Source organism: Muntiacus reevesi, chromosome 18, assembly GCF_963930625.1.
Source record: "Muntiacus reevesi chromosome 18, mMunRee1.1, whole genome shotgun sequence".
Classification (NCBI taxonomy): Eukaryota; Metazoa; Chordata; class Mammalia; order Artiodactyla; family Cervidae; genus Muntiacus; species Muntiacus reevesi.
In genome coordinates, this window is record NC_089266.1 from 11485433 (window position 1) to 11607583 (window position 122151).

The 122151-nt window shown below is 54.4% G+C and overlaps 3 protein-coding genes across 4 annotated transcripts; 1 reads left to right on the forward strand and 2 right to left on the reverse strand.

The window, feature by feature from the left end:
- Positions 1-623: 623 nt before the first annotated feature.
- Positions 624-11509, reverse strand: TEPSIN (TEPSIN adaptor related protein complex 4 accessory protein). 2 transcript variants are annotated; one of them, XM_065910408.1, is made up of 13 exons: positions 11324-11509; positions 9510-9582; positions 9092-9183; positions 8832-8925; positions 6759-6826; positions 6526-6604; positions 6339-6410; positions 5323-5526; positions 4176-4350; positions 3950-4063; positions 3746-3824; positions 3427-3561; positions 624-2472 (listed from the first exon to the last, which is right to left on the reverse strand). In XM_065910408.1, exons 1-13 carry the CDS (start codon positions 11369-11371, stop codon positions 1933-1935), a joined length of 1773 nt encoding a protein of 590 aa, XP_065766480.1. In that variant the 5' UTR covers positions 11372-11509; the 3' UTR covers positions 624-1932. The 2 variants fall into 2 exon arrangements, with proteins under 2 accessions (XP_065766480.1, XP_065766479.1); XM_065910407.1 differs by having other exon boundaries at positions 4176-4353.
- Positions 11510-11548: 39 nt separating this feature from the next.
- On the forward strand, positions 11549-13603 carry NDUFAF8 (NADH:ubiquinone oxidoreductase complex assembly factor 8). The gene is made up of 3 exons (XM_065910409.1): positions 11549-11818; positions 11982-12092; positions 13354-13603. The coding sequence occupies exons 1-3, from the start codon at positions 11735-11737 to the stop codon at positions 13381-13383; spliced, it is 225 nt and encodes a 74-aa protein (XP_065766481.1). The 5' UTR covers positions 11549-11734; the 3' UTR covers positions 13384-13603.
- Positions 13604-15792: 2189 nt separating this feature from the next.
- On the reverse strand, positions 15793-56447 carry SLC38A10 (solute carrier family 38 member 10). The gene is made up of 17 exons (XM_065910870.1): positions 56041-56447; positions 53169-53286; positions 48316-48361; positions 47418-47511; positions 47057-47200; positions 46076-46200; positions 43319-43421; positions 42326-42508; positions 40029-40140; positions 39074-39180; positions 28189-28345; positions 22880-23047; positions 22240-22692; positions 21585-21704; positions 18539-18709; positions 18296-18372; positions 15793-17964 (listed from the first exon to the last, which is right to left on the reverse strand). Exons 1-17 carry the CDS (start codon positions 56137-56139, stop codon positions 16891-16893), a joined length of 3351 nt encoding a protein of 1116 aa, XP_065766942.1. The 5' UTR covers positions 56140-56447; the 3' UTR covers positions 15793-16890.
- Between the last annotated feature and the right edge of the window lie 65704 nt (positions 56448-122151).

The following is a 122151-nucleotide window of genomic DNA, read 5'->3' on the forward strand; positions in this document are numbered from 1 at the left end:
CAAAAATAAAATTTTTAAAATGTTTATATTAAAAAAGAAAAAAGGTCTTAAATCAATAATCTAAGCTTTCACTTTTAAAAAGCTAGAAAAAGAAAAAAAAATCCACAGCAGATAGAATGAAACAGTAAACAGCAGAAGTCAATAAAATACGAAACATAAAATCAGTAAGAAAAACAAAACCAAAAGTTAGTTCTTTGAAAAGGTCAATAATATCAATAAACTTCTAATCAGACTAACCAAGAAAGGGGGAAAAAACTAATATCAGAAATGAAAGGTGGGACACTATAAAAGTTGGAAGAACAAAAAAAAAATTGGAAGAACAAAGAAAGGCTGAAAAAACTCTATAGCCATATTCACAATGGACCAATTCCTTGAAAGACACAAATTATTGAAACTCATGAGGAAATAGATAACCCAAATAGTCCTAAATCTACTTAAGAAATTGAATTTTGTAGTTAGAAACTTTGCAATTAAGAAAATTACTGGACAAGATAGTTCCGTTGGAGGGAAGAACTGATACCTGTCCCAGCTTTTAGAAGTCTCTACCTGTGCCTTTTAGTGCCGTTTTCTCTCCTCTCTCACACACACATGCAGATAGAAAATGAAAAAGCGATCAGTGCAGCTTCCTGTGAACAGCAGTGTTTATGTGGGAGGTGTGACCCCAGGCCATCCCCAGTTCTCCCCAGAGCGACCACAGCCCTAGCTCTGAGGTGTCTGTACAGTCTGCAGGCAGAGGTCATGGGAGTGGGGAGATGACACGGGTCACACAGGGACCTGATGCTGCCCTAACCCTACCCAGACCCTAATCCTGATGGACGAGAAGGTGGGAGGCTGCTTACAACACCCCCCTCCCCCAGAGGGAGGGATCTGAGCTCAAAAACAAAGACCCAAGCAGTGGTTCCAAACTGACCCAAAAAATCCTTTTTTCTGAGGGCCAGGAAGGCAGGGGTTTCCCCAGGGGACCCCAAGGTCAGTGCTTGCAAGGCTCCGTGCCTGCCTGCCTGCTGCTACAGGAATTCAAGTCCAAATGGCCAGTCTCTGGCCAAGGAGACAGCAGGGTGGGGGTTGAGGAATGAGTGAGGTGGCCCTGGGATCCTCCTCTCAGGATTGTCGCCTGGAAATAGCAGAAGCTTGGCTGGAGACCAGGCCTGGGCTCAGCCTGCAGATGGGTCCTCTCGTCTTCCCCGGTACCCTTCTGTGTGTGCCCATAAGGATCCCGGGGACTTGGGCCAGTTCCAGTGGGTGTGGGGTCTCCAAGCTCAGTCACCAGGCCTCTCCCGTGAGCTCCCCTCCAGTGCCCTCTGAGCAGGCCACGTCATGCTGTCTGCCCCACTGCCCTCCCTTCGTCCCTCTGGCAGATGGGAAAAGTGGACGGTGTGCTCATCCCGCCAGAGCAGATGGCCATGAGGTGGCAGATCCGGCACCCCAGGGCCCACCGGCTGCCAGGCTTAGCTTGTGTTCGGCTCCTCTTTCTGGGCCTGTCCTGCCCTCCCTGCAAGTCCTGCAGAGTGCTCGGGGACGCTGATCCTGGGCCATCAAACCCAGAGGGCAGGCTGTAAGAGGGGGGTCCTGCCTCCCAGCAGAAAAACAGGAAAAACACCTTAGGGGCAAAGTTGAGGAGCAGCTCCCAAGGGCACCTCGTTACCGCAGTGGTGGTCTGGCTCTGGCTGGCGCATGGACTAAAATATCACCTGGGTTTTACTGATGGCCATTCTCATCCCTGGGTGGGCCATCCACTCTAAGCTCGCCTGGCTGGATAGCTGCTCACACCAAGGCCTCAGTGGGTGAGGGGAAGAGGCCAGGGGAGGGCGAGGCTGACCACAGAGAGGGGAATCGGGGGCTGTGGGCAAAGGGGGACAGCACAAAGTCACAGGGTCCTGGGAGTCACAGGCCAGGGAGCACACAGACTGCATGTGGCCCAGGCGGACAAGATCATGAGTTTAAGAATGCAAAAGCTGACGGCTCAGAGCCGGAAGGCTCTTTTGCTGCCAGCCTCTGTGACAACGTCCAGGGAGCCTGGTGGGCTGGGAGGGGATCCTCTGCGGCAGTCCCAGCCCCCACCAGGCGGGGACAGGCCACCAGCTCCATGCCAGCAAATAAGGAGCTGCAGCTGTGGCCGGGGCCCAGGCTGATCTCTGGCCCTCCCTTTGGGGTGTCCATGCAGAGCAGGCCCTGGTCTCTGGAACCTGCCAGCCTGGTCTCAGCCTCCCTGGCAGCCCCAGGGACTGGAAGGGGGCTCTCTGGGGACGTTGGGGGCACAGGGCTGGGCTGCAGCCCTGATGGGGGCATGCTGCCCTTGGGCGAAAACAAAGCTGAACTCAGAGGCTGTAGGAAGGCCTGGCCCCCGGTGAAAGGCAGGGTGTCGGTCAGCAGGTCTGATGGGCCCACACGGGCGGCTGCAGGGCTAGGCTCGGCTGGGGGCCTCCGGGCAGGGGGCCACTGTCGGCAGGAGGCTTCAAAGTGTCTCAGGATCTGAACGAGGGAAGAGGGGAACTGGTGAGGGCTCTTGTGCTCCTTCAGGAATCATAGAGAACAAGGTCCTCCTGGGTCCCCTCCTCAATGTCGCTGGCCAGAGCACGGGGCAGGACCACTGGCCACTCACAATTCTGTCATCCCCCAGCAGTACCGCTGCTGCTCTCCACCAGCTGTCATACAAACAGGTGCTTTCCCCCACATCAAGCTGCTGTGTGGCTTGCCAGAGTGGAAGAGCGCCCCCTCCTGGTCACGTGCCACACAAGCACCTGACACACGCAGAGCAAAGAGATGTGTCTGAAGCACCCCCAACCCCCACCCAAGTGTCATTCCTGATAGCTGGACTCCTGGGTCCTTCTCAGGCTTTAGCAACACGTGATGAGCCCTCGACGTGTTTCGTGTGTGGCAGGTTCACTAGTGCTTTGATGAAGAGCGGTTTAGAGACAGGTGACTAAGGATCTGAACTGTCCAGTGCCATACAGAAAACTGGAAGCTAAGAGAGGCAAACAGCAGGCCCCAGAGAAGACCGCAGGTGGCCTCCCCACATTCATCAGTGGGAAGAGGACTCAGACAGACAACCATTTCTGCCCTCCCAGAGTTGGGGATATGGGAGCAGAGCTTAGACCCATGACACAGAGTACAGAGCAGAGGAAGAGAGCCACCCAAGCAGTCAAGGAGGGCTTCCTGCAAGAGGAAGGCTTCCTGGAGGAGACAGCCACAAGGGAGAAGGCACTGCCCAAAAAGCAGATCTGCTGGGCAGAAGGTCGGGGAAACCTGGGGGTCCCATGTATGGGAAGAGGCCAGGCCGCCAACTGCTGTTCTAAGGACATGACCTGTGCCAGCCGCAGGAGCGGGAAGAGGGGCACGTCTAGGGAAGGCAGTGGGGGCGGGGGGAGGGTGTGGGACTGCTGGGGTGTCCTGCACCCCCTCCTCTGGGCCCTGGAGGCTGCCCACCTTGGTGGCCTTGTTGGTGACAGGTCCAGGGCTGCCCGCACTGAGCTCCTGCAGCCGAGGCCGGGCGAGGAGCAGGACTCGCTCCTGAGAGAGCAGGTCAGTGCACCCGAGGGAGGCGATGGCACCCAGGGCTCTCTGCGGGGTGGGTGGGCTTGATGTCAGCTGGGTTCCCCCCCAAGGAAGATCAGTGTGACCGCTCCCTCCCTCCCTCCTCTCGGCCCTCAGCAATCGACCAGACAATCGACTGGGCATCCGGTGTTCACTCTCCCCACTCCCTGTGCCTGGGCACACCCCCAGCCCCACCTGCTGCCCTCCTTACCATCTGAACACGCTCACTGGTGGCAGCCAGGTGGCGGATGAGCAGCTCCAGCACAGCCTCACAGTTGAGGAGGCCACACCTGCAGGAAGGGGGCACCGCGCAACAGGGCTGGGGCTGCGGGGCAAGGGGCGTGTGTGCAGAGCCAGGGCGAGGGGTGGGGTGAGGTGCGGGGGCGAGGGGGCCCTGGGACGGGTCGGGGCTCACTCTTTGACGAAGTGCTGCACCTCCTCTCGGCTCAGGAAGGTGTGCTGCCCCTGGGTCACAGTCCGGACCAGGCTCAGCTCCTGCTGGCAGTCACTCAGGGTCACAGCCTCGACCCTGCCGGGTGCACACGGGTCAGGACAAAGGCTGGTCTCCCTCACATCCCCTCCAGGTCACCTCTCTCCCATCAGGGTAGGGAACGGAGGGGCGCCCTGGGGTGCTGGATCACCTTTCTGCCAGGTCACTAGGTGCCCGACTGGCCCCCGAGGGGCTGTCACTGCCCGACCGACTGCCCGAGTCCGAGGCCTTGCCCAGGTCATCGTTCTCCTGGGAAGAATCCTGAGAGCTGGGACTGCTGTCCAGCTCATCCCAGCCGCCTCCGGCTTGCCCGGGCTGGTGTCTCACTGTTGGAAGAAACACCGACTGAGGGTTGGATCCTTGGGGGCCTCAGATTGGCCCCACGTCCGTCTCCCCAGGAGCCCTGGATGGGGAGACCCAGGGAAGAGCCGGTGGGCTGGGTCCTGGGATGTGGACACGGTAGCTGCCTGGGCGCCAGCTCCAGGAAACACCACCCGAGAGGAAACGGGGCAGAACAGAGCACACCCTCACTCAGGGCCAGGGTGGGGGGTCTGCACAGGACACGCCTGCCCAGAAAACACAGATGCCAGACGCCAGGCGGGTGGGAGGCCATGCAGTGCCAGGGCAGTGGGGACAGTGCCCAGCACAGCAGCTCTCAAGTCCCGGCAAGTGCTGACATCCTTCTTCCAAGCCAGGCAAACAGGACAGTGCTTCTGGGAGAGGCAGAAGTGGAAGCGGAGGGCATGGGCAGTCGTCGCTCCCTCCCATATCACGGCGCACCACTAGAACACACACAGCATGGAGCCTGGCCCCTGCGGAGGGCTCCCCTGTTGCCACTGGGCCCTGACGGGCTGCAGAGCTTGCTCAAAGGCGCTGGGTGAACACACGAGAGCTGGGGATGGCTCCTGTCCCAGCTCTAAGCTTCTGTGTCTGAGCAGCCGGGATCCTGGGCAGACCCCACCTCTCGTGGGGCCGTAATACCTGAGCTCCCACCAAGAGCAGGCTGACAGAGAACACTGGACATGGGGGTCGAGGCAGGGCTGCCCTACGCGCACCGCCGCAGAGGCTGCAGGGAGCCGAGTCTTGTGGGCAGCTGGCTCTGCGAGCTTGTCATGTGCTGGTTCTGAGAGGTGTCGCGGGACCTGCAGGGTGCGGCTCCTGCCCCCTGCCCCCACCATGGGTGCGCTGCTTTCTTCCTCCTCCCTCATCTGCTCCTGCCCAGCCCCAGCAGGTGACCGGAAGCCCAGGGTTCGGGGAGGGGGAAGCCAGCGCCCCAAGGAAGGAGTCCAGCTCGATACCTCTCGCTCCTGGGCTGGCCACAGGGAGAGGGCTCCCGGAGGCGGAGGTGCCGAGGCTGGCTGAAGGTGTCACAGCCGGCTGGTAGGTGTCACCCCGCGGAAGGGACCTCTGGCAGCTGGGGCTCTCAGGCCCAGGGCGCACGGCACTGGCCACCACCTCTGCAGCTTTCTGGATGGTGGACAGGAAGGCTTCGCCCGCGGAACCTGCAGCAGATAGAGGGGAGACGGCACAGACCCCTCAGTCCCACCCTGTGTTCCCGGGATGAGGTGCCCATGGCTGCTCCTTGTCCAGGACCCAAGAGGTTGGGACACAAGCTGCAGTCACAGAGCAGAGGCCATATGGAGGGACAGGGCCCTCCCAGAAGCTTCTGCAGTGAATTCACTTCAATGCATCCTGGCCCCAAGGAGCGTGGATGAGCGGCAGCTCATGGCAAAGCTGTGCCCTGGCCCTCCTGTGTCCCCACCTCAGAGCGCGGGGCCACCTAAGGTGGCTGTCCTGAGAACCACAATCTCCCTGGCCACTTAGGGAGCGCTCACATCCAGTGCTGGGGGCTTTCCCAAGGAGTGCCCCGTGGAGGGTGATCTGGCGGTCACCCCCAGGTTGGGAACAGGTGGGCTCTAAAGCCAACCCACTTTAGGAATCATAAGTGCCGAGGAACTAGGAGCCATGGATGGAGTGGCCAGCATATCAGCTGGACCTGGCCCAGAGCCCATGAGAGGCTCACACGGCCCTGAGGGGTTTCGGGCTCTCCCCGCAAGCAGGGCCGGCACCACGCCAGCTCCAAGTCAGCTCTGTCACAGCTGGGACCACCGCCCTCTGCGCTCGGCTCCCTGAAGGAGCCCAGGGCTGACACCACAAGTGCGGGGCTGACCCTCAGCCTGGCTTCTCACCAGTCAGGTGAAGAGAGCCGACTGCACCTCCCCAGCCGCCCCAGGGTGGCAGAGAAGTCAGTGGGGGGCACACAGGCCCACCCGCCCCTTGCCCTCAGCCGGGCCCAGGGCCCTGCAGCACTCACCTGTGTGACCCCGCTCCTTGCTGTAGCCGAAGCCCTGTAGGGTGCTCTGGGGCCTGGACTGGGAGCCCATACCTGCGGGGAGGCCCACGTCAGCAGCAGCGGGGACCCGGCCCTCAACCCCGGACATTTGGGGAAAGAGAGGCCCGCCCAGAGTAACCCAGTGACAGGGCTGGGTGTACTTGCGTACCTGCCGGAGGCAGGGTCCTGGGAGGCTGGGAGGGAGGCGGAGGTGACAAAGCGTCCGAGTACAAGGCAGCCCCCAAGTCCTAGACGAGGCAGAGGGCACTCAGCACCACACACCCGTGGTCCCCCCACCCCTCCTTCTCCCCTGAGGGCCACTCAGGGGCTCTGTCCTGCAGAAAGAATAGAGCCAGGGCCCTGCGCGGGGAGAGCAGGGAGTGACCTGGGTCCTGGGCTCACCTGGGCGGCCGCCCGCACCTTCTGGTATAAGCTGTTCCCGTGGAGAGGATCCGGGGGCCCCGCGAAAACTGTGGGACAAATGGGAGCAGAGCTGAGCTGAGCAATGCCAACCACCCAGCCTCAAAGCCCACGCCTGACACAGGCGGTGAGCCTTGGCCTTGCCCAGCCCCCCTTGAAGCCCCCAGCTCAGCCCCCTCAACCAAGTCCCTGGGGGCTTCCTAAAGCAGAGGCATTGCCGTCCTCAGGCGTGTGGTAGCTGTGCCCTCACAGCCCCTCGGTGCCCCCTGGCCCACACCTCCCACACCCGCAGCTGTGAGGCTGCAACTCAACCTCCAGAATACCAGGGCCATGTCAATGTGCCACTCCTTATTACAGCCTGAAAGGTCTCCTGCTCATAAAGCTTCAGCTGTGGCCCATCAGATAACTTGTGTGCGCTAAGTCCCTTCAGTCGTGTCTGACTGCAACCCCATGGACTATAGCCCAGCAGGCTCCTCTGTCCGTGAAAGTTTTCAGGCAAGAATACTGGAGTGGGTTGCCATGCCCTCCTCCAGGATATCTTCCCAACCCAGGGATCAAACCCATGTCTCCAGCATCTCCTGCATTGGCAGGCGGGTTCTTTACCACTAGCACCACCTGGAAAGCTTGTGTGCTTGCATGCGTGCTTAGTCGCTTCAGTCATGTCCGACTCTCTGCGACCCTATGGACCATGGCCTGCCAGGCTCCTCTGTTCATGGGATTCTCCAGGCAAGAATGCTGGGTGGGTTGCCATTTCCTTTTCCAACCTGGGAAGCTTATGTCTCATTAAATCTCGCTGGCTCCTCCTGCCTTAGGGTGCTGAGACCAGCCAGGGCGGAGTACCTCCCCGACGTCCTGCCACAGCTCCCACCCTCCTCGTGGGAGTCACAGGGATCCCCCCGCCAGGCCCCCAAAGTTGGGCCACCCCCCTCCTCCCACCTCCAGGATCAGCTCCTCTCACAGCCCCGTCTATCTGGGCACTCGTCCTCTGAGCACAGTGCTCAGAGCTTGAGAGATGTTGGTGCTAATAGAGAAGCACGGTCCCCCTCTGCTTCCTCTGCCCTCTTCAGAGGCCAGGACAGAGGTGAGGCCCAGCACTGGCCACAACCGTGTGAGCTGCGCAGCGGGACAGGCCCGTTCTGACCCTCCGGCTGGTGAGGATGAACCAACCATACTGCTTCAGTGCACAAACTCCGGGGAGCTGGGCTGTGATGAGTGTCCCCAGCCCCCTGGACGCCTCTGGGCATCTGCCAAGTAATGGTCTGTGCCCCTCCGAGGCCACTCCCTGTCTCCAAGGCACCCGCATGGACTCCAGGGCCCACAGGCAGCCCAGCCCCGGCCTGGCCTCAGCGCGCCTGAAGTAAAGGGAAGACAGTGGATTCGGGGTGCGGCAGGGTGGGATGAGTCCAAGCACCTGGTGGGTGGGGCTCACTGAACTGCTGAGGGTCTCCGACAAGCAAGCGGTAGACAGAAGACTCAGTCTCCTCCGTGGCTGTCCTCTTGGGGACAGCTTGGAGGGGTGGGTTCTGGCCTGAAGGCCAAGGCCTTCCTGTTCCGTTTGCCCCACTCAAGAAGACCTCAGGCCACATCCCCCCACCAGTTCTTATTAACAAGAGACTCAGGAACACCTCTGACCCGGGGGCAGGTAACAGACAGGGCTCTACCCCAGACTCACCTGGCACCTGGATCACCACAGGCCAGGGTCCCACGTCTGCCAACAGCCTCACTAGTCCCATCCCCCACCCTCCCAGCCCTTCCAAGAACGGAGGGTCCGGAGAAGCAGCCCTGGGGAGAAGAGGGAACCCAAGGCAGGGACAGTCAGGAAAGGTCCAATCCGCTAAGACAGAGCATGGACAGACACCAGTCATTCTGCGCAGTGTGCTGGCCTGGCCTGGCCGGGAGGGGGGAGGAACTGGTAGCGAAGGACAGTGTGGATGGGGGAAAGAGGGGCGCACAGGTACGGGGCAGGGAGGCAGGGGCTCAGGTTAAGAGATCTGGCCGAGACCTGCCCTGGCCACCTTCCTCCCCGCGCCTCCCATGGGCAGTGCTGGCCCGTACCCGCGGCCTCCTGGATGAAGGCAGGGTTGCGCTTCAGGATGAGCAGGAAGGATGAGGAGCCGTGACCACACAGGTGCAGCAGGATCTTCAGCACCTGGGGGAGCAGGGATGGGGGGTGGGACAGAGCTGGATCCACAGAAGAGTGCCCCACCCGACACAGCCCCCCGACGCCCCATCCCTCCCCTCCAGCCGCACAACCAGGGGCGGGACGGGGCCCTGATCTAACCCCCGCGCAGGCCTCTGTCGCCGCTCGGACTCACCTTGAGCTTCACGCGGCCAGAGCCGCTGTGCAGACGGTTCAGCAGGTACTCCAGGAGACACTGGCTGCTGCCCAGGGATTCGTGGGAGATCTCTGGGAGGCGCTCAGTTAGGGAAGGGGCGAACTAACCCCGGGCCACACAATGCCCTGGCCAGGGAAAGAAGCCGGGCCTTCCTGCCATCAAACTCCTCAGTGTGGCCCCCTCCACCACAGGCACCCAGCCCAGGCCCTGGTTTCAGGAACACCCAGCTTCTAGGGTCTCCTGAGCCTCATGTCATCAGTAGGGTGACTTTCAGAGCCCACACACATAGCGGCTATGTGAAAGGAACCAGGGCCCCCTCAGGGTAGAAGCCCAGGACCCTGGGAGATGGGGTAGGAGAAGCTACAGGGCCCCCAGATGTATCCACAAGGAAGGATACTGGCAATCTCCTCAAACAGGTAGCCCGGACACGGGACATCATCATCCGACGTTCCCTTCAGGAGAATCGGGAGCTGAAAGGGAGCGAGAGCCCAGCCCACAGTGAGTGGCCACAGGAACCCTCATTCTTGGGGATCCGTTTCCACACAGCTTATAGTTGGCACCCAACTATAGTTGGGTCAGGGGACCCAAAGAGGACAGCAATGGTCCCACTGGCCACAGAGAGCCTGCAGAAGCCTCCCTTCTGGAGGCCAGGATCAACGCCTGGGAAGAGGAAATGGGTGGTGGTCTCCATGGTGACAGGCCCTAAAGGTCACGATTCAGCATGCCCCACCCCCCCCAGGCCCCTACGCCTACACCCACACAACTTAAAAGCACCTTTAGTATACCAACTTACGGACTGGCAAAAAAAAAAAAAATAATAAGACTCCTCAGGTGAGCCCCTGTGACACAATCATTCACCCTGACAGACCTACAGCGCCACTTCCAGGAAAGGATCCCACAGAAACAACTCAAAACAAGAACAACTGACTCAGCTGTGTGTCTCACACTTATCTGTCAGCACAAAGGTGTTTATGCTGAGTTGACTCAGCACAAAGATGTACAATTTCTAGGGATAAAAACCAGAAACACCCATTCCACCTCACGGCACATCTGGGGGGTATGACCCTCAGTGTAGACAGGACAGGAGACCGCAGGTGTAGTCTCTGAGGTGCTGGCCACAGACACAGTTGGCCTGAATGTTGCAAGAGACTCCTTACGTTATTTGTCCACCAGGACCCAGAGGGAAGCTGGAAAGGTCTGCAGGACCATAGGATGTTCAGCACATAGCGAAACCTCTGCTCAAAGAGAACTGACCGGTCTTTCAGCAGCATGAGGGTGAACCCAGCCACCCCCCTCACCCTCGCCACCTGCCTGTGGAAGCTCACACTGCCAGAATTTACTGTTCATTTTGGCCTATTTCTGGTGACAGACCCCAACCTCCCTTTCTTGACCCTGGACTTTGGACTGGTTCAGGCTCATTTTAGAAGCATTTTCTACAATTGGGAACCCAGACCTCCTACAACTTGGGAGAATCTTTCTCAAGGACCTGAAGGCCACTCCTTGAAATGTAACCACCTGGAGGGACAGGGTCCGTCCCCCAGTTCCTACTGGGCCATGGGATCTTAGCTTCTGTAACCACAAGTTACAGATACGGTACAGCAGCCATATCCCACCAAAACCGCCCAAACGCCTGTCATTTTTCAGTTGAACTCCACCCTTCTGTGCCGTCCGCACAATTTGAACTGGAATTCAGGGCTTCCCCCACTGCCTGGACCACTTAATAAAAGGTTTTCTGGCTCTCCTCGAATCAGCGTCTGGTTATCTCGGACAGAGTTCGGGGGATCACTGTTTCTTTTTCTGTAAAGCTACTTTAAGCTGGGTAAGAAAACAGAAAAAATTGGATTTTGTTCAAGGGGATGTCACTATCCACAGTAGACCTGACACAGGGGTGGCCTGACCTATTCCCGCCCCCCCCCCCCCCCCCGCCAAGGCTGTGGGGGCCCCCAGCCTCGGGAGGGGCCGAGGGGTAGGATTTGAGATGAGGAGAATTCTGGGATGTTGAAGCGGCCGGAAGACAGGGAAAGAAGCGAGAGAAGAGGTGGGAGGGCACGGAGGGGGACGAAGGGGACGCCGAGCCTGGCAGCAGCCGGAGGGCACCGGGCATGGGGATCCCGCGGGGGCAGTGCGCAGCCAGGGAGGCGGTCGGCCTGGGCCGGGGGCGAGGCCAGGAGGCGGCGCGTGGTGGGACCGGGGCCACCAGCACTCACTCACCCGGTGCAGAAAGCTCAGGCGGTCCCGCAGCGGCGGCGTGGCCGCCATGGTGCCGGTCACCTTCCGGCCCCGCCCCTATTCCGCCAGGCCCGGGCCCCCGCCAATCACTGCGTGAATCTGACCCCAGCGGGCCAATTACTCGCGTGAGGAGGGTCTTGAGGCCGACTTCGGGGAAACAATTTGCGCGTAAACCAATACAAAGTCCAAGGACAGCGATGGGCAACGAGCCAACTGCAGGGCTCTGGGAGACTTAAGAGCGGTTCCGGAGAGGTAGAGGCGAGGGCTAAGCCTGACCAAATGACAAAGCGCAAGAAAGGTTGTGGGCGGAAGTGCCTGACTGTCAAGCTGTTGGGCGCCGGAAGAGGCCGGACCTAAGATGGCGGCGCCCACAGGTGCCGGGAAGAGTCTCTCATGTCGGGGAACGGAGCTGTGTGGGGTCGCGTGCGAAGCCGCCTCCGCGCCTTCTCCGAGTGTCTAGCGGCCTGTGAGGCCGAGGTGCGGAGTCGTCATGCGGGGCAGGAAGGGCCGCGCGGGGCGGGGGGCGCGCTGGCGGGGGGCGGGTAGTGGTGACCCGGGAGCGGCGGCGGCGGGGTCGGCCCCGGGTAATCAGCGGGCGCGTGAGCCGTGGCGACCCTCTCCCGTCTCCATCCGCCCCCAGGCCGCGGCCTACGGCAGGTGCGTGCAGGCGTCCACGGCCCCGGGCGGCTGCTTGAAGAAGGATCTGTGTGCGCAGGAGTTCGAGGCTTTGCGGAGCTGCTTCGCTGCTGCGGTAAGTGGATGCCAGCTTCGACCGGGGGTGGGACCCTAGGGGGCGGGGACCCACGTTACCCGCTCGGGAAGCTGGCTTCCTTTTCTTCTGGGTTCGGTGTTGGGCTCCAACAGGTGCTTCAACGGGGCACAGCCCCACACCAGCCGGCGCGACCCCCGCCGCCACGGAGGCCGCCTGTAATGAGGCTAGCACAAGGTTTTGAGTTGGTGCCCAAGGTGTCAAGGTCCTGGGTTCCCTCGACTCTGTGGGTCTGGGGTGGGCCACGAAGCCCACAGTCAGTTCTGTTCTCCAGAGCTCCTGGTGCTGAGTACTGGACCAGAGAGGGGGCAGTTGGGTCAGCTCAGCAGAATTGAGGAAATCCAAGGCAGTTTCCCAATGTTCCAGGATGGCTGATGCATGGGCCATACTTCATTTCCCGGAGGGCTCAAAGAACCCCTTGCACCTTCCTAGCAATCATTGTGACTGGGATATGCGGCCTCCACCCTTGTCACCAATCTCTGATCTGACATGTTTCATCCAAGATGCATGTGTCGCTTGGACTTGCTTCCTGCCTCTTGGCAGCTTCCCTGCTTTACTAAGAGCACTCCCTCAGGGATGTACAAACCTTCATCCTGTGGTCAATGGTTGGAAGGATTCACATGTAAAATAAAGATCACACACTCCTGGCCAAACCAGGCCTTTCCCTACCGCCTGTGGTTATTAGTAAGGATCACAGGTATCTGGTCATCTATGATTCTTTACGCTCCGTTGCCTCTGTCATGTTGTCCTGCCCCCGGAAGCGCGTCACCGCCTCTCCTGCTGTTTTCCATCGAAGGCAACCTAACCACAGGCCCCGCGTACTGGAAGTTCAGGACAGGGAACCTGGGGGTTTCTCATTTAAAGACACAAGCCATTTTGTCTACTCTGCCTGCACTTTGACGCTCTATGGGGGTGCATGAGGAGGCAGGAGGGGAGCCTGTCTCTGGGCAAGTGTTTCAGCATCTCTGACTTAGAGATTCCTTTACAGAAGGGGGAGGACTAAATGGGACTCGTTGCTGGCACAATACCTGGCAGGGGTGGGAGAGGCCACAGAGCAGGTTGAGCCCAGCCCCAGCTACCCAGTGCCCCAACCAGCCTGGCCCCATGCTGCACACCCGTAGCCAAGCTCTTTGTAAGTTATTTGCCAGGAGGTGGCTTCTGGTGTGGTAGTTTTCTTAACTTTGAAACCATGTCAATGGTAGCTTGAAAGCAACCCATTCAGACACAGCCTTTTGTCTTCCAGGCCAAGAAGACCCTGACAGGAGGCCGTTAGGAAGGACTACGAGCTCCAGTCCACGTCCCTGGGTGCCTGGCACTGATGATCTCAAGGGGCAAGCGTCTAAAACCTCAAAAGCTCTTGGGGCTAAAAGGACTGAAAACACATTAGGCGCGCATGAGCAGAGGGGAATGGGTTTTCCAGCCTTGCACGCCTAAGGATTTGGGGAGAATAAGATACAGTGAACCCACAATAAAGATCAGATCAGATACTGTAAGATTTGTTTTGTCATCTGCAGAATGAGTGCATAGGCTGTGAACAAGCTGCCTTGCGAGTCTCGTTCTTTAAAGAATTCTCACCAAAGGTATGTCATCTGAGTCTGGCGAAGCATTTAGAAGTAACTACCAGGTTATAACACAGACCAAAGAGAGAACAGTGACACTGAGGGAAAGGTCAGAGCTGTAGGAATCTGATACTGATGGGGTTTTTTTTCTGACTTAGAAAAAAAGGTGGGGGTTGCTCTTCCAGACAAAGGGGTGAACCCAGGGAGGGTCCTGTTTTAGGAACCTGGTGCCCATGAGACTTGCTCCATGGGGTTGCCCCACCCTCCCTTACAGGCTCTGGAGTCTGAGCCTAGGTCCATCCTGGCCAGGCTCCTGCCCACTCTGGTCCCGCCCCTCATCCTGAGATTTGGTAAGGCTGCAGCAGCACACGTGCTGGAGCTCCAGGGAGACCCAGTGGGACCCAGGAAGATTCTAGCATCCTGGGTGCTGCCTGCTGGGCGTGTCATCCCAGAACCTCCTTCCTCAGGGTGTGGAGGTCACATTGTCCTCTGGCTCCACCCAGGCCTGCTGTCCCAGAGCTTTGTGCCAGGGCACCCACACCCTGAGGCCCGGAGCTGTTCCCTCTTTTTTTTTAATTTTTTATTTTTTATTAGTTGGAGTGTTCCCTCTTAAAAAAGCTCCTGCACTTCCCCCACAAAGTGCTGAAACCCCTTTTCTCTGAGCTATCATCCCAGTGAAACGCAGTTCCCAGGGCAGCCTTGGAGGGGAGCCATACGCTGTTCAAGGATTTCAGGGCTGTTAAAGACTGGCTGACTGGGCAGTCATGTTTACCAGTCACCACTGGAATTCAGGACCAGACATCATTGACATGACCCCCATCCCGGCCAGGGGTGATGAACCCTCAGATTGGCTGAGGGCAGGAGTGAGGAGTGGGCCAGGGAAACAGACTTGCTGAGAATGCCTCCCCCCTTCCCTGTCTGCCGAGACCTAGCGTGCACACCCGGCAAGTGCCTCCTGCCTGAGGACGGCCTCTTTCTGACCCTTTGTGCTCTCTGCACTTTGGCATCTCTGCTGTGCACAGGCGCTCCGGTCCCTTCCAGAACCATCCCTCTTGGTGCTCTCCTACCATCCTTTCAGATCCCAGTTCACGGGGGCAGGTGAGGCCACCAGCCATGTATCAGGTCCCGGGCTGTGGACATAACCCACTGACTGGGCCAGGCCGCTCACCACACGCTGAAGTCAGCTCACAGGCCTCCCTGGCTCCCCTCCCCAAACTCAACCTGTCTTCAAAACTGTGTTTATGGGAGGGAATTCAACCGAGTTGTGTCAGGATGCAGAAAAGATGGTTCCTGCTGCTTCTTCAGCTGTGTCACCAAGAGGCAGTCACCCTGTGTGGCTCTGTATGCTCCACCTGTCTTGGCCTCGGACTCAGGGCTCAGCTGCACCACGGGAGGCCATACCCAGCCTCGGCCCTGGCTTCTTCCCACCCCGGGCCGGGCTCGGGGGCCCCATCCTAGAACTGGGAGTACAGACAGGGTCCTGTCCAGTCACGTAGGCCAGCCAGGCCTCGTGTCTGCCGCGTGTATCTGCCAGCACAGAGGGTCACTCCTGGTGGCCCGGTGTGCTGCACTGGCCACATCTACCAGCCGTGGGACCCAGCGGGAGGGGTGGCCTGTGGTCAGAAAGCAAGGCACTGTCCCCCGGCCCCTCGTGGCTCCCTGCAGTACTGATTGCGGTGACCCCACCCAGAGGTCTGCCCAGATCTCTCCCGAAGGAAAGGACTGGGGAGGGGAGTGGAGCTGAAAACCTGGAGGAGAATACAACCATTAACTGGGACAGAAGACCCTGAGCGTCCAGAGGTGCAGGGATGGCAGGCAATGGCAGAGGCTGCACTGCTGCTCTCAGATGGCTGTGGCCCCTGCTCTCAGGAAGAAGTTATCTTTGCAGAAATCGAGAGAACACTGGGTCAAGGTGAGAGATTCAGGTAAAGAGGGCTGCACACGCAATCCCACCTTGAAACAACAAACGGTGTTCCAACCTGAGGGAAACTTTCGCCAGGTATAGTTTGCTTGGAATTATTTTTAGTTAAGAATGGAGGGCGAGAAGCACTGGGACCCGGCCGCCTTTCACTGAGCTCCCCTCTGTGTGAGCAGTGCCCGGGGCCGTGGGGAATCAGCTTGACTTCCAGAGGACTCCACTCCTTTTATTATTCATTTTGAGGCTTCAAGATGACATAGAAATCACAGTAAACAATAAAACCATTTCAAAAGGCACAGGGGAGAGGTGAGCCGAGACCAAGGCTGGAGCTGTCATATGGCCTGTGCATGCCTGGCTAGTGGTCAGTGAGTGGCCCCGCCATGGACCCCTTGGGGCAGGGTCTGGAGCGGCCCCCGCCCCCAGAGGGGAAGGAGGCACACACAGCCCAAAGCACAAAGCAGGTGAAGGCCCCAGACTCCTGAGGGCACAGTTCAGCATGTCTGTCAGGTCACCTGTCAACCAGCCCCCGGTCAAGGGGTGACCACTGGCCTCTCTGCCCCTTGAAACAAAGTACAACAAAAAACACCACAAAAACCCTCCCAACAGATGGGTCCCAAGGGTGAAAACCCAGGGGAGATGCTGCCCTGGAAGAAGTGAGAAGCGGCGAGAAGTGAGGCCATGCACCGCCCCCCCACCGGGCCTCGAACCCAGGTTTCGTGGTCACGGCTTCGGTCTGTGGTGTAGGAGCCTTTGGGTGATTCACCTCGGCACCAACCAGACAGCAGTGGTCTGTTTTACTTTTTAAATCTCACAACCACTCGCTTGGGACACTGAAGTATGCAGAGCAGAGCACCAGGGCAGAGGTGGCTGGACCCACAGGCCTGTCCAGCCTCTCAGACTTGACGCAGCATTTGCGGTGAGAGGGGGTGAAGGCAGAAACATTTACTCAGGCTCTGTACTGACAGTCACAGAGAACATCAAGAAGGAATTCAAGTTCGGGGTAACACCTGCCTCTCATGGCAGCCGGGGGGCCAGGGCTGCAGTCAGCACTCAGAGCCCCAACATCTCCACCTGAATCCTGCTGGCTCCCACAGTCACACAGGTGGTGGCAGGTCATGTTTCCTGGTCTCAGGGAGCGGCTGTTTTTCCTCCTCAAGGCTGGAGGGAGTTGAGTCATGGGAGAGTCAGCCTGGAAGTGGCCGCAGCTGCAGAGTCGTCACTCTACCCTGGGCCTGACTTGGGCTTGGCACCCACCGTGGTCCAGGTTCACCAGCTGACCAGAGCACCCTGACCTTAGTGGGGCTCAGGGCTCCTCCAGGGTCCCAGGCAGCTGTTTGATCTGGCGTCCTGGGACCACCCGCAGGGCGCCCCCAGCAGCCTGGTGCAGCTGGGTCTCCAGGGCGCTGCGGAGGTCGTTGACCTGCACGTCGGGCAGTGAGTTGAAGCTGATGATGACACCGTCCTTCGGGGCCAGCCCCGCCTCTGCCAGAGGAGCTATGTCCCGTCGTCTCCTCCGAAGGTCGGAGCCCGCCTGGACTTTCAAGTCCCGGTTGGGTTTGGCATTGTCCGGCTTCTGATCTCCAGGGATGGCGGGTTTGGGCCCGAGCTCAGGGTCTGGCCTCTGCTTGGGCTCCTGTCCGGCGGTGTCCTCCCGGGGAGCAGGCACGTGCTCCCTGCTGGGGGCCTCCTTCCTCATCTCCGCATGCCCACCCTGCTGCCCACCCTGTCCTCCAGCAGGGTCGGCCTGGTGTTCTGGCTGATGTAACACAACCTGGGCCTGGGGGGCTGCTACCCCCGACCTGCCGCCAGGTGCCTGGTCTCGGCTCACTTGCTGGGACTTTACCTGAGGGGCCCCAATCGCTGCCCCCACCCCTGGCACATCTGCCTCCTGAGCGTCCGCACCAGCAGCTGCTACCTCCTTCCCGGGTTTCTTCTCCTCGTGGGCGCCTCCACCAAAAACATCCCGGCTCTGCCCTGGGACGTCCCCAACCCCACGCTGCTCTGGGCTCCCGGGCACCCTAGCAGGCTCTAGCATAGGGACCCGCTCTTGCACACCAGCGCCCTCAGCCTCAGGCACAGCGCCCTGCCGGCCTTCCCGTGGCTCAGCTGGAGCTGCCCAGGGTTCCGGGTCAGCACCGCCAGGAGGTGCAGCTGGGGCTCTGCCCGCTGCCCCCTCAGGCTCCTCCATGGAGCGCTGGCTATGCCCCTGGGGAGGAGCGAGGGGACGCCCAGGAGCGCCGGGCAGGACTTCCACAGGCTGTGGCGGGGGACGCTCCACCATCCCTGCGTCATGGACCTCCTGCTCCTTACCTCTGGGTGCGGCCACCCCCAGCTCAGGCTGTACGTCCACTGCAAATGAAATCAGGCACCCGTTTAGCTACAGAGATGAGCAGAAGCTACCGACGCAGTGACTAAATGAAGCCAGCTTGCCAGCAATCAAGGAATACAAACACCTGCTTAAATTTGCCCAGCAGGACTCTAGACCACAGAACCACAGATCCAACGGGGATGGGGGAGTGGGGGGCGGGCAGGAGGGGGCAGGAGACTCTAGCTTTCATGCATTAAGGGACAATCCCTGGGGTTCCCTGGTGGCTCAGTGGTAAAGAATCCACCTGCCAATGCAGGAGACATGGGTTCGATCCCTGATCTAGGAAGATCCCACGTGACTTGGAACAACCAAGCCCACCCACCACAAGGACTGAGCCCACATGCTGCAACGACTGCCGAGAGCCTGTGCTCTGCAACCAGAAGCCAGCACGCCGCAATGCGGGGCAGCCCTGGCGCTCTGCAGCGAGAGAAAGCCTGTGCAGCAGTGAAGGCCCAGCACAGCCAAAACACATACATACATAAGCACAATTCTTTTTAAAGCGTGACAACCCTTTTTCCCTGAGCAGGTGCAGCCCCGCCCCCTGCCTGCCCGGCCCCTCTCCCCCTCCCTCCCCCGGACTTGCCATCCTCGCCTTCCTGGCCATCCTGCCTCTGCTGATGGATCTCCTTATGCTGCTCTTCGATCACCGCGAGCAGCTTCTCCTGCTGGTCCAGGAGGCGCTTCTGCTGCACCTGCTGTTCCTTGATCACTTGCAATAATACGGCATGGTCCAGCATCTCCGCCCGGCCGGCTTCTGGTGCAGAAAACAAACGGTCAGAGCCTGGGAGCTACAGAGGCGCTTGGCTAGGCTGAAGGCAGTGTGATGCGTGCAGGGAGGCCAAGGGGGGCTTTGGGCCCCTCCCTTGGACGCCTCTTGGGCATTCCCCTCTACCCGGCTGAGCCAGCACCCACGTGCCACAACCACAAATGACAAGTGATCTGGGCTGGTGACCCAAACTATCAACTATTCTAAAAAAGAATACTGGTTTTTTTAAGAGTTTCCTCCAAGGTGAGAATTTTAAAGACAAACAGAACCATCTTCCCCTTCAGCAGCAACAAGAGCTGGGACCTCAATGAGGAGGCTGCACCAGTGCTCCCGCCGGCCCCACCTCCCCCAGGAAGCTGGCTGCAGCTGGCAGCGGAGGAGCGCCAGGTGAACTGGGAGCAGGCCAGCTGCAGTAGGTGCATGTAGGAAGGGCCCCCACAGACTGTGGACCAAGAAGAGGCCCCAAGGCTGGACACCTCGGGTGCAGAGAGCTCATAACACACTACAAACATGTCAGCACTGGGTCAGCTCTGGAGAGCCAGCAGTCCAGGCTTAAAGAACTTTTATAACACGTGTCGTTAAACATGAAGCTTTGAAAGATGATGTAACTGTACAGGCTGTCAGATGGAAAAGCTCGAATCTGAAGAAAGGAGAACATTTTGGGAGTGGCTAGAGCTAACATCCCAGTGAGGGCTCCACGTGCTGGGCACATGCAGGTGTGCTGGCCTGTCCTCCCCAACAGTGACCTGTGACCCTCCAGAACAGGGCAGGGTTGGCCTTCTCCCAAGGACTGCCATGGCTTCCCTCCAGAGGCCAGTGCCCATGAGGAACATGCTGAGGCTAAGCATGCGGAGGATGGGCCCCTAGGCCAGCCCGAGTGATCCAGCCCCCTGCTCCCCACCAGGCACACATCCAGACATCCTAAGGTGACCAAGATGCCTGCCTGAGAAAGCCTATGTTCCATGGATCATCTCGGGGCTCCCACACCCCCTTTAGACATGGGAAGTGCACAGCGCCATCCCACAGAGCTCCAGACCAGCTCCCTCAACCATGACCATGGTGCCAACATCACCTGTCCCCAAGGGAGGGTCCCTATAGAGCAGGCCCCCTGACTCAACTGGCTCATCGGAGGACTAGCCCTAGCCCAAGGTTGGGGTGGGGGAAGTGCGCCATGTCCAGCCAGAAGCAACATGGGACAGATGGGAAGCAGAGTGGAGGTGATAAGCTGAGCCCCCAGCCAGAGTTCCACGTGCAGCTGCTCGGCCCCCCAGGACCACAGGGATCAGGCTCACGGATGGGATGAGAGCTGCACAGATATTAACACACGTGCAGAGCACATTCATACCAGGCCATGCACACGGCGGAAGTCACACGCAGGCCCCGCCCCATCTCTGGGGGTGCCCAGGTGCTTACAGGCCGCACCCGGCTGTCCTGTGGTGGCGCCCCACGGCAGAGCCCCAGTGGGGCTAAGGGGCACCAGGGCATGTGGACTAGAAGAGAGCGGGCTGGGGCATCAGGAGGGACCCCACCTGAGGGGCTGCGGAATGAGCCCAGTTGGGGGACAGACCATGTGTGGATCCCGGGCTCTGACTCACACACCCCATGCAAGGCGCTACCGGACTCAGTGACCACACTGTCTGCTGTCTCGTCTTTAAACCCCCACAGAAACCTTCACTGTGATGCTCCTCCCGACTCCTACCTGCCACCATCTTTCTGATTTCAGCTGTGCATCCCATTGAGAAGCATTTGGAGAAAGGCAGAATAGGAAACCATGAAAGTTCTTTTCAGAAAAGAAAAAGTCAAAGAATCAAACAGGATTAGGTAACAAGATTTTAAGGACCAGGACCAGCAAACAGACTGAAACCAAAGACAGTAACATGCAGAACTCCATGGCATCCGAGCTACAGGAAACCCTAGGACCCTCAGCTCTGCCTTCCCAGCCTCTGCGTGCAGAGGCTCGGCTGGCTTCCCGGGCCTGGTGCTCTGAGCCAGCTATCCCGAGGCTGCAGGATCTTCTGGGAAGCAGCTCGTGGGGCAGCAAGGCATGAGCATCCCATGAACCCACCTGAGTGCTGTACCATGATCCCCACGTACAGACCCAGACTCTCAGAGCACACAGTGAAACACCTGGGGCCACTCTGTGGGCACTGCCAGCAAATAGGGTGACCCCACGGGTGCTCAGGGTGGGGACCAAAGAAACCAGGATGAGTGATCATTTGCTGGGAGAGCTGCCACCACCTCCTTTAGTGCAGGGCAGTGCCCGACCAGGTGGGGCTGTGAGGAGGGGGGCATCAAAAGCAGAGAGTGGGAAGCACCCCAGAATGGGCATGAAGGTCTGGAGGAGGATGCAGAGCAAATTTTGTTCGCTGGAGAGAAAAGATAAAACGAGCTTTCGCTTTGGGACAGGTGCTGGGTCTTCACTGCAGGTGGGAACAAAGATCCCCACCGGGCCCCAGCTAAGACAGGGTGGGAGCTGCTGCCACGGTGGCAGGGGAGTGCTAAGACAGCAGTGAGTCACCGGCCCTCCCACCCTTGCTAACGCCCCCCACACCTGGCCAGCTTGTTGGAAATATTAACGTGTCTATTTTGAAATGAGATACAAACGGGAATAGAAAGTCACATGACAGTGACAGGTTGGTTTTTTTTTAAAGGGGGAGAAAAGAAAATAAAAACACTCCTGGGGAAGTGAAATGGAGGAGAGAAGGCTGTTAGTTGGCAAGGGAGCTATTTAAGATCTTTCCTCAGCAGGAAACTGGCAAGACAATGGGCTCCTGTGTCTCCTTCTGGGCCACACTCCGCTTCCAGAAGGAAGTGGCAGTATCTCCAGGCCTTGGGAGGATGCAGGAGAAAGCAAAGGCCTTACCCTCCAGCTTGCTGCCAGCGTGCTCCCCGCCCTGTCCCTCCTCGGTCCTCTGCTCTCGAGGCTCTGCCTGTGGCGCTGCCCCCGGGCCTGGCTTCTCCTCCGGGAGGGGAGCCTTCCCACCTGCACACACGGCGAAGACTCAGGAGGCTTGCAGGCAAACTCAGAAGAAGGTAGAGGGGGGACAAGAGGAGGAGGCCAATATTTCCTAAAATCACCCTCCACGTTGGCCCTCTCTCCCCAGTACTGTATATTCAACCTATGAGTACCAGGGAGGTAATAAAAAAAAAAATTTAACATCACAGGCTGGTGGGAGGAAGCCAGTGTCAACTACCTTCGTCAATTAGCATGCAGGGACCGTCCTCAGTAGCTCTGAGATGGCACTTAACAAGGAGCTACCCGTCAGGCCCGCACCACGCCCTGTGTGCGCCCAGACGTACAGGAGCAGCTCAGCACCTGCCGCTTACGGGTCTGGCGAACAAGTGTGTGACAAATGTCAGAGAAGCTGCCAAGCCCCAGCAGCTGCATCAGGGCTGCGACATACACAAGCTCATCTCGCGAGAAAAGAAAGGCAGTGCGACAGGAGGGAGGATGGTCAGTGTCTCCTGCCGCATCCCCAGCCTCTCCCCGGCCCCGCGAGGAGGGAGCCTACACCCACCAGGTTCTTTGTTCTCCTCCGGCTTGCCCATGGCCCCCACGGCATGGCCAGGCAGCAGGGCACCGTCTGCTCTGGCCCTTGCGCCTGCCACTGGGGCGTCCTGCCCCTCAGGGAGCACTGCCTGGGGCCCTGGATGCACGCCCCTGTCGCCCAGCCCCAGGTCCTCCTTCACAGGCTCAATGGCTGGCTGACCATTTTCTTCTGGAACCTTCTGGGGATCTTTGGGAAGACCTCCCGCTGCCTCCAAAGCCTGGTCCTGTCTGGGTCTCTCTCGTCCTGAATCCAGCAGGGGTGGTACCATTTGACCCTTGCCCCCCAGGACCCTTTCATCCACGTGTTTGGATGGACGCTCCTTCTCCAGTCCTTCTTGGTCTTGACCTTCATCCACTACCACCTTGTCGTGAGGCACAGGGGGTTCGTGGCGGTGGGCCTCACCCAGAGGTACTGCAACTCCTGGAAGGAGACAGGTGATGTTGGGGAGTGGGGGGGGGGCCACTCAGCCTTCCCTCCCAGGGTGGCTTTCCCTCTCCAGGTCTGTGAACTGAGCTCTCATCCCAACCAACCACGTGACTGATGTCCAGCTGAGGTCCCACCCCCATGGACACCGCCCCCCACACCCCTACCCAGGCAGTTGTAGCACCTTGACCAGGGCGATCCAGCTGTGCCTCCTCCTGTTTCTCCTTGGCGTCTTCCCTTGGGGGCACATTCACGGGGCCCTTAATCTGGGCCTGCTCCATCTCATCTTTCTCATTTGGCAACTTCGGCTTATCTCGGCCGTCCTCAGCCACATCCACAATTGGATTCTGGCCTGTAAGCATGGCACAGATAATTGAGCGGTGTTTCCACATGGCTACACCGCCAATCAGCACGGCAACTGGGCGGTTTTCCCTGGATTGTAATCACATTCCCCAGTCGAATGGCAGAGCCTAAGCAGTTATTTTTTTTTCCTGTTCAATCATTAGCAGCTAACTAGCACAGAAAACTGTCATTTTTCATGTGTATTCATAACAAAAATATGTCAAAATGCAATTTACACCTAACTGGGTGCAGAAGAGCGACACCCCGCCTAAAGCTGGCCATCACCACCAGGTGGCAGCACGAACCCACCACTTGAGGCCGGGGGACAGTAAGGACCCACATCGTCCCTCCTGGGGACAATCACCCTCCCCAAGCCCAACCAACCCCTTGCTGCAGGCCAAGGGGGAAGGGGAGGAGAGAAATGCTTAAGGAAAATGCCTATGGGAGGTTGATTTGCAATTCCCATCAAAAGGAAGGTGAGAAAGAGGCACAGCCCACAAAGCTGGCTCCCTACACACGCCTGTATCCCACAGGCCTCCTTATCCTCCGGGAAGCCCAACAGCTCAGTCACGGCGGGCCCTCAGGGAGAGGGCCACGAGGATGGCCAAAGTGGAGCCTCTTAGGAAATTAACAAAACCACTTTCTACCTATTAGGCAAAAGTGCCAGAAACTAAAACACTATCTGGGAAAAAAGAGTCATTTCATTCCAGGCCCGAAGCAACCGCTTTCCGCCTTCAGAGCACAAGCTGCCTGCAAGAGGGGAGGCAGAACCCCCAGCAGTGGTGGGACCCCAAAGGGGCTCTGGGGGGACTCACGACAGTCCTGTTCAGGTGGGCTTGCTCCCTCCCCCAAAGGAGGGGAAGGGACCTAGGCTGACCTGCCATGCTCGCTAGGGGGTACCTGCAGCAGCTGAGGTTTAAAGTCCAAAACAAAGTGGAGGGGGGACGGCACTGGGAGGAGCCAGACGTGGGACTCCACAGTTCAGTCCAGCGGCTGATTTGAATAAGTGTGTGGTATCTGCTCCACAGCACAGGTAACAACCCCGTCCCCAGCCCCCAGAGGCCCCTGGGGGTCAAAATCAAGAGGTGTTGTCCAGTGGATGACCAAGTTAAGACGGGGCCAGGAAGGGAAGGAAAACCACAACAAAACAAAGAATATCTCCATCATGTTGTAGGACAAGTCAAACTCCATCCATCATCAGGCAAAGTAATGACCAGGGGCCTCGGGTGAGCGAGGGGCATGGGCACACAGCATGGCCACCCTGCCCACAGCAGCCAGGCCTCGGGCACTTCGCAGCTGTCCTCGGCAATAGATGCAGTGCTTTCTAAAATGAACCACAGCTCCTCGTGGGAACAGTTTGCCAGCAATGCCTGTGGGCCACAGTAAAACTAACACCAAACTTCCTAATTAGCAACTGAAGAACAGCCCACACTCACCCACAGTGGTCACCCCAGGGAAGGATGAAGGCTGGGCAGGGGCCAGGCCTGTTTCTCCCTCCAGAGGCAGCAGTGAATCAGAGGGAGTGGCCAGCAGAGGGCACCCCGGCCTGGAGGGGCCTCCTCTCAGCCTCAAGTTTGTGGCCTCCGCTCCCCAGAGTGGGCACCACACAGGGAAACTCCATGTCTGCCTCAGTTCTGCTGGGCAGGGAAGCTTTCTAACCTGCCTGGCCCCCTCCACACTCAGACCCTCCTGACGGCGCTTCTACCAGGAGCTCCTGAGAAGACAGGCCGATAGTCACTGGTCTAGTGTGGACACCAGGCGGTTCTGTGACTGGCTCAGGGAGACAGAGGACTTAAGTTCAGTTCAGCTGCTCAGTCATGTCCGACTTTTTGCAACCCCATGGACTGCTGCACGCTAGACCTCCCTGTCCATCACCAACTCCCGTTTATTCAAACTCATGTCCATCACATCAGTGCGCCATTCAACCACCTCATCCTCTGTCGTCCCCTTCTCCTCCCGCCTTTGATCTTTCCCAGTATCAGGGTCTTTTCCAATGAGTTAGTTCTTCGCATCAGGTGGCCAAAGCATTGGTATTTCAGCTTCAGCACCAGTCCTTCCAATGAATATTCAGGACTGATTTCCTTTAGGATGGACTGGCTGGATCTCTGTGCAGTCCAAGGGACTCTCAAGAGTCTTCTTCAATACCAGAGTTCAAAAGCATCAATTCTTCGGTGCTCAGACAGACAACCACAGTTCTGAAATCTGGGGACGTGCAGTCGTTTTTGGGTGTGACATCCAGACAGCATCCACAGCAACAAGCATCTGCCTTCGAGGCTGTTTCTGCCTCGGAAGACAGGGTCAGGGCCAGGGGCTCCTCTTCCTCGACTATCCCCAGCAGGACCCCATTCTGAGTCTGGGGCATCTCTCTGTATCTTGTGATCAGTGAAGATGGAAGCAGTCCTCTGACTGCCAAGCACAAAAGTAAAGTGTCTCTTAAAATCACATTTGCGTTCCACAGATGGAATCCCTGTTGACTGGAGGTAAATCCCAAGTTCAGGAGATGCAAGGGACCCCAGGACCATGCAGAAAGCAGGAGCAGCCACCAACAGTCCTTTAAAAAGGCCAGGTGCTGCTTCTGAGTACCCTTCCTGACAACCTTCGAAGTGCCGGTCTCACTGCTACCGTGAGAAGGTCTACTTGGGAACACCTGCTCTTCTTGACTTAGGCAGCAAGGGAAACCCTGTCTAGCACATTCTATTGGATGTGCAGGAATCCCAACGGGTCCCTGGACCCAAAGTCCCAGCTGGGTGCCTGGGTAGCCCCGTCTGGCTCACTCATCACACTCTCCTGTAGATGGGCACGTCTGCCCATGGGCAGCAGGTGGAGGGGGCGTGGGCCGGTCTCTCGGGGCTGAACAGGGGAGGCAGCGCCCCTCCCTCCCTTGAGGAGTCCTTCCAGATTCGGCTGTGGCTGGCATGGTTATCTTAGCGCCGGTGAGACGAGCTCATAGCCGCGTCTGACACACAGGCAGAAAAACTGAGAAGTCACATGGCACAGGGGTGTTAACTGCTCCTTCTCGGTGGAGCACTGGGAGAGCTGCGGGAGCACCAAGGAGGAAGGCAGGCCTGCAGCCGGGCCTCCCCACGGGCATGCTGACATCGGTTGCAGGCGGCCGGACGCTTTCCTGCCCGCATACACCAGCGCCTGGCACAGCAGCACAAGGGACACGTCCTCAGAAGAGAAACTTAGGAAGGAGATGGGGGAGGGCGAGCTCCCACTCAGGCCTGTGACACCTTCTGCCAGCTGTGTCCCCGCACCAACATGGTGCTGCCCACAGGCCCCGGCCTGGCCCTTCCCATTCTTTCCCACCCAGAAGAAGCAGGGCCGGGTCCCCACTGGGGAACGGACAAGCTGTACAAGGTGTGTGGCCAAGGCAGCTCCCAACACCAAAACAAGCCATGGGCTGGGAGGGAGAGGAAAAAAGGGGATGAGGCCACGCTCGGAGGAGGAGCTGAAGAACATGACAAACTCCAAACCCACTCGCCAGACCCTCAAGGGGGCCATCAGCCTCACGGTCGTGGCCTCGTAGCCTTTCCTGAAGGCCTGCCCACCTCTTCTGTCCACACCAGGCATGTCACAAGCCCTGCGCTTGCTGGGAGCGCCAGGCTGGGGGTGGCCAGGCCCGTGTGTCCCTAGCAGGGCGGGACTCCCCCAGTCCAACGGCCAGCTCGGGCTCTGGGGAAAGTTGGTACTGTTTCGGCCTCTTCAACATCAAAGAGACCAATAAACCTGCCTCACATGCTGATGGGCGGACGGCTGCAGGGCACGCGGCCCAGGCCCCACGGGCCCAGCTCTGCTTCAACGAGGCAACCCATCAATGACGGGGAGGCTGGGGGGCGAGAAACACGGAGACTTGAGTTAAACAAACGGCATGTGGTGCCGAGAGGGGCCTTGTGTTTGTTACAGACTCGTGGAAGAAATGGAAACCAGATGTGGCCGCGGCGGCTCCAGGTGAGCCCGGGGCCCGCCTCCACGACAGGATGCAGCTGCTCGCGCCGGTAGTGGGCTGGAGGCCGCCCAGCACCGTGGGGACAGGCAGCCCGGTGCTGGCTGCGTCAACTGATGCCGAGAAGCCCACTACCGGGAGGGCCGGCAGCCAGCTGAGACATGAAACCAGTGTCCGAGTCGCGTTTTGCTGGGGGCGTCCCCAAAGCACCCGGGGCCAGGACCCCACTATGAGTGACACAGTGGGGCTGCTAACAGGGGTGGAGGGGCGCCATCTCCCTCCCTCCTCTAGGAGGCTTCTTCCGGTCCAAGTTACTGAATCCGTGCAACCACTGTGGGGACACCCAAGCAGCTTCTGACCACTCCAATTAATATCTCTGCTGAGTGCCGTTATCCCCAGGGGTCCTCTCTGCAGGGGGCTCCCAAAGGGGGAGTCTTCTTGCTGGCCCTCACCATCCAAGGAAGGCAGAGGAGGGCATGCCCCATTACTCTGGGCTCAGGGTTCCCCCAAAAGAGCCCCAGGAGAGACTGTTCTCCTGCAGGAAGTTGGTGTGGGGTGCAGTAACTGCAGGGGCTCTCAGCAGATAGGTAAGGCTGGAACAGAGACGGCGACACGTCCGAGAGGCCTGAGCCTCCAACCATAGGCGGCCCAGTCCCGCGAGCACCTTCCTGGACACACCTGCCTGCCTGGACAGCCCTCGGGACCTTTCCTTCTGCCACTCACAGTAGGCAGGGAGACCAGTACTCCCACCTGGGCTTATTAGTCATCACCAGCCACAGGGACCTGGAATCCACCAGCAGCCAGCGCTGCTGCTGCCACAGGGCAGGCCAGGCAGGCTGCAGGGAACAAAGCTGAGGGGCATCACTGACTTGGTCCAAGAAAATCTGGTTTAAAATTTACATCCTTACAACAGGCAAACGTGAGTGACACCCACAAGTTTACTTACCTGTTGGTGCTCTGAACGGGGGTGCGGGGAGGAGTTGAGATCTCTGCCCTGCTGTTTTCAGCCTGTCCCCTGCACGCAGGCGGCACATGCAGGTGGCTGCACACACAGCCCCCAGGAGCCCCCTCGCCCCCCCATCACCCGGATAGGACGGAGGCAGCTGGGCAGGTGAGACGGCCTGGAAAGTGATGACTGCATCCCCATGACCCACGGCGACCCTGAAAAGGCTGCGGGCCTGTGTGCGTACCTGGGGGCCACATACCTGGAAGCGGGGCTGCCTCTGCCTTCACCGCGCCCTCGGCCTCTCCAAGCCTGCCGCCCGGGGCTTCCTTCGCCAAGTCCACAGGGGTCTCCTGGCTCACGGACAGGGTGGTGTGTGTGCTGATCACCAGGATGCCCAGGCCGACCCAGAGCACCACCTGGATGAGACAAATACCCTGAGAGCTAAAGGGGTCACGCAGTCCCGCTGCCCCTGTCCTTCCTATGGGTGGGGTACAACCCACAGAGGCCCCAACCACACTGACCACTAGATGATGGTCACTAACTCATCAAAGTGACGGAATCGTGGGCCACATCCGCAGGGGCCACACTGGCCATGGGGTTGGGGGGCGGGGCGGGGCGTGAGGGGGGCGTGAGTGTGACGGAGGGGCCTGCTGGCTAGAGACTCAGGCCCACTGGCCAGGCATCCTGGCAAGCCTGGTGGCCACATCTGCCCACACCTACTGCTGCAGAGACTGGGCCCCTTGATGGTTTTCACCAGACAACAAAAATCTCAGGGCATTGACCTAACTTAAAGTGGGCTCTTGCTTGTCCCACCCCCTCACCCAGTAGAGGGCCCAGGCCACTGGGTGCCCAGCTACCAATGATTAGTCCCAAGATCACCCAGCAGGCTAGACACGCCTGCAGCTGCAGCGCACAGACGGGACGGCCATGAGGAGGTGGCTCCTCGCCCCCTCTGGCCCACTGGTGCCCACTGGTGCTACCCAGCAAGCTGAGCTGGATGCGCTGCTGCTCGCCGAGGGGACTTGTCCCCAGCCCGTCCCTCCTGTGATGGCCCCGAGGCTGATCATAAGCGCTGCCCTCAGAGACTCAGGACAGGAACCCCTCGTGCTGTGACGGTGTCTGCCCTGGAGCTCCGGCACACTCGAGGCCTACCGGCGCTCTCTGTGTGACTTCTGCTGTCACAGCAGTGGGCGCAGCTCGTTCTGCCCTGCCCAGCCTGGCCCACCTTCCTCTCCCTTGGGAGCAGTAACTCCTGGTTCCTTGGAGAAGAGTCATGAGGCAGCCTGCCCAAAGAGCCAGGGGACCCCGCCACCCACCTCCACACACTCTGAGCCAGAACCCAAACCTTTCCTGAAAGTCACGTTGACTCTTTTAAAAAAACATCAGTTCAAAAGAACCGGTGAGACTTTCCCAGGCTCAACACAACTGCAGAAGAAAGATTTTTGACTGGAAGAAAGGCCCTGTGCTCCTGAAGGCGGATGCCAACCAATGTGGAGAACCTCAGAGAGAAAGTCCGTTTTCTCCAGTCACTCTGGAAACACTGAGCTGGTCTGGGGCTCACAGAGGCAAAATGCTGCCTGTGCTCCAGGGTCTGCAATGCTTCGGAAAGGACCCTCCGGTACTGACCACCAGCCGGCCTCAGCCAGGTGCACATGGGGATGTTGGGCTTGAGCCCCCGGCGTCTGAGCGCTGAAACACTGCGCACAGCGTGGGGTCATGGGCTCCTGAGTCCTGCCCCCACTTCAAATAATTTTCTTAAAAACGTGTGGATGCCAGCTTCGGCTGTGAGTTCACAGAGCAGTACGTTACACCCGCTCACCAGAAAGGGAAGGTTCGAGAAGCAACAGTAGACGCCACCACAGTAGTTTTTTAAAACTAAAAAAGAAACTTTAAATCCCTTGCATCTTGTATTTCTCTAGCTGATGGCTAAGAAAACAACAAAAAGAACTTCATGTCCCACCTTGGACCCCGCGGCACCGACAGGATGAGGGCAAGACCGAGTGAGCGCCCTACTGAAGCGCTCAAAGGGCCGCAGTGGCTGTACCCGCAAGGCTGGCCAGAGTGGGCAGGGAGCTCCAGCACGGCCCCCAGGACAGCGCCAGGTGGGGGTCCCACGAGCCTGGGCTTCACCAACAGAAGCCCGTCCCCTCCAGGCTCCGATTTGGGCGGCCCCTAAAATGGTTTTGACACAGACATGAAGACAGCTGGTTGGTCATTTCTGTGTTGGGTTATTTTTATGGGACATCACTGAACATTCCACGGGAGACCAACAAGCCAAAGGCAACATTTCATCCATGGCTTTGAACGATTTATTTCAACCCTAGGCTTTCTGGCCTTAAAGAAACAAATTGCACACAAAATAAAAAACATTAACTCCATCAATGCTGGGAGACAGCAAGCTTAAAAAGGCCAAGAAAGTGTCAACTTAAGTTCAACTTACAAAGAAGAGCCTGCATGGAACCAGGAAGCGCCACATGGTGCCACGCACACACCTGTCTCTGCCTCCGGCCCAGACATCCCATGACCCCAGCAAAGTGTCTTTCCTGTCTCCACCTTGTCCATCAAGACACCCACCTGTGCTCCCCTACCCAGCAGCCGTCTCCACCCCACCATCTGCTGGGAACCCCCTCATCCCCTGACACACCTGGCGCTTGAGCTGCCCAGGGTTCTGTGGGGTACTCGCCAGTCGACCACTGTCTTAAGCGTGAGCAGCCTCCTGGCCCCACCAGAGCAGTTGTAACAGATCCCAGTTCTCCACTCTAACCCTTTCTTTTAAAGAAACGCCACAGGTCCATGAAAACCCCTAGGCAGGGAAGCCAAAGACACCCCAGCTTGAAGAGAGCGGAGGATTAATGCCAGGCCAACATCAGTGGGGACGTAGGAGGGCCATGCCTGACACCGAGGGAGTCTAGGTCCACAGGCAGTGCTGTTGCAGTGACCAGATCACAGTCTGCCAGCACGCACATGTTGGGAGGTGATAGTCCGCACCAGGGCAGGAACACGACCCCCACGGCAGATGCTCCAGGTGGAGCATTGTTTAGTCGCTAAGTCATATCTGCCTCTTTTGTGACCCTGTATACTGTAGACCGCCAGCCACCTCTGTCCACGGGATTTCCCAGGCAAGAATACTGACGTGGTTACCATTTCCTCCTTCAGGGGATCTTCCCCATTCAGGGATCAAACCTGGGTCTCCTATACTGCAGGTAGATTCTTTACCTCTGAGCCACCAGGGAAGCCCTTTGGGCTCGACTTTGCAAAGGGCACAGGTGTTGGCCAAGTCCCTAGGGCAGCCATGACAAGTATGCGCTGACCACAGACCCCCACCCCCCGCAAAGGCCTGAGGCATCCAGTAGGCCCCAGGGTCACAAGAGGCCAGAACTCTCGGGTTGCCGCTCTACCATGAAGTGTGGAAGGCCGAGGGCCACACGTGTGTGAATCCCCCAAAAGTTCTTCAAGAAAGAGATGCTGCTCCCAGAAGAAGGTGCCACAGCCGAGGTCTGCACCACACCAGCCAGCCATGATGGAATGACACAGAGGAAGCTAGCAGGGGTACCGGGCTGCCAAGGCCTCAGGACAGGGACAGGAGGGGCTCAGGCCTGCAAAACCCGTCTTCCAGGTACAACTTCCTGCAAGTCCAAGAGCTGCTTCAAAATGGGACAAGGTTGGTGAGCGAACCCGGTGCACCAGACATCTGATCACACAGCCCTGACTTCCGTTCTTCTTAACCAGTTACAGACCCGCCAGGAGGAGAAACACAAGTACATCCTGACGTCTCAGGCCCAGTACTTATGACAAAACCATTGGCTTGGCCTGGGGACCACGTGTGACACCCCAGGGCCCCCAGCCTGCTGGGATCCCCAACTCAGAACCAGAGAGAGGTACCGGCCCAGAGTGAAGGTGTCCCCTTTCACTGCTCACACCTGAGACTGAAGACGAACATGTTCAAATGCAGCTCATACCTAGAGGCAGGGGCTCTGGAGTCTGCCACGTGCACCCCAATTCAGGTCTTCAGTGCAGTGTGATCAGGGCATGGCAGGCACCCCAGTCCTGAGGCGGAGGTGTCACATTCTGGGTGAGGTCCCATGGATCCCATGGGCATTTACATCCCTGTTTTAGGAGCACAGTGGTGCCTTCAGACCCTCCCAAGGAGGCTGGTACGGCTCCGGCTCAGGGCTCCACTGCCTCCCACCAGCCCCCAGGTCCAGGCGGCCCTGCTCCTCGTTGGCTCCCAGCCACAGTGTCAATTCCAGGTGGCAAACCCACCCCTCTAACTCAGCCCCACTGGAGAGCTTCTCCAAGTTCTTGAATTTTCAACATAAAGGATGAACTGGTGACGACAGATAAGGTTTCTTTTCGACTAGCTAAGGGCCAGTAGTGTTTCCACGGTCACTGCTTATCCTTCTGAGGATGTTTCTCAGAATACTCTTTGGTGCCTTTCTCCAGCACAGCTACGGTGGGCCCATAACCTGTGCCCCCCACCTTCCCTGGCTCTTCCGGAGGTCCAGGGCCAGGAACAAGCACCTCAGTGCCAACAGCACTCAGGCAGTGGGGCAAGTGGACTTGGGCTGACACCAGGTCTGTGCCATCCAGGAAAGCAGCAGCCAGGCTCCCGGGACAGCAGGGGCACACCCCAAGCAGGTGCCCTCCAGGCCTGAAGTCTGCGCACCAGACTCCAGTCACATTTCTGAGTGTGCCCCTTCTTCCAAAGCTCATTTTGCTCAAAACACGAAAATTCCACATTCAGAAATAAAACAGCAACACATACAAATGGTATGCCACAGTCAGATGGTCCACCCCAGGACTGATCCACAATGCATCTCACCAGAACACTAAGTTCAGTGGGGAAACCTACCATCTTCTCTGCACGTGGTCAGAAAGCAGTTAATATGATTCAATGTGCTTTCCAGTTTTAACAATCCATATTAAAACAGGCCCAGATAGATGCTGCCTTAACGTGATTCTAAGTGTGCTCACATCTACAGAAATGTGGGGGTGTTTGAATGCGCATGTTCATTTCTGTACATGAAGCCAAAACCAGCATTACATGTGACGATTCAACACTACAAGCTGTCCCAGCTCAGCTGGGAAGACAGTGAGCTGGTCCCCCACCCCCCAGTGCCACGGGGAGAGGCACAAGACAATATGGACAAGAAACGACCAGAAAGGGGGAGGTGAAATTACCAAGAGATGCTGTAAGAGCAGTGGGTAAAAAGTCAATAAATGAGAATCTACAGCCTCCCTTTGTACAAACAGTTGGAAAAGCCAGAAGAAAGGGAGGTCCCACTACCCTCGACACATGTAGCAGACAGAAGCTGGTCCAGCAGATGGAGACAGGGAAGGTGGGCTGAGAGCAGCCGTGACAACTGAACACCACACCCCATTATCGCACCGGGAGGCTCACAAATACACTCCGCAGATTAGCCAGGGTATCAGGGGAATGATTCTTCCTAAATTTATCTACAGCTTCAATGAATTCCAAGTAGACCAAAACCAAAAAGGTGGATTTATTTTTGTTAAGAGTCAGATCAGCTGATTGGAACATTCACGTAGAAAGTAAACGGGAAAAAAAAAAGAAAAAAGAAAGTAAACAGGGAGTTCCCTGGTGGCCTAGTGGTTAGGATTCTGGATTTTCACTGCCATGACCTGGGTTTAATTCCTGGGTAGGGAACTGAGATCCCACAAGTCGTGTGGCACAGCCAAAAAAAAATAAAGTCATCAAGAACAACCAGAAACATCATTAATGAAAGAAGAGAGATTAGAATTAAAATATTCTCAGAGCCACACACAAGGCAAGGGAGTACCATCGCAAGGCTGGGTAATTAAAACAGCACGGATGGCCACATCACTGGACAAAACAGGCAGGAAATTAAACCGCAAGTCCCAAACAAGCCCAAATACATACAGGAATTTAATACACAGAAGCAATAACATCTCATACCAGTGATGGACTCACAGTGTTCTGACAATTAGGTATCATCTACAAAAAACTGAGGGTACCTACTTTGTTTCTTACACCAAAATAGAATACAGACGAGTCAAAGATTAAATGGGGGACTTCCCTGGTGGTCCAGGGGTTCACGACTCTACACTTCCACTACAGGGGGCACAGGTTCAATCCCTGGTCTGGGAACTAGGATCCCACATGCCATGTGGCACAGAAAAAAAAAAGTAAAAGATTTAAATGGAAAAATGAAGTTCTGGAATTACTACAGGAATTGATGGAAGAATTCCTTAAAATAACACTGGCGTAGGAGGGTCATTTTAATAATGACTTTTTTTTCTCCTAAAAAGAGCCTGATGGACTAAAACATTGGGACTTCACAAACTGGGAAAAACATTTGCCATCTGGCAGGTAATGGACTGACTGCCTCATATTATAAGGAGTTCCTAAAAGTCACTAAAATCCCCAATTGAAGGCACTGGTGAACCGCTTCGGTGGCTGAGACTTGAGGAGTGAGAATCCAGAGAACAGAGGCGGGCACCAGCCCCCAGGCCAGGCTTTTCCTGGTCAGCAGTGCTGGGCACCGGGACAGCACAGCAGTAGCCTGGAGGCGGCAGACACACAGGGTGAGCCCCAGGCTCCCCACAACCAGAACAGGATCCTGTAGAAGAGAAACCCTCCAGGAGGCACCCACGTTCTGTGCACAGCTCTCCCTGAGGCACGTGCCAGCCACCAGCTGCGCCGAGTCGTGCGGAGAGCAGCTGCCAAGAGGATGAAAGCTAAGCAGAGAATTTAGCAACCTGCGGGTGACTGAGCTGAGACTCAGGAAGGGCTACACCCTAGGAGTGAAGGCAAACCTGACACAAATTGCTCGCAAGTGGACACAGGCCTTCTGCCCATCGTCTGTCTGCTGGACACAGGACATCATCACCCAGGGACCGAAAGATTTCTCACACCCACCCCCATAAACTACCAAGCACACCAGGGGATGGGACCAGGCCCCAGAAAAACAAGTGGGTGCAAAGGATCAAAATAAACAACATCAACTATCTGAACAACAAAAATAACGTCTTGTAATGTTTAAAATGCACATAAAATTAAAACACATAAAAACAATAGCACTGAAGGCCGAAGACAAAGATAAATGGAATTAAAATGTTGTTGGATGGTCACTTTGTCTGGGAATTAGTAAAAGAAAAACAGCTAATTTATGGTCAACTCTAATAAACCAAGGATTCTATTAAACTGCCTCGTATAACCACTAGCGGAACAGGAATGAACAACACCACCTAAGAGAAGAATAGAGAACAAAGACTTTAAAATGCTTGATTTATCCAAAAGGCAGCAAGAAAGAAAGAAACAGAAAAAAGAACAGATGGGACAAGTAAAAAACAGAGTAAGACGGAAGCTTTAATCCCCACCCCCCAAATCGGTATTAACTGTAAATAGTCTTAAATACTCCTATTTACAGCTTGGATCAAAACAAAACAAATCAAAAGCAAACTATTTGCTCATACCCAAGACATAACCTTAAATATAAAGGTACAGAGATATCAAATGAGAAAGGATAACAAAAACTATATTGTGCAAATATAAACCCAGAACAAACCTGGATTAGCTACATTGTATCAGACAAGGCTGCCTTTAAGGAGAAAAGCATCTCCAAAGACAAAAAGGGACATTTCATCCAGAAAAGGGTCAGTTTAATAAGATATAGCCATCTTAAAACTGTAAATTCCTAGTAACATAGCTTCAGGACAAAAAGCAAAACTTGATAGAACTAAAAGACACAAGAACCTTTAAATAATTTGAAAGGAAATTATCATACCTTTCTCATAACTGATACACAAGGAGATTTAAAAAATCAGTAAGAATACATAAAAATCTAAAAAAAATCACAGCAAGCTCAACCCAACCACACGTGGGATGTGCTCTGCATCCAACAACTGCAGACAGCCAGACAGCTGAACATCCATCGGAATCAACCACCTGCTGGACCCCAGCAAACGACCGAGGACTGAAGTTCTTCAGCTCATGTTCTCAAACCACACTGGAACTGTGCTTGAAATCAATCAAAAAGAGTACTAGGAAATCCCCCAAAGTTTGGAAATCTAGAGAAACCACTGGTGAAAATCAGTTGGAGTCCCCAGAAGGCTGCAGACGGAGGTGGTTCTGATAAGGAAAGGTCTGAGACCTGCCTCAGGAGAAGCAGGGCAGTCAAGAGCGGGGCTGGCTACCTAATATGTAGGACCAGTGAAAAATAAAGACATGGGGTCTTTCGTCCAAAAATCAAAAGTACTACAATGTTTTCCCTTTTTTCTGTGGTTTCTCTCCCAACTTATTACAGTGTTTTTTGTTACTTAATGCTGTTCTAGGAAAAATTAACATTTTAGTGTTAAAATAAATAAATAAGCCACTGGTGAAAGGAGAAATAAGGATGGAAATTAGGAAAAGTCGCAAAGTGAATGATGATGTCAAGTCTTCAATCAACAGTTTGATGGAACCCCAGTCAAACACCAACAGCTGAGAAGCCACTCCTAAAACTGAGTTGGGGGACTTCCCTGGCAGCCCAGTGGTTAAAGACTCCTGGCTTCCACTGCAGGTGGCATGGGTTCAATCCTTGGTTGGGGAACTAAGATCCCACAGGCTTCATGGTGCAGTCAAAATTTTTTTTTTTAATTTAAAAAAAAATTGAGTTGGAAATGCAAAGAACTAACAATAGATAAAACCATCCTGAGGAAGAATAAAACCAGCATCAAGACTCATTATAAAGCCTCAGCAATCAACACAGTGCTAGTGTGGGACAGACGGACAGACCTGTGACAGGAGTTCCCACTCTCACACGTACACAGGTGACTGACAAAAATGGTGCCGGAGCAAGAGGGTGCTGTTCCACGGAGAGCCACCCAGAACATGACCCCTGACCCCTGCCACACACCAGGCACTCCAGATGGGCATGGATCTAAATGTGAAAGAGAAAATAAAAGGCTTCTATGATATGACAGAGTACACTGTCTTCAGGACCTGGGGATAAGCAAACATTTCTTAAATAGTACATCAAAAGCACACAGCAAGGGACCTCTCTGGTGATCCAGTGGCTAAGACTCTGTGCTCCCATTACAGAAGGCCCAGGTTTGATCCCTGGTCAGGAACTAGATCCCATATCCTGCAAACAAGACCTGGTGCAAATAAAATTTTTTTCCTTTAAAGTACACAAGCAAAATAAAAACTCAAAAACTGAACTACTCTAAAATTAAGAACATCTGCTGATCAGAAGAAAGTGAAAAGGCAGCCAAGAGTGAGAGAAAACATTTGTAATATACATGTCTGAAAAAAGTCTTGTATCTTAAATCTTTAACAAACCTCCATAAATCAATAAGAAAAAGACAACTCATAGATTAAAAAATGGACAAGACTTGAAAGGCACAAAAGAAGAAATCCACACAGCTAGCAAAGAGTATGAAAAGGTGTTCAATGTCATCGGTGACCTGAAAATTACAAGTTAAAACCCAAATGAGGTATCGCTATACATCCAGTGGAAGGGCTAGAGACTGAAAAAGGGACCATAGATGTCAACGTGACTAAAATCCCCATATGGTGCCTGAGGACCACTTTGGAAAGCTGGGTAAAGTCTGGAAAAATCTACCAAGACTGGACAAACATAACCCCAGGACCCAACAATTCCACACCTAAGAGAATAGCCAACCAAAGTGCACACAGGCTGCACCAGAAGAAACAGGCGGAGCAGCCCGTCCCAGACACTCGGCTCTGGGTGACTGTGGACTCCTACGTGGAAAGCATATGGCAGGGAGGATGGGCAGACCACCCCTGGTCACCCAGCAGTAACTTGGGATCTCAGGTGTGAAGCTGAGGAAGGAGGCCAGACACTCACCAATACTTTCTGTGAGGCTCCGTTTTTACTAACTTGAAAGGCAGGCAAAATTATTCCAAAAAATAAGAAAACAGGCAGTAACCTCCGTGGAGGAAAAACTAGGGTGGCCCAGGGAAGCTTCGAATGCTGGAATGTTTTGTATCAGCCCTTGAGGTGGTTCTGTGACTGTGTTCACTTAGCCACACGCTCTGGTGCCTCAGATGGAAAAGAATCTGCCTGCAATCCGAGAGACCTGGGTTCAACCCCTGGGAGATCCCCTGGAGGAGGGAATGGCTACCCACTCCAGTTATTCTTGCCTGGAGAATTCCATGGACAGAGGAGCCTGGCAGGCTACAGTCCATGGGGTCCTGAAGAGTTGGACACAACTGAGCAACTAACACTTTCACATTTTTCACTTTCAATTAGCCAAAATATATCAAGCTGTACGTGAGATTTATGTGCTTTGCCTTACGTATACTATGTTCCCAAAGAATTTACCAAAAACTCAACAACTCCATAAAAGGTGAGCAAAAAGCATAGACAGTTGATGGAAAGAGAAATGCCCACCTTTACTTCAGGGAAGCCAAGACTTCCCATCACCCTCGGGTTGATGGAGGGGAGAGGCCAAGCTCAGCTGCAGAGCTACGGCACTGACCCGCACACGGGCCCTTGAGGAGAAGCTCCTGCTCTGATACAGGGATCCCAGACCCAGGTAGCTTCCTACAGTACTTTCTCAAAAATATAGAAATGCTCGTGTGCACACATATTCACTGTGGCTTTGTCTGTAACAGTGAAAGCCTGGAGAGGTGACACCAACAAGACAGTCCCCAAGGACTTTCCTGGTGGTCCAGCGGTTAAGACTCCACACTCCCAATGCAGGGGGGCCTGGCTTCGATCCCTGATCAGGGAACTAGATCGTGCCCACTGCAACTAAAGATCTTACATGTCAGATAACTAAGACCTGGGTCAGCCTAATAAATTAAAAAAAAAAAAAACAAACCACAGTCCCTAGCAAGGCAGTTGCGGGTGACCTCAGCAGAGGATGGAGTCAGGGTCATGAAACACTAGAGGCACACACGGATAATCCAGTCACCAGACAGACAGGCAGGGAAAAGCTGTTCGGTACTTGATGTTCAGATAAGCTTGGCTCGGTTCAGCGGCCCTGGGGTGCAAGGCTGCTCACCGTGGCGTAGCCCCACGTCTCCCAGACCTGTGGGACCACGATCCTTTTGTGTAAGGAACACAACTAGTTCACAGTAGCCTTCAGACAACATGCGCTCCTGCTCTGCCTGACCCAGCCCCGCCAGGAGTGGGGCTGAGAGCACTGCTCACCTGGGAGGAGAGAGAGTTCTTGTGAATCTTCTTGTAGATCAGCGTCGGGCAGATGAAGCAGATGAGGCTCCCCATGGTAGCACCCGTGAGGCCCAGGATTGTCTCCACTGGCGAGAGAGCAAGGGAGGGGTGAGTGTCCAGCAAGCAGGGTGAGGAGCCGTCTTCCCACGAGGACCCGTCTACGCAGGCTGCTGGACAGCGGTGAGGAGCAGGGCACAGCGTTCTGTGCTCACAAGGACAGCCGGGGTGTCCCACCTGACACCGTGATGAAGGGGTGCATGGGGCCAGGAGCCTCAGCAAGTCTCCCCTCTGAACCTCGGCTTCCCTGCCAGCAAGGTGAGCTTAACAGCACTGCCTGCCCCATGCTGGGCCCACATTGCTGCTCCGGCTCCTTGTGGAGTGTCTGGGCAGCCAGTGGGGGGCCTCTGGGCCAGTTCATCTTACACCGCCTGACCTGGTGCCCAGCAAGTGACCCAGCAGAGCCTGTCCTGGTTTGTGGGGAAGCCAGGAGTGTGGGGGCCTCGGGGTTGCTGCCTGGAGGGTATGCAGGGCCCACTGGATGTCTGAGGACAATAAGCTTTGTCTGTGCTGGAGCAGGGCCCTGCCTTTTCCCTCAGTGACATGTCAACAAAATCAGGAGTCGGAAGTAAGGAAGGAACTGCTTGGTACCCGCTAACTCACACATCAGGCCAGGACCCCGCACCGCAGCTCCACCCACGTGTTTGTGGTCCCATCAAGCTGCAGTGTTTCCTACCAAGCCTTTCTCAGGGTGTCAAAGAAGAGAGCACCCAAGAGTCTCTAGACCTGTTTTTTTGACCAAGAGAGGGTGGTGGTGAAGACTCTGGGTGTCTTGGTTGAACACCCAAGAGTAAGGGGTGCACAACAGCAGGACAAGGTCGGGGAGAGCAGGATAAGCTGGTGGGAGGCCAGTCACTGGAGCAGCCCCCCTCCTTACCATTTGGGATCATCATCCCACCGACCATGGTTCCAAACACAACCGAGAGGGTGAGGGCTTTAAACCGCAGGGGTGGCATGTAGCCTCCAGCGGCGAAGGTCCCATCTTTTTGCTATATGAAAGAAAATAAAAACAAGATTTAGAAATGACCGATTTCCTCTCCACTCTCCTATAAGCACGTCCCTAAAGGGCTCTGCCAACACCCCAGGCGGGTCAGCCTGGAAGGTGGCGGGTGAGCGCTCCAAGTACAGGCAGCTATGCCTGAACGTGAACCTGCAACCAGAAGCTCGGACCGCCAGGCTGCTCCTCACAGCAGCTACGGGGATAACTTTGTTCTGAGAAACTCGGAACAAATCCTCCCGCCCTCCTTTTAGAGCAGTGCTGTGACAGAGATTTCCAGAAGCACCGCAGAGCACAGGAGACAGAACACAGCCCCACCCACAGTAACACGCAGCAGGTTTCAGGGTGCAGAGGGCCCCCACGTGCAGAGACGTGCTCAGCTTTGCCATCCTTGTCTCTGGCAGGTGAGTCCAGGAAGAAGACAAGGGGAGAAGTCACAACATGCTACAGTCAAGCCCAAGAGACCATCTCTGGCCTCGGCCTCCGCACCCAAAAGCACAGGGTCACTGGAAGCATCTCATCAGGCTATGGTGGGAGGTGATGGGAGAGAAGCTTCTAGAACAGCACTGTGCACACAGGAGGGGCCAACCGTGATTACTGTCGCCGAGCTAGGAAAACACCACTCAAGTGAAGCTTCAACCCTTCTCAAACTACAGTTTGGAGGCACCCAATGTCCAGAATTGACTAGCAATGATGGCTTTCTCAGAACGGACTAGAGAGGGAGGGTGTTAGGTCTACACCTTCTGGCTCAGAATCCTGCAGAAATTTCCCCAGGAAACACTCTAACAGCAGAAGAAACAAGCAGCTACATGCATCAAGGGGTCACAGGAGTTATCTGTGAGAGGTCAAGGGTGATCAGGAGACGTCAAGCAACGACCAGGAGGTGAGAGCAAGGGCACAGTGACGCTGGGGGTTTCTATGTGGAAACCTGGCTTTCCACTCAAGTTAACATTGGCTTTATCACCACTACTGATTTCCTAATTTTTAAAATGATAAAAATGTGTTACATACAGAGACACAAATGCTATTCAGATATGAAGCACACGTGTGCACCAAATGAGGACCCCAGGGCTCCATGAGCTGGCCTGCTGTGCCCCCCAAGGGGACAGAGCCTCGCATGGTGCCCAGGTGCCTGAACAGCCGACAGGAGCGGGGGTTGGGCAGCCAGCTTTTCAAGGCGGGGGGCTCTGCCTCAAGGTGCTGGCCTTGGTGGCAGAATCCGAGGGAGGCTGACTTGACCATGTGCCAGCCACTAGAACACAAGCCCGGTTCCAGCTGTCCCAAGTAGCCACCTTCCCTGCCTGCCTGATGGACTCTCCCCTCCCCACCTCTGTGGCCTAAGCAGTTCACCTGACCACCAGGAGTCCTGGCTGACGCCGTAGACCAGGCTCAAGGACTTGGGCGGGAACACAAGGGCCACCACAGAGAGACGGGGCCAAGCCCAAGCCCTTGCCCTGGGGCATGAGCCACCACACCTGCACCACCTGTTGTCAACTGGGCAGCAGTGAGCGGGGAGTCTGGGTTCCAACTGTACATTTGAAAACTGCTCACACAGGACTACATGGAGCTGGGCCTACACATACAACAGCAAACGAAATTCAGCCTCTCTCAGGGCTCAGATGTTTTCTGTCAAACTGTTAAAACTTTCTGTTACACGAACCTAAAGAGAACAGTGGCCTGACCTCAGCATCCATCGGCACACCTGGCAAGCCATTATACACACCTGTCAGTCAAGCCGGCTCTCCTGAGTTCCCACCTGCTCCTCTCCCACAGGTTCATGCTGAAGCAAGCCCCCGATTTCCCACTACTCCTCCAACGGGGGGGTTGGGCGAACAGCAGGGCAGTCACAGCACACAGGCCTAAGCTGCCTGGACACTGAGCCTGACTCCACGTCTCCTGCAGGAATCAACCTGGCTGATATGGGGCTGTTTTCTCCAAAGTTGGTTGGTTTAAAACAAAAAAAAAATCCCTATTAAAAGATTCCATTTAAATAAATAAATAAATAATAAAAGATTCCATTTTAACTGGAGTTTCTGATTTTTAACTAGGAAAAGCTCTGCCTACGACTGCCCAGGAAAATAAGGAATTATAAAAAGCCACCGGAGAACAGTGTAACTGAGGCCAGGACAGCAAGGATTCTGAGCAGAACGCCATCCGAGGGGCCCTGAGCACCTTACCTGCTGCTCGAAGAGCAGAGTGTTCAAGGCCTGTCTGCAGGGCAGGATCATCATGGGGAAGCCCACGGCCACGGACATCATGAAGCCCACACGGATCATCTCGGTCACCAGGTTGGAGGGGAAATGCATGAGCACGTTGCCCTCGGTGGCCTCGGTGAAGCTCACGTAGCCAAAGAAGCCCACCTGTGGGGGAACAACAGCAGGGGACGTGTGGCAGGAGGGGCACACACTCCCTGCAACAGCCTCGAACTCGTCATGAGCAGCTGCAGCAGGACAAAGGCCCGCCAGCTCCCGGCTCATACGAGTCCTCTCTGATAAGCGGGCGGAAGCCCTGAAGGTGAGAGTCCCACGTGGCTTCTCCCTTTTTGGACAGCAAGGCACCAAGAGAAGGGAGCTGACTGCTTGGAAAGTGAGCAGAAGCATGCCCCACAAGCCCCACGGAGGGGCTGGATTTAATGGGCCTCAAAACCCAAACCCGGGAACCGCGGGGTAAACTGTGGTTCCCACGGTCTGAATGGACAACAATCATATGGACCTTTTGGAAAAACTGACAAGTGTGGCAGAACCACAAGGTTCAGGAAAACGAGTCAGACTCTCAGCGAATTTATACCTCTATTTGCCATGTAAGAAAACAATGAAGAAAAAAAAAGAAAACAATGAAGAGAATTAAGAAGACTGGAAGGGAAACATGAACTGTCTGCATCCATAGGCTGGAACTTGTGATTTTCTTTCTCTGCATTTCTCACTGCTGCACACCTTTCTGCAGTGAGTCAGCAGAGGTCGTGTAGAGGCTCCAGGTCCTGGGTTGAGGTGCCCACGCTCCTCCGGGGATGGGGACACCAACACCACCTGGAGAGTCAGCTCCCTGCCGGCCCTGGAGCTGAGTGGAGGGGCAGAGCTGCCCTTTGGCCACAGGGATGGGAAGAAGCAAGGACAGGCCTGCGCCGGGGACTGTGGAGCTGGCGGGGGGAAGGCGCACAAAAGGCTTCCTACCGTGATGTAGAAGGTGGTGACCACGTTGAGGGAGGAGGCAAAGATGGAACTCATGGTCTTCACTGATGGCTCATCCAGGCTGTCGTACGTGGGCAGGACCTGGCTGTAAAAATAACGAGCGACCTCGCAGAGCCGATTCCAGAGACAGACATGCCTCTCCCAGGCCCCTAGCCGAGTCTCCAACACCTGCCTTCCCACCGCGCCGGCCGCCACCAGCACTGAGGCTGGGCTCACACAATAATATGGACGGCACTAGGCGCGCTCCCCGCACGCACACTCTGTAAACATTTCAGAAGTGCCACAGGATGAAAGGCCGTTTGTTCCACTGCAGCAGGAACGTGACCGCTCCGGGGAGCTCCGGGCTGGTCTAAGCAGCCCGTGTTTACAGGGGAAGCAGGAAGCGGTTCAGAGCGTCGCTGTCAAAAGAATGGAAAGTTAAACAAACAAGCCGGGCCGGCTGCCCATCTCAACGCCTCAGTGAGGGGCTCAGAGCCGGCATGGACCCAGCTCTGTGACAGAAGAGCGACTGCAGCCCCACGGCCCAGGGCCAGCAGGGACAGATGCGTGAGGGACAGATGCGCCCATGTGGGCTCTCTGCAAACGGCAGGCAGGGAGCGGCACCTGTGAGAGGTGGGCCACACAGAGGCAGACAGGGAGGGACAGGCGCCCTGTGCAGCCCTGAGAGGAGACAGCAGGGTGACGCTGTGCTGAGGGCTCAGGCTTGGTACCCAGGGAGCCAGGGCCAGCGGTCACGCCACGCAGGAGGCCGGGAGGGGGAGCATCAGGATGTTAAGTGAAAAGCACGACAGTCAGCGAGCCAAACCCCAAAACCGCCTTAAAAAAAAGTGAAAGGAGAGCAAAGAGGACCCATTAATGTTACTAACAGCAAATGACAAGGACGGGGGAGGCCTGGCTGGCAGAAGCTGGCACCGTCCCTGGGACTGCACACTGTCCCACTGGCCACTGCTGGTGGGCAAGAGTCACTGTGGACAGATGTCCCCACCTCGGTCCTACAGAGGGGGCAGTCAGCGGCCACATGCACACACACCCATGCAGACCAGGGAGGTGGCAGAGGACCTGCAGGAGGACTGACACCAGCATCTGGGCACTGCCCAGCTCCTAAGGCCAGGGCCAGGTCCATGCCAGGGAGCCCTAGTACCAGATCTCAGGACAGGGGCATCCCCAGCACACACAGGGAGAAGCCCCTGCCCAGGAGCCGCTGAGGGGAGGGGCTGTGCCCACATGTGGGGATGGATGGGTGTGGCAAGGCTGTGGTGCCCACCTTCCTCAATCCTGCCTGTGCCCCTGGGACCCCTGATGGCAGCAGCCAGACCCCCAGCACCCGCAGAGCACTTGACCATCTCACTGAGCAGCCTGTGACTTGGTTTATCTGAGTCAGAGGTGTCCGCCTGCCCCTGCGTGGCCTGGGCCTCCACACGCTCAGGGCTCTCTCCGAGCTGCTCTGGGGGCCTGCTGGTCCTGGGCTGCCCTGTACTCATCTACCTCAAAGTCAGACCAGGAAGGGCCGCACACTGACCGCACAGCGGAGGCCCGGTCCATCCAGAGTGGGGAGACCAGCCGTGCCGCGGGGCCCACAGCCACCTGGCAAGGGCAGCAGAGCTCCTAGCCTGCACGTGCTTCAGGGCCAGATGTGCGGGAAAGAGCCCCAGCTCTGGACCTCTCAGCTCCACTCCCCAGGGGACGTGAGCACATCCCCAGGCCCCGTGCCTTCCGTGAGCGGCAGACGGAATATGAGCTCACAACCCACCCCCCTCCGGAACCCATAACTCAACCTGAGAACCACGCCCAAGAGACCCGCTTGATGACAGAGCGGCCCACACCGGAAAGCCAGACCAAACCCACAGGAAAAAAGGACAATCCGGTAACTAGGTACACGGCAAAAGGATGTAGCTTCTGTCACCAATTCTAACAGGGACGTTAAACAGCAAGAGCGGAGTGTGCTCTGGTGGAAACCGAGCTGCCAAGAGAGATGAGAAGTGGGAAACGACGATTTGGATCTCGCGTGTGGGTGTAAACACAGTAGTCAGAACAAGTCTCATCTGTCACGCTAGTTTACGACTGGCACAGTTCATGCCCGTGGAGCTGTGGGGGGCTGCTCTGCCAGACCCCCGCCACCGATGGTCCTTTCCTGTCCCCGCCAGATTTATGCCTCTTTGGAGCGGGGTTACCACCCGGCCGGGTGTGCATCGTAGGCGCCTGTCATCTGGTGGAGAAGGTAAGGCTGCTGGAAATATGGAAGACGCTGCTCTGCATTTACAGAGTCCCGAGTGCCAGAGCGCACGCCTGCTCAACCACACACACGTGCACACGCGCATGCACACACACACGTCTCTGAAAGCGTCCCAGCAGCAGTCTGAAGTCAATGTTTGTGCAATTCCCTCTTAAATATTCTCACACGAATAGCTAAATTCTGGCAAAACGCTCGGGACTCTGTGAGTCAGATGGTTCTGGGCTGTGCTGTGTTCCCCACAGCCAACTCTGCTCGTGGGGGATTTGGCAAACTGGGCGTTGTCGCCAACAGTGCCGGCAACACATCTCAGGAACAAAGTCGATTTCTCTCCTGGTAAACACAGAACTCCCGCCCTGAACCCGGAGTGGGGAGAAGCCTCGGTGAAGAACATCTTACTCCTCATGGCCTGCATCGTTCACTGAAGGAAATGGTGCTTTCCGCTCCCAGGATGGCAACCTCCCCTCGTAACACTCACCCCCAGGGCCCTGGAAGCAGGTGGTACTTACGACTGGCAGGCAAAGGACATGCCAAAGATGGGAATGCAGCGGAAGACGCCCTCCCAGCGGATGTAGCTGACCCGCTGCAGCCACTGCCCACCGAACAGGCCGTGCTTGAAGGAGCAGAGCACGATCTGCGAGGAGAAGGAAGCGGAGCTCGGCACCGGCAGCACACACAGCGGGACTGGGGCCAGGGCCGGGCAGGGCACTGAGGCGGCCGGCACCACAGTGCAGGCCCCGCATGGCGCAGCCTGGTGCCACCGACGGGAGGGGCTGGGAAGCCTGGAGGGGCTGGGAGTGGTGCGTGGCCCGGGGTTTCGGCTCTCTGCTGTGCCACCAGCTGGCCAGGTGCTGCCCAGAGGAGCTGCGGGGCCTCCTGGCACCAGGGGCGGCTGCCCGTCCAGGGCTGCAGATGGTAAGCAATGAGGCCCACCTGCTGTGCCTACCCCAGTCGCCTCCAGGTCAGGACAGTCCCCCAAGCTGGCAGGTCCTTGCCAGTCCTGCACGGACATAATTTAAAGACAGACCCATCAAGGACAGGGCTGCCTGGAGAGGAAGGGGAAGGGTCATTGGGCTGGCCCTCAGAGCCGAGGGGCACTGGAGACACCACCCGGGGCTCGGTCTTCTAAGGAGAGCCCGCTACACAGACTCTCCCATTCTGCTCCCACCAGAGTGGTCAGGGGCTCAGGCCCGGGGGCTCCCAAGGGGTGCCCTGAGTGTCAACTCCAGACTGCATCCCTCTGCCCCCCGCAACAGTCAGCAATAAACACTCATTAGGCAACAACTGCTCTCACCCCCTTGTAAGGCTGGCCTCCTGACTTTTGGCCACAAAGCCCACATAAAAGGTCTTCCGTGAACTGGGGAGCATCGCGCTTTCACTCCCTGCCTCAGAGCGCTCCCCTCCCCTGCAGCCCCGTCTGTGGGCTCCTGTGGCGGATTCTACGTCACGTTCCAGTCAACCTTGGTGGCAGGTGGCAGCCCGACACTCACCACGAACATGAACACGGTGTAGAAGATGAGGGCCATGGCGCTGAAGGACTGGATGGAGGCCATCATGTTCCTCTGCAGGCTGAGCGGGAGCACGATGCACAGGGACACCGCGAAGAGCAGGAGCATGCGGAAGGTGCCCGTGACCTGGGCGGAGCGCCAGGCGTTGGCACAGGGACGGCCCGGGCTTCCCACCTCGAGCCCCGGGACTGACTGGGGCCCAGCAAGCTTCGCCTCTTGGCGTGCTGGTCTCGGAGCCCCTCCCACCGCTCCCCGTCCAAGATGCGGACTGAAACAGTCCCCGCGCTGCCACGCGAGCAGCCGTGAGGTTTCCGACTTATCGCACACCTGCAGATGTCCTTACCTGAAACCCAAACAGCCTAGCAAAGAAGTTGGACCCCAGGTCGCCAATCACAACATAGAAGGCAATGCATGTTCCCAGCATCAGCCCAATCATGCTGCAAGGAAGGTGGGCAAGCTTGAGAGTTGAGCACCGGGAGTCCCAGACGCACCCGCATCCCCCTGGCCGCTGACATGCAACAACCCAAGGGAGAGGTCGAATGGGAGACATGGTGTCGACATTCAACAGTTTCCAAGGTTTGGCTGCAGAGTTTGCTATTTTACTCAGAATGAATATTGAGCAACACTAGACTCTTCTTTATGTGGTATTACATTTTTCTCTCAGCAGGAGGTTCTAAAAGTTCTTTCAGGTGGTACAAAAATGCACTGTGATGTTAAGACAAGTTAAAAGAACAATCAACTGTTTCAGAAAAGGGTTATTCTTTTCAGTTTGCAATTCCCTAATTTAGAAGCCTAAAAGTGCAATTTCTCAGCTATTTTTTTCATCTCATAAAATTTTACTCCAAAGGGAGAATATGACATTTCCAGTTTAATGCCACCTTTATGCAGTAGTGTTCAGGGCAGGGGGCGGGGTTGGGGGGCGCATCTGAGTTTTGGGAACACAACCCAGAGATGAAGTACAGCCCAGGGAGTGCCCCCTCGCTGTGTTCCCTGGGTTTTCCATCTTTATATTTTTCTTAGTAAGATTTAAATAAGGCTTTCAGCCTTGGCACTAATCATTTTAAGGGTACAATAAATTAAACTTTCAACTATTTAGTAAGTAACACTTCAGAGAAATATTTTAAGCTATGAACCAATGCACATCTGAAACATACAATTCATTGTGTAGCAACCCTCCTGTTTCTTTTTGGTCACAAGTGAAGAACAGAGAGAATTACCCCCAACAGAACGGCACCACCTACCTGGTTTCCACTAGCATCTTTCCTGCTTTCCCGTAGGCATGCAATGCTAGTGCAGGGAGGGGAAAAGAGAATGAACGCTCAGTCTAAAGTGAGAGAAGCACATCAGTAAAAATATCCCCAGTAAAAGTTGTGAAAGGCAATCTGACAAAAACCTGTAGGTCTGGAGTTCTATGGGTATAAGGGGATATTTGAAAATTTTGGTCCCGTCTTTTTTCAGATCTACCTTCAACAAATAAGAATCACAGAAAATAAGAATAAAGCTAGGGTGGATCACTTTTCACACTCACTCGTACACAAAGGAAAGGAAAGAAAAAAGAAAAGAAAAACGGTCCCAGGGAAGCAGCAGTTTCCCTCTGGGCAAGTTAGGCTGCCAATGAGGAGGCCGAGGGAGGCCTGCCTGGGACAGGGTGGGGGCGCCCGGGGAGGGCGGTCAGCCCAGCCCCAGTACATCTGGTTTTCCCAGTCATAACAAGGGCACTTGGCTAAGGGCCTTCATGTTCACTCTGTGGTTTTAGCAGAAAATCTTGAGCAAGGTGCTTCAGGACAGGAGGGGACAAGTGCACGCAAGCCTGGAGAAGCCCCTCGGCCCGTCCTTCCTGATAGTGGAGCTGTTTCTAGCAGAGGAGAGATTAAGAGCTGACTCAGCAGGCCCCTCCCTGGACCTCACAGAGGCCGGGAACCCCTGCAACCCAGCCCCATGGTGAGCCGGACGAGGGCCGAGAGAAGCTCTGATCCCCCAGAAGCAAGCAGAAGGGGGTGCACGTGACAGCAAAGCCCCCTCCCTCACACGGGCAGAGCCGTCCAGGAGACCAGAGAGCAGGGAACACGCAGGCCACCTCACGTGAACGAGTCCAAAAGATGCTACTACTTTACTTTCAAACTATTTAGGAAAAATCACAGCACTGCCAAAAGCCAGTGAACATGGAGTCCCTAGCTGCACGGCCACAGGGCAGGTGGCCTTGGAAAGCAAACCAGGGGTCATTCCGGCCTCCCGGCTTGTCCAACTACCACATGGACACTTGCACCTCAGGGTCCTCTAAGACACAAAGTCCGGTGTCCCTAACGTGAAGGTGGCTGGGGCCCAGCCATCCCACTCCCCTCCTTCTCCAAAAGGAAGCTGAGCATCTACAGCATATTCTAAGTGCTCAGAGCACCCAGCCAGAGAGAGTTCCAGAACACACCCGCATTCTGGACAAAGGAAACTAAAGTTGTTCTAGGAGGCCAGAGAAGAGTCATGAGGCGGCACCTTTTCACCCAGAAAGACTCGCTGGGTTCCCAGAAGGACAAACCTAGGGGGGCTGCCCCCGAGGAGCTGCCTGTGCTGAGAAGGCCTGTGTTTCCTGCCCGGTTCTCAGCCGGGAGAGCCCCACACACACCCCACACACCGTTCCAAGTGTCCAGGCCTCAGTAACCCCTAATCCCGAGACATAAAAAGAACACCTGGCAGCCCCCCAGCCCTCAGTCTCTCAACTGGCAAGCGAGGGACTGCCCTCCCGCCCCTCTGGGCCAGAACCAGAGCACCAGACCTGCCCCGCGAGGCTGGGCGGCATCTGCTAGATGGTTTCCGAGAAGGCAGGTCCCTTCCCCAGGCTCCTGGGCCGGACTCCCCTCTCCATCTGCAGCAGGTTTGCTGCAGCTCGTGGGCTGGGCCCCGCGGGGACCAGGTGTGCAGCCGGGAGTGCTGTCAGGAGGGGCTCCCCAGAGAGGCTGGCTCAGGGCTTTCTCCTGGGGCCACAGCCGGGCCCACGGCTCTGCGGCTGCCGGGCACACAGAACTGACTCTCAGCCCACCTCGTGGAAATCGGGACCCCAGGCCCACCCCATGCTCTCTGCACACAGTCCACAGCCTCCGCTCATCGGGCAGAGATGGGGAAGCACACACCAAACTGCTATTCACGCGGAGGGCAGCGACCTCAACCCAGCCCTCCCCAAAGCCAGCCACCTGACTCCCGCTGCCATCTGCCTGGGGGGGGGGGGGGGTGTGATGACCATTTGCTCGATAAACAAGGGGTGGGGGGGTGCAGAGAATCCTGGGTGTCAGAAAGGATGGTTTTGTGACCCTCATTTCCCAAGCCAAGTATCCACAGGTGCAGGCCACACAACTTGGGACAGGCAGGGAGGGACAGGCCCTCTGCAGGCCCCACCCAGCCCATGATCGGGCAGCAGGCTGACCAGGGCCACAGAAACCTGGGCGGGTAGAGGACAGGACCACAGACGCGGGACCAGAGCAGCTGCTACGCACAGCTGAGCGCTCCGAGGTGGCAGCAAGGCCTGGTCACCTCCGCAGGCAGGGCCTGTGTCAGAGTGGCCTCATGGGGCCATGACGTCTCGGACAGCTGACTGTCTGGTATAGCTGTACATCTTCTGAAAATGGGGTTTGAAAAGTCTACTTGAAAGTCAGCCACACAAGGCAAAGGAGCAGCAGAAAAAAAGTAGATAAAATTCACAGAACTGGTCTACAAGCAGCAAACAGACCACCACAAAACACACACACAAAACACCAAGAGAAACAAAACACGCAGGGCTGTATTTCCGCAAACCGGCAAAGTTCATCCTCCAGTGGTGCCTACACCCGGGCCAAGACCGGGAGGGCAGCGCTGTGGCCACTTCCAGGCATGAACCAAACTGAGAAATGTCGCAAACTCAAACTTGAAAAAACCACCCGCCCGTTCCTTGGAGTGTGACGGTTTAAAAAGGTTATTTGTTGAGGATGCCTCAGCCGTTTCAGCAGTTTCCACACCCTGCACTGCACTGTCTTCAGGTCTGCCCATCTCCTCACCCCCACCCCCCCACCCCCAGCTGTCTGATGCCCATGGGCCCAGCAGACATGTGCTGGGGGTTCTGCGGACAGAGGCCATCTGTCCCGGGCCTGCAGGACTGGCAGGCAGTGGGCTCTCTCCACCCAGGCCACCCTCTCTGGCAGCAGTGCAAGCTCTGGGCCAGGAGAAGGAGGAGGACAGAAGACCTACAAGCAGCGGAAATGGCCCAGGAGGTGTGGGAGGACTGCTGGTCCATAGGGTCCAAGAGACTCCCATCTCCTCCTGTGTAGGGCTCCTTTCCAAGTGGTGGGGTCTCTCTATTTCAGAGATGGTGCCAAGACGGAACCAGGACAAACAGCAGCTGATGCTGCAGGCTGGGCCTGCGGGGACTGTGGGAGTTCACACAAATGCACCATCTTGTTTGGTACCAAAGGCATAATCAGAGACCAGGGGTGGTTTCAGATCTTTTTTGATTTCTGGGTAGTGAGAACTGGGCTGCAGCCACCACAAGCAGTTAAAGGTAGGAGCCCCAGCCAACCACACAGGAGGGTGTCCTTGGGTAGTTTTCTTCAATCTTTCACACCTCGCCAAACCAGTTTGCCTTCTCGGGGACCTTCTAAGAATATTCAGATGGACAGCTGTCAAAAACCACAGCCTCCCCAGTCCAGGGTCACTCATCCTATTTCAGGGCACAGCCAAGCATTTTGTGGGACCCTTAAGCGGGGAGAAAGAGTCACCCCAAAAGCCACAGCCTCACAAAAGGAGGAAGGGACCTGCCCTGGGGCACATGTCATCCCAAATAGAACCTGATCTCATGGGTGGAGGAGCGAGTCAAATTTAGCCTCTGAATTTCACTTCCCCAAGTGACTCCAACAGCAATGAAGAGTCTGACAGCACCATTCTTATCAGAATGGAGAGAGAAGGAAGCAGTCCTTCAATTTTGAGGTCAGAACAAATGTGAGTATCTCGGTGCCAATGCAAAGTAGGCAGACTGGAAGGAAACCAGAGGTCACGCTGCCAAAAGCCCACGCGTGGGGCTCACAGATGTTTTTATTTTCTTTGGCCCTGGGAACCCTGCACACCGTTTCCTCTTGGCACCTCCTCCCTGCTGTGAGAGCTGTGAGCCGAAGGCCCACCAGGGCCTCCGCGAGCGGACCCAGCATCCGGGCCACACACTAGCTGGAGGGTCAGGGGGTCCCAGCCAGAGGATGGGAGTCTTCCCCAGACGTGCACAGGGCAGCCTCTGAGACCACGTGTATTGGTATTTCAACATCCACACCACATATCCCCAGAATGCAGCATGGAGTCGAAAGGTCCAAGGTGGCAGAGAGAATGCAGCCTTCGCACACCAGCCTGAGGCGGGTGGGAGAGTGGGGGCCCTGACCTCAGAGACAGGCTGTCCAGGAAATAGATCAAACTGAAAGGAGGTGGAAAGCGCAGCCTTCTTTGCCTCAGCTGAAATCAAAGGAAGAAAGAACTAGAGGAAATGAGACTGCAACCAGCAACAGGACATAGAGGATGCCGTGGAGGAGTTGATGACTTGCTGCCGCTACAAGCCTGAGCCCAAGGACAGGCTGCCCGTGGCATTCAGAGTGGAGACGTGCAGCAATATCTGGGTCAGGCAGCTCAGAAGGAAGGCTCTGGGGCTGTAGGCATAGGAGCAGAAGCTGCCAAGGCTGTCTGAACCAGGAGGGGCCTCTCTATGTGGACGTGCATAAAGAGAAGGCGGGAAGACAAGCATTATCTCAATTTTAAAACATGTTGATTTAACAGCTTTGTTTTTAACTGCATTAAATTTTAAAATAAGAAAAATTGCTGCTCAAAGGACTCTTTAAGAATAAAGTAGAATAAAGAATAAAGCACTGGTGGTCCAGTGGTTAAGAGTCTATGCTTCCAGTGCACGAGGTGTGGGCTCGATCCCTGGTCAGGGAAATAATATCCCTCATACTGTGCAGCATGACCGAAAAAAAAAAAAGATTAAAGTGAAAGAAAAGTACTTAAAAGACTAAGGCCCACAGCCCCAGATCCAGATGCTGCACTCCTTAAGAGGGTGCTGAGAAAGGTCCCACCCCTCTCAGGGAGGCAATGCACTCACCCAGGCCGGCGTAAGTCCTCCGCTTGCTCAGGCTGGCAGCTTTCACCAAAAACATGCAGGACTGGTGCGTCATCCAAGAACAGAAGACCAAGAGCAGGGCCCCCAGGACAATGCCACACTGGAGTGTTGGGACAAAAGAGACGTTAACAAAATAAATGGGGTCACAGAGTCGGACACGACTGAGTGACTGAACTGAACTGAACAAAATAACACTACCCAGCATCTTTATCTCACACGCCGAACACAGGTGAACAGCACAAGTGATGACCAAAAGCCCTCCCCTGGGCCCCTGCTCCCTAGACTTGAGGCCCCAGCTCTATTTTGTCCCAACGCCAATGGGTAACAGTTCCTGGATGGAGTGGTCAACACGTTCTGTCCAGGGACATAAAGTGTATACATGTCCCCGAAAGAGCACCAGGGACCCCATTTCCTTCCCAGAGTTTCAAGGAATGGTGAGAGGTTGCCAGTCTCCCCAGTTCCCTGCAGACACCCTACAGCGAACAACCTTCCAGCCACTTGGATCAACAGCTATGAGTGATAAACACATTCTGGAAGGAAGAGATTAAAAATGACATTTACGCCTTTCTTATAAGTTAAACAGACACTCACCATCTGACCAGCAATTGCACTCCTAGGTATTTACCCAAAAGAAATGAAAACATGTGTTCATGCACAAACCTGCATGCCAATGTTTACAGCAGGTTTATCTGTAATCCAAAAACTGAAGAAACAACCAACTGTCCTACTAGCATCTAGCAGAGCGGAATACACACACAGCCCACCAGCCAGCTCTCCCGCGTGCAGGTCACCACCCCACAGGACAGGTCCATGTGGTCAAAGCCTGTGCACTGCTCCAAACAGGAAATGCCACGCCTGCCTAGCAAAGGTTAAAAAACAGATAAATTGAGCAATGCTGGCCTGACACCTACGACATGATGTATTCACATACAGTTAAAATCTGGCAACACTGACCAGTGGGGTCTGGGGGTGGGAGGGCAACCCTCAGTAAGGAGGCAGGGGTGGGGGATGCTGGCAATGCTGTGTTCCTCAATCTGGGAGCTGGCTACATGCGTTTGTTAATATTATGAAAATCCATCAAGAGTACACCTAAAATGTGTTCACTTTTCTGTATGCGTGTTACACTTTAATAAATTGCTAATTTTTTCAGAGAAGTACCCAAATTATTAAAACCAACCAAACAAAAAACACAAACAAAAACTTTTAAGTGACCTGGCTACCAGATAAAAACACACATCTCCAAGTTGCCTGTTGGCCTCACATGGTGTTCTTGCCAACAGGCTTCTCACAAAGAAGACGCTGAGTCTGAGTGATGAGTGACAGCATGTCCTAACTTGGCCAGGCCCTCGGGGCAGGGCAAACCACTTCCAGGTCTTTGCTTGCAAGAGGGCACCCACCAATAAGCTCTCCCCCCAGGCAACTCAGCCTGGCCCATTTTTATATGCTCTGGCAGGGGACTCATGCCCAGCACACAGTAAGACACTCAAATTTGAATCACCAGAGCCCTGCCACAGTGGCACTTGGCAGAGAGGAGTCAAGGAAGGCAGCACTGCATTTACAGACTCAGGACCAGCCAACTACACATCCCAGGATGCATTTCTGTGCCACGCAAGTCACAACGCATGCTAGGACACGTAGTCCTTCCAGAAACACCCAGAGGTGGCCAGCCCACGCTGGGATTCACAAGCCAAGACACAGATGTTGCTTTTGAAGCTGCCAGCGTGGCCTTCTACATAGCCCTGCAGTCTCCATCCTCCCACCAACATGCTTATCAACCACTCACACGGGAACCCTAAATGCATTTTCTTTTTGCTATTTTTATCCAAAAGATGCTAAATGTGAAAAATGCAAAGTGTTGCTCTAAAATTAAATACTGATGCGGATTTTCAGTTCCAAAATATCCATCTTATTTTCATTTTTCCACCTATTTGGTTTCATCATGTAAGACTGGTCTTTGCGGCCTTATTGGCCACTTGTCCTCTGGTGTCCCTCTCCTCCTCCACCCTCAAGCAACCTAGCTAGCAGACAGCTCCTGCCCCAAGAGGCAGAGGTAACAGTATCTCCAGCATGGCACACAATAAGCTAAGAAGTTCACTTTTAGGAAAGAAGGTACCCAATTTGACAATTCTATCACCTCCCTTTTCTACCATACCAAATGCCTGTTTATTTGTGAATTAAACAAAAGTCAAATGAATCCACACCTCAAAAATGGTGAGTTTCTTTCATGCAGTATTTAATGCTGGGATGACACCAATTTTTTAATATTTTGGATTTCTTCAATCAAGGTAACATTTGCATATGGTGGAATGCACAAATTTTAAGCACACAATCTGGAGAATGTAGTAATCACCTTGTAACCAATACCCCAAACTAGTTCCAAGGCCTGGGGATTTGACAGGTGTGCTTCTGAATACAAGTGCAGTCAGGTAAGAGCTTTTAGAAATAATAATAAAGAAAAGTAACACTGAATCCTGTGATCACTTTCCATTTTTGAAAGATCATATTACTTTGCTACATTTGCACTTCGATATGAAATTATTAATTGTTCTTGGGCTTTTCGTTGAGAAAAGAGGGATAAGATGGTTGGATGGCATTACCGACTCCACGGACATGAGTTTGAGCAAGCCGGGAGTTGGTGATGGGCAGGGAAGCCTGGCGTGCTGCAGTCCATGGGGTCGCAAAGAGTCGGACACGGCTGAGCGACTGAACTGAAGCTTTTCGTTTAGGGAATTCCCTCATTTCTCTTGCATCCACGGGGCGGGCGAGCTGCGAGGCCGCCTCCCCAAGTCCTAGTTCCCGTGAGGGAGTAAGCCCCGGGCGGCAAGGGGGGGTGACCACTGCCTGCTGGACTCACCTGTTTGAAGCAGAAGGGCATGGTGAGGACACTGACCCCTACTATGCTGTTCACTATGTTCGTGATCAGCCCCCAGTTGGAGGCTGCGGCCGCAGTCATAGCGCGGGGTCTAGGGGCCAGGGAGCCCCAGTTCAAGGCGCCGGGACGACGGTGGGGCGTGAGACCCTGAGGGAGACGGGTGGCTGGCTGCCTGGAGGAGGCGGCCTCTTGGGAAGGCGGCAGGCGCAGTCAACCTCCAGACCCCGCCAGGCCCCACGGCCGCCTCATGTCTTCCTCCCTCGCTGGTTCTCGCTGGCCACCTCCGTGTCCCCACGCATATACCCGGGAGAATTGCGGGGTGCCAGCCAGGAACACCTCAGCCCGGCTCCGCAGCCACTGACACACACTTCCTCCTTCCGCGGACTCCTCTGCCCGGAAGTGACGGCAAATAGGCGGCGCTCAAGCAGGGCTCTTACGGAGAGAGGCGAGCCTAGTGGGGCGGGGCTTGGTAGGAAGCAAACCAATGAGAGGTGGAGCTGGGTCTATGGGGCGGGACCTGTGGGCGGGGCCCGGTGGCCGAGCACCTGTTCCAGCACCCAGCTAATTCTCCTGAGGACCTGGTATCCTGAGCCCTTTCTTTCAGGACCTGGAGCACAAGGAACTCGCCACGGCTCTATATTGTCACATACATATGGTATCATCAGTTGGGCTAATCTGGTGAATAAAATGGAATCGCACTGTGGTTTTTATTTTTATCTTTAATATTTATTTATTTGGCTGCGTGGGATCTTAGAGGCAGAATCTCCAGTTGTGGCATGCTAACTCTTAGTTTTGGCGTGTGAGATCTAGCTCCCTGACCAGGGATAGAGCCCAGGTCCCCTGCATTGGGAGTGCAGAGTCTTAGCCTCTGGACCACCAGGGAAATTCCTAACTGTTCCCCCAATTATAAATGAGGTTAATCGTCTAGTCCTATTTTTATTGTCCATTCATATTTCTTGAAATTCTTGTTTACTTTTGCCCATTTTTCTAATTAGCTATTTGATCTCACGAATTTTGCATTCTTTCAATGTGCTTGACAACTAACCCTGTGTCCCTCAATTGGGGTTTTTCTGATGCCTCCATGTTTTTCATAGCTAGAGTAACAAATCACCACAAATTTAGCAACTTAACCAACACAAACCTGTTCTTACGGTTCTGTAGGTCAGAAGTCAAGAATGCATCTCTGGAGGAGGAAATGGCAACCCACTCCAGTATTCTTGCCTGGAAAATCCCGTGAACAGAGGAGCCTGGTGGGCTACAATCCATGGGGTCGCAAGGGATTGGATACGATTGAGCATGCACACACATAGTAAAGAAACATTTTTGTTTATAAAAGTTCTTTTTTCCTTCAATTGATGGTTCTTTAGATATATTGCTTATGGGCTAAAGATATTTCTAAAAAGCTAGTATACTTTTTTCTCATGCTTGGAATGGAAGCACTCATAATTCACAATGTAGTTTTGAAAGTTTCCATGTTGAAAAATTTAGGACAATGCAACTTTTCATTTAGTTTAATAAACAAAAACAAAGGGGAAAAATAACCTTTGATTTAAAATTAAAAAAAAAAAAGAATGCATCTCACTGGACTGAAATCAAGATGTGAGCAGTCACCCCCTTTATGAAAGTTCTTGGGGAGGCTCCATTTCCTGCTCATTGGGTAGATGGCAGAATTCAATTCATTTGGGTGGTAGGACCAAGGCCCCCATATTCTTGCAAACTGAAAACTGAGGCCTGTCCTCAGTTTCTAGAGGCCACTTTCCCTGGCTCATGGCCTACTTCCTCCAACTTCAAAGTTAGCAACAGTGGAGAAGGGGTCAACTCCCTCTCACTTCACATCTCTGACCCAGCCGGGAAAAGTTTTCCAATTTTAAGTATTCATGTGATTAGATTGAGTCCATCCGGATAATCTGGGATAATCTCCCCATCTCAAGGTCTGTAACCTTAATCACAGCTGCAAAATCCCTGTTGGCATGTAAGGTAACATATTCACAGTTTCCCTGGATTAAGGGGGTGCACATCTTTGCGGGGAGCCAGTATTCTGCCTACCCACACTCATGGTGAAATTCAAATTACTTTTCTTTGGCACAAATATCATGGATGTGCTGCTGTGTTTCCACTGAATCCTATCAGATGCCCTATGATTTTGATTTGTCCCATTACTGACTATATTCTCTCTGATTGCTTGATTAGATAGTTATGTCTTTCTCCTTAGTAAATAATGAGTGGTTTGTGGGGAGGTACTTCGAAACTAAATGTCCTGGTCCTTGTCAAACTTGAAACCTGTTAATATATCGACAGTACTGTGGACTCCTGTTTTCCAATTGTATTCAGTGGGTTTTCATCCATTATTATCACGAGTTATTTTGATGTGCTGATTTCCTAGACTTGGACAGTGAGAGCCCCTTCAGCTGGCCCCTTTGTCCTGTGCTGGGTCCCTGTCATCCTCTGAGCACTTCTTTGCTTTCTTGCATGATAAGGTGTTCCAAGCTCATCGCGTACTTTTCAAGAATCAATCCTTTCTCCAAGAACTCCAAGGAGTCCTTCCAGTGGAGACTAGTCATAGAGACCAAGATCTGGGCCCTGGTCCTGGCCACTGTTCCTCAATGGGCAGAACTAGAAGACACGTGCGTGTACCACGCTCACATCCTGATTTCTTCCTAGGTCCATCTACATATTGAAAGTCACATGTTCACAGCAGTATCTCCAAACACTGCTTGGAGGTCCAGGGCCACAGTCTTCATCCTGATATTCTTCCCTTCGATATTTGTAATGCCTGAGTTGATGCTCTCCACCTCACTTAGGCTCCCATACCCTCCCCTGGGCTGTCCCACTCGCATCCCAGACTCCCTCTCCTCCCCACTCTGGTTCTGAGTGGCCTCCCACCCACAATTCCCAATGGCACAGACACTCGCCTCACCTTACACTACCTAAAGGTTTCAGGACTGATGTGTAAAGTAGAGAGAGTCAGGGTCGTGGCCATTTCTGAACATGCACCCCTTCCATTCTCACTACACACATGTGAGTTCAATCAGCAGAGCTGATGTGACGCTGCTGTTCCATGGGAGCCTTCTGAAGCATAAAGGCTGTGTCACCCTGGGCATGTTAAAGAACCTCTCTGAGCGCCCATTATTGGGGCATCCATCACTGAAGAGGCAGCAACTTTCCATTTGGTTGCTGGAGGTGACAGCCATGGGCACCATCTGGGCAAGGAGGCGGAGGGGGCTGGACTAGGGTCCCACCTCTGGATGCTGGTGACTCAAGACTTCAGACAGAGGGGGATGCTGACCCCACCTGGCACACTTGTACTAAGGTGACAGATCCTGCTTCTCCCGCATCGGTGTCTGCTTTACCAAGGGGGATCCCCTCTACCACCCTCTTCCCCTTCCCTCCCTCTCCCCCACCTCAACCCTCACCAAAGACATGCAGGGACCCAGCCTGGGTTAAATTTACCTGACAGTTGTGGCTGCTTTAGAAAAAGGCTCCTGGAGAAGGTGGCCTGGGCCGGGGAGGCAGCTGTGGGAGAGCCAGAGCTGTGGAGCTGGCCATGACCTGGCTACCAGAACACTGGATCAATCCTCAGTGTTTTCAGTTGTTAAATGGGGCTGATGACACTGCTCTGTGAGTCTCTGTGAGGTCACAGGTGCAATCCCTTTTCTCTTGGAGAGCATCGTTGTTTTTTTTTAGCAATCCTCTGCTTTTTCAGGGCTTCCCAGGTGTATGAGTGTTAAGTCACTTCAGTCGTGTCTAACTCTTTGTGACCCTATGGACTGTGGCCCACCAGGCTCCTCTGTCCATGGGATTCTCCAGGCAAGAATACTGGAGTGGGCTGCCATGCCCTCTTCCAAGGGGCTTCCTAGGTGTTGCTAGTGGTAAAGAACCCACCTGCCAATGCAGAAGACCTGGGTTCGATCGATCCCTGGGCCAGGAAGATCCCCTGGAGGAGGAAATGGCAACCCACTCCAGTATTCTTGCTGGGATATTCCCATAGACAGAGGAGTCTGACAGACTACAGTCCATGGGGTCCAAAGAGTCAAACGGGACTGAAGCGACTGAGCACACACAGCTTTTTCATCTGTCTCCAGTTTCCAAACTGGAGGCATGATCAGGGGCCAGGATGGTCCCTCGGGAATGAATACTGGGGGACTCCGGGCAGTTGGGGAGAGATGGGCATCAAGGACCCTGGCTGGTAAGGAGCCTGAGACTTCATCACCCCAGCAAGCAGGATTTAAATATTCACTCTAACCCAGTGGCTGAACTGTCCAGAAGCCCAAGTTTCCATACCCCTCTCTGGTTGGATCTGCCCTCTTTCAGGCTGTCTTGTGTAGGAGCAGAGCCTGGGGGCTGTCTTGAGCCCAGGGAGGTGGCCAAGGGAAGAAAGAGGGAACCCAGGCCTGGTGGCCCTGACTCCCTGCACACTCCTCCCGCTGTTTATATAACCCCAGAGCCATAAAACTGACAACAGGTCCAGCAGACAGGAATGGATCTCATTTAGTATCCGCTGGGCGGGCGCCATCGGATCACGTGTTACAGAAGAATCCTGGTGCCTCCTCAGAGGAAGGCGTACTGTGAAAACCACATGGAAGGACCAGCTTCACAGGGAGACAGGGCTGCACGCCACCACCCCCCCCAAACACACACACCGTCCTGACCTTGGTTTCCTGGGTGCGGACATTCAGGCCTTAAAGAGGTGTGAGGGGAGAGAGGGTCAGCCCTGATGTTTTCCAAAGTGCACTTACTCTGTCCACTTTGAAGTCCCCTTTGTGATGGGGGAGGGGAGAACATGAGGAGGGGGAGGTGGGGCTGGCCCCACTGTGGCCTGGAGGAAGATCATGTCCCCTTGTCCTCTATCAGCGGCCTCCCAAGTTGGAGATGCCTGGGGAGCCGCCCAGATGCAAGGGAGCTTTCCTGGGGCTGACAAAGAGGAACTGGCTGGGCCACCCTTAGTCCCCTGCCGAATGGGCCCAGCTCTGAGAGTCCATTGTTGGCCTCAGCCCCAAAAGCCAGGGACCAAGGGTTTTTCCTGCAGCTCAAGCCACTGATGAGCCCTGGGCTGTTGGCTCAGGTCCTGGGAGAAGGGCTGGGGGCCAGGTGTCCAGGAGAAGAAGGCAGGAGAGTAGCCTGCTGTTGGGCACCTAGACTGGGTGGGCCTGGGAGATCCAAGGGGGCCCGGCAGGGTCTTCCAGGGTTTTTAACACCACTTCCCTCAGCCTCAGGGGCCTCTCTCGTGAGTAGGGGCAGCCATAAGACCCTCTGTTGGAAAAACCACAGACTAAACATCCAGTCTTCCAGGGGCCCCCCACCCAGGCCCCAAATTCCCAGAGACTAGGAAAGCTAGAAGCCTGGCAAGCAGAGGCCAGGCCAGCTGACCCAGCCCTGAGGGAGACCAGAAGCCAGCTGGGCCAAGATGGACCAGGCCTCCCCTCCCCAGGTGGCTCTGGGACCCAGGGGGATGGTTCGAAGGGAGGCCCACCCTCCAGCCTTTCCTGGAAGGCAGGAAGCCAGAATGGAGTGCTGCGGAGAGGCACCCCCTTTTCTCCCAGCCAGAAGCCTGGCCCGGGTGCCCGCCCTTGGCCCTCCCCAGGGGACCCCACTATGCCGACCCATCTCAAGATGCCTGGTGGGGAGGGAGAGGCCCAAGAGGTGTTTTCTACAAGGAACTGAGAAATAGCCATCAGCAGAGCTGCCTCTCAATGACCCAGAACCCCCCAGACCCACCAGTGAGGGCCTGCGACTTCCCAAGCCCGGGGCCACTGCTGCCATGGCCACCCTCACCTTCTCTCCTTGCAGCTTTAAGGTGAATGTGAGGCCACCCCCCATTCACATGTGCATTCCTAACCCCTGTCCCTCAGCATGTAGGGGGCCCTGATCCATTAAGACTGGTGTCCTTATGAAAACGGGGAATTTGGGCACAAGCACCCACGTGGAGCGAACACCTGTGAACACTGACAGAGATTGGCATGATTCATCTACAAGCCAAGGAATGCCGGGAGCCACTGTCAGCACCAGGAGCTATGAGAGGGACATGAAGCAGATTCTGTCTCAGAAAGAACCGCCCATGCTGACACCCTGACATCAGGCTTCTGGCCCCAGAATTGGGAGAGAATAAATTTCTGTTAAGTCTATCAGAACTTTATTGCATCAGCCCCAGGACATGAACGTCACCATGCTGCACTTTCCGGACACTCTCGGGTTTCAGGACCCTCAGTGTCCACACGCCACAGCCCCTGCCACAGCCTCACCTGCTCCGTCTGACATGCTCATCTTCCCCGCCCTTGACCAGTGGTCCACTGGTGCCCTTCGCCGCCACTTCTCCCAAGCCTTGGCCCTGTCTCTTCCTCGCATCTGGACACCCCTTGATGCACGAGCCACTATGACCTCCCCTAGGACCAAGTTCACCACACCACCTAATTTGCAGCACTCACCCTGGAGAACCATAGGAATTGAAGCCATTAAAGTGTGTGCCCAGGTGAAATTTCTGACTAATTCCTGCAGGCAGAGAGGGTCCATGGGACATCCTCCCTGGCCCAGGTCATCAGATTGTATCTGTTCCAACCCTTCTCACGGGGCAAATTCTGGACTTCTTGCTATAGGCAGTCAATGGCAATCCCTAACTATTGCCCTCCCCATTTTACAGAAGGGAAAACTGAGGCTCAGAGAGGTGAGGTGATTTGATCAAGATCGTGTAACTCCGAAGTTACATGGCCTGGACCCAGGTCATAGTGACTTCATAACTCCTTGCACTCAGGGCCACTGGCCTCTGCCCACTGAGCTGAGCTGAGGGAGGCAGCATCTTCTATCTGGTGGTCGAGTCCAGCACTGTGCTGTGGGGCTGGCTCCTAGGGACGCTTTTGGCCATGTTAGAGAAGAAAGGACACAAGGATCACAATTGCACCACTCCAGACCTGCCGCCTGAGCTCACCTGCACGCAAGGTTTGGGGCCTCATGTGGCCTCTGCAGACCTGTTTCCCACCAAGGCTTCCCCTGTCCCTGGTCTGACGGGGGAGCCCTTGACCAGGTCCTATCCAGCAACCAGGAAGGGGAAGTGTGTCCCCATAGGGAAAGCCTTCTGTGCAGCCAGGGTGAGCTGGAAGGACAGTATGACCTTTGTGATGTCCCTGGTCTCAGACAAAAGCTGCAGATTATCATCTTGGCCACCAGGAGAAAACTCCCCCTGAATCTCATTATCATCTTGTAATTAGAGGGGGTGGTTGAGAATTCGACAAGATGGAAAACCTGCTTTCATCTACTTTTTTTTTACCCTTTTCTAAAAATTCCAGACACGAGGCGAGAGCTGCCTGGGCCCACAGGTGCAGCATCACACGTCCAGACACAAGGAGCCGCATGCACAGGCCCCAGGCCCCCTCCCCACAGCCCCTTCAGGGCAAGTGGGCTCCCCACCTCAGTCCCTGGGAATTTTACAAGTGATTTCCCCTCTTTGGGGGCTGGAGGTAGATCTGGGGGTACAGGAAAGACAGGGCCATGTCTGAGTTCATTCTCCTGATGCACCAAGCAGGTTAATAGCTGTCACTTGACCCTGGTAGCTTCGGATCCTTAACCAGCAAGCCATGTGCTCCCCTGCCTGCCCTGGTCCTCCATCCTCCCTAAGCGGGGATGCCAAGCTGTCCTATGGCCACTGTTCACTCAGCCTCAGTCTGGCAGGCTGGGGGCAAAGTCAGGCTGAGACCCCCGCATGCACTTAGCCCACCCTCCTCCTTACGCCATGGATCCTCTGTGAGGCAGGCCAGTGAGGCACACGAGGCCTCACCCCTGCTCCCCAGGCTGCATCTCAGGAGTGGGGACAAAGGGTAGGATGTTCTGGCTGCAGGTGTACGAGCTCCAGGCTTGCCAGGGTGAGAGGCCTCAGCGGGTTTGTGAGCCAGTAGGAAACTGCCATTTCATGCTCCAGAAAGGGAAGGCCAGTAGTGGTGGCCCAAGCCTGGTAAATGCACCCTTCAGGGGCCGGGAGGGAACTGTGAGACCTGCTGGCCTTCCTTTTCAGCCCCCTCTGCATCTGGCCTCCCAGGCCATAAAAGCAGGGAGATCCAGGGATCAAACCCCTTCCAGGACAGCGGCCCTAGGATCAAAGATGTCACTTCCCTCCACTGAAAGGTGTACCCCCAAACAGGGCTTGCCCAGGCACCACAGAGTCCGGGGTCCCCGCTCAGGCTCCAGGGAAGGCTGTGACCCACAGAGTGGGAGGTGACATGGGAAAATCAGGTGGCCCCCTTCAAGTGGGGGAAGTCTTGCCCTTGCCCTCGTCATTAGAACACTGAGCTCCTCCAGGTGGCCCCAGCGCACCCGGAGGGGTACATTTCTGACTTCTCTTTGCTGGGTTGGAGGACAGGACTGGAATGGTAGGGGGTGAGAGAGACACAGCTGAGAGTCCCGGGGCACCGTTGGGCCGTATCCAGCTCCCCCATCGAACAGCTGCAGCCCCCCAGGCTCCCTGCACCCGTGGCTGCCCTCCAGTCGGCAGGACAGTGGGCTGTGGGGCGGGATGCAGGAATGTGACATGCCTGGGCGTGGGGCTAGGCTTCTGAGAGCTTCCCCAGCTGTGCGAAGGCCCCAGCAGATGGAGCCTGGGTAATTAGAGCCAGTGACAGCCAAGGGCTGATGGAGACAAGGCAGGTGGGGGCTCTAGGATAGGCTCTGCCTGGGAACCCAGGCCCCTCCACTCCTCAGGCAGAGGGTCAGAGCTGGGCAGGGGGTGGGGGTAGTGCAGCCTTCACAGACGTAGGGGTCCTGGGCGGTGGCGGGAAGGGCAGAGGGCAGTGGATCTGGCTGGGCCCTCCGGATCCACGCCCAGGCTTTGTTAATCCTCAGGCCCCCCTGCACAATAAGGCACAGTCTCTGCTCCCACAGGAGCTGGGGGACCCCCACCTAGCCCTCGGCCAGAGTGGACTCAGTCTTCATCTCTCCTTCAGAGGAGTTGCGGCTGCTGACAAGGCTGTAGGCACCAGGCAATGTTCAAACCCCTTCCAGACAGTGGGCTAGGCATCTTCATCCAGCCTCAGTTTCCTCACCTGAAATATACTGTTACACACACACACACACACACACACACACACACCCCTCCACAGTCATAGAAGTTAATTATGTGTTAGGAGGTCAGTTGTGTCCAACTCTTTGCGACCCCATCGACTGTAGCCCACCAGTCTCCTGTCCAGGCAAGAATACTGGAGTGGGTTGCCATTCCCTTCTCTAGGGGATTTGCCTCACCCAAGGATTGACCCCAGATCTCCTGCATTGCAGGCAGATTCTTTACCCTCTGAGGGAAGCCCCAGTTAATTCACGGAGGTCCACAAAGGGCCTGGTCCACCCCAGAAGCTCCATCACTAAGGAGTCCCCTTCCTCCAGCACTGCCCACCCCTTCCTCTGGAAGTGGCCACGGCAGGCCCTGCCGCTGTCTCTGCAGGTAAGAGGCCGGCCTCTGCTTGCGGACACTTGGCAGCTCACAGGACCTCGGCCCCAGGGACGGGAGGGCAGTCAGCACACCTACTGTGTCAGGTGGCTGAGGAGGAGCAGGTCCTGGGAGTGGGAAGCAGCAGGTGAGCGTGGGACGTGGACACCGTCACTGCCAGCTGCTGTTGCTACTCTTGCTTAGGTGCCCACACACAGGCAGGGTTTTCAGATAGCAGAGGAGCTAATGAAATCCAGGCCAGAGGGTGCCGAGCCCCAAGCCTGGCACCCATGGCACGTCCAGGGCCCATCAGAGACTGGCACTGATGACAAGGGCCACCAGGCTCAGAGTCCAGCCGGACTCCTCCAGCTGTCCCCACGCTACCGAGGGGTGTGACCTCTTCCCTCAGTGCAGGGCGGGCAGTCGGACTGGCCGAGTACAGCTCCCCGAGGGTTCAGAGTTCACAGCCTTCTGTCACACATCGCCCCAGCTCCCAATCCGTCCAGGATCCGTACAGACGATTCTCTTGTGCTCCACATCCCTGGGGGTGGAGGCAGCCAAGCTGGGGGGAATGGAGGGGGCAAGTAGGGGTGAGCTCCAAGCAGGCAAGAAGCCCCTGGCCCCACTCCATCCTCCAGCCCCCTGGGAAGGCAGTCACAGAACAGACCTGTAGCATACTGCCCCCACCCTTTCTTGGGTCCCCGCCGCCCCAGAAGGGATCTTGAAAGGACCCCTTTGTGTGGTGAGCTCTTCTCTGGGGGCTGGGCCACAAGATCACCTCAATTCCCAGCTGACAGGAACTGAAGTCACCCATGTTCAAGGCTATGGTGGGGAGAGTTACCCCAGCAGGCCAGAACTTCCTAACACTGTACCCCCAACCCCCAGGGGAGAGTGAGCCCCCTCTATGATCTGCAGGTCCTGCTACATAACCTGTGAGGCCCGGTTAAAAGAGAGTGTGGACCCTGCTCAAAAGTCGGGGGAAATTCCATGAACGGTAGGAAAGCATAAACCTTTTCCCTTTCTTCCATGGTCTCTCCACATGTCCTGGTGCTTTTTTTATTTGTTACTTAATGTCACTCTCAGTAAAGAAAAATTTAAATCGTTAGCATGCATTTTACATCCATGTTTATAAGAGGTGATGACCATTTGAAACACAAACATAGGCAAAATCGCTGAAATCACGCAACTCATATTTTATAGCTGGTACCTGCTCTCTTTTTCTATTGTCACAAACACAGTACAGACAGACCACAAAACTAACTCCACTGTTTTTATTTCACTTCCGGCTGTGCCTGAGTTCTCATCCTGGCAAGCTGATGGGGGAAAGGTGGGAAGAGAGGCCTTGTCCCCCCTTTCCTTCCACATCATCATTTCCAGTGGGAGTGTTGGGCTGATACCAGAGGGAGCACCAGGAAGGAAGGACGTGATGGGTTCCTTGATCGGTGGTCACGCCTCCCACCTTCCCAAATTGCCTGGGAATGAGGCCCGTCACCTCAGCTCTGCAGCTGTGGCTCACTTCCTGCCAGGCTCCCAGCCCCCTACCCCGTTCTCCAGCCTCCTGGAGCCACCCACCTTTCCTGGCATCTGTCCAGCAGGCCCTTCCTCACTACCCATCTTGAAACTCCACAGACTGCTCCTCCTGGAAGCCTCCCAGGCCCTCTCCTTCTCCTAAGTGGGCTCATGTGCCCCAGATCCTCCTGGATTTACATGCCGTCTCTTCCACCAGATGGGGACTATTGCAAGCTCTCATGTACCATTGTGGCCCCGGTACCTGGTACCAGGCCTGGAATACTGTGAGTACTCCTCACAAGAAAGTGGTTTGCTGGAGGGGGAATAGTTAGATAAAGGATGAATGAGCAGATGAATGGACACTTGGATAAGTGGGTGGCTGAACAACCAAATGAATAAGTGGATGATGGGTAGATGGGTGGATGAAAGGGGGGAGTTGGTTGATTGGTGAGTGAGTGACAGATGGGTGAGTAAATATACATATGATGGATGGACAGATAAAAGGATAGGTTAGTGGGCATGATCTGGACTACAGTCCTCTCCAAGAGGAACCTCAAGTCCCAACCCTATTAGTTTCACCTTGGTGGGTCTTAAATCAGCCAAATGCTTTCAGTCAGTTTTTGGAGACAAAAACCAGCACTGGTCTCACCATTAAACAGGATAAGGTTGGAAGGATAATGGAATCTCACAGCTGAAACAGGTGGCTGGAAAGTGGAGCCGGGAAACTGGGTCTCCTGGGGAGGCAAGAAGCAGGAAGACTGTTACCCACCTTTGGGCGGACAGGCGACTTGTTCAGGGGTCAAGCTCCAGAGCCAGAGAGAGCCTGCTGGTCAAGATTTGGGCCACATACAGGTCCTGGCTACCAGGGAAGGGGTGCCCAGTGTTTGGGCTTCCTGTGGGGGCAGCGACCACATGGGGTGGGGGTCCTTCCTCAGCAAGAATCACACATGGCCCCTACTAGTCTCAAGGGAGAGCCCACTGCTCAGGAGCGGGGTCCACTGGGAAGCGGTCTGGTCATGCTGGCCTCCCAGTATGCCGTGTTTGCATCTCCCCACTTTGGGGACCCCTGGTGGGCAAGGCAGGACCCACCCTCTTCTTCGAGACGCCCACACAGACCCAGGCTTAAGGTTCTTGACCCACTTACTTGTTTGATCACAGTCAAGTGGTCGTGGGCCCCTGAGAGCCAGCAGGCAGCGTGTTGGGGGTGAGCCCCAGGCATCGGTGGGAACAGGAGGGCAGCGTCCAGCCTGTATGTTAGCCATGGTCACCTTGGTTATCACCTGGAACATGTGACAAAATCACAAAGAATCTGAGGGCCGTATGGAGGAAGATGCCTTAGTCCCAGGTTCCCAGACTCCTCCTGGGGAGGGATGGGGAGTAGCACCTGGCAGAGGAGGGGGCGCGGCAGGAGCCGAGAGCTGTTTTCACTCGGAATGTCCGTTAACATTCTTCTAAACAGGCTCTGTGCCATTTTACAAAAGACTGAGAACTCATCGATGGTACACAAAAGATTTTTGTTATTTCAGAAGGCAGCTGCTAAAAAATTCTCCAACTGCCGCCACCCCCAGAGGAGACCAGGGGAGAGGCCCCCACCTCCCCTTTTCTCCATGCATGCTGTGACACCAGGGAAGAGCTCAGTTTGAGAAACAGAAGTCAACTTAACATATAAAGAACACAGTTAGGGATTTCCCTGGTGATTCAGTGGCTAAGATTCTGAGCTCCCAACACAAGGGCCCAAGTTCGATCCCTGGTCAGGAAACTAGATCCCACATGCCCCAGCTAAAGATCCTGCATGCTGCAACTAAGACCTGGCACAGCCAAATAAAATAATAAAAATAAATATTAAATTAAAAAAAAAAGAACACAGTTACCCCAGCCGTCCCTCCATTCCAAACTGAGAAGTGTTGATAGGGGATACAGTCCTCCTGTCCAAGTCCAGATGTGGGTCCCCATCCTTCCCCCCAGGACGCCACTCCCCATACTGCAGGTGGTAGGAGGCTGATGGGGGGGCAGCCCTTCTGCCAGGCAATTTGAAGTGCCCCAAGACCATCCCCCTCCCAGGAAACGCTGCTAGGGACCCTCTGGCCAGAGTCAGAGGTGAGCTCAGGCTGGGCGCCATCAGTCTGGGTACCCAGGAGGAGCCGACTTTGGGGACCCCCGGGGAGGAACATGGGAGGCCTGGACACTTGGACAGGCAGGACTGAGCCGGCTTGTGAACAAAGACCAGGTAAAGACATAAATCAGCCACCGGATCACATTTCCTGCTCTGAAAGGTCCTGTAAAACACGGGAGAAAATTGACCTGTCAGGGGGATAGATGGGCAGGGATAGTGGCCGCCAGCCGGGGGCCAGATCCCCCTCCACCCTCAGGATCCCACCAGCGCTGGGATCCCCCCCCCACCCGGCCCTGCCAAGGGTTGGGTGCCCATGGCCTGAGCAGCCCTGGAGCAAAAGTCAGCTGGGGAGGGAGGGGGGGAGGAAGTGCGTCTATCAGGCTCCCCTGGGGGGATCTGGCTCCTCATCAGCCCCAACATACACACACACACACACACACACACACACACACCCTGCAAGGCCTGACAGCTAAGCCCAGCTGCCTGAACCGGCAGGCTATAAAACGGATGGAGACCAGAGATGGTGTCAGCAGACAGCTAGAGTACCTTTTAAAAAATGTAATCTCTTTTTATTTCCCTTCCCCCGGCCCCCTCCTCCCTCCACACCCGTAACCTCCCGGTCACCCCTCTCCCTTCCTGCGGCCGCGGACTGGCAGTGACCTTGGAGCCTGGACCTTGGCATGGGGCTGCCGGAGCCCTCAAGGACGCCCTCTTCACCTTGAGGAGCTTTCTGTGCTGGCCAGAGCTTGGCCAGCCAGCCAGCAGGTGGGGGTAGGGGGAGCAAGCCGAGCTCCAAGGTCACCCCGCCACCTGCAACTCCAGCAGCCCTGGGCTGATGCAGGACGTGGGCCTCTGCGGCTGCCAGCTCAAGGGGAAGGGCAAGGAGCCCGTCTGCTGTCTGCTCACTCGGGGGGCACTCTGGCCTCCTCCACACATTAGCCTGTAGCCAGGCAGTCCTTGTACGGCTCCTAGGGCCTCCCATTCTCACCAGTCCTGGGTCACTCCTCTGGCCCACAGGACTGGGGAGAAGACAGCGGGAGAACCACACATGTCCTTCTGCGAAGGGCAGAAAAAGGTACAAACATCCCTATCCCCTGAGAGCTAAGGGTCCAGGTGAGCACCAGCCTTCAAGGATCTCTGGAAGGTGCCAGGGTGTTGGGAGGTGGGCTGGGCGCAGAGACCTGAAGGCCAGGGAGCAGGTCAGGGTGCCAAGGATGGGCATGCCCGAGAAAGGTGGCAGCACAGGCATAGGATCAGGGCCAGGCCTCCCGTGGGAGACTGTTACCTAGGGCACGGGCCTCTAGACAGTGCATTCCCTCTGTCCCTCCAGCAGACTGACTGCCCTGGGGGATGTGCTTTGGGGGTCAGGGTGGAAAGGGGGCACAGAGATGGAGAGATACCCAGAGACAGACAGGAAGGAGAAACCAGGAGGACGAGCAGGGCAGAGGGCAGAGGCCAACGGCTGTGCGCTCAGCAGAGCAGGGCAGAAGCCATCCCAGCCTCGTCATGGTCCCAGGCTGCCCAGGAAGTCAATAATCTGATGTCATTTCCCAGGGTCTCGTCTGGACCAGAGGCTCCACGGAACTTGGGCTCTCGACTTGCATAGCAGCCAACTCTCCCTCCAACAAAGAACAGGGGAGGCGGCCCCTGAATTCAGGCCTCACTCTAAGCATTGCCCCAGGGTCCCCGCTGGCCCCCCAGGCACAGCTGGCCCTGGGGAGTATCCTGAGTGTGGCCCAGCCCAGGCCCTTGGGTCTGACTCTGACCGACGGGCTGAAGGCTCCTGTGTCCCCATGCCCTTCTCCTTCATCCCCTCTGGAACAATGACTCTTTTAGCGCGTGGACAAGAGGCCACTGGCTGGCAGAGGCAGGCCTGGCTGGGGTCCCAGGGGCTGGCCCTTTGGCCTGTCGGTGAGCAGGCGGATGACTGATAAGGCAGGAGAGAGAATAAGAAGATACCAGCCAGTCCCAGGGAAGGTGGGGTCCCCTGCTCCCCGAGATCCCTGGGATGGTGGATGCCTGGAGGCTGGAAGGCAGCTAAGGAGGGCGGGACTTGGCTGCTCCCTCTGAGTCGCATTCCATTCTCAAGATCTGGGGGGCTGGGAGGGGGTCCCTGAAGGTCAGGAGAGTTGGTAAGTCTGAGGGGCCTGGTGTAGTCGTAAAAAGGCACAAGCTGGGGAGCACTGGTGCAGGGCAGAGTTGTGGGTGGGGGTGGGGCCCTCTTTGCAAGACCCTTCTCAGCACCCAGGCAGCCCTTCACCCACTGGCCCTCTCCTCTCTTCCCCAGGCTGGGGCTCTGGCTCCCTGCCACTGCCCAGCTCTCTTCTTGCTGGCCTCTGCACTCCCAGCTACCTTCCCAGCCTTGTGTCTCCCTCTCCTGGGATCGCCCAGGACTGCTGTGGCCCCAGCCATTGCACCTACTCTCCCACCCTGGGATTCCTTCCTGCTGTTGCTGAAGACCCAAGATCACACCCTTGGGGCTTCCCAGGTGGCTCAGTGGTAAAGAATCTGCCTGACAATGCAGGAGACGCAGGAGATGAGGGTTCAACCCCTGGGTCAGGAAGATCTCCTGAAGGAGGAAATGGCAACCCACTCCAGTATTCTTTGCCTGGAAAATCCCATGCACAGAGGAGCCTGGCTGGCTGCGGTACATGGGGTCTCAGAGTCGGACACGACTGAGAGAGTGAACACAAAAGATCATATCCTGAATGGAGGTGGTGATCCATTTCCAAGCAACCTCACCAATCACTTGCACAACACACTCCACGGTCTGGGAGCACGTGCCTCAGGCTCCCAAGGACATGGGGCAGACAGTGGGAGTTGGCACAGATCCTGTCCGTGGATAGTACGTGCACACACATACTCACATGTGCACACACTGGTATCCACGCACATGACCCTTTCCCACCCTCCTATCAGTCTCTGGCCCCAGGCTCTTGAAGGGGATGAGGGCCCCAGGGAGTGAGGGCTTGTCTCCCAGCTGCAACAGGCACATCAAGTTTGGGGAGCTGGTGGGGTGATGAAGGTTACAAGAAACTAAAGTTCATACACACACCCCATGGTGCCATCTTCCCCTTAGGTCACCCTGCGATGGCCCCTCTCCAGGCTGGGAGGGACCCCCTGCCTCATCTCTGCTCCTCCCACAGTCCTTAGGAAACTCTGAGGACCCCTTTGTACAGCCTGCCCAGGTTGGCCCTGTCTTCAGCCTGTCCTGGATCCGCTAGGACCCAGGTTGGTCTGCCAAAGAGCAGAGAGGGGTTAATTCTCTTTGTTTGTTTTTTTAATCTGTATTGTGGTTTAACTCTTCACTGTGCCATCCCTGGAAGTGGGGGGCCCTGGCTGTACCTTAGGATTGCCCTCACCACCCCCCATCCCTTGCTCAGCCTGCGTCTCTACCCGATTATCTGTTCATCACTGACTGGTTTTATATTTTCTGGCCAGCGACCTGGCCCAGTGACCCTGGACATCCTGCTCAGTAGCAGCCTGCCTGACTGCCCCTCGGGTCCCACCCCTTCCTCCTCCTCTTCCTCATCCCGCCTGAAATCCTCCATATTAAGTGCTGGGTCCCGGGCGGCCCAGGCACACAGGCTTATGTAGGACAGGCCCCGGCTCCCTGGGGGTGACAGACTCAGAAAAGCAGGTTACAGCCAGCGAGCCTCAGGGCCCGCACATTCTTAAGAAGCATCAGGAAAGGCGAGTGGGCACTGTCAGGCCTCCAGGGCCTCCCCGGCATCTTGGGGGCAGCTGGAAGGCGGTGGCTGAGCAAACAATTGCCAATGTCGTTTAGGATCCTCGCATGCGGGGGGGGGGGGGGGGGGGGGGTTGCCTCTGGGCCTGCAAAGGGCTGCAGAAAGTGCAGGCATCAAATATATTCCTATTTAGGCCCCCATTTTGCTGGCATGGTTTCTTTTAACACACTTAATATTTCCATGTGTTCGAAAAATTGTTTCTTAAAAAAGAAAAAAATTAAGTTTCTTAACTCTAATGAGATAAAGAGAAAATTCATGAAGACAAGGAGAGGTTAGGTTCTCACATCTGGATTGGCACGCACTGGACCACCCAACGTCCGAAGTGGGGCTTACAGAGCCATGAATCATTTGGGAATAAAAATTCAAGAGGGGGACGTGCACTGGGGACCTTGGGGCTGGGGACCCCCAGCTGGTCCTGCTGCACGTGTCGAGCTCCGTGGTTCCTCTTCATTATCTCTCAGGACTCTGCTTGACCACCCAGGTCCCCTCTGCCTGTTCACACCTGAGACCAGGCCCCCAGGCTAGCCGGGAAGGACCGCAGTTCCACTCTCCCGAACACACCTCTCTCTCCCACAAAATAATTTAATGCAACTTAATGGCTTGAAGTTGATGTAAAAATTACAGGCGTGTGAGGGTGGGGTGGGGTGGGGGCCTCGTAAGAAATCCTTTTGAAAATATAATTGAGTTAATGGAGCCATAACTGTGTCTCATTTTGGGGGGGTAATTGGCCTGCTTTTTGTCACTCTGTCCATTTACATACTCCTGTTTTCTTTTAGCTATTGATTTTTTTCTTTATAAAGTGGGCCACTTTACTGCAATTTTTAAAGCCCCAGTGATGAATAAAAACCTCATCTTCCCACTCATTAAGACACAGGAATTAGCCAGGCTCAGGGCCCTACCAGTCAATTTGCGTAACAATCCTGAGCTGCCGGTGTTTTGGTTGGGGCCCAGGGGCTGCTTGCTAATGGCAAGGGATTCAAAGGCAGCAAGAGGGGCTGAGTCAGTTTCCGGAAGGTGGGTCTTGGGTGAGGGGCCTGGAGGACTGAAGGGATCTCCTAAGCCCTGATCTAAAGGTGCCCCTTTCCTTCTCTCCCCTTCTGGTTTTCTTCCCCGGCTGCCCACGGCCTCTGACCCCTCCTTTGACCTGCACCTGCCTTCTGTGGCTGTAATTCAGAGGCCCCACTCACCTGCCTTTGACTTTGAACCAAGGTCACCTGTCCTTTAGAATATACATACATATATATATATATATATATATATATATATATATATATCTCCATATATATATTTAAAGTCTTTATTGAATTTGCTACAATATTGTTTTATGTTTTGGTTTCTTGGCTGCGAGGCATGTGGGATCTTAGCTCCTAGATCAGGGATCAAACTTGCACCCCTGCCTTGGAAGGCAAAGTCTTAACCACTGGACCACCAGGGATATCCTCTGGAATATGTTTTATAAGTTACAAAACCCATGAGTGTTAGTTGCTCAGTCGTGTCTGACTCGTTGCAACCCCATGGACTATAGCTTGTCAGGTTCCTCTGTCCATGGAATTTTCCAGGCAAGAATACTGGAGTGGGTTGCCATTTCCTTTTCCAGCACAAAACCCATACACACACAAAATAAAGGAAGCCAATGGGTTCCAAGCACAAAGGGTTACAAACAGAAAGTAGTATCTTCCAGAGCCTCAATCTCCAGAGGCAATGTCTGTGGACCACCCCATGCCACCTGCAACATGTTTGTTTCATCTCACTCAGTCTCTTGGGCATCTTGCCTGTTGGCCCTAGTAAACCCGCCGGTCATTTTTCCTGACTTCCTAGTACTCCCTTGCCTGTCTATACTGTGGTGTGTCCCAGTCTGAGGGGGCTTGGGAATCTTAGGATGTGGCAATGTCAGCGGTAATGCCAGAATGGACCCAGGGAAACTGGGACGGTTAGGATGGGTCAGCTTCCGTGTATTCAGCCAGAGGCTACTGTTAGATATTTCAGTCGCTGCTAGTTTCTCAACCTGACAAAGGGCATCTCTGTTCACATATCTTTGTGTCCTTATGCACATGTGTCTAGAAGATAAAATTCTGAGAAGAGAAACTGCTAGGTGAAAAGCATGCATATTTCAAATTTTGATTGCTATTGCCAAACCACTGGGCAAGTGTGTGCCAATAGACACCCCCAGCAAGTGGGAAAGCTCATGCTTCCCTCTGTCCTTGATAAAGCTGGAGACAATCGTTTAGGTCTCTGTCATTTGATAGGTGACAAATAGTGTCTGGTAGGATTTTTTTAGAAATCAGCTATAAGACTTAGATAACAAAAAAAAGCGCTAATTTTAAGCATCCAGTTTGATGAGCTTTGACAAATCGGTACAGCTGTGTAACTATCCCCAAAGTCAAGATGCAGAACATCCCTAGCAGCCCCAGGAAAGTTCCTTCAGGCCCCTGATCAATCCCCATCTCCCGCCCAGTCCAGCCTCGGGCCACCACTACCCGCTCTTTCTGTCCCTGTAGAATAGTTTCGCCTTTTCTAGGATTTCACATCACAGAAGGCAATGGCAACCCACTCCAGTACTCTGGCCTGGAAAATCCCATGGGCAGAGGAGCCTGGTGGGCTGCAGTCCATGGGGTCGAGAAGAGTCGGACACGACTGAGCAACTTCACTTTCATTTTTCACTTTCATGCATTGGAGAAGGAAATGGCAGCCCACTCCAGTATTCTTGCCTGGAGAATCCCAGGGACGGCAGAGCCTGGTGAACTGCCGTCTAAGGGGTCGCACAGAGTCAGACACGACTGAAGCGACTTAGCAGCAGCAGCAGCAGTAGGATTTCACATAAATGGAACCACGTGAAATGCACCCATTGCTTTGCTCAACAAACCACTTTGAGATTCATCCAGACCATTGTCACGTGTGTCCTGTTCACTGCCAGGTAGGGTCCACTGCCTGGGGGTCGCATCTGCACCGTTCACCTGTGGCTTAGACACTTGGGCCAGTCCAGTTTAGGGTATTAATGAGCCAGGCTGCTGTGAACACTCAAGTACAAGTATGTGAACGTGTTTCAACTCCTGGGCAAACACCCGAGTGCAGAACAACTGGGTCACATGGCAAGTGGACAAGACCTTTCCTGAGCTGTCTCCTATTTCCCCACCCCTATCCCCAAGCTGCCCTGCTTTCCATCCCCCCAAGCAGAGTAAGAGGCCTTCCACATCCTCTCCAGCATTCGACACCAACTGCTTGTTGCGTTCAGTCCCACGGGGAGGTGTGCAATGGCATCTCTTTGTGGCTGTAACTTGTTATTTCCTGGGTCAGTTCTGCTGTTTTTGGCATTTGTTAATAACGATGTTTTTATTGTGGAGAAATTTCGAACATTTTGTGTAATACATTTCTCTGTTTGTGGTTTTGGGGTTTTGTCAATTTCCTTTTATACCCCAAGCATGATGGCTTCAGCTCCGAGAAATTGTTCCCTCAGGGTGAACCTCCTTATTTTTAGGGGTTTCCAAAGCAATGGAACCTATACCCAGGTTCACAAACTCCCTGTCTCCCCAAGACCAAGCAAGCCATTTGGTCTTCACCTGCCTTAGGCCCTCACCTAGAACAACAAGGTTTGACCAGGGTCGCGGGACACAGACACACGACCACCAGCCCTCGCCCTTACTGTACTGAGCAGAGACCCTCAGGCAGGAAGACTCTGAGAGGCCCCTGTCTAGTGGGGACAGGGGCTGAGCAGGACAGGGTCAGAGGCCACTCCCTGGCCCGCATGCCCCCTCTGCAATCCTGTTCCAGGGAGGGCTCTGGTCCGCATGGGACAGGAGGCTGGGAGAGCACAGTGCCAGTGTCCGCTGCCAGGCCTCCCGGGATGGATGGAGGAGGCTGCAGTGTGGGGGGAGGCGGGTGGTGGTGAAGGAACAGATGTGTGGGGGAGGAGAAAACTGGCTTTCCATGCCCTGTGCCCTGGTTGGGGCCCACTCACCAGCTCCCGGCCTGGCCAGTTCACCTCACAGACGCCAGACCCACCTGACGTCTCAGCCCCTGGACCTGTATTCCCATCTGTTTTGTGTCATAAGTTAAGAGTCACTGGGAAGCATGAAGCCACCCCAGGCTGGAGCAGAGGTTGTGCAGAGAGCCTCAGGTCTGGGGAAGGAGCAGCCCAGGCTGAAGTGGGAAAGTGAGCCAAACTCCAGGAAAATCCCATTCGCAAACGTTTCCCTCTAGTATTTAGGAAGCACTAGATTCATTGCAACTGCTAGTGATCTTTATTCGAATTAAACTGGAAACCCCACAGACACTGTGATCCTGTTGCAGAAAGCAAGTCCTCCCCTTAACTCAGTTCTCTGGTGTCGGGGCTCTCGCAGTCCCATCTCAACAGATGCCAGACAAAGATGCAGGCAGGAAGGGGAAGGCTGTCTGAGGGCTGGAGAGACTGAGAAGTGGAGACCCAGAGACACTTGCCCACCCACCTGGGGCGGCACTGCACAAGCCTGGCTCCACCCCAACCCCAGAGGCTGTCCCAAAATGCTTTGGGCCAGGGCTATTGCCTGAAGTGTTGCCTGAGCTTCCCCAGAAGAGCAGGAGACATCACACCTCCACTGGCACAAGTCCCCAAACTCACACGGGTTTGGGGTAACACCTGAGTAGAAACATCTGCAGACACCAGCTCTGCTACACGGCACTGCCCAGGGGTGCGTGCATGCTTGCTAAGTCACTCCAGTCGTGTCCGACTCTTTGTGATCCCAGGGACTATATAGCCCACCAGGGTCCTCTGTCCTTGTGATTCTCCAGGCAAGAATACTGGAGTGGGTTGCCCTGCCCTCCTCCAGGGGATCTTCCCAACCCAGGAATCGAACCTGTGTCTCCTGTGGCTCCTGCATTGCAGGCAGATTCTTTAATGCTGAGACACCAGGGTAGTCCCGTGCCCCGGGGTGCTGCTGGCTCTGTGGGAGGTGGGTAGGTTCTTGGGTCCCACTCTGCTCCCATGTGCTTGGGTCTTGCCAACCACCCCCTTCCTGAGCCTGAGTCTGGCCCCAGGGGCCCCCTTGAAGCCCCTCACCCCTTAAATGATGGGCCCTGAGCCCTCAGCATTTCCCAGGAGGGTGGGTAGGAAGCATGGTCCCCACAACGTGAGAGATATAACCTGGCATCTAGGCCTCTCTGCCCATGGTGTGGGGCGAGAAGGGTGGTCAGGACAAGAGATTCCCCCACCCAGCAGCTGGGCAGACCTGGCCTTGGATTCTGCTCTTGGATCATGCAGTCTGGGGGGTGCTACCTGTTTGGGGGGGCATGGGGGTGCTCAGTGCAGTTCTTTGCGGGGGAGGAAAGGGATGCACTGAGATAATGTTGAGGGGAAGGGGGTGACCTTGCAACCTAGAAGTCCCACTCCGGGTCCCCCAGGCCCCCACCCCACCTAGACCAGGGAGTCTCCCAGCAACTGTTTTCTGGAACAACTAGAGGCTGCAGTCAGCGGAAGGCCAGTGGGGAGAGCCCTGGTAGGGCTGAGAATGGGAGGCCCTGCCCCCAGCAGGAGGGCCCCTTCCCCCTTGCCTTGCGCCCCAAGGCCCCAGGAAGGCTGGGGTGGCCCGGCCAGCCCGGGAGCCGCAAAGGGCATGGAGAGTGCAGCGCTGGGGCGAGCCGCCAGCAGGGCCAAGACAATGTGGTTTCAATCTAATTGTCCCAAAATATTGTTACAACACAAACCACGTGCCATCCACTCACCTGCAACTAATCAGCGGCAAAGCTACCGAATAAATCGGTTCCACACCCGTGGGGCCGGGCAGCCCGGCGCGCGAACCCAGGCACCCAGGCCAAGGCCACCACCGCCGGGGCCTGCTTCCTGTGGCGGGTGAGAACCGTCAAGGGGCTCCTCCTCTCTCTGTGACCCCCACCGCACTCTGGAGAGCGAAGCTGGAAGGCCCAGGCCCTCCCATCACACCCGTTCAGGTCCCAGAATGTCAACAAGGAGCTGAGGCTACACTGGGGCTAAAGCCAGGTCAGTCAAGGTCGTACCAGGGTCGGAGGGCCCAACAAGTCCCCAGCTTTCTCTCTCCTCCCTCACCATCCCATCTCGAGACTGGGGCCTTGGGGACTTCGCCTCTCTGGGAAATACTGGCAGGCCCATTGCAATAATGACACAACTGCCTTCTAAGGCACTGAGGCCTTTTGGTAAATATGATTGAGAGATTTCTGCAGCACCCATGGGAGCCAAGGACATTCTCCATGTAGCTGGCCAGGAAAGCCAAGCTCACAGAGCACCCCTGATGTACCAGGGCCCATTGCCGGTGGGCTGGGGCACCGGCACCCTCGCTTGGTTCTTCCTGAGAGCCTCGCTCCCAGCTGGCACTTTGCACGCTGCCGGGCAGTTGGACTGGATGCAAGCCCTCTGGGCAGGGCCTGGGCACTGAACACCAAGGGACAGGACAAAGCACAAATCTGAGCACTGGAGTAGCAGGCAGCTCGGACCCCTTCCCGGAGCCTGGACGGCCCCCAGGGCAGCCCTTGAGCCCAGCCTTGAGGGCGAACAGTGTGTCCAAGGGCAGCAAAGATGGCGCAAGAGTGAGCTCCAGGAACCCACCCTCAGTGGGGTATTGCGGGGGAGGCTGGCAAAGACTTTCTTTCCAAATAAGGTCACAGTCATGGGTTTCAGGTAGGCGTATCTTTTTTTCTCAGAGGCGGGGGTTGTTACCAATTGACCCCTGACACGGTGACAGCCTCACCCCTATCTACCCTTGAGAGCACAGTCTGTATTAGTTACCATGTAAATAAACATTTACCCACATTCATTTTCACAACACTTCTGGGATGCGGATGTTATTTTCCTACTTTATAGGTAAGAAAAATGAGGCTCAGAGATGTTAAGCAGCCTCCCGGAAGTGGCACAGCTTGGAAACAGTAGAGCCCATTCTAACAACACCTGGGCTCTTCCTACAGGACATTGTGCTGTCTTATAGAATAAAGCCTGAAAAGTGGCAATAAGGCCTCATGACAGCCAAACGCGCACCGAAATGCCCCTCAAGGAGAAGCACCACCGGGAGTACCACCACGCACCACCACGAGCCAGTGTCTTCTGCTCACATGGGGAGACGACTGACTGTTGCCTGCACGTCTCGTGGGTGACTCCCTGTAGAATCAGCGGCCCAGAGAGGTCGCAGGTATTCCCAACGCCACACAGCCAGCAGCTGCAGGAGTGGTCTTAACTCAGGTGCACACTGAGCCCAGCAGCAGGGAGCCGGGGATCCCCCCCAGGACAGGTTTTCCCAGCAGCAGGGGGGGGGAGGGGAGGGCTGGTAGAGAGGATACTGCCCCCCGAAACCAGGCCTTGAGGACGGCGGCATCAACCCCGGCTCCCGGCAGTTCCTCCTGCATGGGTACGGGACGTGAGAACCCCACACAAGATCCCCACACTACGTATGTGCCGATGGTATCAACTTCTCCCCCATCCGTCCTTGGATAAGAAGCAAAGTAGACAGAATTGCTGTTTATCTCCTGTTAAGCTGGGCCCATCTGGCAGGGGAGCAGCCAAGGAGGTGGACTCTAACCCTCAGGGGGACGGGGAGGCCCCAGGGGGCCCCCTACATGTCTCTCTCTGTCGGCCCCTCCCCTAATAAAATATTTTTATTGTGGAAAAATACCTATAACATAAAAGTAGCTATTTTAAGTATTCTTTTAAAGTGCGCAATTCAGTGCCTTTAGCTATATTCACCACGCTGTACAGCCATCACCACTATCAAATTCTAAAACTTTCATCATCCCAAACAGAAAATCTACTCATTAAGCAATAACTCCCCTTTCCTCCCTCCCCCAGCCCCTGGTAACCTCTAATCTACTTTCTGTAGCGAAAGTAGCCCATTCTTTCTGGCCCATTCTAAGAACCTCATATGCATGCATGCATCCTAAGCCTCTTCAGTCATGTCCGACTCTGCGACCCGATGGACTGTGGCCCGCCAGGCTCCTCTGCCCATGGGGCTTCTCCAGGCAAGAATACTGGAGTGGGTTGCCATGCTCTCCTCCGGGGGAATCATCCTAAACCAGGGATCGAACCTGTATCTTATGTCTCCTGCATTGGCTGCTGGGTTCTATACCACTAACGCCACCTGGGAAGCCCAAAAACCCATATAAGTGGGGCCAAACAATATTTGTCCTTTTTGTCTGAATACTTAGTGTAATATCTTCAATTACCCATGTTGTAGCATGTATCAGAACTCCTTTCCTTTCTATTCCTCTGTACGAACAGAGCACATTTTGTTTACCCTTCATCAGTCAGTGGACACTTGGATTGCTTCCACCTTTCAGCTGCTCTGAAAGCCAGCATGCAAATGGCACTACTGGGTCATGTGGTGATTCTTTTCCTTTTGATCACACTGCACAGTTTGCAGGATCTTAGTTCCCTGACCCAGGATCGAAGCTGTGCCCCCTGCAGTGGAAACACGGATCCCTGACCACTGGACCACCAGGTGATTCTATGTTTGGAGAACCAACAGCTACCCCCTCCTTTTTCAACTCAGATTTTAATCTTTCACGGGAAAAGATTTTGTCTCCATTCCCTCCCCGGAGCCAGAGGGGAATGTGTGAGGGTGAGAAATGCCTGGGGAGCTGCTGCAGTGGGTGAGGGGGCCTGGAAGGCTGCATGGCCAGGACCCAAACCAACAGAGGGACCCCAGCCGCCTGGGCCCTGCAGGTTGCAGCTCTGAGTCTCAGCTCTGAAGCTCTGGGGCTGCTGCAGGGCCTGAGTGGGTGGTTCCATCACTGGGTGCCTTGCTTTCCTGGCAAAAATGGATAGAACTGTCGAAGATGGATAGTCTGTAGAAGATGGATAGAACAGCACCTACCTCTTAGGAGGCTCTGAGCTAGGAGGCAGGCACAGTGTGGAGGCCAGCATTAGTGTGTCGAAAGAACTCAGGAATATCAGCCCTCAATGCCCACAGCCTCACTCTGGGGGAGATAGGCCAAGGTGGGCTGTCCTAGCCCATCCTGCACCTGGCCCATATCCCAAGGACCCCATCAGCTCATCTCCTCCCTCCAAGCTGTTTCTGAGGGCCCCAGGGCAGGGACTGAGCTCACAGCCCCCTGGAAGGAAGGCTGGAGGAGGGACCCTGGGGGCAATGTCGTGAGCAGAGCAGACCGGACCTCCTCTGTCCTCCTCTGCCTGCATGGCATCAGGGCTGGGGTCAGGGGTAGGGGGAACTGCATGCCATGCAGGTTCTCTCCAGTAGGGGGCGTCCTCTGCATTTCAGCCTCTTCCTTGCTTTCCTGAGGGGTTGCAGTGACCCTTTCCTCATCCAGTGATGGACAGCTGGCAGTGGCTTGCGGCAGGCCCTGGGGTAAGGCCAGTACAAGACCTGGCCATATGGGGCTCTCGTAGCTGTGGGGTTCTCAAGGGCTGAGGCCTGCCCCAGGGGAGGCCCCTGGAATGCAGGGGCTTGGAGATGCAGCCCAAAGAGATGAGCCCAAGGGAGGTATGGGCAGGTGTGAGACAGACTGGGAGCCTGCTTGGGGTGTCCCTGGCCTTTCACACTGTTCCCAATGGAGAGGGGACCCCAGGCTGCCTGCAGAGGCTGCTTCTAGGGTCCAGGCCTGTTGAAGACAGGGTTGAGGGGCTCTGGACTGGACTCAAAGCCACAGCCTCCATGCTCTGGGGAGACCCCCTTCCCAGATCATCTCAGCTGCAGTCGGACCCCCTATGGTTCTGCAGCTTCCAAAGGAAGGGTCGGCCTCCCCCCAGGCCTGTTGTGCCTGACTTGATCCACAGATGGTCCCAACAAACTTTTCGAAACGCGCGATTTCTTTTAGCGTCTGTCAGAAGAAACAAAACCAACAGATCAAGCCTGCGATTTCACAGATCTTAACGATGCCTGGGACAAGATCAGGTAAAAAAGGAGCCGTGAAATTTCAGAACTCGGTTGAATAAGCAGTGGGATGGGGCCTGGGGATGGTCAGGCCCAGACTGACTCAGGTTTGGGACGTCCACCTTTTCCACCCCGCAGAGGCCTGCGCAGCCCTCGGCTCTTGGCCCAGCTAGAGAAGGGAGGGAGATGCTAGGCTGGGCGGGAGGGCCCCCCCCCACCCCCCCACCCCGCCAACTACCACCCCGCTAGTGCCCCAGGCCCAGTGATGATGCTCCCAGCCTGGCCCCTTCCTGCAGGTTTTTCCCGTCTGGCAGGAGCCCTGGCAGGCAGGCCGGCAGTCTGGGCGGGGACTCGCGGCTGGCCAGGGCCCATGTGCCCTGCACCCTGCCTCAGGGTGAAGTGAGAAACCTGACCAGGTTCCAGCACAGATGGGAAACCCCACCCCAGGGCCCGCGGCGGGACAGGTGTGGCTGGGCGACGGGCTCCCTCCCACACCCACACAGGCCTTGGGCCAGGGCGTCTGAGCCCAGTTTGGCAACGTCCCCGCACTGACACAGCAGCTGCCACTCCCCAGGCCTGGAACCCAAGATCCAGGCCGTTTTCCGGGCAAGTGCAGCTCAGGAGCTCTGTCCTGGGCGGGGGAACACCTGCTCTGGTGGCAGGGCTGAGGAATTGGGGTGCCCAGGAATGGATGTCAAGTGAGGGACGGGAGGACGTTGGTCTGGACCAGGAAGAAGGCCGAGGAGGGGGAGGCATGTGTGGGCAGTCACAGCCACATCCGCAGGTGGGCCCAGCAGAATCAGGGCCTGGGGCAACCACCAGCCTGGAGCTGGGCAGAGGCTGTGAACTCTGGGGGCCAAGGCCCACCCCCTCACCTGCCCTGAGAAGGCTTTCTGAGAGGCTCAACCTCAGGCTGATCAGGGGCTGCAGAAGGTGAATGAGCTGGACAAAGAGCCCCGGGCCTATCCTCGTCCTCCCCCTGGTCCTCCCCACAAGGACCCTCAGCTACCTGCTGGGGCAGAGATCTCATTCACACACAGGAAACCAAGTCAAAGGCAGGCCCCTAGCCTCCAAGTAGCCCTGGGGAAGCTGAGCAGAATTCTGCAGGCTGATCACGATCCCAAGGAGCAGAAGAAGGGAAGGCCAGGATCTAACGAGCAAAGGTGACGAAGAGACTCTGCCACACCATGGGCCTGAGGACAGTGCGGAAGGCCCGGGCTGCCCAAGCCACAGCTGGCTCACTGTACCTGCCTCAGGGACGGACCCTTGTCCCCAGTGGCACAGGCCTGAAGCTGCGGAGCGCAGGGCATGTCCGCGGTTCTGGGGGATCCGAGGCAGCCTAACAAGCCTGCTTCCTTTCCTGGGGTTTGCACTCTACCATCTTGAGATGCCATGTGCAAGAGTCAGTAACACACACGGCCCAGCACAGGACCCAGAGCAAGGCCCCCTGGGCAGGGCTCCCTCCAGCTCCTCCTGGAGGTGTGTGTGTGCCTGCATGGGTCTGCAAGTCTTCACTGTGGGAATGTCCCCAAGTCTGTGTCTGTGCAGCAGGGGCTTGGACTGGCCACACCCAGCTCCCCTTTCCCTGGCTGGGGCTTTGGTATTGGTGTTTAAATGCCTTACACCTCAACTTTCTCATCTGAGAAATGGGATCATTTTCAATACCTTTCTCACAGCATTAATTGTGAGGGTCAGATGAGGCCACGTTCTAGAGGTCTATACACAGTGAAGGTTAAATCAGTGGCAACCGCTGTCTCCCTTCCCCCGAGTTTTACTCTCTCTTAGCCTCAGTTTCCTTATTTAATAACGGGTTAATAACAGCAAACCCCCAGTGGCCACTGGGACCCAATATGTCAATGTTTGAGATGGAACTTTGTGATGGTTTCCTCTTCCAACACCTTCTCGTGAGCCCCAGGCGTCTCTGTGTCTCAGGGTGCAAGGACAGGAGCCCAGGGAGATTCAAGAGCTCCTTCCAGGAGCATTTGAGCAAATGGACCCCATCCCCTCCCTGCCTGGACACAAACAGTGTAAACACCAGCACAGCACTGGGCTGGGCTTGGCTCTTGCTTGTCCTCTCTGGGCACCTCCCAAGGTCCCCAGGGCAAGGCAACAGTGAGATGGGGTCTTGGGGAAGCACCAGGGGTCTGGCCTCTCCAAACCTCAGAAGATATCTTTTTTTAAGTTATATAAATAAAATGTATTTGTGTATATTGACTTTGTACTCACAGCTCTTTTTTTTTTTTTTAAACAGCTCTATTTAAAGCAATACTGTTGCATTTGCTCGCTCTCTCTCCCTTTATACAAAACTGCTGAACTATTTGGAAGCCAGTTGCAGACACTGTGACACTTCACCCCTAAATACTTCAGCATCTCAATTCCAAGAAGGGCTTTCTAACCTCGTCATGCCCTGGAAACGTAGCTGGCATGATCTCTCAGATCCCATGCAGCCTGTGTGCAAAATTCCCCACTTCTCTCTGAAATCCTTCAGAGGTGAATCCCACACCAGCCTTTTTTTTTTTTTTTTTTTTTTTAACATGGACCATTTTGAAGCATCCAGAGCAGTTGTTCTGCCAAATGTTTTTCAATTTGGGTTTCCTTTATTCTTCCCTTGTGACTCAACTCAGGTTAAGTGTCCTGGACAAAAGCATCTCACAGGTGACACCGTGAACCACGTGGAGGAAACTGAGGCTCAGAGATGGAGTGGCAGGATCATCACTGCCAGGCCTGGCCCCTCACCTGCTGCTGCGGGGGCTCCAATGGGTGCTGTCCACCACCTGCAGGCCTGGATGGCAAGACTCCCCCTTGCAGCAGTAGCTGTCTGCTCAAGGATCTCTCTCTTTTGGGGACTGGGGGCTTCTTGCCAGTGCTGTCCACCACCTGCCTTTTGCTTCACCTCTGAGTTGGCCAGGAGCCAGCAGGGAGCAGAGAGGACCCAGGATGGCTGGCAGCAAAAGGTGGGGTCCCTAAAGAGCTTGTCAAGGGTGTCCCTAGGGTGCCTCAGATGAAGAGGTGTGTGGGGCTCAAGCCAGATCTTGGAGGACAGTGGGCAGAACAGAGCCAGGAAAAGTCCAGACTGGAATCAGCACATCTTTTTCCTAAGAGACTCAAGAAGGATGCAAAGGGCCCATGATGAGGCCTCTGGGCTACAGGGTGGGCCTGCCGTCTAGTTGGGACCACCCTGTTTTCCTCCCCTGTAGCCCGCAGTGCCCAGAAGGGAGGTGGGGGCAGGGATTGTATCACCAATATTCCAAGGTCTTCTCTAATGAGGGCAGAATGCCAAAGGTGACCTGTGTGGCTGAAAAGAGGGAGCCCTGTCAGCTTGGCCTAGGGGGTCTGAGGCCTAGGGGGATGCCTTCACGGCCCTGTCTCTAAGGCGGTCCAAGTGTGTGGGGCCGCCACAACTCGAGACAGCCAGCACCCCTCTGCTTTCACGCTTTTGCTCAGCACCCCGGAGATGTTCTCAGGACCAGGGACCACACCAGGACAGTTGCATCAGCAACATATCCTTAAGTCCATGGGAACTTCTCAGTTTTCCTGAGGCCAGGACACCGTTACCTGCAGCGACCAGGACAGGGCCCCAGGCCAGGTGCACTGAGGCCTCCAGTCATGCTGGCAGTGGGGGGGAGAGGACAGGAGGGCACTCATATCAGAGCCGAGTGGCCAAAGGGTCGTCAGTTGCTCAGTCACATATGACTCTTTTGTGACCCCAGGGACTGTAGCCCACCAGGCTCCTCCGTCCATGGAATTCTCCAGGCAAAAATACTGAAGTGGGTAGCCATTCCCTTTCCCAGGGGATCTTCCTAGCTCAGGGATCGAACCCAGGTCTCCTGCACCGCAGGCAGATTCACCATCTGAGCCACCAGGGAATGGCCAAAGGGTCGCAGCAAAACTTAGAGAGCAAACAACAGGTCTGACGTGACTTCAACCAGAGCCGGAATGCCAGAGCTGGAGCGTATCTGTGCTTCAAAGGGCTACGTTCCCATAAGGGTGCAAAGAAGCATCAGACCAGTGAGTCCCAGGCTGATGTCACCCAGGTACACAGCAAGGCTCTGCTGGATGGGGGCTGGTCAGTGTGAAGAGGGAGATAAGGTCCCAGAGGGGAGGTACCCCCTTTTCTAGGGATGTCCTCAAAGTGGAGCCTCCCCCTCTCCACCCCGTACCCCTTTACTCCTCCCCCATGGCCCCGGCTGGCTCCAGGCCCCAGAGCTGTGTGGTGAGGCATGAGCGCCTTGCCCTCAGAAGCAGCTTAGCCCAGGACGCTGGGACAGCTGTCTGGCTCTGGGCCACAGGCACAGTCTCAGGTGGGGGTGGGGTGGGGGGCACCATTAGGTACCCTGCTGGGCTGACGACTTTAATTAATCTGCAATATGTCATGTCGTGGACACAGGCAGGTTTCCCAGGCAGGCAGGCCTGGTTCACATCCTGCTGTGTGCCTTTAGGCACATAGTGAACCTCTCTGGGTCTCTTCATCTTTAATATGCTAAGGCTGTCTAGTGATGACAGAGCCAGTTTCTTTCTCTTCCTTCTCCTTTCTTTCCTCCCCTGTGTTCCTGCTGCCTTGAGACAAAGTCATCTGGCAGTCCCCACAGGGTGCCCATGGCAGGCAGAGTGAGCCGGCCCAAGCTCACCAAGCCCAAGAAGAGGTCTATACCTGCCAGAGGGTAGAAAGACCCTGATCAGCTGTGGCAGTCAGCCTGAGCCAATTCCACCAGGACAAGTGGGACTTACCCCCTTCTCCTCCTCTCATTGCTCCCTTTATCTACACTATCCTTCTCTCCTTAATCATATCCCAGTTCCTCCAGCTTCATTTTGGTCCCATTTCACCAGCCTGGAGATGCTGGGCTGGTGTGGTCATAAATGGGGGTAGACTGCATCCCAGGCCCCCCATGTGCCCCTGCCCTCATCAAGGAGAGGGTCTTTCTTCTGTCCCTTGTGAGCTTGGTCACTGCAAGGAAGATGCCAGGTGGCCCTCTCAACCCTCCCCACCTCATCTTTCTCCCTAGGGGTTTGCTCTGATCTCTGATTCTCCAAAGAAAATTTCTGGGTGGAGCCAGTGAAGTCAGCTCTGCCACCAACAGGCCGTGGATGCTGAAAAGGCCAAGAAAATCATTTTTGCGCCTGGTGAAACATTATCATCCATCCATCACTCATGCATTCATTCATTCACTCAACAAAACATTTTTTGTGCCTCCTATCACTGACTGCAGCCTGTCCAGGCCTCCTGGGCAGTAGCTGGGCTGCCTGAGTCAGAACCATCTAGGGTATGTGCTGGTCATGCCCACACTTCCCAGGCCACTGTCCAGCGTGCACTTTCACTGAGGGCCCCAAGAACCCCTCACTGTGGTGAAGCGCTGTTGAGGATCCAGTTATCAGGCACTGTTTCCTCGCTGCTCTCAGGGAAGGAAAGTCCTGAGCAGAGGCCTGTTTTGTCCAATCACTGATTCTCCACCCAGGCCCGACAGGATGAGGCCCAGAGCTCTACAATGATAGTGATGGGGACTGTGCCTCTTTACAGGAGTCCTGGGAGAAAGGTTCCCAAGCACGAGGCACCCTCTGCCTTAGGTGGACCAGCAAGACCTCGGTCATCTTCAAAAGAAGAGCTCCAAAGTTGGGGAGGCGGCCCTGATGCCATATGCAGCCCTCATGGGCATCCTCTCCTCTCTCTCCTTTCAGGGCCCCTTCCCCCCACAGGCCTCCAAGTATACAGTCAGGGTTCCCCTTCTCACACCTCTGCTGTGTAAGAGAACCCAGCTGGAAGCACCCCAGTGGACTTCTTGGGGCCCAGGTTTCATGGCAAGAGACCATGGGAGTGTAGAGGTGGCTCAGACTCTCCCCAAGCACCCTCCCTGCTGCCAGCACTGCACCAGCACTGGGGCTATAAAACTCCTAAATTGCATAAGGGACCCCCCAGCCCCAGCAGATATCATTCATGCTAGTGGTTTTCAGCCCGTGCCCCCACCCACCCCACCAGCCTTCACCCAGGCCCCCTCCTCCCAGCCGGCATGATTAGCAATGACTGCATCGTTGGGAAAATTATTAATTTTCATCCATCAAGTTTACTTCTGGGAAAGTTTGCCAATTAACTCAGCAGGCCAAGGTGCCCAGAATAAAGGGAGAGGGAGGCAGAGACCTGGGACAATCCTTGCGGGGCGGGGGTGGAGTCCCTAAGCCTTAGGAGTCTGGAGGGTGAGGAGGAATTAGGAGGCTGCTCTCCAGCCCCCAGGCACCCACTGTGGGAGTGAGCAGCAGGAGGGACCTAGGCTGCCTGTCTCTGGTTTTCCTGGCTGTGGCTGTGTGATGCTAAAATCAGGGGATGTGTGTGTGTGTGTGTGCGCGCGCGCATGTGTGCGCGCAGGTGCATGTTGTGGGGGTGCATGTTGCTTGTCAACCTGGGCCAGGAGCCCTGGCTTTGACGGTGTCCACGACAAAATCACTCGTCTAACACTGGCTGTCTGAAAGGCAGACGCTGATGGCCCAGGACCCTGTGATCACCACGGATGGAGTGGATTCCAGGCTTTCTGATGTTCTGCACAACAATCCCCAGCCCTGGTCCTTCCCATACTTCCTTTCCCGTTTTTTTTTTTTTTTTTTTGTCTGAAGCCAGGCCCCTCCACCTTCGAGGCTAACTTGCAAACCTTCCCACAGGTGTCCTCACCTCTCAAGTGTCTGCTGCGGTCTGTGACTGGGCTTGGAAGGTTGCTGTCATAATCCTGGGTTCTCTAAGTGCCTGAGGTCTGTCTGTGGGTGGGGGGTGAAGGGGTGCAGAAGGAAACCGGGGAGACACACCTAGAGAGTGTCTGGGCCCTCAGGCCTTGGCAGTGCATATGGTGTCCAGGTTAAGCACACAGCACTGGGGACAGGACAGCTGGACCCTCCAGAGGCTGTAGAAACGGACATCTGACTCATAAGGCCAGGAAAAGGCGGACAGAGCCATAGCTGACTCCTGACACAAGGAGCCTCCAAAGGCAACAGGCAGGCTACTTTGGGACCTGAGGAACCTGCCCAGCCGCAAGTGGGGCGGGGCGGGGAAGCCTCTGTGCCCAAGGTCCCAGGGCCCCCGGAGACAGTCCTGCCCAGCATGCTTCCGGATGTTTGGCTCAGGAGTGCTTCCCCGGCCCACTCTGCAGGAGCCAGGGACAGAAGGGCGAGGCCTCGGAGTCAGTTTCCACTGCTTTGTAAATGGCAGCCCAGAATGTCCAGCTCTCGCCAACCTAAAGCCAGGGCCCACTCCTTCAGTCTCCTCTGTATTTTCTGCTGCTCCAGGTCGCATTTCATCTCAGTCACTCCCTGTCCCTCCAAATGGATGGGCTATGGCCCCAACCCCCTCAGTGATACCCGAGCTGCCCCCCCCCATGAAACCCCATAAATACTTAGAAACATAAATTAAAATAAATTGCATTTTTAAATTGCAAAATCAGGGCCATTTTATCGTTTTTATTGCATAACAACCATTAATGAACTATAGTCCCTGCCACCTTAATTGCCTGGAGACTAAAGTTCAATTCCTGTCTTCGCGCAGGCCGGGGACCCTGCGTCACAGAAGCCACGCACCTGGTGTCACACCAGGGTAAATACATTTACGGGCAGGATGAGGGGCTTCAAGGAAGGTCTTGCGGGCTCTGCAGTGTGGCCCCTCCTGAGTGAGAGGAGTCAGGTCTTCCTGGGGACCACTGGATGCGAAGAGGCCTCTTCCCCTGGACACCCTCCCCTCTCTATCCAAGGGCGGGGCGGGGGGGGGGGAGATGCAGGCCCAGGCTGGGCTGTGTAAAAGCCCCCAGCAGCCCCCACACCTTCACCCCCACACCTCCAGTGAGGCTGATACAGGGAGGCCCAGACCAGCCACACACTGCAACACCCACTGGCCGGACTTGCTTTCCCTGGCCCCTCTGGGCCCGGCCTCGGCCATTTTCCTGGGCTTCTTGCCCCAGTGGGGGACAAGGGGGGCCAGGAGGGTCAGAGTTCCCCACTGCTTTCCACTCCAGGTAGCGGGGTTCCCTAGGGGTGAAGCTGGAATTGGGGTCATGTGTATAGTGAGCAGCCAGAGTACGTGCCCCCCCCACCTCCTCCTGGGTCAGACAGGTGGGCCCCAGACTGCTGCTGCCCGCTTGAAGCCAAGATTCAGCCCCAAGGGTGGAGGAGCAGCATCAGGGAACAGGACTTCATGCCCAGCACAGAGTGCAGAGGCCAGCAGGGGACTGATGGCCCAGGGAGGGAACACATTCCCTCCCCAGCCCCCTCATACCATCCCCCAGGGCCTAGGCCCATTAATCTTTAACTGCCTCTGATCTAAAGCTGACCCCCAAAGCAAACAGGGATAGGATTCCAGGGGACAGGACACCGCGCCCCTCCCCCTCCCCCCCCCCCCCCCCCCCCCCCGGTCCCCAGTGCAGGGGGCGGGGTGCTGGAAAGCTCTACCTCTTGTCCTTACCCCCACGGATGCTGGAGGAGACTACTCCCCAATTCAGGAAGCTGTGACCTCTCCCAGGAGTGATGGGGGCAAGGGCAGGACCCCAGGGTAGATTTGGGAGTCAGACTCGAAGTAGATTTGAGAGGTTCTGAAGGACGAGGAGGGGGCTGGGGCCAGAGTAGGGGAATTGGTCCCCACTCCCCACAGAAGTCTCCTTAGCATCCTGAGGGCAGAAGCGTCCCTGGAGAAAACAGGGGAGGGGGCACTTCCTCCAGAAATCCGCTAGTCTATTGTTACGCTTTCTGAGACCAGGGAATTTTTCCAGGAGGTTGCAACAACCAAAAATAATAATAATAACGCCCCTCCCCCAGCAGCAGGAATTCTGGAAAAAAAAAAAAAAACCAGCTGCTGCGGCTTTCAGGCCGAGGAAAAAACAAGGTCAGACGCTGCGGAGATTTAATTTAAGGCGCGCACCCACAGCCCGCCAGCCACGCACCGGAACCCTGGCCGTCCTCTGAGCGCAGGATGCGGGGTTCCCGGCCGCGCGGATGCCACGTGGAGCGCCCCGGGGCCCTTTAGGTCCCGGGAACACGGGCTCGCGCCTGGCTCCCCCGTCGGTGGCTGGGTCTCGGGTCAGAGATCGACCTGGGAAAGGGTGGACCGCACTCAGGAAGAGAGGGTGGGGGCTAAATCTGGGCTAAAACCACCCAGTAAATGGGGGAGGGGGGAGAGAGGAGGCGAAGGGGACAATGCGGTCGGGAGAATAGAGCCCGATCGTAATGAGAAGTGACAGTAGAATGGGCCGCGGGCGCTGGCGGGCCAGGCCCGGGCAGGGCCACCGAGTCCCCCATCCCCCCACGGTCCTCCGCCAGCCGGGCGGGCCGCGCCGGTCTCCACCGCCGGGAGCCACTGTCAACTGCTGGGCGCGGAGAGGGCGGCCTCCGGAATCTGCACGGAGGCGGGGGGTTGGCGGGCCCTAGACAGTCCTGCGCGTGATGCCCACTCCCCACGGGACAAGGCGGGTCCTGGAGTCGGCCCCTGCGGTCGCCCTAGGGCAGCCCTTGTGGTCGAGGCGGGCGCGGAGCGGGCCCAGCGGGAGTGCAGTTGTTTTGCACCAAGTAGCGTGAGCCTGTTCCCTTCCCGGTGTCCCGCCGCGGGCTCTGCCAGGGGAACGCGCACCGGGCTTTCCGAGGGGCGCTTTCTCCATCCCACCAGCGCTGTCGGGGGAGGCTGTCCGGTGCCGGGGGCAAGCGGAGGCTTCGGCCCTCCGCGGGAGCTCCGAGGGCCCCGAGACTGTGGTGCCCGGGCCGGCATTTCGACTTTTCCAGACTCCGAGGAGCGGGGCCCCAATCCTTTCCGGGTAAATGGCACCGCGTGCGCACCGCTAGCGAGGCCTGCCGGCCGGCCTGCAAACACTGGGGCGATGAGGCCCGCTGCCTCGCGGAACCCCCGGCCGGGTCGCGAGTGGCTTTTCCCTGACCGCCCCCTCCGGAGTGTGAGTTCCTGTCTCACTCGCAGAAATCAACAAATAATTCTCGGTATTTCCCAAACTGGGGAACCGAGGGTGATGAAGAAGGATGGAGAACAGAGGGGACAGGGTCGAACCCGTTGTTTTTTTACCTTAAAAATTATATATTTTATGTCACAATCGCTTTTCCTTAAGACCACAAACATCCAATTTGGCTTGGCGTAATAAAATCAGCCAGAGCTCCCTTAAACGGAGCCATTCCGGTGAATTAAGTTGTGAAATCTAATCTATTATATCCATAAAGGAGAATGCTTTCATTGTAAATTCAGGTTATAAAGAAACTATACCTGGGCCGCCAGCCCTCCTTTCGGATTTGCTACTCGAAGCCTTATCAAATTACTTCAAAATGTTGGGCTACCCTCTCCATATCTCATGGCAATAGAAATTAAACGTTGCAACATTTCTTATAACACCATGAAAAGGTCAAAAACAACTGCCACAACAAGGGGGTATAGTTAAAAAAAAAACAACAAAAAAAAAGACACCCCCCCCCCCAACCTCTTCCCTTCATTGGAAAGCTCAGTTACTATTTTCCCAATTAATTCAAGTTTTTAAAACGATCTAAACAGGCCGAGACTTCTTTCACGTTCTCTCCCACCCAGGCTGGTTGGGGGCACAGCTCCCGGGTGGATCGCACGTGGGCCCGAAGACCTCTGATGCTGGGACCTCTGGAGAAGGGTGCAGAGACCTCTAGGCTCAGCTGAACCTGCATCAGCGGTCCCTCCCCACAGCTGGCACACCTGAGCCAGGGAGGGGGTCCTTGGAAGCCAGGCTGGCTCTCCTGACTTTGGTGCCTAGTACACAGGCCAGGATGCCACTTGTCTCAGCAGTGGACTGGCCAGACAAAGGAGTCGCTAGTGAGGGGTTAACGGCCCCCCCAACACATGCCCTTTTTTTGTCCTCCCCACCACAGCCTCCTGAGGCAGTTCAGGTAGGGGAATACAGCACCCTTGTAATATTTATTAGCAAAATGGGTGAGGGTATTTGCTGCCCTTCCTCGAATGGGGGTCTTGGGCCCTGGTCACTCGCTGGTCAGACCACCCCTTTCCCCTACCACACCTTCATTTCTGAGAACTCTGCGCCAGGCAGAAATTGAGGCCCCTGAGGACTCTGTGAGGAGATCGGTAAGTTCCCAAATTCCCAGAGAACCAGAGGACACAGCTTTTGTCAAGCCCGTGAAGATTTATGAGGCTCCATCAGAGTGTCGGCCAGGCCTCACTGAGGCCGCCAGCCAGCGTGCCCGTCTAATCTTTGATTTCCATCTAATTATTTTTTTCCTGCCACTTTCAACTCAGAGTCCGGAGTGGCAAACAAAGGGGAAAAGATGGGGGATGGGGCCGCCAGACAGTGGTGTGGGGTAGGTTCTCATCCCTCAGGACCCTGGGGGGACATCCCTTAATGCCCCAGGCTCCCAGGAGGGCGGATGAGGGTGACCACTGGAGCTGGGACCATAGGGGGACTTGTTCTCTGGCAAGGCTCACCCCCAGTCGTTGGCCCAGAGTTAGTGGGAGCAGGGTTCTGAACCCCAAGCAATCCGCAGGGAAACTAGTGCACCATGGGGAAGTGCTTCAAAAGAATACCTGTTAACGATCGCAGAAAGAAAAAATACTTTCCCCTAAATTGCAATTAAGGGGGCTATGGAGGGATTCCACAGGTCCAGTACACCCAGCCAGAGGCCACAGAGAAGGCAGAAGGAGGCGGGATTTTTCTTCCGGAACGGAAAAATGCCTGCCCAAGCCGGTAAGAAAAAGTGAAGCTCGCATTTTTCATGTTAAAAGAAAAAAATACAAATGGAAAATGATTTTAGTGGTCACCACCCATAAGTCAACTAAAAACAGGCATAATTAGAGTGTGGGGAATCCAGGGGGCCATAAATCTTCGACGCCTTTTCCACTGGAATCAGGAGCCTTTTATGGCTTGTTGAGTTTTAAGTATTTCGAGAGAAGTGAGGTCCCGGGCTTTGGTGGATGCGGGTCTGTGTCGGGAGCGCCACGCCGGGCGAGCGGGGACGGGCGCCGCCGGGACACCGCGAACCTCTCGGTTCTTCCGGGGAAGGTGGAAACTGAAACTGTGCGCTTTACCCCCAGGAGAGGCGTTTCCCGCCCACCGGGTCCCTCGCTCCCCAGCCCGGTAACCAGGCTTCCCCAGAGCGGTGGAGGCTCGCGAGCTGGGTATTGGTACACATGCGGACTCTGGGGCGTTGATTCTTTTTCTTTCCAACCCAAACTCCGATGGGAATACTCGCTGGTGCGCGGGAACTGGGAGGTTTTTACAGCGGGCCCGATTTGAACCCTTTCACCTGGGCCCTTTGTTCCGACTTATGCCGGGGATGGGAGGGGGGTCACGGTAGAAAATGACACAAAATTAACCCCTCCCTTTTAACCATCAAATCCCTACTTTTCAGTCTTCCCCTAAAGGGTAAGCAGTACGTTTCACTCCATGGGGTATTTTTCCCCACCGGGTGGAGACCAAATTGCCAATTTCTCATCGACCTAGCCCTCTTCTTTTTCTGAAACAGTCTCCAAACGAAAATATCCCATATCCAAACATCACCTAAAACTCCATTAATCAGGTAAGAAAATGGGAAGAAAGTGAAATGTGCATTTTCTCTCTCAAAGTCTCCCTAAATAAAAGCGCGCCCTTTTCTTCAACTGTCTCCAACCTTCCCCTTTGTTGTAAAGGCTGTCCCATCCTAAGAACTGGGGCGGGGGAAACTAGAGATTCACATTCGGAAGAGTTCTCCCCAGGAAACGATTCTCCTAAGACTTCTTTTGTTTGAAGTGGGCATGGGGGAGGGGAGGAAGCCCGCCCCAGGCCAGCTAAAGGGCCTCCTCAAACCACCAAAAAGCAAAGCCCCAGGGCCTCCCGTAACAGGCAAGTCCGGGACTCGTGTGGCTAACTACTGGACAAGGGGACCTGTCCGCCTAGCGCGGGATCAAGGTCGGGTTTCCCCATCCCGAGCTGCCAGCGATCGTCCCTCAGAACTGAGCGGCCCCGCTTGAAAATCCCTGGGGTTCCAGGGGTTAGCGGTGGGGGAGACTGCACAAAGCCCCATATACCCAGCCCCGAGGCCGAGGAAGGGCGCGAGGTCTCCTCGGCAAACTAAACGCAACCTAGAGGAAAGGGACAGGCTTTTGCAAAAAGACATTTCCTTCGAACCCCGAGGTGGAGGAGGGGACAGTCCTCTGACCGAGGCCACAGGTACAGACTAAGCCAGTGTCTACCCCGAGTTCAGCAGCCCTCCCCGAGCCCTGCAGAAAGACACGTGTGCAGCGAAAGGCTCTTCCACACCAGCCGGGTTTTTATTCGTTCCCTACCCGGAGTGCGCTCTGGGCGCGCGGGAAAAAAGGAAAACGCACGTACCTGGCGGCGCTCCGAGGGCGGCCTCGCGGGCCCGCCGCTGGCGAGGGGGCCCCCAGAAGCCACTCCCCGCCCGGCCGGTCGCCCCACGGCCCATCCCTCCCTCCCAGGCGACGCACCCCGCCGAGCCAACTCTCCAGGAAGCGCGAGGAGCTTCCTGTCCGCGCGCCGGACACGTCTTCCAGCGCCAGGGCCCGCATCTCCTCCCTGCGAGCGAACGCGAAGAGGAACCCCGAGGCCCAGCAGTCCCGGAGAGGGGCTCCAAGGCCAAGGGGCGGCGCGTTCCGCCGCTACGCTGAGGCTCCGGTTGCACGTCCAGACCTGGGTCCGGGCACGTCCTTCTCGACCCAGGTTCCCGCTTTCCCACATTCGCGGCCGAGCTAGCGCAGACGGACGCGGAACCCTCGGGGAAGACGAGGAGGCAGCAGCGGCCGCGGCCCGCGCAGGAGCCCCGGGGCGGGAGGGGTGCTGGGCGGAGGGGCGGGCGGGTTCCCACCGCCCCGCGCCCTGCGGCCGCCGCCCTCCAGGGGCTCTCGGCCCCGCCCCCGCGGAGGGGCCCCGCCCCCGCCTCCACCCGGCCTTGGAGTCCTCCCCCTCGAACACCCCCGCTTTCCCCCCTCCTCGCCTTAAACCCCTCTCCCCCCCGCCCCCGACCTCGAGCCCCCCTGTCCTCCCCTCCCTGCGCGGCTCCGCGCCCCCGCCCCTCCCTTGCTGCTTCCCCCCATCCTCGCTCTTCCACCCCTCCCCCACTCTCTGTCCTCCCGCCCCGCCCTCCCCGGCTCAGTCCGCGCCCCCGCCCGCGCCCCCGCTTGTGCGGGTGTTCCCCCCGCTCCGGCTCCGCTCTCTTTTTTCCCTCCCCTCTGGCCCCCTCCACGCCTTCCCCATCCTGTTCCCGGCCCAATCGCCGCCCGCCGCCGCCGCTCCCTTTGTCTAAGCCGCGGCCGCCGGCCAATGGGATCTCGCAGAGACGCGGGCGGCGCAAGTCTGAGCCAATGGGCTGGCCGGACGGGTCGAGGAGGAAGGCGCCGCGGATCCGGAGTCGTACGCTGCTGGACGGCGTCGGGCAGGCCTGCGCCCGGGCCCAAGAGGAGCTTCGAAAGCGGCTGACTTGCCGCCCAAGATCCCCGCGCGTTCTACCTCTGAATTCGCTCTCCGGAAAAATGCCCTGGAGTGCGGAGGGGGTGGGGGTGACACCGCGTGGCGGCTCCGGAGGGGCTCCCAAGGGCCCAGGGGATTTGCTTAAGAACCGCCCGTCGCTTTCTTCCCTGGAGTCCGCCGCGCATATCTCTCCCGGGACTTGCAAAGAAATGCAACACTCCGGCAGGGGAAAAGGATGCTCTGAGAGCGTCCCGGGGCCCCGGAATGGGGCGCTGCTCAGGGGCTTCGCCACCCGAAACTGTCTCCTGGGATAGAGTTGGGGCCCAGGAGCCAATCCTGGCCTCACTCCTTGCCTGGCGTCTGTCTCAGGGTCACCGCAAATGAACGGTGGCCCCTGTCTTCCCGGGCTGGGTCATACTGAAGGGAAGAAAGACGCCGCCCCGGGACTCTGAGATATGGACCTTCCACGGCTGGGGCTGCAGGTCTGCTGCACAGAGGTGGGGTTCTTCCCAGCTTACGGGTGGAGGAGGGGGTCACAGCCAGGGCCTCTGCCTGTGCCCTCACCTGAGCCCTATGGTGATGAGCATAGTTCTGACCCTTTAATTACTTCCCTGCTACCGCCCCAGAAAGGAGGAAGTTAATCCCAAATTACTAGTTCCCATCTTTTCATTAAAAGCAGGTCGGCTTGCTTTTAGAGAAGTTGAGCCCAGTGCAGTCCTGCACCTTTGAAAGCACCAGAAAGACAGGAGAAGGAAACAACCGGTGGTCCCAGGCCTCAGGAAGGGTGGCTTCTAAACTTTTCTTGGTTTCCAAGTAAGTAAGCAAGTGTTAGTCGTGCCAACTCTTTGCGATCCCATGGACTGCAGCCCACCAGGCTCCTCTCTCCATGAGATTTTCCAGGCATGGATACTGGAGTGGTTTGCCATTTCCTTCTCCAGGGGATCTTCCCAACTCAGGGATCAAACCCAGGTCTCCTGCACTGCAGGCAGATTTTTTACCGACTACAAGCTACAAGGGAAGCCCTTGGTCTCCAAACCTCTGTTCAAATTTTGATGACAAATAAGAGTAGAAACTGGAGCAAAAGATATGAGGTTGATTCTGCTTGAAAACACTGGACATAGAGGTGGGGGAGGGACTTCTTTTCAGGATCCCGTTGGTCCAGGAGTGAGCTGAACCTTGTGTGTGGGTAAGATGCCAATGGCAGAGGGACCTGCCCTGTACAAATGTCCTGGGACCTGCTGGGTTTAGCCTGAGAATTGTCAGTGTCCACATCACTGGGCTGCTGCCACCAAAGTTACGGTCCAATTTCCTATTGCTAAAGCCACTAGTCAGTGAGCATCAAGGCACCACCTTGGGGTTCTCCCAGTGACCCCTAAGGCACCACCTTGGGGTTCCTTCCTCCAGGGGTCATGGGGATCCTGAACTAGGCCTCGGGCCAGCAGCAGCCAGGTGGAAGCAGGCAGCCCCTTCCAGCAGCCTGCCTTGGTCCAGACCACATTGCAACCGGCAGACCCATCATTACAGGTCCTTGGAAATTCTGCTCCCAGGGCCTAAGCATCCAAGCTTGAGAATTGGACTGGTTTAGATGCCTCAAAGAGATCAAAAATCAAGTTGATGGTCCAGATGCTTCCTAACAGTCTGTAGTCTACCCTCAATGCGTAGAAATGACAGAAAAATGAAAAAACTCACTATAACCAGGAGAACAGGAAGGGTTCCCTCGAAGCCCAGATATCCCAAGAAATCCTAGGGGTGGTGGGTGGTTCCTCTGGCTCCAGGGAAGAAACTGCTGGCAGTTGATGGGTGGCTTTGAGGCAGCAGCTGAAGGGCCCCGAGGTACTGTCAGGGTGATGCACAGCTTTATCTGAGACCAACCCCACCCCAGCTGTGATAAGCAGCAGGCAGTAGACAAAGGGGAAATTACATTAACGAACAACACCTAGAAGAGCAGGGAACCACATGTCCCCGGAATGGTCACTCATGCCCCCAGAAGCTGGTCAGACCCACAAACACAGTTTCGAGGCCAGTAACCACTTATTGACGGGCGAACAGGAAACCTTGCATGTGAAGAACAAGCCACAAATGAAGGATTTCGCACGAGGTGGGGCTGAGATTGCAGCTGTCCACAACCCCCCCCCCTCCACTTCCTCCCAAATTCCTTCCCATGTGCTAATGGGACACCACTGGTCCAAGGAGGGTGAGGGAGCCCTGGAGCAGTCCTGAACCCACCCACATCCACTCTCAGAGCTGTGAGTGTGAGCATCAGTGACTGTTGTCTAAGACACAGAAGCTTTGGAGTGGTTTGTTATGCAGCGTTGTTGTGGCAACAGCTGACTAATACGCCCAGTCTAACGTGCAGAAATGGGCTCCCAGGGAGCTGTTGTGACAAAACTCTAAAATATGCGGCGTTAGCTTAGTGGCTGGCTTGTGGATGGTAGGGAAACGGATATGGTGAGCTGGAAATAATAACGTGCTTGCCTTGTTATGCCAGGGCTAAACATTTGGGAAAACTGGGGAGGTGATAGGAAACAACCAGGGGAAATGTAAATGGAAGAAAAGTATTTTAAAGATATTTCCGAAAATCAAGTCAATGTCTTAGGACATAAAAAATTTGGATGCCAAGATAAAAACTACTCAATAGGTGGGCTGAGAAGGTGTGTTCATCACACATCAAAGTGATAAACTAGTGAGCTGGAAGGTCAAACTGTGGAATTCTCCAGAACACAGAGTCAGAGACCAAAAGTTATAATGTAGGAAGGAAACGTTAAGAAATGGGACATGAGCCCAGTTTTCTGCATTCAGTTATTGTAAAGGAATTCCGAAGGACAGAGAGAAGGAAAGGAATGCTTCGGGAAAGAATACGCGGGAGCAGCCTTGGGCTGAAGGGGACACAGGAGAACACTTTAGAACACAGAAGAGAGAGGGATCAAAGAAAAGCTCCCAGTGGGAAAAAAAAACACATTACCTCCAAAAAAAAAAAAAAAAGGATAAGCCTGACATGAGACAGCTGCGAGTTCCAAGCAATGGAGGGGCACCTTCACATTTTGGAGGGAGAGTGATTTGAGTCTATAATTCTCGAGCAGGCCTAACAGCCATTCAGTTAGGAAGAAAAACAAACACTTTTTTGGGTCGTGCCAAGTGTTAGGAGAGTTTATTTCCAACAAATATCCAAAATAATTACTAGTTCAGATACTCTAGCAAAACGAAAAATGGACCCGAGAGGAAGACGTGGGCTGCAGGAGCCAGTGAAACTATTTTTATCAGGGGACGAAGCCTGGAAAATACTCTCAGCAGTCTGGGAGGAGAATCCAAATGATCTCATTCTGGGCAGTGGAAGGGAGAGGATGGGGTGAAATAAAACTGAAAAGTGGTGTATCTTGTTCATGGGGACAGACACGGGTTGGGAGAGCTAAATTCAAATATGCATGTTAAAAAATTTCAACTACTAGATAAATAGAAATATAAAACTTCCAAACCATAAGAAGAAAGAATTGGAAGGAAGACATTTTGACTTACCTAACAAGAGTAGGAAATGGGGGTGGATGGGTAGGAACAGCAGGAAACTTGCAAAACCTGAAACCAGGTCACAGGAATAGGTTTAAGTATATCAATGATCACAATAAATGCTAATAAGTTAAAGTCTTGCATTGAAGATAGAGACACTTGGGATAGATTCAAATTTGATATCTGGAGGGTGCTATCAATGAAGCTGACCCCCAACAATGACTGGTCTGGGCCAGGGGTGCCTAATCTTGACTCACGGATGGTAGATGAGGGGAACTGGGGTCCATGGCCTTGGATGGAACCACATTATCACACCTTTCCTTTATTTGACCTCCAACTACAGTTTGACGTTTCTTTCATGAAGCCTAGCTCAACCAAAATGACAATTATTTTCAAATCATGCTGCAATGATTCCAGGTATCTTGAAGTACTGTTTCTATCATCAGTACATCAAAATTTGTGTAGTTATTTAATCCGTTAATGAGGAAGCACAAATATCACAAATTTTTGTGATATAGTAATACATTATATACAAGACATACACAAGTCATATAAAGACTTTGATGATTATTTTATCACATGGTTTATCTATGCCTCAGTGGGTATAGAATCCATCTGCAATGTAGGAGATTCTGGAAGATATCCTGGAGGAGGAAATAGCAACCCACTCCAGTATTCTTGTCTGAAAAATCCCATGGACAGAGAAGCCAGGTGGACTACAGTCCACAGAATCACAAAGAGTTGGACACAACTGAGCACACATACATGCACACATGTGTACAAGACATGTCAAATTGACTTTAATTACTGTCCTATCGCATGGTTTCCTTTATAACCCCATGCATTTTATGTATTTAAAAAACTTATTCTATGGGGGCTTCCATGGTGGTCCAGTGGTTAAGAATCCACCTTCCAATGCAGGTTAGATCTCTGGTCCGGGAAGATCCCACATGCCATGAGACAATAAAGCCCATGCAGTACAACTGCTTGTGTATGTTACAAATAGCTGAGAAAAGAAGAGAAACTAAAGGCAAAGGAGAAAAGGAAAGATACATCCATTTGAATGCAGAGTCCCAAAGAATAGCAAGGAGAGATAAGAAAGCCTTCCTTGGTGATCAAGGCAAAGAAGTAGAGGAAAACAATAGAATGGGAAAGACTAGAGAGCTCTTCAAGAAAATTAGAGCTACCAAGGGAACATTTCATGTGAAGATGGGCACAATAAAGGACAGAAATTGTATGGACCTAATAGAAGCAGAAGATATTTAAAGAGGTGGCAACAATACACAGAAATACACAAAAAAGCTCTTCATGACCCAGATAACCATGATGGTGTGATCAGTCACCTAGAGCCAGTTGTCCTGGGATGCAAAGTCAAGTGGGCCTTAGAAAGCATCACTATGAACAGAGCTAGTGGAGGTTATGGAATTCTAGTTGAGCTATTTCAAATCCTAAAAGATGATGCTGTTAAAGTACTGCACTCAATATGCCAGCAAATTTGGAAAACAGTAGTGGCCACAGGACTGGAAAAGATCAGTTTTCATTCCAATTCCAAAGAAAGGTAATGCCAAAGAATGTTCAAGCCACGGCACATTTGCCCTCATCTCACATGCTAGCAAAGTGATGCTCAAAATCCTCCAAGCCAGGCTTCAACACTATGTGAACCATGACCTTCCAGATGTTCAAGCTGGATTTAGAAATGGCAGAGGAACCAGAGATCAAATTGCCAACATCCGTTGGATCATTGAAAAAGCAAAAGAATTTCAGAAAAACGTCTTTCTGCTTTGTTGACTACACCAAAGCTTTTGACTGTGTGGATCACAACAAACTGGAAAATTCTTCAAGAGATGGGAACACCAGACCATCTCACCTGCCTCCTGAGAAATCTGTGTGCAGGTCAAGAAGCAACAGTTAGAACTGGTCATGGAACAACAGACTGGTTCCAAATCAGGAAAGGAGTATGTCAAGGCTTTATATTGTCACCCTGCTTATTTAACTTATATGCAGAGTACATCATGCAAAATGTTGGGCTGGGTGAAACACAAGCTAGAATCAAGATTGCCTGGAGAAATATCAATAACCTCAGATATGCAGATGACACCACCCCTATCACAGAAAGGGAAGAAGAACTAAAGACCCTCTTGATGAAAATGAAAGAGGAGAGTGAAAAAGTTGGCTTAAAACTCAACATTCAGAAAACCAAGATGATGGCATCTGATCCCATCACTTCATGACAAAAAAGTGGGGAAACAATGGAAACAGTGACAGACTTTATTTTGGAGGGCTTCAAAATCACTGCAGATGGTGACTGCAGTCATGAAATTAAAAGACACTTGTTCCTTGGAAGAAAAGCTATGACCAATCTAGACAGCATATTAAAAAGCAGAGACATTACTTTGCCAACAAAGGTCTGTCTAGTCAAAGCTGTGGTTTTTTTCCAGTAGTCATATATGAATGTGAGAGTTGGACCGTAAAGAAAGCTGAGCGCCAAAGAATTGATGCTTTTGAACTATGGTGTTGGGAGAAGACTCTTGAGAGTCCCTTGGACTGCAAGGAGATCCAACCAGTCCAACCTAAAGGAAATCAGTCCTGAATATTCATTGGAAGGACTGATGCTGAAGCTGAAACTCCAATACTTCGGCCACCTGATGCGAAGAACTGACTCATTGGAAAAGACCCTGATGCTGGGAAAGATTGAAGGCAGGAGGAGAAGGGGGCGACAGAGGATGAGATGGTTAGATGGCTTCACTGACTCGATGGACAAGAGTTTGAGTAAGCTCCGGGAGCTGGTGCTGGACAGGGAAGCCAGGCGTGCTGCAGTCCATGGGGTGGCAAAGAGTCAGAGACAACTGAGCAACTGAACTGAACTGCGTCCACATGCAGCAACTACTGAAGCCTGAGCCCCTAGAGTCTGTGCACTGCCACAGGCGAATTCACCACAATGAGAAGCCCACACACTGCAACTAGAGAATAACCACTGTTCTCCAAAATTAGAAAAAGCCCATGCAGAGCAACAAAGACCCAGTGCAGACAAAATAAATAAATAAATAAATATTTTTGAAAATTCTTATTCTAAGGAGGTGTCCACAGACTTCAAGAGGTGCCCAGGCTGCTGATCCAGAGCCCGGTTGGGTGGGCAGGGGGCACAGCGCATGCAAGGGGACGTATGCTGGGACTCCAGGACAAGTTCCTGGTTTTTACACGCGCTGCAGGAGGAGATGCCCTAGGGCTCTCCTGGACGCTGTCTATCTGGGCAGGAAGCCTGCAACTTCAGGCACCTCACCCAGACTGAGAGCAGAACCAATGCCTCCCAACCTTCCTGAGCCGGGGCAAGGCCTTGGTTCTGGGAGACACTGTTGGATTCTGAGTCACACCTGCCCACATCTGTCCTCTTGCAAAAACATTCAACTCCATTATTGTCGATTCCAGTTTGAGGCAGAGCTTCTGCTACCTGCACACCAATGTGAAAGAAAACACCACAGAGAAAAGGGGAAAGGTGACACCAGGGGAAGCTTCTGTTTCTTTGCCTGGGTGTTGTTTGCACCAGTGTGTTCATTATTCCAGACTCCATAGGGCTGCACATTTAACATGGGTGCATTTTTCCTTATGTGTATGCTGTACTTCAACACAATCAGTGCAACAGTGTGACAATTCTGAATGTCATTGCATTGTATACTTTAAAATGTTTACAATGATAAATTTCATACGTTTATTTTACCACAACAAAAAGCAAATAAAAGGGACTTCTGGGATGGTCCAGTGGCTAAGACTCCACTCTCCCAGTGCAGTGGGTCTAGGTTAGATCCTTGGTCAGGGAATTAGATCCTTCATGCCACAGCTAAAGATCCTACTTGCTGCAACTAAGACCTGGTGCAGCCAAATAAAATGTGTATGTGTATATATATTTATATATATATATAACTTCCCTGTAGCTCAAACGGTAAAGAATCTGCCTGCAATGCAGGAGACCAGGGTTCGATCCCTGGGGTGGAAAGATCCTCTGGAGAAGGGAACTGCAATCCACTCCAGTAGTCTTGCCTGGAGAATCCCATAGACAGAGAAGCCTGGTGGGCTACAGTCCATGGGGTCGCAAACAGTTGGACATAACTGAGCAACTAACACACCAACACACACACACATATATATAAGGAATTGTATGCATGTATATAGAAGGAATATATGTATTCTTCTTTTATATGAAGGAATTCATATAGAATTCAGGTAGAAGTTGTAAAAAAAAAAATCAAACCAAAAAAGCAAACAAAATTTAAAAGATTACAAAAAGCATACTATATCAGACAAATGTTAACAAGAGGAGACAAAAAGAACACAAAGCAAAAAACATTTAAAAAGACAACTCCCCCAAAAACACCCCACTGTTTTCCATTTTTAGCCCCATCACAGAAATGTGTCTGTCTGCAGTAGCTGTTTCTGTAGTTTCAGTTGTAGAGACCAGACAACATACAATGAGCAGCCCAAGCAGAGTTTGTTGGTGGAAGAAGTGCAGGAGGTGGAGTCCATGATTAAAATACAGTTGTTGGAGGAACTCATCAGAGATACTTCAACTGGTTTTTGGTGACATTTGGATTTGTCCTATGGTTGCAAGATGGCTGCTGTATCTCTGGTTATGTACTGTTTCCAAAAAATGAAGAAGGGGGAAGGGCCAAGGGATAAAGCCTAAACCTTATCTCCACAAATCTTGCCTTCATTTTTAGAAAGAAAAGCCCTCAGAGATTTCCGTCTGCATCTCCTTGGCCAGGACTAGGTCATATGGTCACCCTGTGTCTTCCAGGGAGACCAGGGATCTGGGCATCTCCTTTCTTTAAAAAAAAAAAGTTTATTTTTACTTTTGGCTGCCCTGGGTCCTCATTGCTGTGCACGGGCTTTTCTCAAGTTGCGGTGAGGGAGGGGCACACTCTAGTTGTGATGTGCAGACTTCACATTATGGTGGCTTCTCTTGTTGTGGAGCACAGGCTCTAGGCACTTGGCTTTCAGTAGTTGCAGCACGCAGGCTTCAATAGTTGCAGCGCCTGGGTTCTAGCGCACAGGCTCGGTAGTTGTGGCGCACAGGCTTATTTGCTCTGTGGCATGTGGAATCCTCCAGGATCAGTTATCGAACCCATGTCTCCTGCATTGGCAGGCATATTCTTAACCCCTGGACCACTTGGACATTTCCTTTCATAAAAGGAGAAGCAGACAAAAGAGAAGGGATTGGAGTAGGTGATGAACATTTTTCTATAGCCTGTCACACCACTTGTGAACTGCTATGGACCAACCAACATATACCCTCAGAACATATAGAGCAAAAAAATTACAGCATGCCTATATTAACAAATCCACATTTAGTAGAAGACCTTAACACTTCAGTCTCAGAAACTGAGAGACCAAGTAAACAAAAAACAAATAAGATATAGCAGATTCTGAAAGCACAGTAAACAAACTTGATCCAACAGATCTGTATAATAGAACTTTGTGATCACTGAACAGAGACTGTATTATTTTCATACATATGGACCAGTCACAAAAAGTGGATCATTTTGGGGGCCATGGAAATCTAATAGATTAAAGAGCAAAAATCATACAATTCACATTCTTTGACTGCAATAAAATCATTTAGAAATTAAGAGGAAGGAGATAATATAAAAAATACGCACATTTAAGGACACGCTTCTAGGTAACTCTTGGCTAAAGAAGAAAATCAAAACAGAAATTGTGGAGGGGAAATAGAAGAAATGAGAACACTGTATCTGAAAACATGTGAGATATCCCAAAGGGAGAATTGAAAATGTATACCCCTTAATACAGGACTTCCCTGATGGCTCAGTGGTAAAGAATCTGCCTGCAATGCAGGAGCCACAAGAGACTCGAGTTCGATCTCTGGATGGGGAAGATCCCCTGGAGGAGGGCATGGCAACCCACTCCAGTATTCTTGCCTGGAGAATCCCATGGACAGAGGAGCCTGGCAGGTTACAGTCCATAGGGTTGCAAAGAGTCAGACACAACTGTAGCAACTTAACACACATCCACCCCTTAATACACTTACTGGGAAACAAGAAAGATTGAAGAGGAATAAACAAAGCTTTCAACTGATGAAGTTTGTAAAAAAAAAAAAAAAAGAATAAATTTCAGCATTTTAGTTAGAATTTTTGTGTCTACATTCATAAAGTTGAAATACAGGTTTCTTTTCATGTTTCTGCTTTGGATCTGTAGAAGAGTCAGAAACATCCTGTCTTCTGTGCTTTGGAGGAGTTTACGTGTATGATGATTGTCTGTTTCTTGAGAATTTTTGAAATTTAATTAATTATTTATTTAGGTTGCACCGGGCCTTAGTTGCAGCGCATGGTATCTTTGATCTTTGTTGCAGCTTGCAGGTTGTTTAGTTGTGGCACGTGAACTCATAGTTGGGGCATGAGGGATCTAGTTCCCTGAACAGGGATCGAACCCGGGAGGGCACCCTGCATTGAGAGCCTGGAGTCTTAGCCACTGGACCACCAAGGAAGTTACTGTGCCTTGAGCATTTTGGTAGACCTTGCTTTATGACTATCTGGGCCTTATCACATTTTAATGGATTAATTCATAACTACCTTTCCACGAAAGGTGGTTGTTTCTACTTCTTCTTGAGTGAGTTTTAGCTTTTTTACCCCCTAGAAAATTGTCTAATCTAGATTTCTTTTTATTTTGTTGGTGCAGAGGTATACTTAAGATTATCATAATAAAAAAAAAATTCTGGACTCCCCTGGCGGTCTAGTAGTTAGGATTCGCACTTTCACTGCTGAGGGCCCAGATTCAATCCTCGGGCAAGGAACTAAGGTTCTACAAGCTGTGTGGTGTGGCAAATAATAATCGTAATAAAAATAAAACAAAATAAATTCTGCATTTGGATTTTTGTTCACTTTTCTTATTCTGTGCCTGTGTGTGCACATGCGTGCCTGTGTGTGCACATATGCACCTGTGCTCTTGATTTTTCTTCCCACTAGCTCAAGAGGTGACCTCACTCCATCAATTATATCTTCTCTGCTATATCCTGTCATCTCTTTCTTTCTCAACTGGCTTTTTATCTTCATCATGTAAACATGCTCAGATTTCTCTCATCCTAAAAGTAAATTTCATCAACAACAAACCAGGCAACCAAAACCCCCTCCTCTAATGCTGAATGCCCTTCAGCTGATGCTTTTTCCTCTCTCTTCCTGGCAAAACATCTGGCAAGAGTTGTCTACACCACTGCTTCTGTTTTTTTTTTTTCTTTTCTGTTTTGTTTTGTTTTCCCAATCCTGTGCAGACTAATACTTCTGTAAAATATAATAAAATGAATTACTAGAAAAATGAAATTAAAACCCCAAAGCCATCCCAAATGCAGGCCCTAATTTTTTATTATTGGATTCAACAGACATAAATTAGTGTCCGAGTGCTATAAAAGTTGCTAAACACTCCCTCTCGGTTTCTGTACTTATCTCGACATGGATGTGGCTCACATGGGGCCCTGATTTGCAGCCACACATGGAGGGTGCAGCCCATCCAGGGCCACCCACACTCTCTTGAATCCACCACCATCTGGCTTCTGCTTCCACCCTCCTTGATCAGGAAAAGTCTCCAAACACATCCTGTGGCTTTTCAGCCCTTATCTCCCCAGGCAACGCCCTGATCACTGGGGCTCCCTTTCTTCATGAACCATTCTCTCCAATCTTCCCATCTTGATGTCCTCCCATGGGTCTTTTTTCCTTCACCCACCCTTTGAAATGTGGTGCCCTGGACACATTTCTTCTCTCTGCAAACTTTCTCTGGATCATCACATTGCAGGTTGCTTTTTTTTTTTTGCAGGTTGCATTTTTGACCACACCTCTGCACTTAGAACTCCCAAATTTGTACTCTAGCCACTTTCATTACCACCTGGTCCATTAGTCACCCCCACTTGGATGTTGACAGCACCTCACGGTCAGCGTGGCTGCATCAGAATTTTTGGCGCTAACTCGGAAGGATGTAGGTTGGCTGATAGACAGGAGGGGAGAGCTGTACACCCAGGATTCCAACAGGACAGAAAGCAGGGATGCTCTTGAAATCCAAGTGGCAGGAATCCATGAGTCTTCTGGTTGGGCTTCACCATAGGTTATATCATCTCTGTTCCGGCTAGTAGTGCTGTGTAAAAAACAATCCTCAGCTCAGTGGCTGAAACCACCATTTCATGATGCCCGCATGTTCTATGAGTTAGGAATTTGGACTGGGCACAGTGGGGATGGCTTCCATGCTATCTGAGGCCTTGGTTGAGGAAGTAACTAGGTGTGACTTGAAGGGCCTGGGGACTGAAACCATCTGGAAATGCCTTCACACAGCTGGTGGTTGAGGCCCAATGTAGGCTATGGCCTGTCCTTATGGCCTGGGGTTTCTCACAGCATGATGGCCTAGGTGTGTCCTACATCCTAGTTCAGGGCTCCAAAGGCTAGTACCCCAAGAGAACCAGATAGAAATAACAAGGTTTTTCTGAACGAGCAAAGACTGTCTGCTGAGTCAGCCCTCATTTGAGGAGGTGAGGGAACAGAGATCCATGGAAGGAGTATTCGAGAATTTATGAGCATGTTTTTTGTTTTCAAACCAACACATGAGGGAAATGTCTGATTTTCAATCATTGCACAAGAGTCAAAACTCCAGGGAGGGAGAGTCTAACTGCTGAGATTCAGTCTATGTGTAGAAGGATCCCCAGAAGAGTTCATTTAAAATTTATTTAAAATTTGGACTATGAATTTGGGGTGGGGTCCAAAAAGCTCACATAATATGCTCCTTTAGTGAGCCTGATGCAGGTTCCCAGAGCAACCTCACTTTGAGAAACAGCTTTTTTTTTTTTTTTTTTCCCTCTTCTTCTAATCCGTGAGTGATCCAGGTCACCACACCAACCCTCATGCAGTACTGGGCAAATGAGTGATTGAGAGGTGGCTCCCAGGACCTGGCTGGATAGGGGGACTGATGAGCGGTCTATAGGCCAAGGGTCTGTGAGCGCACAGCAGAGGTGTGAGATGTGGGTCAGAGGCCCGTTGGTCACTGGCTGCTGGCCTTGCTTCCTGGTTGTCTTCGTACACTGACCTCACCTATGTCCCCTCCTAGCCTTGTGCTATGGGCAAGTTCTCTGGACCCCCAGCTCTAGCCCTGTGCCTCCTCACAGGACATTCTCAAATAACATGAGTACACTGGAATGGTATGGTGCCTTGTGGCCTAACAGAGGTTGAGGGCTTGAAAAGACAGTGTTCTTCTCTGGAGACCCTGAGCTCTTGTGGTTCTCTCTGAGCAGGAACCAGAATCAACTTTGGAACTTGCTGGCACAGAGCCCAGCTCTTTGGGGTTTTTTTACTTAAAAAAAAATTTTGGCCATGCTGCACAGTATGTGGGAATCTTAGTTCCTAAACCAGGGATCAACCTGTGCCCTCTACATTTGAAACTGGGAGTCTTAACCACTGGACCAAGAAATCCCAAGAGTCCAAATCTTTGGCAATTCTAGTCCAGAGGCTCTGGAGGACTGGGAACTGGCCTTTGTTTCTAAGCACTTAAAGTTTTGTTTAAGTGTATGCAAATGTATGCAATAAATACAGCAATATATATTTAGCAATTATCTAAAATCACATTATTTTATATGATATTATATGTAAACAGTGTATATACAAACAAAAAATCAGTTAGGATTTTTTTGGGTTAAGCTTTTTATTTTGAAATAATTATAGATTCATATGCAGTTGTCAGAAATAACACACAGAGGGATCCAACATACCCTTCACCCAGTTTCCTCCCATGGTAACATCTTGCAAAATTATACTATAATATCACAACCAGGATTTTGGCATTGATACCGTCAAGATACAGAACATCCCGTCACCACAAGGATCCCCCAGTTGCCTTTTTATAACCACGCCCACTCCCTTCTCCCCCCTACCTCAGCCCCCTTCACCATTCTTTCCTCCATTTCTGTAATTTTGTCTTTTCACGAATGTTATGTATGTGGGCTCTACAGAATGTAACCTTTGGGACTGGCTTTTTTCACTCAGCACAATTCCCTAGAGATTCATCCGGGTTGCTATGTGTGTGGACAGCTCTTCCTCTTTATTGCCGAGATGGATTCAGTCCCCAGTGCGGACAGATCAGTCTGTTTAACCATTCACCCCTGGAAGGTCATCTGGGTTGTTTCCCGTGTTTGGCCTTTACAAATAAAACTGCTCAAATTCAGGGTTTTGTGTGAACATAAGTCTTTATTCCATGGGATAAAGATCCAGGAATGCAAGTGCAGGATTTAAGGTAGTTGTATATTTAGTTTTTTGTTTTTTAAAGTATATTTATTTATTTGGTTGTGTTGGGTCTTAGTTCCCCTGTGGCATGTGGGATCTTAGTTCCCTGACCAGGGATCAAACCCACATTCCCTGCACTGGCAGGCAGATCCTTAACCACTGGACCACCAGGGAAGTATGTTTCGTTTTTAAGGAAACTGCCAGACCATTTTCCAAGGAGGCTGTACATGTCACGTTCCCACCAGTAACGTGTGTGTGTGATGCAATTTCTCGACATCCTCACCACCATTTTCTTTTGTGACTATTTTTTATTTTCGCCATTCTGATAGGTGTGTACCAGTGTCTCAAAATGGTTTTAATTTGCATCTCTTACAATGATGTGGTCCATCCCCTCCTGTGCTGTTGCCATCTGTGTGGCCTCTTCAGGGAATGTCTGCTCATGTCTTTTACCCATTTTCTAATTCAATTGTTTGCTTTTTTGCTGCTGAGCTTTAAGAATTCTTTACATATTTGAGATACTAGGCTTTGGTCGGATTTGCGGTTTGCAGGGATCTTCCCCAGTCTGGAACTCGTCTTTTCATCCTCTGAACAGGGTGGGTTTGGGGTTTGTTTTCTTTTTTTAAACTTTTTACTTCTGAATAATTTCCAACTTACAGAAGTTGCTAGAATAGTACAAAGAGTCCCTAGATACCGCTCACCCAGATTCCCTAAGAATTAACATTTTACCACTTTTTCTTATTCTAAATTTTGTTTTTAACTTTTGGAACCATTTGAGAGCAAGTTATAGCCACGAAGCCTGCTATCCCTTAATGCTTATCTGCATTTTTCCTGAAACAAGCACCTATATAATGATCAAAATCAGGACATTAATATTGATATGACACTGCCCTTTGTCACGGACTTCCCAGGTGGCTCAGTGGTCAAGAATGCGTCTGCCATGCAGGAAACCCAAGAGACGCAGGTTCAATCCCTGGGTCAGGAAGATGCCCTGGAGGAGGACATGGCAATCCACTTCAGTTTTCTTGCCTGGAGAATCCCATGGACAGAGGCTTCTGGCAGGCTGCAGTCCACGGGGCCACATGGGGACACGACTGAAGTGACTGAACACACCCTTTATCTCAGACTCCAGCAGAGTTTCACAGATTGCCCCCAAATGTCTTACCCAGAAGCCAATCCAAGGTCACACGTTGGATTGTGAGGGCGATCTGGTTGTGACATCTGTCACCCCATTGATCGCCAGGGTTGATTCGACTGATATGGCTGGCTAGGTGGGCATCCCCTACCTCCCTCAGTGCTCCATGCATGTCCCTCCCAAAGCTGCGTGCTCAGCACGTCAAGAGGATGACCATCCCCAATAGAGGAGAACTGGTCTTCTGGCAAGGGTATACAAGTGGCTGCGCTCCCCTGCTAGAACCTCCAAACAAGCGCTCAAGTTTCCTTAGTCTACTTAATTTTGGAATCAAAGTCTTTCTTTGTGGTTTTGTCACTTAGGCTTGAGAAAACTTGTGCTCCACACTTTGATCTGACAGTTGGGGTCAGCACCTTGAAATTCAGGGAGGGAGGCAGAACGTGTGTGGAGAACAAGTGGAGGGGCACAGTTAAAATGGCCCGCAAGGGGGTTCCAAGGTCACTAGCCCCTTCTCAAGACCACACAGATCCCAAGTTAGGACTCTGAGCATTGCTGTCAGCTGATAAAGCAACCCAGAAGTTCAGAAGACTAGAGGGTCACTTTTTAAATATTTATTTTATTTATTTGACTGTGCAGGGTCTTAGTTGTGGCGTGTGCAGTATCTTGTAGTAGTATCATGTAGGATCCAGTTCCCCCACCAGGGATCGAACCTTGGCCCCCTGCACTGGAAGTGAGGAGTCTTAGCCACTGGACCACCAGGGAAGTTGCTAGAGGATCACTTTTGAAAAATCTAATTTAACATCTGATTTTTAAAATCTCTATCTTTAGAATTGGTCTTTATATTTCATGTGGAGTCCTATACCAAGGTCACAGGTACCAAAGTCATAAGACTTTGGAACCTACCAAGTCCCATAGCAACTGTTGCCACGAGCCTCCAGATCTATATCAGCCCAGTTCCCTGACCCCGTATTAAGTAAAATACCCACCCTATAGCATCCTAACCCATCACCTAATGCCACCATTCCAATAGGAATTTTCTCTGTCTTGAGGCTATAAAAATTGGCTACTAGCCTGCATAAGTGTTCACCTCTCCTTTGAGCCGGCCCACTGTTCTAACAGCGTCTCCCACTCTAATAAACTTTATTCTCCTCTCATTTTGCCTCATGTCTGGAAATCCTTTTCCAACCAGCGCAAGGACCACGACATTTCATGACTGTGATATTTTTGAAGTGACTCTGTAAAATATCCCTTAGTTTGGGTTGGTGCCTGGATTCTGCTTCTGCATTTTTGGCAAGACTATCTCAGAAGTGATGCCGTGTGCTCCTCGCCACATTATATCTGGAGGCATGCGACGTCTGATGTCCCAGTGCTGGTGGCAGTAACGTTCATCACTCAGGTAAGGTCGTGTCTGCCAGGTTTCGCCACTGTCAAGCTAATTAATAAGAATTTGAACTCACTAGTGAACAAGGGATAATGAGTAAACACTCAGTGAGGAGATACATAGAGTCCATGTAAATATCCTGTTTCCCATTAGCCTTTCACCAGAGGTTTGAGCCTCTGTCGTTGATTCTTCCCTGAATTAATTATTACTGTGCTTTTCGCCAAATGGAAGTTTTCTAATTCCACTATTCCTTTTACATTTAAGAGCCAGCTTTCTCTCCCATTTATATATTCATTCACTCATTTATATCATGAATTATTTACATCATGAAGATAACAATCCATTACGATTTGTATTTGGTTGCTCACATTGTTCTGGATTTGGACAGTGGGAGCCCCTTCAAGCTACTTCCCACCTTTTGACACTCCCATCATTCTTTGAATGCTTGCTTCCTTACTTTCTGCCACCACAAGATATTCCATTTGGAGCATTCCTTGTCCCAGCCCTTCTTGTTGTTGTTCAGTTGCTAAGTCGTGTCTGACTCTTTAAACTGCAGCACACCAGGCTTCCATGTTCATGCCAGCTAACCATCTCATCCTCTGTTGCCCCCTTCTCCTCTTGCCCTCAGTCTTTCCCAGCATCAGGGTCAGTCATTTCTCAAAAACAATAAACAAAAAAAAAAAACAAAAACCTAGTTCCGTCTAGTGGATAAATGGCATTTAGAAACCAAGGTCTGGACTTCCCTGGTGGTAAGGTGGATACGAATCCATCTGCCAGTGCAGGAGACATGGGTTCAATCCCTGGTCTGGGAAGATCCCACATGCCACAGAGCAACTAAGCCCGTGTTCCACAACTACTGATCCTATGTTCCAGGGCCTGCCAGCTGCAACTACCAAGCCAGCATACTGTAGCTACTGAAGCCCAGGTGCCTAGAGCCGGTGCTCTGCAACAAGAGAAGCCACTGCAGTGAGAAGCGCAGGCACCGCAATGAAGCGTAGCCCCCACTCGCCGGAATTAGAGAAAGCCTGTGCAAAGCAGTGAAAACCCAGCACAGCCAAAAAAAGAAAAGAAAAGAAACCAATACCTGGGCACTAGGTGCTACTGTGATTTCATTGTTTCTGGGCCCTTTTGGCAAATAGAGCTTAGAAACACCCCCCACACACATCTGTTTCTATATTACAAAACATGAGTTCATACCAATGCAACAATTGTCCAACTCCATAGAATTAATTCTAGGCTTCTTACTGCCCACATTTGAAACTCCCTTTCTTCAAAAGTGAGAAGCCTGACTGCTCACCTTCCAGACACTTATCTATTGCCCTGCCCTGTGTCTAGCTCTCCAACTACATGCCTGAGTAGGCCAGTTCCTTGACTCGAAATTTAAAAAAAGAAAAGAAAAGAAAAAAGAACCAAAAAGCAAAGTAGAGGGGAGTGTATTACTTTTCTGCTGCTGCTGTAACAAATTACCACAAACAGTGGCTTAGGACAACAGGAATCTGCTCTCTCACAGTCTGGAGGCCAGAAGTCCAGAATCAAGGTGTCAGCAGGGTTTGTTCCTTCTGGAGGCTTTGAGAGAGAATCTGTCACCTTTTCCAGCTCTGGTGGTTACTGACAACCCTTGGTGTTCCTTGGTTTATGGCTATGTCACTTCAGTCTCTGCCTCCATCGTCATGTGGCTTCTCTCCTCTGTGTGTCTGTATGAAAAAGTCCCTCTTCCTACAAGGATACCAGTCATTGCATTAGGGCCCTGGTTTAGAATGCTGACTTCCTCTTCTAGTTCAGTTGCCAACATAACCACAGGGAGGTCAATTAATCTTGACTGGATCACGTCTCCAAAGGCCCTGTTTCCCAGTAAGTTCACATTCATAGGTGTGAGCAGTTAGGTCTCTGGCAGTTCGGCCCACAGCACAGTGGAACCTGCATTTATGAGAAGTCCAGGGGCTTGCTGCTCTCTCAAGACCCCTGAGCTCGGTGTCTGAGTTCAGTGGGAGGAGGCCCTGGAACCAAAGGGCAGAAGGGGTGGCCTTGAAGCAAGGCTGTAGAAAGAGCCAGAAGAACCACAGGCAGCGCTCACCTGGAGCCCTGGAGACAGGGTGGGCTGTGGGCAGGGTGGGCAGGGCATGGGACCCCTGTTTGGGACAATGTTGGATCACTCTACCTGGAGCCCAGGAACTGCTGGCTCAGGGACCCTCTGTACCGCAGCTAGCCTTGAGCCCCAAGCCCCAGGAGGTTCTTTCAACCTTGGTGTTGCAGAGGCCTAAGGTCTGGGGTCTGAGTGGGCCAAGACAGGCCCCAGAGGTTCTTTCGGACTGGAGGGAGTGGTGGGCAGCAAGCTGGCCAGGGGTGTCTGCACAGGTTCTCTCAGTCCTAGCTCTGCTCCCAGGTGTGACAGCTGAGTGACCTTGGTCAAGAGCTGAACCCTCCCTGGCTGATTCCTACCAGTAAGATGAGTGGCTGAGGCTCCCAATGTGGATGGCCACATGTCCCCCTTCCCCTGACATTCAGGCTCTGTCATGGCATCAGGGTCATTTTGAAACCCACCTCAGCCTAAAGCTTAAAGGACAGTCCCAGCCCAGCGAGCACGTGCTCTGAGCAGAAAGATGTCGGCTGCTCAGGCCTGTTGGGGAAGAGCGGCCCATATGTCTGGATAGGAAGCAGGGGTGTTCCCCAGAGGTGCTGCTAAGCACTGGCTAGCCCCTGGAGAGAATGGGGGTTCTGGAACTTTCTCTCACATGGGGGGTGGGTTGGGATTGTTTTCAGGTGTTAGCAGCATCTGGAATTCAAGAGGGAAGCCAGAAGATGCTAAGCCACTTGGGGGTGGGAGGGTGGGTGGCAGGGAAGCTCTCATCAGAGAGCTGGGGCTCAGAGTGAGACCACTGCCACTCTAGGCACTGGGACCAGCCCCGGGTTCTGCCCCCTACACAGTTCTTTCTGAGGCCTGGATTCGGGGGAGGGACTGGAAAGGGCTGGAGCATTCCTCATCCCTAGCGCATGGAGGCGCCTGCCCTCTGTGCTCATGGGTTCATTTGTTTGATGAATTTGTCATAACTTGAAAGGCCCTGGTTTATAACACTAACTTCCTGTTCCAGCTCAGTTGCCAACATAACCACAGGCAGGTTAATTGCACGTCCATCAACCCGCCTGGGGCGGCGGCCCGGGGGAGTCCCCTCCCTACCATGTGGCCCCAGCTCAGGCGTGGGCCCAGCCCCCCTGGCAGCTCAGCTGCGTGAGCTCCCAGGCCACATCCACACCCCAGAGAGCCCCATCTCATGCATGCTCCAGAGCTCTGCTTCTCCAAAACTTCCTGTGAAGTGGCCCGGATTGGGGGTCGCTGTCAGTGTTTGCTGGACAGAGAATTGGGACAGCCTTCTGAGAGAATCACATAGCTATAGTCGTCCCTAAAATGTGAGTGCTCTTACCAAGCAACTCTGCTTCAAGGGATTTTCTGGGAGTTGACCCCACCGGGAGCCAGATGCAGAGTAAGGACAATCATAGCCCCTAGAACTGGACTGGGGGGAGCACCAGCCTCGGCGCTCAGCTCGGGACTCCGAGCGCCCGGGGGGAGGAGGCGCAGGGTCAGTGACTCCACTGTTCAAAGCTTAACCTCAGATACCTCCCTCTACCTCTCAGTCTCCCCATCAGTGAAATGGGCATGTGAGCCCTGCCTCACAGGTGGCATTTCCCACAGGTGTGAGTACGGAGTGTTTGTCTCTTATTCCATCTGCTCCTGAGGAGGATCCAGGGCCAGGCCAAGGCAGGAGGCTGAAACCAGCATTTGCAGGTGTGCATGCATGGGTGCATAAGTATGCATGCGTGAGCATGTGTGTTCATATGTGCACATGTATTAATATATTCATTGGAAATTAACATTGGGGAGGGGAAGACGGAGGCCTGTGACCTCTGGAAATGCTCCCATTCCCTAGGTGTGGGTCACACAGTATTTCTGTCGGATGGCACAGATCTAGAAGGTGTGTCAGGGAGGAGACGAGTAGCAGGAGGACAGGACATGGAGGTGATGAGAGGAAAGAACAGTCCTTCTCCAGGGAGAAAATCAACTGCTGCCTGAATCCCATATGAACTGCCCCCAACCCAAGCCTCACCACAACTCAGAGTCCCTCTCCTCCTCGGAGCAAGTCTGGGACCCTTGTCCTCCCTGACCAGCTGGTGGTCACTCCCTGACAGTGTGTGCTCCCCTCTGCCCGGGCTTTGCCCAGAGTGGACAGGAGGACTGGTGCCTCCTGCAGTCCTGTCTCCGCGGGCCCTCTTGGACCGCAGAGGAGGGCAGGGTTGACTGGGGCCTGGGGCAGCCTCTCTCCTTGGGCAGCAATGAAGGATGAAGCAGGATGAAGCAGACAAGGTCGGGGAGCCATCGGCCTTTTGGCCACTGATATGCCATTCAAACCTTTGAACGCAGGACCTCGGGTTCATTAGTAATGCAAATCACCCAATAGGAGAAAGAAGTAGGAACTGGGCTGGGTCTGGCCTGCCAAGTGTGGCAGCTGTCTGCCCCCTACCCTAGGGCGGGACCCCACTCCTATTCTCTCCCAGGCGTCCTTGCCTCTGGCTCAGCCCATTCCCCAGGGACCCAATCACTCAGCCTTGGCCTCCCCACTAGAGACCTTCCCAGGCGAGGAAGGCCGTGGGCACCTGGAGGCAAGGTGGATGGAAAGTGAGAGGTTCCTTGACCCACCCTTTCTGCATCTGAGGGCTGGGCTCAGCGAAAAAGGGGGACAGCCCCCCAAGACTTCTCAGAGTCCTTCTTGGCCATGTGGATGTCTGTCTACCCTGGTTGTCCTGAGTCAGAGGCCAGTAGCAGCTCCCTCTGAGCCTCGTCCACCAGAGCCCAAATCCTGCATTTCTCAAGGTTCGAGGACCTGGGTATGTGGCAGACTTAGATTAGACTGGCATTGACGACCTGGGTGGGAGTCCTGACTCCCCTCCTTCCTGCCTGTGTGACCAGGAGGAGTGAGGGAGTGGGGGCTGCAGCGCCCCCCAGCCATCTGGGTGGGGCTGGGGGCAAGCAACCAACCCAACCAGATGGCTGGGGGGCACTGAACCCTGCATGTCTCTCAGCAGTGGACTCTGACCCCTGGGTGAGCCTTTCCAGCAGTCCCTGAACCTGTGGGGGAGCCAGGCCTCAGCCTAGGAGACCAGGCCCCACAGAGCCGCTGTTGCAGGGTATCCAGAGCCCTTGGTCTTAGCATGGCACATTCAGAGTGTGGGCCTCTGGTGGGCAGGGGCCTGGCCACCAAGGGTTCATCATTCTGTGGGGGTTCAGGATACACGTGTTCAGTCACCAGCCACACCCCAGCTTTGGGGGAGTGGGAAAGACTTCTGGGAGCTGGTCTGGGTTTCCCCTGGGTGCTGTGGACTTAGGGACAAGAGCCAGAGCAGATGGCACCCACTCTGAGTCCAGCTGGTGGCCTCCATAGGGCCTGGAGGAGGGGGTAGAGCTAACTGAGGCACCCCAGGGCCTATGACACCTCATAGGGTCTGTGAGGTAAAGCTGGGGTCTCAGGAGAACCATGATCAATGAGCCAGGCAGGCTTACAGAACAGCTAGCAAGGGAGTAGCCACCCCAGATCTCCCCACCAGAGTGGCTCTAGGCCCCACTGTCACCCCCATTGCTCACTGAGAGGGAACAATGCTTACTCACTTCCTAGCCCAGACCCACTACAGTGAATTCAAGCCATTAGGCCCACAAATAACCCTCAGGGTGCCCCACCTCTGCCCATCCTGCCCCCTGGAAACCCCTCCTGACTCACACGTTCACTTGCTCTGGAGTCACTGCACCATCTTCCAGCTCGGGGGAGGGGGAGGAGGCTCTCCAGCAATTGTCCCCCTGTAGTTGGGTCTCCTCGCTCTTCCCACCGGGGCTGAGATCCAGGCCTGCTCAGTGGATGCCTAGCATGGGGCACCCGCCTCTGGATGACCAAGAACTCAAGCAGAAGCAAAGCACATGCTAGAGCCAGGCCAGGACTGGGGTGCTGCCATGAGTGGCCCCTGTTCCCAGCTGGACCTGGTGTGGGAGGGGATTCTGTGGGGAAGGCTGCTCAGCCTTCCCCCTACCTTACCCAGGACCACCCTCTCATCTCCCCCAAGAAAAATAAAGTCAAAGTCTCTCAGTCATGTCTGACATTTGAGACCCCATGAACTGTAGCCTGCCAGGTTCCTCTGTCCATGGTCAGAATATAGGAGTGGGTAGCTGTTACTTTCTCCAGGGGATCTTCCCAACCCAGGGATCAAACCCAGGTCTCCTGCATTGCAGGCAGATTCTCTACCTTCTGAGCCACCAGGGAAGCGTCTCCCCCAAAGGCCGCTGCTATTTAAATATGGAAAACTTTGAGTTTAACAACATGCTGTTTTGAACCTTGGGACTTGACACAGATTTTTAACCCTTGCTCTGCTTGCCCCCCTGAACCCCAGGCACAGAGCTGGGGAAAGACCGTGCATCCAACACCCACTCAAGGGTTAACAGAGGCCAAAAAGCAGCCACTCCAGTTCTGAAGCGCCCCCAGCCCCAGGCGATCTCTAGTCCCGTGGTCACCACGGGAGTGTGGGTGCAGACAAAGCTGTGTTCATCCAGCCCCGGGTTTGATGATAGCAGCACAAGGACCCCATTCTCTGCTGTCCCCAGCTGCATCCCCTCCCCAGTGAGCCTGACATCCCGGGAGGGCCCTGGAGGGCGCAGGCTCAGCTGCTGGGGCTCCGGGAAATTCACAAGGGGCCTGCGTTGGGGAGCCCGTTCTGCCTGAATGGTACAGACAGCTGCAGGTCGCTCATCACGTCTTCAGTGGGAACTGCCTGCATTTTTACAACTGATTTTTGAACCTAAAAGTGGAGGTTCACATCCAGCCTGTTAAATGTAATCTTGTTGGTTTCAGTCCAATGTGACCTTCTGGAATCTGGCTTCCAGATTCTTGTCATATATCAGCAGTTCTTCCCAGCTGCAGCAATGGGGACCTGCTTCGCCGTGCCTTCAGCCCAGTGACTCCACAGGCCGGGCTGGCAGAGCCTGGAGAGGGGGCTTTCCAGGGAGAATGTGGCCCTGGTGGCATCCTTCTGTGGGTGTTGTGATCCAAAGCACCCAACTGTGGTCACGAGGCCCACCTTTTTCTGTTCTCCATCTACAAGGGTGGGCGTCCCTTGTGGCTCATCCACTTGCAAGGTGGGAGACCTGGGTTTGATCCCTGGGTTGGGAAGATCCCCTGGAGAAGAAAATGGCAACCCACTCCAGTATTCTTGCCTGGAGAATCCCCATGGACAGAGGAGCCTGGCGGGCTAAAGTCCATGGGGTCTCAAAGGGTCAGACATGACTGAGCGACTTTGCACAGCACATCTCCAAGGGTAGGAGGCACGTGGAAGTTAGGACATAAGTCTGCCCCCATGAGTCCTGGGGCTGTTGGGAACCAAAGACCAGCAGATCCATGTCTTGGCTTTGCAGAAGAACCTCGGGCCCAGGTACTTAGCCTTCGGGGGAGAACATAGGAGAGTTATTCACTGTCCCAGGGGCTTTGCCCATCTCGAAAATGGGCATGATCATCATGACATCTGCTTCCCAGTCTGTCCAGAGATTGAGTGTTAAGGACACCATCTGGCACCCAGGTGCACAAGTTTTCATCTAGGCCAGAGGGGTAGACCAAGGCTTGGGAACCCGCTTCACAGAGTCTTCAGCCCAGTGACTCAAACAGGTTTATCTGGCAGAGCCTGGAGAGGGGGCTTTCCAGGGAGAATGGGGCCCTGGTGGCAGCCTTCTGTGGGTACATCTATCCAAAGCCTTACCCTCTGGATTCCAAAGTGGACCCCCAACCAGGACTCTGTGCATCCCCCGGGGGCTGCCCCTTACTAGGCAGTGCTCAGGGCAGCCAGCCTGACTCCTTGGTCGGTGGAGTTGTGTTCTCTCTTGCCAGCACTAGCACTTCTTTCCCCCTGCGGCCCCACTGGGGCTCCTTCATTCATTCTCAGAGATCTCCGAGAAGCACTCCCCTCAACCTCCTCCTGTTAAAAAGTGGATCCTTGGCCCAGCTGTGTGCTCCAGCAGACCAATGTATCTTGTGCAAGTCTGGAGGTCACAGGCAGCACGTGGCCAGGTGGTTGCTAAGTGGAGACCTCCTCCAGGCCAGCAGGCAGGGCAGGGAGCGCCCTAGAGTAAATTTTGGAGGACGGAATGGAGGAAGGGTAGGGAGGCGAGCGCTTCGAGGGGCCCATGAGGCTGCCCAGAGTCCCTGGCGTGACCTTCCCAGCCAAAGGGACAAAGGCCGGCAGGGCCGCCGGCGCCTTTAAGGACGCGGCACCGCGGGGTCGGTGCCAGGAGGCGCCCGGCGCGCCCCAGGGGAGCCGTGCCGCGGGCGGAGGAGCGCGGGTGCTCCGGGCCAGAGGCCCCAGGCGCGCCCTGCGTGGTCACTTGCCCTCTTTTCCCCACTTGCTTGGGGTGGGGGCTGGGTGGTCCGGGTCCTCCCCTCCTCTCCTGGCGCCGGCTCGTCTTGGTGGGGGCGGGGAACTCCGCTCTGGAAGCGGAGGGGGGTGCTCGTGGAACGGGCTGAAGGTTGGGTAGCGGACGGAGGGCCGGAGGCTCGTGGAGACCCCTATCCGGGCCGGGGGCCCTCCGAGCAAAAGGGAGAGATGCTTGGCTCCCCGCTCCGCCCGGTGCGAATGGAAAGGAGAGCAGCTCCGGCCCGAAGCCCGGAGGAGAAGCGGCGGGCCGCAAGGGATGGGGATCCGGGCAACGGTCGTGCTCCCTCCTCCAGTGCGCCGGCTGGGAGCCCGAATTCGGGAGGAAGCATTGGCGCGGGGCTCACGAGCGCACCAACTAACGACCACTCAGTCTCCTGTCCCCCA

Excerpts from the sequence above, each read along its gene's own strand:
- NDUFAF8 (XM_065910409.1), top strand. The coding sequence starts at position 11,735 with ATGTCGGGGAACGGAGCTGTGTGGGGTCGCGTGCGAAGCCGCCTCCGC. Across the intron at positions 11,819-11,981 it reads TAGCGGCCTGTGAGGCCGAG|GCCGCGGCCTACGGCAGGTG; the intron begins GTGCGGAGTCGT and ends ATCCGCCCCCAG. Across the intron at positions 12,093-13,353 it reads GGAGCTGCTTCGCTGCTGCG|GCCAAGAAGACCCTGACAGG; the intron begins GTAAGTGGATGC and ends TTTGTCTTCCAG.
- SLC38A10 (XM_065910870.1), bottom strand. The coding sequence starts at position 56,139 with ATGACTGCGGCCGCAGCCTCCAACTGGGGGCTGATCACGAACATAGTG. Across the intron at positions 46,201-47,056 it reads ACACCGTGTTCATGTTCGTG|ATCGTGCTCTGCTCCTTCAA; the intron begins GTGAGTGTCGGG and ends TTCTCCTCGCAG. Across the intron at positions 43,422-46,075 it reads ATGTCCTTTGCCTGCCAGTC|CCAGGTCCTGCCCACGTACG; the intron begins GTAAGTACCACC and ends TTATTTTTACAG.
- TEPSIN (XM_065910407.1), bottom strand. The coding sequence starts at position 11,371 with ATGGCGGCCACGCCGCCGCTGCGGGACCGCCTGAGCTTTCTGCACCGG. Across the intron at positions 9,184-9,509 it reads CCTGTTTGAGGAGATTGCCA|AGATCTCCCACGAATCCCTG; the intron begins GTATCCTTCCTT and ends AGCGCCTCCCAG. Across the intron at positions 8,926-9,091 it reads CTGGCCGCGTGAAGCTCAAG|GTGCTGAAGATCCTGCTGCA; the intron begins GTGAGTCCGAGC and ends CTGCTCCCCCAG.